The 124,631-nt window shown below is 47.1% G+C and overlaps 1 protein-coding gene across 1 annotated transcript; it reads left to right on the top strand.

Moving 5' to 3' along the window:
* The first annotated feature begins 10,204 nt into the window (after positions 1-10,204).
* On the top strand, positions 10,205-105,034 carry gramd2aa (GRAM domain containing 2Aa). The gene is made up of 13 exons (XM_041178187.1): positions 10,205-10,227; positions 58,478-58,535; positions 68,584-68,700; positions 74,204-74,264; positions 76,849-76,921; positions 80,483-80,586; positions 82,320-82,418; positions 85,127-85,198; positions 90,056-90,115; positions 90,607-90,766; positions 91,257-91,350; positions 100,028-100,135; positions 103,441-105,034. The coding sequence occupies exons 2-13, from the start codon at positions 58,504-58,506 to the stop codon at positions 103,442-103,444; spliced, it is 984 nt and encodes a 327-aa protein (XP_041034121.1). The 5' UTR covers positions 10,205-10,227; positions 58,478-58,503; the 3' UTR covers positions 103,445-105,034.
* The last annotated feature ends 19,597 nt before the right edge of the window (positions 105,035-124,631 follow it).

The raw sequence follows: 124,631 nt of genomic DNA, 5'->3' as shown, positions 1-124,631 counted from the left end.
TGTCTCCTTCACCTTCCTTCAGGATACCGGGGGCTTTTCCCAAGAGGTGGGATGCCTGCTAATGGAGTGGACACGTGAATGAGGTGGGAGGAGATGCTCCCAACCCTCTCACCCTAATTTCCACCCCCCCGCCAATGCCCTCTGCAGATCAGTCCAGGTGTAGGGAGCCTGAAGAATTTGTATTTGGAGCCTGTGTTTGAGGCCTTTTACATTGCAGGGGCTGAGAGGAAGAGGCAGAAAGGTGAAGAGAGTGAGAGACCTTTGGACTCCAGTGACCCTGGTTGATCGGCTGCTTTTCCCAACCCCCAGGGCACAGATGGTGGGCCTTTCTCTGAATGCACAGGTCATTCCAAATGCTGGTGGGTCCAGGCAAGTTGAAGTGTGGAGCATTTTGTGTTGCACCTTGCGTTGGTACATGAAGGGTGTTTGTGAGTTTGAGGACGCTTGATCTCTTGTCAAGCCGCACAACCACATCAAAAGAGGTGTGAGTAGGAGAAACCAGTGTCCCTCAACTCTCCAACTCTCCCTTCCGACTCCAAGTAGCCCACGAGCAGTCAATCCCCAGGATCGCTGTGCAAAACTAAGTGAGGGCCCATTCAGCTTTAGCTGGTGTGGTGTAGGGACATCACCCCTCCTAGTGTGCATGGAGGCTGGAAATGGGGTCTGAGGCAGAAGATCCCTACAAGTTAGTAGGACAATGGCTCAGAAGGTGGAGACCAGCAAGGTGTGTGACCACCCAGGGTGCAGCCATGATGCTTAGTAAGGCAATGTGAAGAGTCTGGGACCTGACACAGTATAAGCCCCACAGTTTGTCAGGGAAAGTCACAGCCAAAGAATAGTCGATTCTGTCATAAATAGTGACAGGGAAGGAGAGAAGCTCTTGCCCAACAGAGTAACCGGCAAATTTATGGCAAAGTTAACCTAAACCTACAAGAGAGGTCAGCCTCTGAGCCTGTTACGCTCAATGGAAGAGGTAGCTTCTTGAGAATAGGAACATGGAGTATAAGGATTTTATATCAGACAGGAAAGCTTGATGATTGCCTACAGATAATGGGTAGACACTGGATTGACTTACTAGCACTCGCAGGAGTACGATGGTTAGAATCCGGTCAGATGGAAAAGAGGAGCCGGAATATTGGGGCTTGGTCGTGGATGGGGACAGGGCCCTAAAATGTGGCGAGCCTGTCTAAACCCCATTGACCCCAGGGAGAATGTAAAGTTCCACCACCCCTCCCCCCACCATGGGCTTTACTTCCCTGGAGGTGTGAAGGATAGGAATAAACAAAAGTTATAAGAGATCAGTTCACGGTTACCGGCCAACCTCAGAAAGATTAAGATCGAAGCCTCTTAGGCACGTTTATGCCTGACACAAGATCACAGTGAGCAGGAAATAGAGACCTTTTATGGTGACATCCTAAAGTGTTCTGATCAACTTAAATGCTGTAATTGTATTGGGCGACGTAAACACTAAAGTCGGTGAAGGAACATCAGGAGCGCAGGTCAGTCAATACGGCCCTGGTTCGAGAAACGAAAGAGGAGGGAATGATACAAATTTGTCAAGAAAACTATCAGATGGCGGCGAACGCCTTTTAGCGACTAAAGAGAAACCGATACACGTGGAGACGTCTGGGCAACCTGTATAGAGATCCGATCTATTATCTGAGGGTGAAACAACATTTTAAAAACAGCGTGAAGAACATTGCTACGCAGCCCAACACGGATATAACATTCAGACCACTGCCTCCTGGTGGCCAAGAATTAAGAAGAAATTGAGAATATCAAAGGAAAAAGATACCCGACGTTTTAGACCTTGACACGTTGAGAGATGAGAACAGGGAGGCATTCACTCAATATAAAAAAACAAAGCTAAACGTCTCAGGATTGAGGAAATGGAACAAGCAGAGACCTCAGAACCAGAAATGGAAAGCAAATGAAATAACATTAAAGACTACACGACGCACTGTAACGGAAATATTACCAATGCAGAATAGAGAAAGAGACAGGGAGCGGATGACAGATGAGGTGCCAGCAACGATGACTGGAAGAGAAAAGGAAAGAACCACACTCGACTGTGAGCAAGTTGAAAAGTAAATAAGGAACGCTGCATGTGGGCAGAGCGAAAGAGAAACGGGGCTGGATTTTATGTCCCGCGGGCGGGCATGTACCCAGCTGGACCGGGCGTAAAGTAACGGGCGATGATCGCACTGTCATTGCGTGCCTCCCGTGATATTTGGCTCGGCGGGAGTGAGCGCTTGTAACTCTTTCGAGTACAAACATGTTTCCATCTGTTTCAGATGAAGTTACATTGTTTCATAGCTTGCCATTGTGAGATTTGAACTCTTGAGTCTTGGGGTTACAAACCCAGTACCATAACCACTTGGCTATTTAGGCCAAGCCTTTGGTGGGAGTGAGGGGGCACTGGAGCCACACCCACAATTCATGAGCAGCCCACTCGAGCTTATTAACAGTCCAATTAACAGTGATTTTTCGTTGCCCGTGTGACAAGCGCAAAATCGCACGGGCGAGACGGGCAAGAACAGCCGACATTTTCAAAAACCTCATCCACGGGCGGGATAAAAAGGCTCGACAGCACTGCCTGTGTGAGGAGGGAGGGGTTTGGTGGATAGTTTGCTGCTGGTTGCTTATTGGAACTTGGCAGTTTCATCCCTGTTCGGGGCTTCATTGTGAGCATTTCCAGGCTTCGTTTCAGGTCTCCTGAATATCTGCAAGGACCCCGGAGGATTCAGACCGTGTCAACCCTTCCAGGCATCGGACAGCCTTCCCTACCCTGGGAATGGGGATTGTGGTCTCCGCTGGAGGCACCTCCTCTGGGGAGGAAGAGAGGGGCAGGAGGGAGAGGAGGTCAGGTGTCCCTATGTGGCTTCCAGGGGAGGGACCTGTGGGAGGAGCGGCGCAGGCACAAGGGGGGCAGGGACAACAGCTAGTCCAAGGTGGAAGGAGCTGCAGAAGATGCCACTATCCTGCTGCCAGGATTTACAGGCAGTGATGCAGCTACTGTAATATGTCTGAGGTGTAATGCTGAAGGAGGCTCAGCCTCTCAAGGGAGAGAGTGACCTCCATCTGTCAGGTGATTGGTTCTGAGATCAGCTCTGACTCTGTGGGTGGACACCCCATCTCAGTGGCTCTGAAGATCACAGTGACCCTCAATTTCTATGCCTCCGGCTCCTTCCGGGGATCAGTGGGGGATCTGTGTGGAGTCTCCCAATCAGCTGTCCACAGCTGCATCAAGCTGGTGACAGACGCTCTGTTCAAGTGGGTATTGACTTTCATTCAGTTCCGTACAGATGAGGCCAGCCAGGCTGAGCGAGCCAGAGGCTTCACAGTGATTGCTGGGTTACCCCACATCCAGGGTACACATGTGGCCATCTGGTGCCTTCGTCAACAGGAAGGGCTTCCACTCCATGAACGTGCAGATAGTGAGTGACCACAGGATGCAGATTCTACAAGTCTGTGCAAGGTACCCAGGCAGCTCCCACGACGCCTACATCCTCAGACACTCCCAGGTGCCGGGGCTCTTCAGTGCTCTGGCTCAGCTGGATGGATGGCTGCTGGGTGACAAGGGCTATCCGTTGAAGAGGTGGTTCATGATGCCCCTCCACCATCCGAGGACCGAGGCAGAGCAGCGTTATAATAGGAGTCGTGGCACCACAAGGGCTGTGGTAAAGAGGACAAGTGGTCTGCTCAAGATGTGCTTCCGACGCCTGGACCATTCAGGGGGTACACTGCAGTACCCCCCAGAGCGGGTATCACTGATAGTGGTCACATGCTGCGCTCTCCACAATCTGGCACTGGCAAAGGGGGACCCGTTGGAGGAAGAGGATCTTGACACAGCTGCACAGGCCACAGGGGATGAGTCCTGTAGTGAGTCAGAAGAGGATCGTGGTGAGGAGAAACTGAGGGTGTGGAGTCAGACCTCAGTAACCTCCAGGGAGGCAGGGACACCAGGAACACCTTGATCCAACATTCCTTCAGCTAGGCTGCCAAAGGTCAGCTTCTACCTCATGCCAGGGCTGCTGCCTCCACCCTGGGTGTCTGAAATGACCCTTTCATTTGGACCCAAAGTCCACTCAGTGCCCGTGTAATAAAATTCAGAGCCACTGACAGAGCCAGCGTTACATTCTGGTGGTCCCTGCACCCATCAAATAAAAAGGTGAAGCACACTCAGGCCATGACGACAAAAACAAAATTTATCTCACTTTGACAAATCCAAACTATTTACATAAACCTCTCTGGTCTTCACTCCCAGACCATTATAGATAAAGTAAACATAAAAGAACAGAAAATCACCCGTGACCTGTCCCTCTTGTGCTCATGGTGCCTTTAACTTATGCTTGCGAGTGCTACATCTTGGTGCCCCCCTCACTGGCACCAGCGTTGGAGACAGCTGCTGACTCTGCTGTCCTGTTGGCCTTGGTGACCTTGGCGGTCGTCCTCTGGCCAGTGGAGCCTGTGCTGGCCCTGCATGGGAGGGAGAAGCCAGTGCCACATCTGGCATCTCTCCAGTCGCCGCAGCCTCACCAGATGCGACAGTCACTGGCAGAGGGGCGGAGGAGCTGCTGCCCTCACCCAGAGCGCCCTGAGAGGAGCCCGCAGAGACAACAGGCAGCTCATGCACCGACGTGAGGTCACTCTGGACCTCCCTGCTCACCATTGATGGACGGGCACCTGGCTGGGATACTGGGTGCTTCATCCACCTCCCACACTGGCACTGCCCAATTGATCTCAGTGCCTGTGTGAGGACTTGCAGGTCTGAGAGCAACCCCAGGAACCTCTGATTGTGTCTCTGGAGTTGTCTCTCCATGAGAGTCGCCACTCTCTCAATGGAGGAGACAGTGTGCTTGGTCATTAACTAAAGTCACCACGCTGTCACTGTACATGCCAGGCACTTTGGTGAGACAATGGAGATCTGCATCATGGTGCCATCATCTTCCAATGATCAATGGGGAATCCAGGTTCAAGGCTCCCATCAATGAAGAGGCCGCACTAGAAAGGTTGCACAAGCCGAAATTCTCACCTCTGTGCACTGCCCTCTTACCTTTGTCTAGCAGCCCTGCCTCCCCACCCCCAGTTGCACATGGGCTCTCGAGCTCCAGGGCGTCTTGCTCGACCCTGCTGAGCAGCAGGAGGTTGGGGGGCCTCTGCCTGTAGGTGCCCTCTCTGCCTGACTATGGCTTCTCTCTTCCTGAAAGGACAGAGGAGCATTGATTAGTCTGCTCTCTACCTGCAGCACCATTGCAGCCTGGACAACCCCACATGAGGAACACCTCACAGGGCACATCCGAGTCCTGGCCCTCGAGGCACAAGGCACTCAGCCCAAGCAGCCAGGGCTCACCCCCTTGGCCAGCTCCGGCATCACTGACGGTTGGAACTCAGACTCTAGCACTCCTGAGCTCCATGGGGGAATGGCCGCACCTTAACACTGGCACTCTGAGCCATGCCAACATGGTACTCACTCTTCCTGAGCGTAGCAGGTCATTGAAACGCCTCCGGCACTGCACCCATGTGTGCCGCACCACATCATGGCTGCTCACCCAGGATGCCACCTCCTCCCATGTACCTCTTGGTGAGGTACAGTGACCCCCCCCCCTCCTCCCATCTCTGGGGACAAGGGTACCCCTCCTGGCAACCGCCTCCTCCACGAGGCACTCGTCGGAAAATCAGGGTGCAGCGGGGGGCTGATTGCCCACCTGACCTGCCCTCCCACCTGCCCTGTCCAGCCACACTCGACTCCATTGGAAACGCTGGACACATGACCTTCCAGAGCAGCCTTTCAGGGGCTGTCAGGTGGCCATTGGATTGGCCCCCCATGTGAAATTGTTGTCAGGGGGGCTGATCACAGGGGGTGGACTGTTTCCCAGCCACTCCCAGGCCCACCCACCGCGCCAGCCTGTCTACCTCAAAATCCTGCCCGTGGTGTCATGAGATGTTGGCATTGTGGAAAGCTACAGAGATCAACCTTACAGGGTATAGTGGAGGGCAAAAGAAAGAGGGGTCAACCTAGGAGCAGTTGGATGATGGATGTCACAGAGCAGCTGCAGACCAGCCACAGTGGATGTGTGAGGATGGCAGAACACAGATGAGTGTAACACACCACGACAGTCGATCTGCCCGTAGGAGTAGCTACAAGCAGCAGCAGCTAGTGTTCAGGTTCAACCTGAACAGCACACCTCAGGCTTTTGATGTTCACCCGAGATTTGGGCAACTTGGACAAAAGGACTTCAAATGAACTGGATTAAAATTATTGCTAATTGATAACCCTGTTGTCCAGATATGCCATGAATGAACAGCAGATCTTGTTAAACACCCAGGACCATCACAGGTTCAACCACTGATCTAAGTTAGCAAGAGGAGGAGGGCTAGGATTGGTCCAGCGTATCTGGGCTAGGATTGGTCCAGCGTATCTGGGTTAGGATTGGTCCAGCGTATCTGGGCTAGGATTGGTCCAGTGCAACTGGGCTAGGATTGGTCCAGCGTATCTGGGTTAGGATTGGTCCAGCGTATCTGGGCTAGGATTGATCCAGCATATCTGGGCTAGGATTGGTCCAGTGTATCTGAACTATGATTGGTCCAGTGTATCTTGGCTATGATTGGTCCAGCATATCTGGGCTAGGATTGGTCCAGTGTATCTGAACTATGATTGGTCCAGTGTATCTTGGCTATGATTGGTCCAGCGTATCTGAACTAGGATTGGTTCAGTGTATCTGGGCTAGGATTGGGAGAAAAATTGCTCCGAGTCCCCAACCCCTGTTCACTAGCATCGCGATTCCCAATGACCTCTCCTGGAAGTACATACGGACAAAATCAAGCTTGTGTGTGCTATGCCCCCACACTTGGGCACTTTGCTCATGTTCATGGTCGAGGCTCACCCGTGGATAATAGAGACAAAAATCAATTATTGGTCAAGGAAGGTGTGTCCATGTCGCAGCCAAATTACAAATCATTCCCACACATACCACTGGCAAGGCATAAGAGTGTGAGAGATCCCAGATCAACCAAGTGAAGCCAAGAAAATTGGAGCCTCTACCATCACAGTCCATAGCTCCGGACTACAACATGCCTGGAAGAGTGCATGTTGCCACAGCAACCCGGACTCCTTGGCAGGCTGATCAGTTCAGCTGGCTAGATGGCCGGTGTGCAACAAATTGGTGCTAACAGTGGGTGCCAACGTTGTGAAGGGGAGTGGGCAATGATGGCCATTCTGACAAAGCATCAAGGCTGCAGACCTACAGTTACTGTGCTAGTGACAAATTCAAATCCGCTCTGCCCATTCGGCGGGTGTAATTTCAGTCATGGAGATAAGAAAATATGAAGAAGCTTGGAGAAGACAAGCTTGATAGAGGTGTTCAAAATCATGAGGGGTCTAGGCAGAGTAGGAAGGGAGAAATTCCATTGGAAGAGGGATCCAGAGGGCACCAAATTCAGATGATTGGCAGAAGAATCAGAGGCAACATGAGGCAAAACAGTTTTGTCAGCGAGTGGCTAGGATCTGGAATACATGGCCGGAGAGTTTGTTGGAGGCAGTTTCAATCGTGGCTTTCAGACGAGAATCTGGTATTAAAACAGCAGGTCCATGGGGAAAAGACGGCAAAGCAGGACTAGCTGAGTTGCTCTTACAGAGAGCCAGTATGGATGTGATGAGCTGAATGCCCTCCTTCTGTGCTGTAACCATTCAGTGACTCTAAGGGGAGGCCATTCAGGACCTTGAACCTGCTCCGCCATTCAATTAAGTCATGGCTGACCTGGTTCTTAACTCCATTTATCCACTTTGGTTGCATATCCCTTAACATCTTTTCCTAACAAAAATGTATCAATTGGTCCCCAGCATTGAAAGATTTTTGGAGGAGAGAGTTTCAGATTCCCGCCACCCTTTTTCTGATTCCACCTCTGGACAGCCTAGCTCTAATTTTGAAGTTATTCCCCCTTGTGCTAGACTCCAACCCCCCACCAGAGAAAATAGTTCCTATCTACCCTATCAAATCCCAAACCCATCTTCAGTTAGATCATCCTTTCATCTTCTAAACTCAAGGGGATGATTTCAGAAAATGATTAATGCAGCCTGTTAATGTCTTATCAATTACATTGTTAAGGTTTGCCAATGTCAATTACATTGTTAAGATTAAGAGAATCAGGTGATGGGTATTAATTGTCTTTGAGCACAAATGAATAGGGGACAGCTGGGACACTGGGTTGAGTGGGAGAAGAGTTGTGAAACCGAACAAGTCAATAAACCCTCTCAAAAAAGAAAAGCTCCGTGCCTTAGTTTCTGCTTCAACAACTGGCTTGGATTCTGTTAGCACAACCTGTCCTGATAATCTCACACTTTTAGTCCAGGCATCAGTCTGAAACGATCGGACACAGAGCAACGTGTGAATCCTGGCTTGGAAACAGCTGTAATCCGAACAAAGTGAAACCCAAAGGAGCCAACTGATAAGAGCATGGAGAGTGAGGGAGCAATGAAACGTCTCCGCTGATTGTAATACCATTCAGATACTGTCCCCTATAGGCATCACCTGATGTTGAAAGGAACTGCAGAATGGAACTCACGAAGGAGAAAGGCTCCTTTTGTGGTTCACAGTTTGGCTGAACTGGTGGAACAGGAAAGGGTGTCGGTTGGGAAAGAATTTAGGAGAATTTGTTCAGACTTAGCAATCCTTCAGTATCAGGTTGCAGCTCAGTAATGAGTCCTCTCTCTCTCTCTCTCTCTCTTCAAGAAGGAGATGGTGGGAGATTTTCCACATTAGGTCTAATTGATGGAAAGTCACACCTGCCCACCACTGGTTAAATGCCGGAGCTGTCACTGTTCATTAACAGACTCCTGTGAATAGTCAAAGTATGGAGAGTTAAAACAGCATTTGAAGTTGCTGCAGTGTAACCGAGAGCTGCTCAGTCACATAAGTGAGCGGATTCGGAGGCATTGACCTCCCCGGGTGATATGCCAGTGTAACGGAGCAGCTCAGTGCTGGCTGCCTGACAACTGTGCAAACTAAGGTGATAGCATTAGCTCAGCAATATGTCAGGGGAAGGGATGCTAGTCCACACTGACTGGGCACCATCATCTCAGCTTCACACCGGTGGGACAGAAGAGCTGCTAACGGAAATAAAACCTCTGCAAAGAAATGTCACACCGCTCTGAACGAATGGGCCCCACAATCACAGCCCTTTATAAAGAGAGGGCGCTACCCATCAGGATGCTTTAGAAAAAGTACCTGGAGTCTTTGGAAAGGAAGACATGCGTTGATATAGCGCCTTTCACAACCTCAAGGATGTGCCAAAGTGCTTACAGCCATTGAAGTACTTTTTTGGAGTGTAGCCTCTGGTGTAATGGTGTTAAATGTTCGGCAGGAATGTTCCCACTTTAAGTAATGTGGAGGGGTACCCCAGCATTAGCACAGTTACATTCAGGACCAGCCAACAAAGAGAGGAGGAGTGGGGGGTGGGGGGGTCTCACCATGACCAGCCTTTTTATTGGTTTCCCCTGGTTCTTCCTCTGATTTTTCTGCTATTCTCTGAGTGTCCAGTTTCAGGGCGATACAGCCATGGGCACCCCAAGTGGGCAAGATGTGCCAGTGGGGGGTGTGCTCGATCTGTTTAATATCCCCCGCACCACCACCCACCCCCCAGCTCGACGTCGCTGGGGTAATTGGGCCGGGACCCTCGTCGAGGCAGAGTACAGTTGTGCTCAGGATGTTCCTGCGATCTGCTTTCCCAGCCCGGTTCCCTCCCTCCGGACACTCTTTGAACAAGGAGGCCCTTCCTCTGGGATGTGTCTCCTCGAGAGAAGGCCGGCCTTTTCCCCTCCCCCCAACACCCCCCACCCCCCCTCACCACCACCGCTTCTCAACAGCTTCAAAACTATTTCGCCATTTATTCGGGTTTGAAATTTGAAGCCTTTTCGAAATCTTCATTCGAAGGTGCAGCTCCCTTGCCTCAGCAGTTGCCAAGGCGATGGGTAGGATGCAGATATTTTGTGCTGAGGTGTTCTGTTTGTGGTCTGTGGTTTTCTTTGGTGTAGGAGGGATTTTCAGCCGACTGAACTGTGTCTGAATATTTTCTCCAGCCACACCCAGATCCGATTTCCTACGATCTTCTCCCCCCCGCCCCCTCTGGCTCTTTGGGTAGATCACGCTGTAGCTGTACTGGCTGCGTCTGTGCAGGAGTGAATGGAATGACTACTCTGAAAACCAGCGACAGGATGGGCAGTCACAGGTGAGTGCCAACTGCAGCCTTACTGCTGTGCCTTTGTGATGTATGGTCCTTGGCACCCTGTTGCAGGAGCGTCTGTGGGCTGGGCTGCTAATCTCAGTTTACGCTGTGCCTATGGCTTGTCAAAACTTACAGCTGCGAATTTAAACTGGCCCTTTGGAAACTGCCTAGAGAGGACTCAGCCAGCATGTGTAGCAGCTTTGAAAATAATCCCCCGAAAGTCGAGCTGCTGACCAGGGCTTATTACCCTCTTAAGTAAGCAGGAATCTTGCAGACTCTCAGTGGATGAGCTGTGTCTGGTCCTACTTTTGGTCCCACTGTTGTCCGGGCTGTTTAAGGTGGACCTGTCAGAGAATGTTATTCTGAGCGTAACTGTGCACCAATGCTAGCACCCCCCACCCCCAACAACCCCCCACCCCACCCTCTACCCCCCCCACCAGCACCTCTACATTGCTTTAAGCAGGAACATTCCTGCGAGCTGCCCAAGCCAAACATTTAACACCGTGATCACTGGAATCCTGGAACATTCCCTGGTACGCAGAGGGTAGTAGGGTAGGGGAGAGGCTGCCCGGCCAAAATTGACCGCAAAGTGCCTCAGTAAATTCCTCCAAATGTTCATCGGCCGTATCTGTGAGATGCAGACGGGGCTCATTGCCATGGCCCCTTTAAGAGGCATTTCAATCGACGGACTATTCTGTCAGCCAGGAACAGCTGTGTAACCTAGCATCATGTGATTATGTACAACTTCAACGGTAAACATGGAGCACAAACACTGACCTTCAACAGATATTGAAGGAGCCTTAGTGGCAGTTAATGGCTGGTTCACGCTACAGAAGGGGACTTTGGAATATGTAAATTCTGACAAATGGAGGATCTAGTCAAGGGGCATTATTCACCGCTCAGCAGGTGAGACTTGACGGATGTCTTTCTTTGACAAGAGCCAGATTACTCGCCTGAAATGGAGGCTGACAGAATTGTGATCTTGGCCTGTGCTGTGGTTGTATTGCAGGGTTGGAGCACAGGAGTGAATTATAACCCCCAAAAGTGGTATTGGGTCAGATGTTTTTTATTCATTCACAGGATGTGGGCATCACCGGCTGGGCCAGCATTTATTGCCCATCCCTAATTGCCCCTTGAGAAGGTGGTGGTGAGCTGCCTTCTTGAGCCGCTGCAGCCCATGTGGTGTAGGTACACCCACAGTGCTCTTAGGGAGGGAGTTCCAGGATTTTAACCCAGTGACAGTGAAGGAACGGTGATATATTTCCAAGTCAGGATGGTTTGTAGCCTGGAGTTGAACTTCCAGGTGGTGGTGTTCCCATGTGTCTGCTGCCCTTGTCCTTCTAGATGGTAGCAGTCACAGGTTTGGAAGGAGCTGTCAGCTTGGCGAGTTGTTACCGTGCATCTTGTAGATGGCACACACAGATGCCACTGTGGGTCGGTGATGGAGGGAGTGAATGTTTAAGATGATAGATGTGGTGCCAATCAAGCGGGCTGCTTTGTCCTGGATGGTGTCAAGTTCCTTGAGTGTTGTGGGAGCTGCACTCATCCAGGCAAGTGGAGAGTATTCCATCACACTCTTGACTTGTGCCTTGTCAATGGTGGACAGGGTTTTGGGGAGTCAGGAGGTGAGTTACTCGCCACAGAATTACCAACCTCTGACCTGCTCTTGTAGCCACAGTATTTATATGGCTGATGATTTATATGTTCTGATGAAGAGTCATACGGACTCGAAACGTTAACTGTATTCCTCTCCACAGATGCTGTCAGACCTGCTGAGTTTTTCCAGCAATTTTTGTTTTTGTTTCAGATTTCCAGCATCCACAGTATTTTACTTTTATTTATATGGCTGGTCCCAGTTCAGGTCCTGGATAGATGTTAAAGTTTTAAAAAAATCTCAAAGCCAACCCCTAGCTCTGGGCTTAATGGATGCAACACTAGAGATGGAAGTCAGCCCATTCCCAGGATGTGGGTTGGCGATTTAAATATTTCAGTGAGGTTGGCAGCCTCTGTATTAAAATCTGGCTGATCAGGTTTCAGGAAATCCAATAGCTGAAAGGAGGCAAACGAGCTTCAGGGAGTAGCTAAGTGTCTTTTCAGCACTGCCTGTGGGTCAGGAGCAGCTGGAGTAACTCCCCCCCACCCCACTCCACCTCCCCAAGCCCCCAAAATTCGCACCCCCTTCAGATGCCCCTGTTCCAAACAAAGACCGACGACTCCTCATCCCCCCCTAGCAGAGTTGAGGATTCCCCACCTCCCTATCCAAGGGGAATCAGAAACCCCCTTCCCAAAACCCCCAATACGCATGTCGATAGCAGAGCCAGAGGTTGTTTTGCTGCTCTGTACAACAGATTGATTCAGTGACTTTGGGATAGAGACTGAGTGATGCCTTACAGTGGAGACTAGTTTCTAGTTAGTAATATGAGCTCAGTGCAGAAAGTAAATAATTGTAAGGAATGAGTGTAAGCGGGTCATTGAGTGACATAGCAAACACAATGCGTGAGTGAACCCTAAACTCTAAATTACCAACCCACATCCTGGGAATGGGCTGACTGCCAATTCGAGTGCTGCATCTGTTAAACCCAGAGGTTGGAGTTGGCTTTGAGATTTTAAAAATGTTAACATCCGTGCACTGCCCAGGAGCTGAACTGGGTCACTGTGGCTACAATAAGCCAGCCCAAGACAATTTGATTTAGATGCAGTTTGGTTCCCTGTCTTGACCATTCAGAGCTCGCTGGTTATGTTCTGCTGGTCTCATTGGTCAGTCAATGCTTTGGGCCTATTCTGAACTTGCCACCTTCTGGATTTCCTGTTGCCTCTCACGTTGCTCTGATCTCTGCCATTTCTAACCCTTTTTCTGTTTACTCGCTCTGGAGAACGGGGCACCACTCCCCAGGAAGGATAAATTGTGGTGGGGGGGGGGGTAGCGCAAATTCACCGGAATGAGCCTGGGGCTTAATGGATTAAAATAGGAACTTGACTTGTATTCCTTTGAGGTTTGAATGCAGAGGGGTGATTTAACTAAAGATTCTAGGACTTAACGAGGAAAGTCGACAGGATAATTTGTGGTAATTTGGGAGAATTCATTAAGTATAAAAAGAGGTTAAAACTTAGCAAACCAGGCAAGTAATTTACAGGTCGGTATCGGCTTTTCTTTCTGTTTTGAAGATGGACCAGGCCTTGACTTGTCATAAAGTCATAGAGGTCTACAGCACAGAAAAAGGCCCTTCAGCCCATCGAGTCTGTGCTGGTCAAACAAGTACCTAACTATTCTAATCCCATTTTCCAGCACTAGGCCCACAGCTTGTATGCCATGGCATCGCAAATGCACATCCGAATACTTCTTCAATGTTAGCAGGGTATCTGCCTCTACCATCCTTTCAGGCAGTGAGTTCCAGATTCCCACCATCCTCTAGGTGAAAAAATTCTTCCTCATATCCCCTCTGAATCTTCTGCCCCTTACCTTAAATCAATGTACCCTGGTTATTGATCCCTCCACCAAGGGGAAAAGTTCCTTCCTGTCTACTCTATCTTTGCCGCTCATAATTTTATACACCTCAATCACGTTCCACCTCAATCTCCTCTGCTCCAGGGAAAATAATCCCAGTCTATCCAATCTCTCCTCATAACTAAAACTCTCCAGCCCAGACAACATCCTGGTAAATCTCCTCTGCACTCTCTCTAGTGCGATCACATCCTTCCTATAATGCGGATTCCAGAACTGCATGCAATACTCTAGCTGTGGCCTAACCAGCATTTCATACAGTTCCAGCATAACCTCCCTGCTCTTATATTCTATACCTCAGCTAATAAAGGCAAGAATCCCATATGCCTTCTTAACCACCTTATCTACCTGTCCCGCTACCTTAAGGGACCGGTGGACACGTACACCAACGTCCCTCTGATCCTTGCTACTTCCCAGGGTCCTACCATTCATTGTGTATTCCCTTGCCTTGTTTGTCCTGCCCAAGTGCATCACCTCACACTTATCCGGATTAAATTCCATTTGCCACTGATCAGCCCATCTGACCCGCCTGTCTGTATCCTCCTGTAATCTAAAGCTATCCTCCTCACTATTTACCACCCCACCAATTTTCATATCATCCGTAAACTCACTGATCAATCCTCCTACATTCAAGTCTAAATCATTTATATATACCACAAACAGCATGGGACCCAACACCGATCCCTGTGGAACCCCACTGGACACAGGAATCCAGTCACAAAAACACCCCTCGACCATCACCCTCTGTTTCCTGCCACTTAGCCAATTCTGGATCCAATTTGCCAAATTGCCTTGGATCCCATGGGCTCTTACCTTTGTTATCAGTCTCCCATGTGGGACCTTATCAAAAGCCTTGCTGGAGTCCAAGTAGACTACGTCAAATGCATTGCCCTCATCTACACACCTGGTCACCTCTTCGAAAAATTCAATCAAATTGGTCAGACATGACCTCCCCTTAACAAAACCATGCTGACTGTCCTTGATTAATCCCTGCCTCTCCAGGTTTAGGTTAATTCTGTCCCTCAGAATCACTTCCAATAGTTTCCCCACCACTGAGGTTAGACTGACTGGCCTATAGTTCCCTGGTTTATCCCTTCCTCCCTTCTTGAATAACGGTACCACATTGGCTGTCCTCCAGTCCTCTGGCACCTCTCCTGTGGCCAGAGAGGTATTGAAAATTTTTGCCAGCACCCCTGCTATCTCCTCCCTTGCCTCACTCAACAGCCTGGGATACATTTCATCTGGGCTTGGAAATTTATCTACATTTAAGCCTGCCAGACCACTTAGAATCTCCTCCTTTTCTATGCTAATTTCTTTAATTATATCACAGTCCTTCTGCCTGATTTCCATACCCACATCATCCCTCTCACTTGTGAACACTGACACAAAGTACTCATTTAGAACTCTACCTACATCTTCCGGCTCCACACACAAATTACCACTATGGTCCTTAATGGGCCCTACTCTTTCCCTAGTTATCCTCTTATTCTTAATGTACTAGTAAAATAACTTTGGATTTTCCTTTATTTTACCATCTAGTGTTTTTTCATGCCCCCTTTTTGCTGTCCTAATTTCCTTTTCGAGTTCCCCTCGAGGGCTTCCGCTGTTTTGAGTCCTCGGTATCTGCCATAAGCCTCCCTATTTCTCTTTATCCAATCCTGTATTTCCCTTGACATCCAGGGTTCCCTGATTTGTTGTCCTACATTTTGTCTTTACTGAAATATGTTGGCCCTGTACTCTCCCTATTTCCTTCTTGAATGAGTCCCACTGCTCTGACGCAGATTTACCTCAAAGTAGCTGCTCCCAGTCCACTCTGGCCAAATCATATCTGATCTTATTAAAATCGGCCTTCCCCCAGTTTAGAACTCTGATTTCTGGCCCATTCTTGTCCTTTTCCACAACAACCTTGAATCTAACAGAGTTATGATCACTATCTGCAAAATGCTCCCCCACAGATACATCTACCACTGGCCTGGCTTCATTCCCTAAAACTAAGTCCAGGACCTTCTATGTACTGGCTTAAAAAGGTCTTCTGGATGCATTTTAAGAATTCCACACTCTCTAAACCTGTCACACTATGACTAACCCTGTCACATGATCTTCTCTTGTAGTTTTACACTATTGTGAGACTGTCCCTTGTGATGGTCTCCTCTGCTGTGTTTTTTTATTTGTTTATGGGATATGGGTGTCACTGGCTAGGTCAGCATTTATTGCCCATCCCTAAGTGCCCTCATTCAGAGGTCATTTAAGAGTCTGTGGGTCTGGAGTCACATGTAGGCCAGACCAGGTAAGGATGGCAGATTTCCTTCCCTGAATGGCATTAATGAACCAGATGGGTTTTTATGACAATTGACAATGGTTTTGTGATCATCATCAGACTGTTAATTCCAGACTTCTTTTAAATTCAAATTTCATTGCCCTGGGTCTCTGGAATACTAGTCCAGTGACAATGTCACTATGTGTCGAGGGATGTTGGCTCGCTCCTTTTATGCAGTTTCCAGTCCCTGAATCTCCTGTGATGTGATTTGTACTTGATGTGATTGAGTTAGTCCCAACTATCCAAAGCAAAGCAGGTGAAGACAACATAGGATCTTGATAATACAATTAAGATCAGGAGTTTAAAGAGGGTTGCAATCGCACTTTAACAATTGTAGACAGTTACCTGAGTTCATTATATAGGCCTGAACTGCTTAAGAAGCAAAAGATCGCCACGAGGAGCCTTAGCAACCTTTAGTAGTTGCAAAGTTGCTGTTAACAGGATTAAACACTTGAACATCATTTCCTCGAATGTTAACACAATTAATACAATTGAATCCCAACCTACACTCTGTTTAAAAAAAGATTCAACAGGAACAGGAAAGCTATTTCCTTTTGAGTTTGGGAGAATCCAGGCAAGGGGACAAAACTGAAACTAAATCAGCAACCACTTTTTCATGTAGAGGACCGTGTAAACCTGGAAATCTCCCCACCATCCAGGCTGTGGCTGCTGGGTGTCCAATGAAGCTCTCACAGTTGTGGCACCCAGATTTTTTTGTTAAGTAAGTGTGATAATTATGGTTTATTTAGTGTGTAATGTACCTTATAAGGGTTGTTAAGGAAAATCACATGATCTTTAGTACCCAATAGGAGAGTAGCGTGGATAGCAGACGAGTATACTTGTATATATAGGCCTGGCTATCAAATCGCAAACGTCGATGCCCTTAGTCGTTTACAAGTAAATGATGAGCATGTTCCAGTTCCACAGGAGCTTGTTTTACTGTTAAATTTCTTAGGTTCCTTACCAGTATGTGCTTCACAGATCAGAGACTGGACAAGCCGGGACCCGGTCCTATCTCAAATACAAGAACAAGTGCTTCATAGTTGGTCACAAGAGCCTGCATCTGATGAAATGAAACCCGTACTTTAACAGAAGGCATGAAATAACCAGCCGGAATGGCATCTTATCCTGGGGGGCATGAGTGATAGTTCCTCCAAAGGGAAGGGAGCCACTTCTAATTGAACTACGCAGTGCACATCCAGGAATATCCCGAATGAAGACCATTGCTCACAGCTACCAATGGTGGCCTGGGATGGATGGTGAAATAGAGTTTAGTGAAGAATTGTGTGCATTGTCAGCAATCGCAAAAGTTACCTTCAACAGCTCCATTACACCCAGTGGCCAGGAAGACTCTGGGTGCGGTTACACATTGACTGTGGGACCTTTCATGGGAACAGTGTTTCTGCTCATTGTTGATGCCCATTCATATATGAGGTGAAGTCACCAACGTCTTCTGCTACAATTGAGAAAATACATCAAAGTTTTGCCATTAATGGACTACCAAAAATGGTTGTTTCTAATAAAGGCATGGCATTTACGAGTGCTGAGTTTATCAGGGTCAACAGTATCACTCATGTAAAAACTTCACCGTACCACCATTCCTCAAACGGACTGGCCAAAAAGGCGGTTCAAACATTCAAGGCAGGTATGAAGAAGCTGACTGGAGATTCATTACCAGCCAAGCCGGCACACTTTCTTTTCCATTACAGGACCACCCCTCACACAACAACAGGTGTCCCACCTGCGGAGTTATTGTTGAAGCACCATCACAGGATGAGATTGAGTTAATAATGCCGAATTTAGAGGGGAAGGTGGAAAGGAGTCAGGGAAGCTAGAAGACTAGACATGACTGGAATAGTCATGAGGGGGAATTTACCATGGGAGAGACGGTATACATGAAGAAATTTGGAGAAGGACCAATGGTTACTGGGTGAAATAAGTGCAGTTATACCACGAGGAGGTGGAAAGCTGAGTCACACGGAGACATGGGAATCATCTAAGGAAGAGAGAAACAGATCGCCAAGAGTTACTTCCACCAGTGATCATGGCCGGGTCTGCATTTCCTGTTGAGGATACTCAACCCAGGACTGACATGTCTGACGTATCTGATGTTCCTGTAAGAGTTGAGGATACAGAACTGCAAGTGCTCACCAAAGCACCTGATGTTCAGGAAACTCTGGAAAAGGAGGTTCCTGACAAAGAATCTGACGTTGTAGAGCTGAGACGTTCTGCACGCATAAGGAAACCACTCAAATGACTGAGCTTGTAAATTATTTACCAGTGTAAATATTTTGCTGTCTTGAGAAATTTGTACTTGTAAATATAAAATGTATATCCAAGTAAAAGGGGAGGGATGTGGTAATTATGGTTTGATTTAGTGTGTAATATATCTTTAAGAATAATGCTTGTTAAGGAAGATCACATGATCTTTAGTACCCAATAGGAGTGTGGGCTACCTCAGTAGTTAGTAGTTAGTTGTGTAGCGATAGAGTTTGAGTTGGAAGCACACGTGTAGTTCCTGCTGAGTACCTTTGTAAATAAACTGAAGGGGGGAATTTGCGGGCACGCAAGTTCCCGACTCAATCCAGAACTTCGCATGAATGAAAGCTAATTGGGAAAAAAAAGAACAGCGATCGGCTGATTTTTCACGATGATTGGGAAGAAACAAAATCTCTGCCTAGGTTCCGGGGGATTGTGGGATTTTTTTTTTCTCTGATGCGTGTTTTCAAGGTTTGCTTCCCATTGACCCCATTTTCGAAATAAATCAGGAGTCAGTGGCCTCCATCGTGATTTATTAACGGATGACCAGCTTAATTATTGTCAAGGATGCATAACCGGGCGGTACTGGGCTGACTACCTGTTATATACCCAGGCCGGGGTTTTACGCGATGTGTCTCCCTCTGGTGGATGCAGTGAGCCATTTAAGTCTCCATTCCGGTTGGCGGGTCCGTAATATTGCACTGGCCGGGAGGGGCCATAAAATCCTGGCCCCCCCAAGTCTAATTGTTCTTTATTCATAGAGGGAGAATCGAAGGCTGTGGTTGTGTTGGGGGAGGGGTGGGGGTGGGGGGTGGGGGGAGGGTAAATAATGAACAGGTGATCCACTGCTCACTTTGTACCCCAGCTGAAGATGAATCTCTAAGTTTGAGACGAATGTAACATATTTAAAATCTCACCTCCACCCTCTGCAAGGTCTCAGTCCTCCAGAAGTGTTCACATACGAGGGTACATTTCCCCACGCCTAACCTTGGTGCAAGATCTGTCTTGGGCACAGGAAGGGAAGGAAAATTAGACAGAAAGGATAATGCACCTGATTTTCTTGCCCACTAAAATTAACGGAGAGACAATTGCACAGGTTCCCGCTACAGGCCAACATACCTCACCCAGTGCCCAGGTCATCCGAAGTGCTCAGGTTGGGGACATAGCACACTACAATATAGTCAGCTCCATTTCCCCCCCCCCCCCCCCCCCCCCCCCCCCCCCCACCCCCCGCCACCCCACCCCCTCTTCCCTTTGCATTTTCAAAGCAGGCTAAGTGACAAATTAGAATGTATGACTTATCATTAAGATTACATGGAAGTGTCAATCAGGTCCCTGCAAACTGCACCACTCCCTCATCCTGGAGCCCAGATCATCTCTGATGTCATCCAAAGATTAGAAAGTCCACAATTGTAAAAGTAACTATTGCTTAATATGAAAACCTCAAGTAAAGGCAAGACATTTCTCAATAGAGACAGAACATGTTTCAAATGCACAATGGGCTCTATTTGCATCTATTATCCTGCTCACTGCCGCCTCCCTGTCCACAGTTCAATCCCCTCCCCCGCCCTCACTGGAACTGCCCACCCACCCACAGCCTGCTGGGAAGGTGGGTGGAGTCCAGCATTCTGCCCCATTAATCTCCCATCCGCTGCTCCCAAAGACAATCCAGTGGAAGGTAGGGATAAGCCTGGACAGTGATATTAATGACCTTAACTAGGAGTGGCCTCCTCTCCCTCCATACTAGCCCAATAAGTGGACCATTTTTTAGGCTGCCAGCTCAGCTGAAGCCTCAGAACACAATCTCCACATTTCTGGTTCAAGGTTCCTCTGGCCCAGTTAACTGTCTTCCATCTGGTCAAGTGGTCCTGTGACGGAATCGGCTGCATTGGCTGCAGCTTGCCCCTTGGACCCATACTGACCCCTAGCCCCGGAAAAATGGCTGAGTCCTGTCCAGCCTCATCCTAATCCCTGCCCAGCCCCCACTCTCATTCACCCCACCCCCATCCTCCTCTGCCATGTCCCACCCTGCCTTGCCCCACGCTATCTTCCCCTCCTTGGCCTATTGATGTGGTTGGACCCTGTTTTGCACAAGGCCCCTCTGTCTGCTTTAGATGGGCGCCTCACTGGCCTAGTTTCCACTGGGGGGTGGGGGGTGCGGTAGGAATAACATTCACAACAGCATCCTCCTGCCCACAACCCACCAGCCCACTTTTTTTATATTCGTTCCTGGGATGAGGGCATCACTGGCTAGGCCAGCATTTATTGGCCATCCCTAATTGCCCTTGTTCAGAGGGTATTTAAGACTCAACCACATTGCTGTGGGTCTGGAGTCACATGTAGACCAGACCAGGTAAGGACAGCAGATTTCCTTCCCTAAAGGACATTAGTGAACCAGATGGGTTTTTAAGATAATTGACAACGGCTACATGGTCATCATTAGACTTTTAACTCCAGATTTTTGTTGGATTCAAATTTCACCACCTGCCATGGGATTCGAACCTGGGCCCCCAGAGGGCTGGGTCTCTGGAATACTAGTCCAGTGACGATCTCTCTGAGGCTGTGATGTTGTTTGGATATTGCTGATAGGTGCTCGCTCAGCATCAAGTGTTGCAAGAGTGCGTCAGGGTCATGACGTGTCAGTTTTAACCTTGAAACTACAGGACTTTCTGGATGGAACCGGGCTGTGCACAGTAAAAGGAAAAGGAAAGCAGAAATATAAAGAGGAGGCCATTCAGCCCCTTGAACCCATTCCCTCAATTAGATCAAGGTTGGTCTCCATCTTAACTCCATCTACCCATTTTGGTTTTGTAACCTTTAGCAACATCGCCTGCCAAAAACACCAACCTGGAGGCCTTGCAAAGTGCTTTAAAGTCAATTTGATCATTTTAAAACGTAGCCACAATGTGATGTAAGAAAAGCTGCAGCCAATTTGCGCACAGTAAGTTCCTACAAACAGGAATGTGATAATGAGCTGATTGTTTTTTGAATGATATTTGAAAGATAAATATTGGCCAGAATGTTCTGGAGAAACTCCCTACTCTTCTTCCAAATATAAGATCTTTCACTTGTATCTGAGAGGACAGATAGGACTGGGTTTAACACCTGCTGTCAATGATGGCACCTCTGACAGTGCAGCACTCCCTCAGCACTGTGCTGGAGTGTCAGTGGAGATGATGAATGGTAGAATCCAGTTTCAGCTGTTGATTTTGAGCACTTGCCCAGGTTTGATAAGGTGCCATCTAGGGCAGTTCCCTCCCCTCTGTGATTCCCAGGACCATGAGCTGAAGTCCCACTCTGAGACTTGTGGTAGCTATTCCAGGCTGACACTTGAATGCGACGCTGAGGGAGAGCTGCACTGTTAGAGGTGCCGTCCTTTGGGTGAGATGTAAAACCAAGGCCCTGTCTGCCTGGCCTGATGGATGTAAATGATCCCGGCAGTGTTTGAGGAAGAGTTGTGTCCTGACCAATATTACTCCCTTGACCAAAATCGAAACAGATTAATTAGTCATTAATCTCCTTTCATATTAGCACTTAGCTCCCTCGTTTGCTTGGATACCAGTGATCACACTTTATTGTTTGTTTAGGGCTTTAGGTTAGTCTTGAGGCTGTGACTATATCAATGCAAATGTTCTCCTTCTAACAGTGTGGTGACTGTAGCAGGAGATGGCAATCCTGTGGTGTCCTGGCAGGTCAGTGGGTTACCATGTCCTGATAAGAGCTGCATTTTATAGTCTAAGCAGAATGCAGCACTTTGACACTGAAACGAGCGTTCGGGGTGGAGTGCCTGTTTAGGCAGTGAGGATGATGAATGTGATGTAAAAGGGAGCAGAGGGAGCTGGGGGTATATGTGCTCAAATCATTGAAGGTGCTGGGACAGATTGGGAAAGCGGTTACTAAAGCAAACTGGGCTTTATAAACAGAGAACAAAAGCAGGAAGGTTATGATAAACCTGAATAAAACACTGGTCCGGCCTCAACTAGAATATTGTGTCCAGTTCTGGGCACTGCACTTTAGGTAGGGTGTGAAGGCAATAGAGAGAGTGCAGAAACAGTTCATGAGAATGTGCAGCTTCAGTTATGCAGATAGATTGGAGACGTTGGGACTGTCCTCCCTTGGAGAAGGGAAAGTTGAGAGGAGGTTTGATCGAGGTGTTCAAAATAATGCGGAGCCTGGACAGGGTAGATAGGGAGAAACTGTTCCCATTGGCTGAGGGATCGAGAACCAGAGGGCACGGATCTAAGGTGATTGGCAAAAGGAGCAATGGAGACACGAGGAGAAACTTTATCACACAGCGAGTGGTTAAGATCTGGAACGCAGTGCCTGAGGGTGTGGTGGAGGTAGATTCTATCAAGGCTTTCAGAAGAAAATTGGTTAATTATCTGAAGAGAAAAGATTGGTAGGGCTATGGGGAAAAGGCAGAGGAGTGGGACAGGAGGAGTTACTCCTGCAGAGAGCTGGCATCGGCATGATGGGACAAAAGGCCTCCTCCTGCGCTGTAAGAATTCTAGGGTAAAACAGCAATGCTTTAATTCCACTGATGTTGTTTCTAAACAGCTGGACCGTACATTGGGGAGGTGTGATTCAGCAATGCATTGGGCTTTTTACCCGGTTTCCTGGTCAGCTGTTCAAAGCGAGCCCTCGCCAGTCCTCTCAAGAACTCTCTGGCCCAATATCAGAAGGTGGCAATCAGGAGGGAATGTTACAGAGGGTGGAGACCAGCCCTGCACAGAACAGACAAGTAAAATTAGTGGGAAGAGCAATTTGGGTTTGATATTTGCATGGTCACAATGGACAGTGATTAAAGCATTCACTGTTTAACACCTTGGCTCATTTTACTAGGCTGATAGCACGATATAAACGCATATTGTTGATGCTGGTTTTGTAATGACTTAGTTCTCCTTGATTGATAGAATTAATTCCACTTGTTACTGTCCATCAGTAAGTTCCATCTCTGGTCAGTTGTGATTTATTGCTGTTTTAGGGGTCTGAATACTTGAGATTGATGGTGCGATTGTACACATACCGTACATATGCAAGACAATGTGTTGCCTAAAGTACTTTGGATCTGTTAAATGTATAAATACATAAACTAACCAATCACCTTTGAGATTGTTACAACAGGGTGTCAAGACCCTTCAATGCACATTCCTTGTTCATCAAGTCCGGGGGCTTCTGGCTTAGAGGCAGGGACATTACCCACTGCGCCACAAGACCAATTCCACAATAATTTGCCTATAAAATATATTGTGCATATGGAATCAAACAGCACAGAAACATGCCTATTGGCCCCATCACACCTTTGCTGGCTTTTTGATTCAGCTATCCAACTATTCCCACTCCCCTGCTCTTTCCCCAGAGCCTTTTCAATTGCTTTTTCAATTTTGATCATTTATCCAATTCTCTTTTGAAAGTTACTATTGAATCTGCTTCCATCAGCTTTTCAGGCAGTGCATTCCAGATTTCAACAATTTGCTGCAGTAAAAAAATACATGATCAGATACAGTTTCTTCCCATCCTCCTATCATAATTAAGGATAACTGTTAAATCCCCCCTAACCCTCTCTGCTGTACGGAGAGCAATTGCAGTTTCTCTATATATCCAAAGTCCTTCATCTGTTGCCATTCCAGTAAATCTCCTGTGCACCGCTAGCACCATCTCTTCCTAAAGCGTGGTGTCCAGAGTTAGACCCAGTACCGCACACACACCCCGGGCAGTGTTACTTCCACAGATCATTTCATGAGGAGTTATAAAGCTTCAAGTTACAAGCATGAGTTCTGATAAAAACAGGATGAAGGGGAGTAAACAACAAGCAATAGTGAGAAGCGTACCGTACCAATATAATCACCAAAATCAAACTAGTGACTTACTCCTTCCCATGGACTTGTGCTAACAAACCTTAACACTTGGATCCAATCACAATGCCAAGAGGCACGCCAAGGAATAGCACGGTCTTGTCTAACTTGGACAGGGTAAAGAATTGTATAATGATTATTATAGTTGGAGCTTTTCCTAAGAATCATATCATGGCTTCATCCATTCTGTGAAAGAACAGTTATACCCTTTGTACAAATCAGCTCCATAAAACTCTGTGTCTAGACAAGTTTAATTGAAGAATAAATACTGTACTTAGAAGTCAGCAGCTGGACTTTTAACAGCTTTGAACTTTGGCAGTTAATTTTCATTAGTTTACAGATGTATTTAACCTATCCCACATCACAGGAGTAACCCTAACCCTACTGCAGAGTGACTCCATTTCAAAATATACTTTGTGGCTGTAAAGCACTTGAAGACATCCTGACACTGTGAAAGGTGCTATATAAATGCAAGTCTTTGTGTCAAGAAACTGTTTCATGATGACCCTTCTTCAACTTCACTGTCACTGAGTCAAAATCCTGGACCTCCCTCCCTAACAGCACTGTGGGTGTACCCACACCACACGGACAAAATCCTGGACCTCCCTCCCTAACAGCGCTGTGGGTGTACCCACACCACATGGACTGCAGCAGTTCATGAAAGCCATAAGACCATAAGACATTGGAGCAGAAGTAGGCCATTCGGCCCATCGAGTCTGCTCCGCCATTCAATGAGATCATGGCTGATCTGACAATTCTCAACTCCACTTTCCTGCCTTTTCCCCATAGCCCTTGATTTCCTTACTGATTAAAAATCTGTCTTATCTCAGCCTGGAATATACTTAATGACACAGCCTCTACAGCTGTCTGCAGTAAAGAATTCCACAGATTCACTACCCTCTGAGAGAAGAAATTCCTCCTCATCTCTGTCTTAAATGGGTGACCCCTTACTGTGAGATTATGCCCTCTGGTCCTAGACTCTCCCACAAGGGGAAACAACCTCTCAGCATCTCCCCTGTCAAGCCCCCTAAGAATCTTATATGTTTCAATAAGGTCACCTCTCATTCTTCTAAACTCCATTGAGTACAGGCCCAACCTACTCAACCTCTCCTCATAAGAAAATCCCTCCATACCCGGGATCAACCTCGTGAACCTTCTCTGAACTGCCTCCAATTCTGGAATATATTTCCTTAGATAAGGGGACCAAAACTGTTCACAGTATTCTAAGTGCTGTCTAACTAGTACCTTGTATAGTTTTAGCAAGACTTCCCTATTTTTATACTCCATTCCCTTTGAAATAAAGGCCAACATTTCCATTTACCTTCCCTATTACCTGCTGAATTTGTATGTTAGCTTTTTGTGATTCATGTACGAGGATCCCCAAATCCCTCTGTGCTGCAGCCTTTCTGCAGTCTTTCTCCATTTAAATAATATCCAGCTCCTCTATTCTTCCTGCCAAAGTGCAGAACCTCACATTTTCCCACATTATATTCCATCTGCCACCTTTTTACCCACTCACTTAACCTGTCTATATCCCTCTGTCGACTCTTACGGTGGAATTTTCCGAACCCACTGGGGGTGGGATTGATAGGGGGCATGCGCAGGAAATATGGTGGGACCCACTTCACGACGGTGTGAAGACAGGTCGTACTTACCCGCTCAGCCCGCCAGCGGCAGGCCGGGTTTCCCACCATCAGTCGCTGGGGAACTAATCGTAATACATCAGCATAGAATTAAAAGGCCATCCTGCCAGGCTCTTGAAATCCCGCCGGATCATCTGTCCACATCGGTGGGAAATCACGCTGATGTGTTTCACAACAGCGCACAGGCAAAGTGCACTTTGGGGGAACTGAGGTGAGTGAGCAGCAGCGTTCTCCACAGCTTGTCTGTTGTTTGCAGGCCTCGGGGCGCTGGGGGGTGGGGGGGAGGTGGGAGGGGGTGGGGGGTGGGGGAGGTGGGGTGGAAGGGGGGGTGGGGGGGTGATGGCTGGGACAACTGATGCCTGGTCTCGGAGGTGACTGCTGAGGTTGGAGGTGGGAGTGGTATGCTGCCCTGGCGCTGCATCCCGCACACGGGCAATCGAGGTGGGGTGGGGGGGGCAGGGTAAGTGAGGGAAGTGGCCACGCATTAGGGACACCTGTATAAACGGACCAGGCCTCTGTAACTGAGACAGATCAGGCGCAGCCACAGTGATATGATTGGGGTCAGGCTCCTAGCCTGCCCGCTCATGCAAGCGTCATGGAGGGACCAAAGCGACACCACGCGCTCCATACCTTGCCCCCTCCACCTCGCGGCACAGACTTCAGTCCGCTACCACTTTACTGGACCGTGGAGCAGTTGGGCTGCACACGTTGTACAATCTCCTTACCAACACTGGCCATGTCGCAGTCACTGCTGGAGGTGCTCACAGCCCCTTGTAATCTCAGCATCCCGGTTTGGACCATTGTCCCCCATGTCGCAGGCTGACAGGGCAGCCTTGCAGCGCACTCACCCCTGGCCATCTGAGGGGTGACCAGCACTCTCTGGGAGGCATTTTGGGGCGGTCACACAAGCCCAGGAAAGGTGCTAAGTACAGCCATGATAACCATGTGTCTCTCTCTCTCTTTCACGCTGCACAAGGACCATGTCAGGATCGTGGATCCTGGTGATCTAGCTGTATGCCCAATGGCCTATAGAGACCATAGAAGACTGAGGAGAGAGCGACAGAGGCTCCTGGCTGCAAGGCATGGCTGGTTGAAGCTTAGCGACACCCAGGAGCTATAGATGCTGCCTGCTATCCCTGCAGATGACTGAGAACCAGTGTGACCAATGACTGAACATGTCTAGGGACCTGGTAGCTCACATCTGCCACTTACTGCAGGACTTGGTGCCATGGAGGGCATCCACTGCCAGTGGCTGTGAAAGTAACCACGACACTCAATTTCTATGTCAGTGGTTCCTTTCAGAGCTCCACAGGTGACCTCTGTGGGATTTCACAATCCACCACCCACAAATGTATCCAGGATGCCATCTTCTCCATGGCACACAACTTTATGCATTTTGCCCAGGACCGGGACAGCCAGGATGCGAGGGCCATTGGATTCACCCCTGATCTTGGGATTCCCACAGGTGCAGGGTGCTCAGGATTGACTGCACGTATATGGCGCTCAGGTCTCCATCGCTACACTCGATGGACTTCATCAACTGCAATCTGAGGAGTGCAGCAGACATCCCTTCCTGATGTTCCTGAGCTTGTCTTTGCAGCTCCAGCAACTGTGACATGACCGAGTCCAGAGGCTCCTCAACTGACTCAGACTCAGCAACATTCTGGCCTCCAGCAGCTCCTCCGAGTGCCGGATACCTGGGAAGTCCCTGCCCCCACCTGCTGTGGATCAGACAGTGCGATGTGCTCACCAGATTGTGATTCCGGGGCTACTCTAAAGCTAGGTCCCACCGAGGTGTGTGTCTCTGCGCTGGTGGAGGGTGTGGGTGAGGCTGTGATGGGACTTCAGGGAGGGTGCCTCCAGATTCCTCTTCAGAGGTTTCTTCAGAGCCTGATTGGGGGCCCTGGGTCATGGATTCTGTCGGCTGTTTCCCAGATGTGCCTGTGAAAGAAAGAAGAGATAATTAGTGCATGGCAGTGGCCTGTGAAACAGGACACATCACTCACAGCCTGGTTGTCTGGTGGATGTTGCAGTGCTGGATCCTCACTTGGTAGAGCAGCACTGATCTCACAGTCAGCACAGGAACGGTCCCAGTCATTGCTGACCAGTTGGATGGCTCTGTTTTCAAATTCTGTCAGAACTTTGAATTCCAGCATCTCTCCACCTGTCTGTGACCTTTCCCTCCTGTTTTGTGTCAGATTGTCCTGCCTGGATAGAGAGGGGGAGAGTGTGGGCCGGGCCAGGTGACATGAGTGGAAAATATGGTGCAATCTGCTTCACGACGGCTTGAAGACAGGTCACGATCAGCCTGCCAATGGCAGCACGCGTTCCCCACTATCGCTCGGTGGGGAGCTAATTGTAATACATATAATTAAAAGGCTATCCCACCTCTGAGAATGTCTGACTCCTGTCTGGCCAAGGGCAGCTCGCTTGTGCTCCGTGATCAGGGCCAACTCAGAGACGCAGCCATGAAACTTTAGAAACATCTGAAGCTGTGTCCAGCTTTCAGCACCTCAGCCCTTCAGGAGCTGGTGCACAGTATCACCGGTCACAGATGCTGGTGTGATGGGGGCCAGCCCCACCTTAAAGGTGCTGGGAGCACACAGAGAGAATGAGGGAACTCGGTGACACCTGCCCACTACATTCTGGCAGCAATGACAAGCACCATCGAGGTGCAAGCATCAGTAACGTGTCCAGGGAGTGGACACTTTGGTCTAAAAGCTGCACAAAGCACAGGGAACAGACCCTGGACTGAGACACCTGCTTTTGTCTTGTGCAGAAAGGTTTCACATCTGAGTGACAAGAACACTGGCAGGGAGTCATTTTTAGTGGACAGCAAGTATAAGAGAGCAACACCCGTGTCCAGGCTGTGCAACTACTTTTACCTAACCTTCCTAACCCTTCCGCTGTGTCTTGGTGCTCCCCAGACATCCACAGTGGAGGTGGGTGCAGCCGCCTGACTGCTACACCCCGTCTGTGACGACCTTGACGGGCGTCCTCTGGAGGCTGAGACCTGGAGGGCCCCGGCCTGCTTTCGGGATCCTACTGTGTGACAGTGGCACCCTCCTCGGCCTGTGGAGCTGGAGGTCACAGGAAGAGGGGATTTGGATGGGCCGGACACTCCCAGAGTCACCTGGATGGATGGTCCCGGACTGTGCACCTGCTGATCCTCCTCCCTATGGGTGCCTGAGGGCCCCTGGCTGACTCTATGAGCAGAAGGGAAGCTGGAGTGAGATTGAGTTACTCTGCATCCCTCTCGCGTACACACTGTTGGAGGCCAACTATGGCATCAGTGATGGATTTCAGCCTGCGCAGCAGTGCAGGAGCGATATCCTGGACCAAGGTCTCCATGGAGTCCACCATCGTGTCAGTGTTGACCTCAGTGCGTTGGCATGCTGGTGCTATCACCTCAGACTGAAGGCAGACGGACTCCTTCATCGTGCTTTGCAATCTGAGGAGTGCAGCGGACATCCCTTCCTGATGTTCCTGAGCTTGTCTTTGCAGCTCCAGCAACTGTGACATGACCGAGAACCAGAGGCTCCTCATCTGACTCGGACTCAGCAACGTTCTTACCTCCAGCAGCTCCTCCGAGTGCCGGATACCTGGGAAGTCCCTGCCCCCGCCTGCTGTGGATCAGACAGTGCGAGGTGCTCACCAGATTGTGATCCTGAGGCTACTCTAAAGCTCGGTCCCACCGAGGTGTGTGTCTCTGCGCCGGTGGAGGGTGTGGGTGAGGCTGTGATGGGTCTGGTGGAGGGTGTGGGTGAGGCTGTGATGGGACTTCAGGGAGGGTGCCTCCAGATTCCTCTTCAGAGGTTTCTTCAGAGCCTGATTGGGGGCCCTGGGTCATGGATTCTCTCGGCTGTTTGGCAGATGTGCCTGTGAAAGCAAGAGGAGATAATTAGTGCAAGGCAATGGCCTGTGAAACAGGACACATCACTCACAGCGTGGTTGTCTGATGGATGTTGCACTGCTGGATCCTCACTTGGTAGAGCAGTACTGACCTCACAGTCAGCACAGGACCGGTCCCGGTCATCGCTGACCAGCTGGATGGCTCTGTTTTCAAATTCTGTCAGAACTTTGATCTCCAGCATCTCTCCACCTGTCTGTGACCTTTCCCTCCTGTTGTGTGTCAGCTTGTCCTGCCTGGATAGAGAGGGGGAGAGTGTGGGCCAGGCCAGGTGATAAATATGCCGGGCCTGTGTGGGTGGTGAGTGGTCCCGTAGACCGGATGAGGAGAATGAAGGTGAGTGTGAGAGAGTGAACGGTGATGTCCCTTGCACTGGCAGTGAGTGAGGGCCCTGTGGGTGTGTGATGGGTTTGTGAGTGTGTGAGTTGGGAGTGATGAAAAGAGTGACCTACCCTGGCGGAACCGAGGAGATTATTCATCCTTTTGTGGCACTGGGTGGCTGTCCTCCTCTGCAGGGCATTGGCGCTGACCACCGCTGACCACCACCTCCCAGGCTGGGATGGTGACTTTGCTGCCCATCCTGCGGCCAGAGCAGGGGCAAAGCACATCCTGGTGGGGCCTCCACTGCATCCAGCAGTCACTCGAGGGACCCGTCGTTGAAGTGGGGACTGCAGTCTTTTTGCCTTTGTTGGCCATGTCTCCCAGGCAGCGACGGGGAGCTGGTGGCGATGAGCGTTTTGCTGGCGGCTGCCTTTTAAAGATGGCGGCCGGCGTGACGCAACAGCGGGGTGGTGGTGAGCGAGTGAATGAGAGTCCGCTCACCAAGGAAACGCGGGTTTCATGGGAGTGAATAAATAACGAGGCCGGCCCAGGAAGATACTATGTGAAAACCCGCCATTTTCATCGGCAGTAGGACTCCATTTTACCCACCTGCTACCGCACTTAGTGCAATTCTGGGGAAATTCAGCCCTTACTGTCATCTTCACCACTTGCCTTCCTACCTATTTTTGTATCATCCACAAATTTGGTGATCGTACATTCACTTCCCTCATCTAAGTCATTAATATATATTGTAAATAATTGAGGCCCCAGCACAGATCCCTGTGGCACTGCACTAGTTACAGGTTGCCATCCTGAAAGTGTCCTCCTTATCCCAACTCTCTCTGTCTTCTATTGGTTAGCTAATCCTCTATCCATGCTAATATACTACCCCCAACACCACGGACTCTTATCTTATTAAGTAGCCTTACATGGGTGCCTTATCGAATGCCTTTTGGAAACCCAAATATATTACATCTACTAGTTCCCCTTTATCTGTCCTGCTAGTTACCATCTCAAAGAATTCTAATAAATTTGTCAGGCATGAATTCCCCTTCATGAAGCCAGGCTGACTCTGTTTGATTAGATTATGTAATTCTAAATGCTCTGCTATTATATCCTTTATAATAGACTGTAACATATTCCCAATGACAGATGTTAAGCTAACTGGCCTATAGTTATTTGTTTTTTGTCTCCCATTTTGAATAAGGGTGTTACATTGGCAGTTTTCCAATCCTCTGGGACTTTTCCAGAATCTAAGAATTCTTGGAAGATTACTACCAGTGCATCCACTATCTCTGTAACTACTATTTGAATATCCTAGGAAGCAACCCATCAGGTCATGGGGATTTATCAGCCTTTAGCCCCATTGGTTTCCCTAGTACTTTTTCTCTAGTGACAGTTATTGTATTTATTTCCTCTCCCTCTTTTGCCCCTTGATTATTTAGTACTGGAATGCTATTAGTGTCTGCTACCATGAAGACTGAAGCCAAGTATTTATTCAACTCAGATATAAAAACAAAAAACTGCGGATGCTGGAAATCCAAAACAAAAACACAATTACCTGGAAAAACTCAGCAGGTCTGGCAGCATCGGTGGAGAAGAAAAGAGTTGACGTTTCGAGTCCTCATGACCCTTCCACAGTTGTTCAACTCCTCTGCCATTTCCTGATTCCCCATTATTATTTCCCCAGCCTCATTCTGTAAGGGGCCTATGTTCACTCCGGTTCACCACCACCTTCTCAAGGGCAATTAGGGATGGGCAATAAATGCTGGCCTTGCCAGTGATACTCATGAATTAAAAAGACTTACCCTAACGCATCTCCTATCACATGTCGTAATAATTTAGCTTCTTCATTTATTCTCAGACCCTGAGCTGTGCTCGAATCTACATGGGATGCATTGAGTCAGCTTGGCCTAGTCACACAGTTGAGAAGCCTCCTCCTGTCAGTGTTCCAAGTCAGACTGCAATCTTCCGGGTGATGCAAAAAGACCCTGAAGCTAATTTAGGGGAAAATCCCTGTGAAATTCCCCTCCAGCCTCCAGAGGCAATCGATCAAACTCCAGGAGCTCATTGTGATCGATGTCCCCACTCCCCATTTAGCCCACCCGACCATCCGTAACTCAAGTGTCCTCCTCTTGCTGGGTCTCAGCCAGCTGCCCTCTGAAAGATGGGGGAGAATCCATACTGACACCTAACACTGAAGCTACTCCAGTGTCAGACGACTCCGTGTGCAGAGATTTTACCTCGATGGACGGGTGCGGTGGGTGGGCCTGGGAGTGGACATGCAACAGACCCCTGCCCGCAATCAGGCTCTGTTCGCGCCCTCACACTCGCTGGCCAATTAACGGGCAGCCAGCGAGAAATGTGCACTGGTAACCTCAGCGCTGCCGGGGGTGCGAGGGGGTGGGGGAGGGAGGGTGAGTGCGGAAGCCAGCACATGCGCCGCGGGTGCGCTTGGTGAAAGCCCCCTGGAGGCACAGAGCTGCCTCGGGGAGCTGAAGAATTTTTTTCACGTTAGAAATAAAGTTTCAATAAAAAAAGGAAAACACGTCCCCTCATGTGACTCTGACATGTAGGCAGGGACATGTTGAAAACGGGTTCCAAAGATTTTTATTTTATTTTTTTAATGGATATCGGAAACCTCTTCCTGCCCAATGGATGAGATTTCCTCAAAAATCCAAAGGCCCTTGGCCTGTTTGCCTGTCCGCCTACCATAAGATCGGATGGGCAGGGAACGATTAGAATTAATTCATTAATTAATGGGTTTAAAGCCCCCTTAATTGTTGGAGGGCAGCTGCCAACTCCTGCTTGCAGGCCCGCTGACTGGAATACCGCGCAGGTGCGTGCTGATGTCGGGACACTCGCCTGACATCATCGCCCGCTATTTCACGCTCGTGTGTACTCCCGCCCGACCAGCTGAAACTCCTGGCCCATGTCAAAAAGACGAGACACAGCCAGGAGCAGATCCCTGAGCAGAGCGACCAATGGGGGACGAGACAGAGAGATCAACCAGGAAGAGGATTCATTACAAAGGGACCAAATGGATATCATAAGAAATAGGGGCAGGAATTGGACATTTGGCCTCTTGAGCCTGATTCGCCATTCAATAGGGTTATTAACCTGATTTGTGACTTGATTGTGGCCTTAACTCGACCTTCCTGTTGGCCCCTCCCACTAAACTTTGACTCCCTTGTAGATCAAAAATCTGTCCAACTCATCCTTGAATAAATTCCTTGACCCAGCCTCCATTGCTCTCTGGGGAAGAGAATTCTACAGACTAGTGACCCTCTGAGAGAAAAAAATCCTCCTCATCTCCGTCTTAAGTGGGAAACCCCCAATTTTTAAGCTCTGTTCCCTGGTTCTAGATTCTTCCGCGGAGGTAAACATCCTCTTGTCATCTACCCCGTTGAGCCCTCTCAGAGTCTTATATGTTATATGTTCACCTCTCATTCTCCTAAACTTCAATGGGTATAGGACCAACTTGTTCAATCATTTCTCACACAGACTTATACCTACCAGACCTTATATCAGAGAGAAAAAGGAACAGTGGAGGCGAATGAGATTGGACGAGGGAGGGAGATTAACAAAAAGAATCAGCCAAAGGGAGTGTGAGCGAAAGTAACAGAGAGATCAACAAGAGGCATTAGACAGATAGAAGAATTAGGCAAATCTGAAACATCTTAAAGAGGAAGGATTGGGGAAGAGAGATGGTACCGGGATGGGAATAGATCAGCCAACCTGTGAATCAATTTCAAATTGTGACCTATTATACAGGTCACTGAGGTAGATCTGAATCAGAGCAGCGGAGCAGACCATACTGCGATGCTTTTTAAACTCTGCTTGTCTGAGCAGAAACATTCCTAGTGCAGGTAACCTTTCCCCCAGCTGCAACCAGGAAGCTTTTACTCTCATTTGCCTGAGAAAACATTTTCCTATAAACAAGGTGTAACTTTTCACGTTGAATTGTTGACAGTTCAATGTGGCCCAACAGGTATGAAGGTATTTAGAGTTGTCGCTAGCTGGTATATTTTGTGAGAAGTCAGGGAGAATGGAAATTCAGCTTATAGTCACAGGGCAAAAAATTTCAGTCGATTTGGAGCGAAGGCTTCAGTCCTGGCTCACTGCATCAGTGACGTGGGTCGAGGCTTTGTCTGCTTCCCCTCTCCCCCTCCTTCCACTGTCTGAATGTCTCTTTAGGGACCTGCATGGGTTCCCTGACAAATCCCATTGCTTACACTTCCCCTGCGGCCAGTGGTGAACAAACATCCTTGTATGCAGATTTGATAGGTGGGTCTTACAGAGTCCTGTTCAAATGTCAATCAATAGCAGGACGATGCATTGCTCTTTGGATATGGAGGGAGGGATAAGGGCTGCTGGTGAGGAATCAGCAGCAATGAAGAGGTGGCTCAGAGCAGCTTTGCCTCAGATCTGCCTCCCGGGCCTCTGGTTTCACCCATTTTGAGAGTTTTCGCGTAATCTTGGTAAAATATGGGAATCGTCATTTTTTTAAAAAAAATTCCTGTGTCATATCAGCCGGTTCTGGTTGGGGTGCCAGAGGGGTATCCAAGCAGGAAAGAGCTTCCATTCTCTCCGATGCTGCCTCAATGTGTAAAAGAGGTGCTGTATTCAGGAGACAAGCGTAGAATCCATCTGATAGTATACACCTGGTACAGCTAATGCCAAGTTCCTTGGCCCATATCCTTGTGCCTTAAGGAAAGGAAGAACGTGTATTTATATGTATTGCTTTTCACCATCTCAGGATGCCCCAAAGGATTTCAATTTTGAAGTATAGTCACTGTGGCAATGTTGGACATGCAAGCTCCTGCACACAGCCTGTTTTAGTGATGTTGGTTGAAGGATGTGTATTGACCGGGACACCAAGGTCAACTCCCCTGTCCTTCCTCATGGCTGTGGCTGTATGACCTTTCACATTTCACCTGAGAGGACAAACAGGGCCTTGGTTTAAATAAAAGCAAAATACTGTGGATGCTGGAAATCTGGAAAAAAACCTCAGAAAATGCTGGAAAAACTCAGCAGGTCTGGCAGCATCTGTGGAGAGAGAAAGACAGAGTTGATGCTTCGAGTCCGTATGACCCTTCTTCAGAGCTACAGAGAAGGAGAAATATGATGAAATTTATACTGTTGCAGGGAGGTGGAGCTGGATAGAAGGCCAGCGATAGGTGGGGGTAAAGGAGAGATTGACAAAGATATCATGAGCAACAGGACAAAGGGAGTGTTAATGGTAGTGGTAAGGGCTAAAAGAGGTGCTGATTTTGGCATAAAGGTAAGAAAGCAGAATGTGATAATAGCAGAACAAGGACCAGCCCTCTATGAAAGAACAATATGGAACAAGTAACAGACAGCCCTTGTGGGGATGGGATGAGGGGAGGGGGCAGTGGTGGGGGAAAAAAGGATAGAAAATGGGATAAAAAGGGGGTAAAAGAATAAATAAATAAATAAAAATAAGTGGATAAAAAATAAAAATGAATTTTGAAAAAAGGGATTCAAAAAGGGGATGAGGATGGAGGAGAGAGTTCATGATCTGAAGTTGTTGAACTCAATATTCAGTCCGGAAGGCTGTAAAGTGCCTAGTCGGAAGATGAGGTGCTGTTCCTCCAGTTTGCGTTGAGATTCACTGGAACACTGCAACAGGCCAAGGATGGACATGTGGGAATGAGATCAGGGTGGAGTGTTGAAATGGCAAGCGACAGGGAGGTCTGGGTCATGCTTGCGGACAGACTGAAGGTGCTCTGCAGAGCAGTCACCCAGTCTGCGTTTGGTCTCTCCAATGTAGAGGAAACCGCATTGGGAGCAACGAATGCAGTAGACTAAGTTGAAGGAAGTGCAAGTGAAATGCTGCTTCACCTAAAAGGAGTGTTTGGGTCCTTGGACGGTGAGGAGGGTAGAGGTAAAATTGGAAAGTTAATTAAAATTTAATTAAAAATTAAAATTAAAATTGCAAAATTAAAGCACATGGGATCGGGGATAATATACTGGCATGGATTAAGAATTGGTTGACAGACCAGAAGCAGAGAATGGGAATAAATGGGTCTTTTTCCGGGTGGCAGGCGGTGACTAGTGGTGTACCGCAGGGATCAGTGCTTGGGCCCCAGTTTTTCACGATATACATAAATGACTGGGAAGAGGGAACCAAATGCAATATTTCCAAGTTTGCTGACAAGACAAAACTGGGCGGGGTTGTGAGGAGGAGGCAAGGAGGCTTTAGGGCGATTTAGACAAGTTGTGTGTGGGCAAATGCATGGCAGATGCAGTATATCGTGGTTAAATGTGAAGTTATACACTTTGGTGTGAAAAACAGAAAGGCCGAGTATTACTTAAATGGTGATATATTGGAAAATGCAGACGCACAAAGGGATCTGGGTCTCCTTATACACCAGTCAATGAAAGTAAATAGGCAGGTGCAGCAAGCAATTAGGAAGGCAAATGGTATGTTAGCCTTCATTGCAAGAGGATTTGAGTTCAGAAGTAGGGATGTCTTACTGCAGTTATACAAGGCCTTGGTGAGACCACACCTGGAGTATTGTATGCAGTTTTGGTCTCCCTACCTAAGAAAGGATATACTTGTCATAGAGAGGAGTGCAGTGAAGGTTCACTAGGCTGATACTGGGGATGGTGGGACTGTTGTATGAGGAGAGATTGGTTCGACTGGGCCTATATTCACTAGAGTTTGGAAGAATGAGAGGGGATCTGATTGAAACGTATAAAATTCTAACAGGGCTGGACAGACTGTATGCAGGGAGGATGTTGGGGAGTCCAGAATCAGGGGCAGCAGTCTCAGAATATGGAGCAGGCCATTTCGGACTGAGATGAGGAAAAATTTCTTCACTCAGAGGATGGTCAACTTGTGGTATTCTCTACCACAGAAGGTTGTGGAGGCTGGGTCACTGGGTATATTAAGGAAAGAAATTGATAATTTTTTGGATATTATGGACATCAAGAGGTATAGAGAGAAAGTGGGAATATGGCATTGAGGTAGAGGATCAGCCATGATCATATTGAATGGTGGAGCAGGCTCGAAGGGCTGAATGGCCTACTCCTGCTTCTGCTTTCCATGTTTCTATGTTAAGGGGCAGGTGTTGCACCTTCTGCACTTGCATGGGAAGGTGTCGTGGGAAGGGGATGAGGTGTTGGGGGTGATGGAGGAGTGCACCAGGGTGTCCCGGAGGGAATGGTCCATACGGAATGCCGACGGGGGGTGGGGGTGGGGGTGGGGGTGAAGGGAGGATGTGTTTGGTGGTGGCATCATGCTGGAGTTGGCGGAAATGGCGGAGGATGATCCTTTGAATGCGGAGGCTGGTGGGGTGAAAAGTGAGGACAAAGGGGACCCTATCATGGTTCTGGGAGGGAGGGGAAGGGGTGAGGGCAGAGGTGGGGGAGATGGGCCGGACACGGTTAAGGGCCCAGTCAACCACCGTGGGTGGGAAACCTCGGTTAAGGAAGAAATGTCAGAAGCACCGTTTTGGAAAGTGGCCCCTATCAGAACAGATGCAACAGGGGCAAAGGAACTGAGAATGGGATGGAGTCCTTACAGGAAGCACCTTGGTTTAAATGTTTTGTCCAAAAGATGGTGCTTCAGATAACACAGAACCACCTCCGCTCTGCATCAGGGGTAAAGGTCTGGAAGCTGTGCTCAACTCTCCAGAGTATGTGGGACTTGAAACCTTAACCTTCTGACTTAGAGGTAAGAGTGTTACCCACTGAGCCACAGAACATTCTGGATCACTGTGGTTTTTTAAAAAAGTAAGTTTATGTCCAGATATTGGGTACCATGGCATTAGGGACACTCTTTCATTCTTTATAGATGATCTGGTCATTGATGTGTGTGGGATCTTGCTATGCTGAATTTCCCACATTACAGCAGTGACCAGACTTCAAAACTCTTGAAGTTTGAGATGTCCTGAGTTATTCAAAAGCAGCACATGTAAATGCAAATACTTTCTTAAGGTGTGTTGTCTACATGAAAACAAAATGTTTGGAAATGGGCCAAGGAGCTTGGCATTGGCTGCACCAGAAACGATCCCACATTTCTAATTCCCGGACACATCTCCCTTGGGGTTATTTGAGTGAAATTGATAAGTTTTCCACATCTCCCTGTGCCAGCCCAGAGACAAGAAGCTGCAATCCCCTGGCCTCTCAAATGTTTCCACTTCCTCTCAACCTGTCCTTTCATGGCCATATGTCATCTTCCTGCAAATCTGCTGATTGAAGATAAGAGATTCCTCTGTTGGTGGAGGAGACCACATCATGAACGGTGAATACAGTATACCAAACTGAAAGGAGTACGTGTAAATGGCTGTTTCACTTGGAAGGAGTGCTTGGAGCTTTGGATAGTGAGAAGGGAGGAGGTGAAAATGATGGTGTTGCATCTCCTATGCTTGCACTGAAAGGGAGGGGGTGTTAGGGGGAGACTGAGGAGTGGACTAGGGTATCATGGAGGGAGTGGTCCCTACAGAATGCTGAAAGGGGAAGGCAGGGGTGCAGAACTCCACTGGAGCAGAGAGATGTGTCTGTGTGTGTGCGTGTCTGTGTGTCTGCGTGTCTGTGTGTGTGTGTGCGTGTCTGTGTGTGTGTGTGTGCGTGTCTGTGTGTGTGTGTGCGTGTCTGTGTGTGTGGGTGTGTGTCTGTGTGTGTGTGTGCGTGTCTGTGTGTGTGGATGTGTGTCTGTGTGTGTGTGTGCGTGTCTGTGTGTGTGTGTGCGTGTCTGTGTGTGTGGATGTGTGTCTGTGTGTGTGTGTGCGTGTCTGTGTGTGTGTGTGCGTGTCTGTGTGTGTGTGTGCGTGTCTGTGTGTGTGGATGTGTGTCTGTGTGTGTGTGTGCGTGTCTGTGTGTGTGGGTGTGTGTCTGTGTGTGTGTGTCTGTGTGTATGTGTGTGTGTCTGTGTGTATGTGTGTGTGCATGTCTGTCTGTGTGTGTGTCTATGTGTGTGTGTGTCTGTGTGTGTGTGTCTCTGTGTGTGTGTGTGTCTGTGTGTCTGTGTGTGTGTGCGTGTGTGCGTGTCTGTGTGTGCGTGTCTGTGTGTGCGTGCGTGTCTGTGTATGTTTGTGTGTGTGTGTGTGGCTGTGTGTCTGTGTGTATGTGTCTGTGTGTGTGTCTGTGTGTGCGTGTCTGTGTGTGTGCATGTCTGTGTGTGTGCGTGTCTGTGTGTGTGGGTGTGTGTATGTGTGTGTGTGCATGTCTGTGTGTGTGCGTGTCTGTGTGTGTGCGTGTCGGTGTGTGTATGTGTGTGTACAAAGAGGGAGACTCAGAAAGAAATGCAAGGAAAGAGGTGAGAGAAAGAATGAGGAAGGGTCAGAGGCAAACAGAGAGGTAGAGCACATAGCGGGAAGTGTATCAGAGCCTTAGAGAGAGAGCAAAACGACTGGAAGAGAGCAGAAGAGTGACACAGAAAGAATTAGAGTAAGAGACTTTTAAACATGCAGTGTAAATCATTTCCGTGTTCATGATTTGAAGTTTAGATACATTTTTTGTTACTCATTCCTAGTTTCCCTGAGAAGCCAATTTAGCCACTTTCTTTAGATAAAAGCAAAGAACTGCGGATGCTGGAAATCCAAAACAAAAACAAAAACAAAAATATCTGGAAAAACTCAGCAGGTCTGGCAGCATCTGCGGAGAGGAACACAGTTAACGTTTCGAGTCCGAATGACTCTTCAACAGAACTAAGGAAAAATAGGAAAGGAGTGAAATATAAGCTGATTTAAGGGTGGGGGGGTTGGGACCAGAAGAGCTGGATAGAAGGCCAGTGATAGGTGGAGATGGACAAAAGATGTCATAGACAAAAGGACAAAGGGGTGTTGAAGGTGGTGATATTATCTAAGGAATGTGATAATTAAGAGTAGAAAGCAGGACAAGCAAGGTACAGATAGCCCTAGTGGGGGTGGGGTTGGGGGAAGGGATCGAAATAGACTAAAAAGTAGAGATAAAACAATGGATTTAAAAAAAACATTTAAAAATAATGGAAATGGGTGGGAAAAGAAAAATCTATATAAGTTATTGGAAAAAGCAAAAAGGGGGGGAAAAAACGGAAAGGGTGTGGGGATAGAGGAGAGAGTTCATGATCAAAAATTGTTGAACTCAATATTCAGTCCGGAAGGCTGTAAAGTGCCTAGTCGGAAGATGAGGTGCTGTTCCTCCAGTTTGAATGGAGCTTCACTGGAACATTGCAGCAGACCAAGGACAGACATGTGGGCATGAGAGCAGGGTGGAGTGTTGAAATGGCAAGCGACAGGGAGGTCTGTGTCATGCTTGCGGACAGACCGAAGGTGTTCTGCAAAGCGGTCACCCAGTCTGCGTTTGGTCTCTCCAATGTAGAGGAAACTGCATTGGGAGCAACGAATGCAGTAGACTAAATTGAGGGAAGTACAGGTGAAATGCTGCTTCACTTGAAAGGAGTGTTTGGGCCCTTGGACAGTGAGGAGAGGGGAAGTAAAGGGGCAGGTGCTGCGCCTTCTGCGGTTGCATGGGAAGGTGCCATGGGAGGGGGTTGAGGAGTAGGGGGTGATGGAGGAGTGGACCAGGCTGTCACGGAGGGAACGATCCCTATGGAATGCCGCCGGGGGGGGTGAAGGGAAGATGTGTTTGGTGGTGGCATCATGCTGGAGTTGGCGGAAATGGCGGAGGATGATCCTTTGAATGCGGAGGCTGGTAGGGTGATAAGTGAGGACAAGGGGAACCCTATCATGTTTCTGACAGGACTGTCCCGGTAGACCGATCGTGTCAGCCTGTTCCTGCCCCACGGAACTCATTTCTTGCTATCTTAACTCCCCTCTCCCTCCCCTTGTCCAATCCCTTCCCACGTACATCTGTGATTCCTCTGACACCCTACATCATATCAGCAACTTCCAGTTCCCTGGCCCCAACCTCTTCCTCTTCACCATGGACGTCCAATCCCTCTACACCTCCATCCCCCACCGGGATGGTCTGATGGCTCTCCGCTTCTTCCGCAAACAGAGGCCCAAACAATCCCCATCCACCACTACTCTCCTCCGTCTGGCTGAACTTGTTCTCACACTGAACAATTTCTCCTTCAACTCCTCTCACTTTCTCCAAATAAAAGGTGTGGCTATGGGTACCCGCATGGGCCCCAGCTATGCCTGTCTCTTTATGGGGTATGTGGAACATTCCTTGTTCCAGTCTTACTCCGGCCCCCTTCCACAACTCTTTCTCCGGTACATCGATGATTACCTCGGTGCTGCTTCATGCTCTCGTCTGGACCTGGAAAAATGTATTAATTTTGTTTCCAATCTCCACCCCTCCATCATTTTCACGTGGTCCATCTCTGACACTTCCCTTCCCTTCCTTGACCTCTCTGTCTCAATCTCTGGTGATAGACTGTCCACCAATATCCATTACAAGCCCACCGACTCCCACAGCTACCTCGACTACAGCTCCTCACACCCCGCTTCCTGTAAGGACTCCATCCCATTCTCTCAGTTCCTTCGCCTCCGTCGCATCTGTTCTGATGATGCCACTTACAAAAACAGTTCCTCTGACATGTCCTCCTTCTTCCTTAACCGAGGTTTTCCACCCACGGTGGTTGACAGGGCCCTTAACCGTGTCCGGCCCATCTGTTGCGCATCCACCCTCACACCTTCTCCTCCCTCCCAGAAACTCCCTTGTCCTCACTTATCATCCCACCAGCCTCCGCATTCAAAGGATCATCCTCTGCCATTTCCGCCAACTCCAGCATGATGCCACCACCAAACACATCTTCCCTTCACCCCCCCGGCAGCATTCCGCAGGGATCGTTCCCTCCGGGACACCCTGGTCCACTCCTCCATCACACCCTACACCTCAACCCCCTACCACGACACCTCCCCATGCAACTGCAGAAGATGTAACACCTGCCCCTTCCCTTCCTCTCTCCTCACCGTCCAAGGGCCAAAACACTCCTTTCAAGTGAAGCAGCATTTCACTTGCACGTCCCTCAACTTAGTCTACTGCATTCGTTGCTCCCAATCCAGTTTCCTCTACATTGGAGAGACCAAACGTAAACTGGGTGACCACTTTGCAAAACACCATCAGTCTGTCCGCAAGCATGACCCAGACCTCCTTGTCGCTTGCCATTTCAACACTCCACCCTGCTCTCATGCCCACATGTCTGTCCTTGGCCTGCTGCATTCTTCCAGTGAAGCTCAACGCAAACTGGAGGAACTGCACCTCATCTTCCGACTAGGCACTTTACAGCCTTCCGGACTGAATATTGAGTTCAACAACTTTAGATCATGAACTCTCTCCTCCATCCCCATCCCCTTTCTGTTTTTTCCAATAATTTATATAGATTTTTCTTTTTCTACCTATTTCCATTATTTTTAAATGTATTTCCATCCATTGTTTTATCTCTACCTTTTAGCCTTTTTCGATTCCTTCACCCCACCCCCACTAGGGCTATCTGTACCTTGCTTGTCCTGCTTTCTACTCTTAATTATCACATTCCTTAGATAATATCACCACCTTCAACACCTCTTTGTCCTTTGTCTGTGATATCTTTTAGTTATCTCCACCTATCACTGACCCTCTATCCAGCTCTACTTGTCCCACCCCCTCCAAACCAGTTTATATTTCACCCCTTTGTTATTTTTACTTAGTTCTGTCGAAGGGTCATGAGGACTCGAAACGTCAACTGTGTCCCTCTCCGCCGATGCTGCCAGACCTGCTGAGTTTTTCCAGGTATTTTTGTTTTTGTTTTTGTTTTTGCCACATTTTTTGTTACACTTGAGTAACTTGCTTGGCCGGTTCAGGAAGAACTGAGACTCCATCATAAAAAGTATTTACGTAGCACCTTTTACAACCTCAGAATGTCCCGAAGCATTTTACAGCCAATTAATTGCTTTTGAATTGTAACCATTGTTGAAATGTGAGAAACATGGTGGCCAATTTGTGAAATCAATGACCAGATAAACTGGTTTCCGTATCTATGCTTCCATTAATTCTTCCTTTTCCCTCAACCGAGGTTTCTCTCCCTCACACCACCCACCCGTCCCCTCACTATGGTTGACAGGGCCCTCAACCGCTTCTGATTCAATTCCCACGCTTCTGCTCTCCCCTCTTCCTCTCCCTCCCAGAATTGCTTTCCCTTTGTCCTCCCCTTCCACCCCACCAGCCTTCATGTTCAAAGGATCATCTTCTGCCATTTGCACAACCTCCTGCGTGATGGCTCCACCGAACACATCTCCCCCTCCCCTCCGCTGTCAGCATTCTGAAGGGACCTTTCCCTCTGCGACACTCTGGTCCACTCCTCAGTCGCCCCATCACCCCTTCCCTCTCCTATGGTACCTTTCTATGCAGGCACAGGAGATGCAACACCTGCTCTGTGGTCTCTTCCCTTCTCACCATAAAAGGCCTCATAAACTCCTTCCAAGTGGAACAGTGATTTATGTAGACTTCATTCAATTTAGTCTACTGTTTTCACTGCTGCCAATGCGGTCTCCCCTACACTGTGGAGACCAGACGCAGCCCCTGAACTTCTGGTCACCTGTGATTTTAAGTCTCCACCTTTCTCTCACTCTGACCTCTCTGTCCTTGGCCTGCTGCAATGTTCCAGTGAAACTCAATGCAAGTTCAAGGAGCCTCACCTCATCTTTCAACTCAACATTGAGTTCAACAATTTCAGACTGTAACCTGGCACCCATTTTGTTTCCGTTGCTCTGCATGTTTCAACCTTAATCTTCTTTTCTCCCGTTTTTGCTTTTGGATGGCAGCTGCTCAACATCTTGCCATTCACACCTCTTCTAGGCACATCTTTACTTGTCCCATTATCCAATCCCTTTGGCCTTCTACCACCAACCCTCTTGTCACATAATCTCTCCAGCCTTCAGCGCAATTACAGACCTTCCATTTTGCTCTTCCTCACACCTAACCCCTACCCCCTCCCACCCACCCTGAATGTCATTTCTCGGTTTGCTAGGGTGGGATTGCACTTCTTGGTCACTGGTGCAGTAATATACACCACCATACCCAACATATTTTATCTTGTTGAACTATGATAAGCAATTCTTTCCATTTAAGGTCTTATCTTTAGCATGCCAAATATTGTTTGCTTGCTTTTTAAAGTGCTTGTGTAAATGTGACTGAAGGGTGTGCATGCTGGGGTGTGCCACATCTTAATTATTGTAACACACACACGGAGATGCAAAATGTGGCATCACTCATGGAAGTTTCACTATCCAGCTGATGACTAGCACGACCAAGCTGTGTGTATAATAGAAACAACCTGACGCAATGATCGATGAGCTCAGCACATTCAATGTCATAGATAAGTAGGCTAGATAAACCCAGACTACTACAGGAAGTGACTCTAACTGGCTATCATGTTCATCGTGTGAAGTATAGTCTTCCACTCGGTCCTTCTCAGAGATTAGTGATAGTTGGTAATAGTAATAACTCGACACCTAGCACTTGTGGCAGGGAGCATCCCTTAGTGGGAGAGTGGGTCGGACATAGGTTTACCACACTGTATAACTTATACCCCAACATCCAGCCGCATGTATCAGCCATGACTCAGGTTGTAGCATTCGTATCTGAGTCAGAATGTTCTGCCCTCAAGTCCCAGGACTTAAGCTCAAAAATCAAGACTGGCACTGCAGTGCAGCACTGAGGGAGGTGCATGTACTGCCAGTGCTGCAGTCTTACAGATCAGACTTTAAACCAAGGCCCTATCAGCCCTCTTGGGTAGACATATAAAAAAAATCAAGTTATTCTGATGAGGAGCAAGGGCGTTCTCCCCGGTGTCCTGGCCAATAATTATCCCTCAGTCAACCATCATAAAATTCGATTATCTGGTCAATATCACATTGTTGTTTGTGGGAGCTTGCTGTGTGCAAATTCACAGCCACATTTCCTACATTCTAACAGTGGCTACACTTTAAAGGTATTGCTGCAAAAAGAGACATGCTGTCAAAGCTTTTATCCTGCACTCATCAGGACAGATGCAAGAAAACCAAATTTCAAAGGGAACAACAATTTATACTGCAAGAGAAAAGGGATGCTGATTGGTTGCAAGTTGGCTCTGATTGGTTGAAACATTGCCTAGGTGGATTCACCAGGGAGCTATTGTCCAAACATTGCACAAACTCTGTTCCCTAGCTACCGACTTTTTATTCCTCACCCCGGCAACAGCCGGAGGTTGAAACAAATTGGGCGCAACCTTGGTGTCATATCGAGTTCCAAAATGAATTTTGACCACATAACGGCACTATCACCACTTGCTTCTCATCTCCACCCCCGCCTCAGCTCACCTGCTGCTGAAACCCCCATTCATGCCTTTGTTACCTCTAGATTCGACTATTCCAATGACTCCTGGCTGGTGTCTCACCTTCCACCCTTCACCGACTTGAGCTCATCCAAAACTCTGCTGCCTGTGTCCTAATTCACACCAAGTCCCGTTCAACCATCACCCCTCTGCTTGTTGACCGACCCTGGCTCAATTTTAAACTTCTCATCCTCATTTTCAAATCCCTTCCTCATCTCACCACCTCCCTATCTCTGTAACATCCATTACCCCACAGCCCTCTGGGATCTCGGCACTCCTCAAATTCTGGCCTTTTGCAACTTGCAGATGTTAATCGCTCCGTCATTAGCGGCTGTGTCTTCAACTGCCTGAACCCCAAGGTCTGGGATTCCCTCCTTCACCTCATCCCCTCTCTCTCTCCTCTTTTATAAATTCTCCTTCAATATTTGGTCAACTCCTCATGTGTGTCGGTGTTAGATTTTGCGGGATAACCCTTCTCTTATTCACTAATAACGTGCTTTGGGATGTTTTACTGAGTTAAAGGCACCACACAAATGTTGTTGCTCTTTGAAGTAGTGCCATGGGATTTCTTACACCCACCTGAAAGGACAGACAGGACCTCAGTTTAAAGTCTCTCCTGAAAGATGGCATCTCTGATAGTACAGCACCCCCTTCAGTACTGCACTGAAGTTTCAGCTTAAATTTTCTGCTCAACTCCCAGAGTGGGACGCAGACCCGCCACTTCTCAAATGCTGCACAATAATTTTGCCACCGCCATAGCCAATGGGTTCTGCTTCCCGTGAAGCCACAGGTCCCTTCTTCCTTGGCTTCTTCACCCACAACAGCTCTGGTGCGCTTTGTAAATCACCTGGTGCTCCATCCTCAGTAACACTGCCTAATTCAACATGACTGGCAGTATCTGAGGTGTTGCTTGTACATAGAGATGGGGGTGGGGGTGGGGGTGGGGAGGGTGTGGCAGGCAGAAAGCAGATGGTTCAATGAGTGAGGGCAAGGGGGCTGGGGTTGAGCAATACAGGACTGGAGTTCGTGCTCTTTAATCTTGGGTAGCCTGGACCTCATCGTCCTCTTCCTCATCATCGATGTACCTCACCATCCTCTTCCTCATCGTCCTCTTCCTCATCATCCTCTTCCTCACTATCCTCTTCCTCACCATCCTCTTCCTCATGGTCCTCTTCCTCATCATCAGTGTACCTCACCATCCTCTTCCTCATCGTTCTCTTCCTCATCGTCCTCTTCCTCATCATCAGTGTACCTCACCATCCTCTTCCTCATCGTTCTCTTCCTCATCATCCTCTTCCTCATCGTCCTCTTCCTCATCGTCCTCTTCCTCATCATCCTCTTCCTCATCATCCTCTTCCTCATCGTCCTCTTCCTCATCATCAGTGTACCTCATCATCCTCTTCCTCATCGTCCTCTTCTTCATCATCCTCTTCCTCATCATCTGTGTACCTCATCATCCTCTTCTTCAACATCAGTGTACCTCATCGTCCCCTTCCTCATCGTCCCCTTTCTCATCGTCCTCTTCTTCATCACCCTCTTCCTCGTCATTGGTGTAGTCAATAGGGAAGGAAAGTTTGCCCTTCTGAACCTCATTGCTGTCATTACTCTGCAGGGTAAGAGAGTATAAGGGCAGAGTGGGTGGCTGTTACTCCCTTGGGAAGACAGACAGATGGAGGTTTGTGACTGTCAGCCTTGCACAGGAATGTTATTGGGTTTGTCTAACTGTGCTGCTAATAGCATGAACACTGTTCTATCCCGCTAACCTCATCATGTCCCATAGCAGCAGTGGTATGGCGCTCCCTTGTAGTATTCGGGTATGTAGGGTTAATGTGTGGGACTGTGTAAATAGCACGTCCCATAATGCTGAGGTAAGAGAGCACATGACTAAAAGAGGAGGAGGGGAATGTTGATGGATTTAGCAGTGTAAGGCCCAGTACAGAGTTCAGTTGTAGAAATTAAACCAGTTGTTGTTTGAAGCTGCACTAACCAACATTCAACACTCCCCACTGGTTTCATTGCCCTTTTCTCACAGGCGATGAGCTCTCTCTCTCTTTAATCTGATTCCACACGGGTGACATTTCTGTTTCTGAGTGCTGCGTGGCTGAGACAAAAATAACGACCCCTGATCATCCTTCTTGACCTGTCTACAGCCTTTGACACATTGACCACACTGTCCTCCAATGCCTCTCTATGACCATCCAGCCTTTCCTTTCTTATCTAATTGTAGCCAGAGTATCACATGCAATGGTTTCTCTCCCTGTTCCCCCACTGTTACTTCTGGTGTCCCCTGAGGATTACCCTTGGCCCCTCCTATTTCTATTGCTGTCCCTCGGAGACATCACCTGAAAGCAAGGTGTTAGTTTTCACATGTACGTTGATGACACCCAGTTCGACTCCACCACCACCTCTCTTGACTCCTCCGCTGCTGTTAAATGATCAGACTGCTCACCTGACATCCAGTACTGGATGAGCAGTAATTTCCTCTAATTAAATATTAGGAAGACTGAAGCCATTGTTTTCAGTCCCTGCTCTAAACTCCACTCCCTAGGTATTGACTCCATCCCTCTCTCTGGCAGTAGTCTGAGATTAAATCCGTCTCTCCACAATCTTGATGTCATATTTGACCCTGAGATGAGCTTCCAACTACATATTCGTGCAATCACTAAGACTGTCTATTTCCACTTCCATAACATTGCCTGACTTTGCCCCATCTCAGCTTACCTGCTGTTGAAACCCTCATTCGTGCCTTTGTAACCCCTAGATTTAGCTATTCCAACACGATCCTGACTGATCTCCCACGTTCCAGCCTCTGTAAACTTGAGGTCATCCGAAACTCTGCTGCCCATGTCTTAACTCACAACCAGTCCCGTTCACCCATCACCCCAATATTCACTGACCTGCACTGGCTACCAGTCAAACAATGTCTTGATTTTAAAATTCTCATCCTTGTTTTCAGCTCTCTCCATGGCCTCACCCCTCCCTATCTTTGGAATCTCCTTCAGCCCCATAACCCTCTGAGATCTCTGCAATCTTCTAATTGTAGGCCCTTGAGCATCCCCATTGGGGGTTGTGTCTCCAGCTGCAGTGGCCTCACCTCACTTTCCTCTTTTGAGAAACTCGTCAAAATCTACCATTGGCTAAGCTTTTGGTCACCTGATGTGGTTTGGTGTTATATTTTGTTTTATAACACTCCTGTGAAGGGCCTTGGGATGTTTTATCACATTAAAGGCGTTAAATAAATATACATAGTCATTTGTTGCAAAGGGTCAAGTTTGGAACCTCACTCCAGACTGTAGTGTTCAATTGTTCGGTGTTTGATTATGTGTGTGTGCTGACTGTTCTCTGCACTGTGCGTGATGAGTTAAGCCTGGGTGCGGTGACAGAGAAAGAGAAACTGAACTGTAGGCAAGCAGCTGTAAGCACGTGAGCAGACATTTCAAAGCATTTGATAAAACTCCTGCACAGACCGAACCTGGTGTGTCATTTCTGCATATCTGCAAGGCATAAACCACAGCATAGACAGACCCGGCAGGTTGCGTTTGGAGTTTCAGCCCTGAATTCTGGGGTGGCATCCAATGAGACAGGTGCATCTGGCAGGATGACACCCAACCTCACCTCACCACAACCCACACCTCCACCTCCCACTGTATAGATTGTGGGAGGCTATCAAACCCTTCTGCTTTAAGCTCGAACCCCCTGTTGGCTGGCATAGAGTGGCTAGAGAATGAAATGAATATCCTTCCAGTGGCTCACATTGTTCCCCAAGGAAAGATCTGCCTAGGACCCTCTGTAAGAGGAAGAACCTTTTCCTGTTCCCCTGCACCTGGCTCTCTACTCAAAGACACACCTCAAAAATATCACAAAATTTCACATGAACTCTTTACCACATAAAGTATGAGGAAATGTTTATCACAAACCTGTTGCTTTTTTCCAGCAGCCCTCACCCATTCTTGCTCTTTTAATTGTTGACATTCAAGCTCCCCACCCAGCCATTTCAATACTCCACTGGTTCACAGGTTCTGCACTATTGAACTTCTCTTTATTCTTTCATGGGATGTGGGTATTGCTGGCAAGGCCAGCCCATCCCTAATTGTCCTTGAACTGAGTGGCTTGCTAGGCCATTTCAGGGGGCAGTTAAGAGTCAACCCCATGGCTGTGGGTCTGGAGTCACATGTAGGCCAGGCCAGGTAAGGATGGCAGATTTCCTTCCCTAAAGGACATTAGTGAACCAGATGGGGTTTTACAACAATCGATAGAGTTTCATGGTCACCATTACTGTGACTAGCTTTTGATTCCAGATTTATGACTTGGACTTAAATTCTACCAGCTGCCATGGTGGGATTTTGTCCCATGTCCCCAGAGCATTAGCCAGGGCCTCTGGTGACATTACCATTACGCCACTGTCTGCCCATGTTGGGAATGCAATCTCAGAACTATGGTGAGGACAGATGAAATCATCTGCTGCACTTCTCTTGATGGCTGAACAAGCTGATTCTGGAAGGGCAGAGTCTGCCTCGAGTACCACACATGACGTTATCCTTTGCCAGTGGCCCAGGATGATCTTCACTGATATCTTGTTTGTAGGGTTTGCTTTGCAGCTTCTAAGACCACATGTCATTGTGGTGGCAAATTCCTGCTCACAGCTGGTGTTGCCATTTGCATCAATCATCAGCTAGAGTTTCCCACTTGTCATGATTGATGTTGAGGGATTTCACATGTCTTTTGACAGCATCCTTGAGTTGGAGCTTTGGGTGCCCTGCTGGTCTCTTGGCATAGCCTACCCCTCAGTGTAACATATCCTTGGAGATATGGCCATCTTCCAGCATGTGCACATGTCCAAGACAGCGAAGCCTTCTTTGCTTGATTAGTGCTAGCATCCTTAGCATGTTTGCCCTAGAAAGGGCTGCTTCATTGCTGCCTTTTTTTCTAAGTGATGCTGAGGATGTGTTGTAGACACCAAAGAAGGAAGTTATTGAGCCTTTTCCTTAGTAGGGAACTGAAGGTATAGCTACATAATATTGTGCTGCTGTAATTCACAATTTATTGTTGTTTATAGCAGAGAAGTTCTTCCTCTTTCTGAGAGCTTGTTTTCTAGAGTCTGAGGCTTTGGCTTAAAGTCAAGATTTTCTGTTTGCAAATTTGAGATTTGTATTTATTAAACTGCACTTTGTCCTTAAGAGAGAAAATGGCTGGAGGTTCAGATCTGCATTTTGTTGACCCACAGTAAAACTCTGGGAGTTCTGTTTTCAGATTGGAGTTACGAGGAATCCTTTCTTCTCCAATTGTTCCGATAGAGTACAAGTGCCTAGAGATGGAGAAATCGGAGGACTAATCAGAGAGAGAGAGAGATGTCACCTTCAGTTTCTTTCCCCTCCGGCGTGCTCTTGTCTAGACTCGGAGCTCACCTGCTATTTGGGCCACCAAACAACATAACATGGAGGAGCAGGCTGCTGACCAGAGTAATGTAAAATTTATGAAGAGCAGGGGAGCTCTCCCCAGTGCCCTGTCCAATCTTTATCCCTCAATCAGAATCACAAAAACCACACTGTATGGTCACTATCACATTGCTGTTTGTGGGAGCTTGCTGTGTAAACCTGCTGCTTCAGTTCCTGCAATCTTCAACCATTCCTGCTTTTTAAATTGCTGATATCCAAGCTCCCCACCCAACCGGTTCAATAGCCCATGTGTATTTCTTTATTCCTTTGTGGTATGTGGGTATCACTGGCAAGGCCAGCATTTGTTGCCCATCCCTAGTATCCCTTAGAACTGCTTGGCCTACTAGTCCATTTCAGAGTCAACCACATGGCTGTGGGTCTGGAGTCACATGTAGGCCAGACCAGGTAAGGACATTAGTGAACCAGATGGGGTTTTACAACAGTCTATCAGAGTTCCATGGTCACCATTACTGAGACTAGCTTTTCAATTCCAGATTTATTAATTGAATTTAAATTTCAACAGCTGCCATGGTGGGATTTGAGCCCATGTCCCCAGACCATTAACCTGGGCCTCTGGATTACTAGCCCAGTGACGTTACCACTACACCATCATTTCCCTATTGCCAATGGGTTTGCAAATGAGCTGCCCACACAAAGCATGTTGGGGTCAGCATTGGGTATCAGCGGAATAGGCTGATGGGGGCATGGGCTGTGGTGGCAGGGAGTCATAGAGGGTCTACAGCACAGAAGAAGGCCCTTCAGCCCATCGAGTCTGCGCCAGTCAAACAAGTGCCTAACTATTCTAATCCCATTTCCCGGCACTAGGCCCATAGCCTTGTATGCCATGGCATCGCAAGAAATATGGCATGGGGGCATTGCTGGCTAGGCCAGCATTTATTGCCCCCATAATTGCCTTTGAGAATTGAATGGCTAGGCCATTTCAGAGTCAACTACATTGCTGTGGGTCTGGAGTCACATGTAGGTTGTAAGGACAACAGATGTGCTTCCATGAAGGACATTAGTGAACCAGATGGGTTTTTACAAGAATAGTTTCATGGCTATTGAAATCAAATTTCACCATCTACTGTGGTGGGATTCGAACCTAGGTCCACCAGAGCATTACCCTGGCTCTGTGGATTACTAGTCCAATGACAATGCCACTGCACGATTACCTCCCCCTTCAAGAGGCATCCCTGATGTAAATCGTGCCATCAAATACCACTATCTTTTTCCTTGTGATTCAAGTATCAATCGCTATTTAAATCTATGGTTATTGTTCAAACAGGTTTTCCGAGTTATACGCTCATTTTGGTATCATTTTTTATATTAAATTATCTAACATTTCATCACAGACTTCAATCTACTCTGAAAGGGGCTCAATTCTAAACTGTCTACAGGGGTATTTATCTGTTTTCTCTGAAAGATATGGATTCATATTTTAATGAGATAATGAGGGAACTTGTATTTATTTCGCATTTTTCATAATCTCAGGACCTCCAAAGCATTTCACAGACAATAAATTACTTCTGAAGCCTAGAGACTGTAGTGACTTGGAGAAATGAGACAGTTAATTTGACATTCAATGGCATTACCATCACTGAATCCCCCACTATTAACATCCTGAGGGTTACCATTGACCAGAAACTGAACTGGACTAGCCATATAAATACTGTGGCTACAAGAGCAGGTCAGAGGCTAGGAACCTGCGATGAGTAATTCAACTCCTGACTCCCCAAAACCTGTCCACTATCTACAAGGCATAAGTCAGGGGTGTGATGGAATACTCTCCACTTGCCTGATGAGTGCAGCTCCAATTCTCAAGAAGCTCAACATCATCTAGGACAAAGAAGCCCACTTGATCAGCCCCCTATCCACTAAATCACATTCAAAATCATCTACAAGGTGCACTGCAGCAACTCATCAAGGCTCCTTCGACAGCACCTTCCAAACCCACAATCATTACCATCTAGAAGTTCAAAGGCAGCAGGTAGATGGGAACACAAGTTCCCCTCCAAGTCACTCACCATCCTAACTTTGGAAATATATCACCGTTCCTTCACTGTCGCTGGGTCAAAATTCTGGAACTCCCTTCCCAACAGCACTGTGGGTGTACCCACAACACATGGACTGCAGCAGTTCAAGAAGGCGGCTCACCACCACCTTCTCAAGGGCAACTAGGGATGGGCAATAAATGCTGGTCTAACCAGCGACACCCACATCCCATACACATAGAAAAAAGAAAGGTCTCATAAAAATCAGTGAGTTGAATCATCAGTCAATTTGTTTTGATAGTTTTGGTTGAGGGATAAAAATAAACCTGGACTCTGGGGAGAGCTCCTCTGCAAGAGGAAAACTTCAAAAAAACTTGCTTTTGAATCCTTTGATGTAAAAATCTAAGTTAATCTCATTAATTGAATGTTGAGAATAATAAATAGATGGAAGTGCCTTACAGTTGCTACTAGAGTTGGGTTGAATACAACTGCATATTATTGGGAGAATCAGAAAAAGTTACGGAGGTATTATACTAAGAAGAGGACACTTGAAGTATAGAGAATAGCAAATGATAAAGGCATCTTTATGGAGACAGTGGCTGGGATTTTCCATGCCCGCTGGCATTGGGCATTATCGGTGGCATGAGAGAATATGGCGAGAAGCCCAAAAATCAGTTTCTTGACGTCGTGAACCCAGTTTGCGAGCGCCCGCCAATGGTGAGCCGTGTTCCCCTCCATTGGACATCAGGAACCTCATTGTCATACATCAGCTTATCATTATAGGGCCAGCCCACCGGAATCGCCCCACCCCCCCCGCTGGATCATCCGCCCACATCGGCAGGAAAACACGCCGACATGTTTCACAACAACATATATAAGGCGTGCACTTGGCTGAGGGCACTTCGCTCGGGAATTCAGTGTTTGTTTGCCTAACTTGCTTCGGGCAGCTCTAGTAGTTATCAGCGCCAGGCTTCGCAGGCAGCACCACATCACTTTTAGTGGGGGCTCATGGGCAGGTCTCTACCTACCAGGTCAGCCATATGTGGATGGCTTTTCAATGGCTGCAGGGCCAGGGCTTGCTTGGGGAAGGGGGGGAAATGGCCTCAGGCAAGGGAAGAGGCTGCAGGGCTTGGGCTGTACTGGGGAAGGGGGGGTATCTCAGGGTGTGTGCATGTTGATCTGTGCTAGTGGCCTCAAGATGGTGAGGGCTGAGGAGGCAGACTCCAGAGGAGATGAGGCCAGATGGACATGTGAGGGTGTGTGTGGGAATGGGTGGTGATGTCCATTGAGCTGGCAGTGAGGGAGATGCCAGTGAATGTGTGATGGGCTTGAGTGTCTGAGTTTAGAGTGATCAGATGGTTGCCATACTAAGGCGGCACAGGTGAGATAATTCATCCTCTATCTGCATTTTATGGCCAACCTCTTCTGTGCAGCATTGGCACTGATCCCAACTGCCAATGCCTACCAAGCCGGAGTGATAATGTAGCTGCCCCTCCTGCGGCCAGGGTGGGGGTAGAGGACATCACAGTGGCTTCCACGGTGTCCAAAAGGTGCTCGAGGGCTGCAGTCTTCTTGTCTTTTGGGGCCATGTCTTCTTTGCTGCAGCCCTGGGCTGGAAGCACTGAGTGGTACCTGGCGTGATGAAGTGGCGAGGTGACGGTGTTGTGGGCCAATGAGAGCCAATGGAAATGGCGCGTTTCCCAGGTACGTATAAATAATGCAGCGGTTTTGGGATGATGTGGCGTGAAAATTCACCATTGTTTTACCTGCCTGCTACTGCACTTAGTGCAAACCTGGGACGATTCTGCCCAACCTGTAGATGGTGTAGGAGACACTTGTATTATTTGGAAGAAACTAGGTATATACACATATGTATATTAAATGCCTGCATGAGGGGGTCTTGTGGTGCAGTGGGCAGTGTCCCTACCTTTGAGCCAGAAGCTCCAGGCTTGAGTCCCACCCCCAGGCTTGATGACAAAGTGTGTTCATATTGTGGCCAAACAGGTTGAGTATCAACCTGCAAATCCTTCCAACGCACACTAATGGCAGGCGGTAAGAGCCGGAGGGATTCTGCTCAGCCAAGTGCTGGAGAGAAAGTTGGACTCTCTACCCTCTCTATCCATAGCTCCAGACTACAAGAACTTCAGCAACTCAGACTCCCTGAGTGAACTGTAACACATCACTGACACTCACAGGATGATACAGCATGGAAGAAGGCCATTCAGTTCATCTTAACCATGCTGGCTCTTTGAAAGCTCACTCCAATTATTGCCATTCCTCCGTTCTGGCCTGGTCACTATACTTTAGGAAGAATGTGAGGAATGCAGAGGAGATTTACCAGAATGGCTCCAGGCATGAGGGGATTTTAGTTACAGGTTAGGTTGACAAAGCTGGTGGTGTTCCCCTTGGAGCGAAGGAGATTGAGGGGGGATTTGATAGAGATTATGACAGACTTAAATATGGTAGACCAGGAAAAACTCTTCCCATTAGCGGATTGTTCAAGGACTAGGATTTAAGACTTTGGGTAAGAAATGCAGAGGGAATGTGAGGAAGAACATTTTTATGCAGCGAATGATAATGACCTGCAACTCGCTGCCTACAAGGGTGGTGGAGGCCGAAACAATCAATGATTTTGAAAGGAAATTGGATGGACACTTGAAGGGATTAAACTTGCAGGGCTCCAGGGATTGAGCAGGGGAGTGGGGCTGACAGGATTGCTCTGTGAGAGACAGCATAGACTCAATGAGCTGACTGGTCTCCTTCCATGATGTAAATGACTCTGTAACTCAAAGCTCTTTGTGTATTTATCCAATTTGCTCTTGAATGTTATTACTGAATCTGCTTCAACCACCTCTAAGGCAGTGCATTCCCGATCATAACAACTCACTGTGTAAATATTTTTTTCCCATGTTGACTTGATTATTTTGCCAATAACCTTAAATCTGTGCCCTCAGGTTACTGACCCTTCTCCCAATGGAAACAGTTTCTCCTTCTTTACCCCATCGAGACCCTTCATGATTTTGAACGCCTCTCGATCAAATGTCCATTAACTTCCTTTGCTTTAAGAACAACCTCATTTCTCTACCTCGCTACACAACTGAAGTCCCTCACCCTTGATACCATTCTAATAAATCTCCCCTGCACCCTTGTGAAGGGCTTGCCATCCTTCTTAAAATGTGGTGTCCAGAACTGACCATATTAATCCACCTGAGACCTAACCATGAAGACATTAGAAAACTTGAAGACTGGGCAGTTAAGTGGCAAATAAACCGTAACATTGATAAACGTGAGGTGATTCACTTTGGTAGGAAAAACAGAAACAACACCTGCACCTTAGGAACACAGGAAATAGGAGCAGGAGTAGGCCATTCAGCCCCTCCAGTCAACTCCACCATTCAACTAGATCATAGCTGATCTCCTACTTCAACATAATTTTCTGGCATGATCCCCATATCCCTTGATATCTTTAATTTCTAAAAATCTATTGACCTCCTGTCTTGAAGATTCTCAATAACTTGGTGAGGTCACAGCTGGAGTACTGTGTGCAGTTCTGGTCGCCACATTATAGAAAGGTTGTGATTGCACTGGAGGGGGTGCAGAGGAGATTCACCAGGATGTTGTCTGGGATGAAACATTTAAGTTATGAAGAGAGGTTGGATAGACTTGGGTTGTTTTCGCTGGAGCAGAGAAGACTGAGGGGCAACCTGACCGAGGTGTACAAGATTATGAGGGGCATGGACAGGGTGGATAGGGAGCAGCTGTTACCCTTAGTTGAAGGGTCAGTCACGAGGGGACATAAGTTCAAGGTGAAGGTCAGGAGGTTTAATGGGCATGTGAGGAAAAACTTTTTTACCCAGAGGGTGGTGACGGTCTGGAATGTGCTGCCTGGGAGGGTGGTGGAGGCGGGTTGCCTCACATCCTTTAAAAAGTACCTGGATGAGCACTTGGCACGTCATAACATTCAAGGCAATGGGCCAAGTGCTGGTAAATGGGATTAGGTAGGTAGGTCAGGTGTTTCTCACGTGTCGGTGCAGACTCGATGGGCCAAAGGGCCTCTTCTGCACTGAGAGATTCTGTGATTCTGTGACTTGAGCCTGGGGTCAAGAAAGCAAGAAACTGAATAGGAAAAAAGAGCCATGAGATACAGACATACAAATCATTAAAAGTAACATTGTAGCTCAGTGAAGCAACACAAGTATTAACAAAGCAGTGAGGTTTATTTCTAGGGGTATAAAATTCAAAAGAAGTGAGATTATGTTGAAATTGTTTAGAACTCTGTTAGACTGCACATAAGAATAGCGCGCACAGCTCTGATCTCAATGGTATAAAAAGGATAGAGAAACACTGGAGAAAGACTGGTGCCAGAACTGAGGGACAGAGAAAGATTTAAAAAGTTGGGCCTTTCCTCCTTTGGCAAAGAGAAGGAGAAGCCTTCAAGGAGACCTGCTAGGGGTGTTTCCAATTATGAATGGCTTGGACTAGATAGATGTGGAGAGAATGTTTCTACTTGAGGAAAAAGCCAAAACTAGATCCTTAATTAGCAGGCAGTTAGGAATAAACCCACTAGGGGAATGAGAGGCAATTTCTTTACTTGGTGAGCAGTTAGAATGTGGAACTTGTTGTAAGATGTGTGTAGTTTGGTAAGTCTTATGAAGAGATTCTGAATCTTATATAGTTTAACAGTAAGTGTTAGCTACTTGTAACTATATACATATGTACAGAAATAAGGTCTAAGCTAGGAGCTGTCTCCATGCTTGCCTCCGCACACGTCTCTGTCCAGTACTAGACTGCCATTTAGACTCTGGTCATGTGTTCCTTTACATCACACTGTGTGCAGGACTGTACCCAGTCCCAAGTTAACTCTTTCTGTGCCAGGCCCTTATACTACAGAACTCACGACTACAGGAAGTGATTGAGACAAATAGATTATATGCTTTCAAAAGGAAACTAGGTGAGTACATGAGAGAAAAGGCGATAGAAAGATTTACTGAAAGGCTGAGGAGAGGTAAATGGAACGGGAGAAGACTTCTGGGGTGTGTAAACACCAATATAGTCTAATTGGTCTCAATGGCCAGTTTCTGCACTGTATATTATGTAATGCTATGTAAACATTGTTTATGAAGGTTTAGTGCAGCTCTCTTACTGTCACATTCTAGGCCTTCATATATAATGCCTTGGATTAGTATTTTTCTTTAACAGCCTGTAAGTTGGATGCATATCCGTCAAGTGTACATGGGCAGAATTTTAAGGTCCCGTTTCACTTGGGACGTGGCTGCAAAATGTGGCGAGACGTTATAAACCCCATTGACGACAGCGGGAATGTAAAATCCCACTGTCATAAAACTCTGCCCAGTGAGTGTCTGGATTCCCAAGTAGAATCTCCAAATGCTAGCAGGATTCCGTCTGATAAAAATGGAATTTTGATTATTTACTTGCCCTATATCAGTGACGGAGGTCTTGTAGCGAAATGGGCAGTATTCCTATCTCTGAGCCAGAAGCACCGGTTTCAAGTCCCACTCCAGGACTTGATGGCCAAGGAAGGTGTGTCCATAAGGCATGCAAGCTAGTTGATTATCAACCTCCAAATCTTTCCAACATGTGCCATTGGCAGATGGTAAGAGCAGGAGAGATTCCTGGTCAGACACCCTCGATGTGGAGTGGTGCCTCTCAGAGCCGTTGCCCCCGATGACAGCCTGGTGACTGGCTACAGAAACAGATATAAACATGTGCTTTTTCTGCCTCATGTCACCAGATGCGGGTTCTGAGGAGAAACAAACTATGGCTTGGTATGACGGGTTGTGTGTGTTGGGGTGAGTTTTTGCATTCTTCAACTTAAAATACAGATCTTCATGAAAAAGTGTTTTTTTTCACTGTTTATAAACACATGGGTGATTGGAGCTGTATCAATATATAATTTTCACATGACATCAGTGATTGGGGGGTGGGGGGGGGCTTCTTGGCCAACTTCATCTCCAGCTAAGAAAAAGTTTAGCAAAAGTTTTTTCACTTCATCACTTTAAAGTGCTGATTCAGAGTAATATAGACACTCTTAAAAAAAACCCTCCTCTCTGAGACTCAGTGGAAACTTCCATTCCCCCCCTTCCAAGTAGTGAGTTGTAGATTGTTCCTTATATTTTTCCGCTCTGATTGGAGGGTTGGTCACAGAAGGAAACCTAAGCTGAGCAGAGGACACTGAATGCATTATACAGCAGCTCTAGGTCAAGTACAATGGGGCCAATTCCCTCCACAGTTATTCACAGGTACGTGGGGAGAGAGAGAGACTTAACTGCTTGATTCATGTTCATCTATTGCTACTTGGCAATTATTGTCTTTTGATGTCGCTGTACTTTGATTCGAGTTGCTTTGTTATTTTATAAGGGCATTTCTTAAAGCAGGAACTGCTGTGATTCAGGAGTGTTGAGCAACCCCCTCTCTGTACGTGTCAGGCACTGTGATGTGATGGGATGACACAGTTGAAGTTCAAACGTGTGTCTGTTTCTTTTCCTGTTGTCTTTGGGATAAGAATGATGCTTAGATCCTCTATCTGACCCTCCTGTCCCGCTGTAATATTGTTTGTTCGATGGAATCGTTCGCAAGACTCCATATATGGGAAAGTATTGCAGAAAGGAATCAGCCGACCTATAACTGGAGACATGTTTTAAGTTTCCTGGTGAGCTTGGCAGGAATAGGGGCACACAGTGAGAGCGATCCCATCATGTTGCTTGCTTCAGACACTCAACATGTGCGAAAAATCTTTTTTTAAAAAAAAAGGATTGCTAGAAACATAATGTCAGATCTTGCTGGGAGAGATCAGCGTGTCAACGACACATCCTGTTATTAATATGCGAATTGGCCAGCAAGCTGAGGGACTAAAGAGATAAACTGTGGGCTTCCAGCCTCCAGAACTTGCTGGTTGATTTATGTGGCTCCACTGCTCGCATTACACAAGCGACATTCTGCCCTTAGTCTGCCCGTGATCTTTAACAATTTGCTGGATTTATACATTAATCACCATTCAATTCACTGCAGAATGTTAAGTTTGGTAATTAGCAGCATAAGTATCCATTTAACAACGTGATAATGCAATGCAAATCAACTTCTCTGTCTCAGAAAATGGATAATTTAAAGTTTTCGATTTAATTCCTGTATGTAGTAATTTGTTGTACCTGGTTTGGTGACTGAGTGGCCTTAAGTGTTGGATTAGGGTCTGGTCTCTTTGGGGGAAAGGGTTCAAATCCCCCACTGCCCTATGGAGCACAGGACCATAGTGGTAATGTTACTGACTAGTAATCCACAGATTTGGATCTGTGTGCCAGAGACATAAATTCAAATCCCACCATGGCAGCTGGGGGAATTTAAATTCAATTAATAAATTAAATCTGGAATTTAAAAAAAGGCATTGCTGCATTGTTATTAAAAGCCCATTTGGTTCACTTGAGGGAAGGAAATCTGCTTTTCTCATCTTTGAATGAGATTGCTTCTCCTACACTCCAAAGAACAGGAGCCCATTTTACACAGCCTCTTATCAGGGAACAACCCCCCCACCCCCCCCCCCCCCCCCCACCCCCCCCCACCCCCGCATCGAACCTAGTGAACCTTTGCTGAATCACCTTCAATGCAAACCATATTCTTCCTTAAATATGGAGACCAAAACTGCGCAAATATTCCAGCCATATCCAAAGCCCTACACAATTCTAGCAAGACTTTCTTGTTTGCCAATCCTCTTGCAATAAAGACCAAAATGCCATTTGCCTCTCTAATTGCTTGCTGTACCTGTGTGCTAACTTTGTGCTACAAGCACACCCAAATCTCTCTAAACATCATCATTTACAAATTCTTTACCTTTTAAAAAATATTCTGCTTTTCTATTCTAACTAAAGTGAATAACTTCACACTTCCCCACATTATACTCCATCTGTCATCCTGTTGCTCACTCACTTAACCTGGCCTTATCTCTTTGCAACCTGTGTCTCCTCCCCACAACTTACCTTTTCATCTAGCTCTGTATCATCAGCAAACTTATCTGTCTCATCGTCGAAGTCATTGATCTAGATTGTAAATACCTGAGGCCCCAGCACTGATCCTTACAGCACTCCACTCGCCCCAGTGCTGATTGAAAATGTCTTATTAATTCCTATTCTTTGCCCCCTGTCCATTAATCAATCCTCTATCGGTGCTAATATATTACCCCCAACTCCATGAGCCCTTATCTTTTTCTACTTCATTTTCAAGGGATGTGGGCTTCACTGGCTGGGCCAGCATTTATTGCCCGTCCCTAATTGCCCTTCAGAAGGTGGTGGTGAGCTGCCTTCTTGAACCGCTGCAGTCCATGTGATGTAAGCACACCCACAGTGCTTTGGGAGGGAGTTCCAGGATTCCAAAGGCTCGCAGGCCCTGGCCTGGGAGAACCCGTTGCCGGGGTGGGGTGGGGGTGGGGTTAGGGCTAGAGAATTTCGGCCTTAGATTGGGAAACCAAATCTTCAAGGGAGGCTGAAACTGGTTGAGGCTACATAAAGGGACACACAGGATTTCAAGCTCAGCAGTAGCAGTTGATGAGTCTAGTGGTGCAGTACAGGCAAGCTGAAGAAGACAGAGTCCAGATCCTGAAGCTGAGGAGAAGTTGCTTGAAGATAACATTGGTCGATCTACACCCCCCCCAGACTGAGTAGCTCAGTTGGTTGGATGGCTGGTTTATGATGCAGAGTGACGCCAACAGCGTGGGTTCAATTCCTGTACTGGCTCTGGCCACCCATGAAGGTTCTGCCTTCTCAACCTCACCCCTCACCTGAGGTGTGGTGACCCTCGGGTTAAACTCACCACCAGTTTTCTCTCTGTAATGAGAGAGCAGCCTCGGGGACTACAGCAACTTTCATTTCATTCTTCAGACCGAATTGAGGAGATGCTTCATTTGTATACCATTTGCATAGTAAAAACTCTTCTGTTTTAAACTATGGAATCTCGTGGTTTTATTCTTTTTGTATATAACGGGGATCTCGGATTTCTTGTTAAAAAAAATGTTACTGGTCTCCACCAAAATTGTAACATAATCATACTATACTTTTCCAAGTACATTGTTAAGATTTCCTTAAAATAGATTCCAGCATTTTCCCAATGACTGATGTTAGGATAACTTAACGTGTAGATGCCTGTGATCTCCCTCCTTTCTTGAAAGACAGTGTTACATTTGTCAACTTCCAACCTGATAGGTTCGTTCTGAATCTCAACTTTTTGGAAAATCATAGCTAGTGCATCCACTATCTCTGCAGCTGTAGGCTAGAACCCTCGGGTGTGGGGCATTGGGTCTGCGGGATTTGTTGGATTTTAGCCCCTTAAGTTTCGCCAATACTTCTTCTCTGCTGACATTAATTATCTTAATTTATTTCCTCACTCTTATTAGCCCCTAGGTTACCGTCTATTTCTAGTATGTAACCTGTGTCTTCAACTGTGAAGACAGACACTGAATCTGTGTTCAATGTCTCTGCCGTTTCCTCATTCCCCATAATAATTTCTCCTCTCTCCACTTCTAAGGGACCAACATTTACTTTAGCTACTCTCTTTTTTATAGACTTATAAAAGCTCTTACAGCCTGTTTTTATATTTCTGGTTAGTTTACTCTCATCCTATTTTTTCCCTTTTAACCAACTTCTTGGTGGCTCTTTACTGGTTTCTAAAACACCTCCAATCCTCAGGCTTCCTAGTGTTCTTTTCAACCTTCGCAAACCTCTTTTAATCTAACACTACCCTTAACTTCCTGAGTGAGCCACAAGTGAGTCTGGTTTTCGATGGAATGTCTTTTGAATTATTTCCTTAAATGTTTCTCACTCTTTATTTACTGCCATACCATTTAATCTATTTTCCCAGTCACCGGCAGCCAGTTCTGGTATCTATTTAATCGGCTTTGTTTAAGTTTAAGATTACTGTTTGTGATCAGAGTATATCATTTTCAAACTTAAAATGGAATTAAGTGGTCTCATGATCACCACTCCCCAGCGATCTTTTACTGTGACATTACTAATTAACCCAGAGATAAAAACAAAAAACTGCGGATGCTGGAAATCCAAAACAAAAACAGAATTACCTGGAAAAACTCAGCAGGTCTGGCAGCATCGGCAGAGAAGAAAAGAGTTGACGTTTCGAGTCCTCATGAGTTCTGTTGAAGGGTCATGAGGATTCGAAACGTCAACTCTTCTTCTCCGCCGATGCTGCCAGACCGGCTGAGTTTTTCCAGGTAATTCTGTTTTTGTTACTAATTAACCCACCTCATTATACAATTCTAGATCTAAGACAGAATTATCCCTTGTTGGCTAAACAATGTATTGCTACAGGAACTGTCATGAAAACTTTCTACACACTCATCTTCTAGACTGCTCTTTGATTGTCCCAGTCTATATGAAGGTCAAGGTCCCCCACAATTATCCTTACAATCTCCAATAACTTCTTGTTTAGTGTCCTGTCCAACAGTACAACTACTCTTAGGGGGCCTATAAATTACTCGCACCAGTGTTTTTTAACACTTGCTGTTCCTGATTTCCATTGATTCTACTTCATGATGTTCTGAGACCATTGTCCTTAAGTCATCCCTTACTGTCAGGGCCACCCCCTTTGCCATCCTGACTGTCTCTCCGAAATATTGTGTACCCCCCGGTATATTCGTTCCTCAGCCTTGATCACCTTGCAGCCATATATCAGTAATGACGAATGGAAAAAAAAGGGAGCTTTCGGGTTGTGCAAGGGTTAAAAATGTCAGCTTGATAACATCAGTTTGAATTTTAATGCAGCGTATTAAGGAGGCTGCTGGTCTGCTGTTAGTTTTGATTTGATGTACAAGGGGCTTTGGAATAAGCTGCTCTCAGCTTAGTGTGAATGGATTCCTCTCTTAGGAATATTTTGGGATTAGTGGAGGGTGTGCAGATGGTCAGGAGCTGATGGCCTGGTTTTCTATGAGTGCCTTGATGGCTTAAGCTTTGAATTGTTTGTGACATCTGTTACCACGGGTAATATTATTATCGTTCACTTCAAGGAGTCCATTGCCCCAGAAGGGAAAAAAACACAGTAAAAGCTGGGAAATAAGGATACCGGCCCGAACTGGTCTTGTATAATTTAATATGGAACACCAGTTTAAAAACTGCGAAACGAGAATACTGGCCCGAACTGTTTTCTCCTTCTGGGATGGGGTGGCACAGCGGGTGGCACTCTCATTTCTGTGTCAAAAGGCTGTGGGTTCAATTCCTGCTCCAGGTAGTTGAGCTCAAAGTCCAGGCTAATGCTGGAGTGTGTTACTGAGGGAGTGATTTTAAACGATCCTCTCAGGTGCCCTGGGCGATGTTTATCCCTTAGTCAGCCAAAATAAATAGAAGAACTGTTATTGGATGTTGCTGTGTGTAAATTGGCTCCTGTGTGCCCTATATTATAATAGTATGTGACCTTCAAAAATTAACTGCTTTTGGGACTTCCTCTGGCTCGTTAAATCTAAATCTCTCTTTCTGCCTCATGGGTTTAATTACAGGTACAGAGACATTAAAATAAGTTGACAGTTTAAAATGCAGAGCAGTTGGAACGTGTATAAACTTAGTGAAATATCAGGGAACCTCAGTTGCAGCTACACGTTTCCTGTATTCTTGCAAACAATACTTAGTGAATAAAGGCTTTAACTCACTGATCTGGATATCGGAGTGTAAGTTTTACACAGGTGAAGCCTTACCCACCAGGAGCGCACACCAACAAATCCCATTCAGTTTAAGAATGAGTAAGTGTGTGTGTGCGCGTATGTGTGCGCGTGTGTGTGCGTGTGTGTGTGCGTGCGTGTGCGTGCGTGTGTGTGCGTGTGTGTGTGCGTGTGTGTGCGCGCAGTGGTGACCCGCCATGATGTCCTCTACCCCCCGCTCTGGCTGCAGGATGGGCAGCGGCATCACCAATCCAGCATGGGAGGCGGTGGTCAGTGCCAATGCCCTGCGGAGGAGGACAGCCACTCAGCACCCCTACAGGATGAATGGTCTCATCCATTCTGCTAGGTTAACTCAATCTTCTCATCACTCTCAACTCTCACACTCACTAAACCCATCACACACCTCAAGGGGCAACACCACTAACTCCCACACACACCCTCACACCTCCATCAGCCTCATATCCTCTGGAGCTCGCAGCCCCTCCTGTCCATGGCTCTGCTCACCACACAAACATTCCACACAGTGCCAAGTGTCCAGCTCTCTCTCTCACTCCATCTGTTCCTACGCAGGAGAAGCCTGCTCACATCAGCAGGGAGAGGTCCCACATTAGGTCCCTCACTCACTTTGAGGAGTGTGCCATCGTGCTGACTGGTGAGGGTGTTGACCCTGCCTATGGTGACAATGAGGTCAGCGGTGAACACCCTCCTGAGGATCCTGCACCACATCATCCCTCTCTCAACACAACTGTGAGTGTGTGTCTCTCTCTCTCTCTTTCCTGCTTCTGACTGTGCTGCCCTGCACTAATTATCTCTACCTTGGTTCACAGGGAGCTCTGCCAAGTGACCGACACCCTCAGCCAGCCAGTCCCTCAGCTCCATCCAGGTCCTCACCTCCAGCCAAGAGGACCCCTCCTCCACTGAAGAGCTGGGAATAAGCAACCTGGAAGGGCTTACCCACACCTTCTACCAGTGCAGAGGCACATGCCTCAGTGGGGCCTAGATCTAGAGGAGGCTCAGGGTCACAATCTGGTGGTCACTGCACAGACACATCTGCAGCAGGAGGAGACAGGTTTGGTTGAGCTCCCCGGCACCCGGAGGGTTGCTGGGGAAGAGGCATCTGTGAGATCTGAGTCAGATGATGAACCTCTGGATTCGACCTTCCAACTCATCCTGGAGAGTAAGCAGAAGGTGGGGGAACATCATGCAGAGCTGTTGGAAGCCCACAACAGAGTGGCATGTGAGTTGGAGGAGTGCGCCCGCCTGCTGTCTGATGAAGTGGTGCCCACATGTGCCCACACTGTGGTCTCCATAGGGAGGTGGTGGAGGCCATGGAGACCCTGGTCCAGGAGAACGTGGAGATGTGTGCAGACCTGCACTCCATCGCGGGAGCCATGGGGAGTTCCTCCAGTGGCAACGCGAGAGGGAAACGGGGCATCTCGGTGTCCCCCCCCAGGTGCCCCTCTCCTCAAGGAGTCAGGGCAGGGCCCTCGAGCACCCTGAAGGGAGGAGGAGAGGCAGCTGGACACCCCTGGGTCATCCAATCAGGAATCTCAGAGGCTGTCCTCTCCCTCCGAGTCCACTTTGCCTGTGAGTCCCTCAGCCTTGCCCTCTGTCACCGCAGAGGGAGCAGCTTACCAATGAGTGATTCTGGAGGGAGAAGTGTGCGCGTGGCAGGGCCTTTCGGAGCCTCAAGCAAGCACTCTCTCCCTCGGACGCGGATCCTTCACGTTTCACACATCTCAATATCCTGAGCGTTTTCAATGCTGCCTGCTGGGGTTCACTTTCAGTTGACCATCTGAGCTGATCTGCATCTCCAGCCACCCACTGACCACACTTCCACGCAGCACCTGATCTCACCCAATAACAACTCTCGTTTCAATTTCGATTTAGCCAGCTTGCTCCACCATCCTTTCCCCTCCCCCAGTCACCCATTTCCTTTCCCCTCCCCCACACCCATTTCCTTTCCCCTCCCCCACACCCATTTCCTTTCCCCATCACTGTTGACTCCCCCAGCATCACCTTCCACCTCCCCTCTGTGACCTGCCAGCCACAACCCTTTTCCTTTGGGGCTGTCCAGGTGGATGTGCACGTTCCCTTCCTTCCCGAAAATCCCACCCCCACCCATCCACACTCTCCTTCCCGACCTGCTCCTTCCCATCCCCAGGGTCCGTGTCTGCCTCCGAGCCCCAACCAATCACCCTCACCATCCCTTCTACCGCTGGTGTTGAACCCTCACCCTCCCACCCTTCCACCTCACCCTGCCCTCACCATGCTCACCATTCCCTCGCACCACACCCACCCTCAGTTTGCTCCCCAGGAGGCAGCATTGGACTCATCGGAGCCCTCCCTTACACGTTCACCTTGACATCCCCTACTCTGAATCCCTTACCCAGCTTGGAACTCCTTCTCCTCCCCCCCCACCCCCCCCCCCCCCCCCCCCCCCCAACCCCAGACTTCCACCCCCATTGGTCCTCCCGCCAGACTCCCTTCCTCTCCTCACCCCTTCCCTCCTCCGAACCCGTCCCCTTCCTCTCCCCCAACACCTACCTCTCCAGATGCCATCTTCTCCTCCATTTGCCCAGCCTCCCCCCATACTCCCTCCCTCCCCGACACCTTCATTTCCCCCTCCTGCTCCCAACCTCACCCCATCCTGACACCTCTTTCAAGCTGCCTCACGGTGGAGCCTTGTCCATGAGAATCCGCCCAGCGGGTCATGGATGTTCGTTCCTGCAGGATCCCATCGCTGCCGGCCTCCAGCATCTTCTGCTCCTCGGACGTCGGCGATGTGAGCAAGGCCCTGGCGGGTAAGGCCCGAATTCAGCATGTCCCGGTTATCGAGACGTGTTCTGCAGCGGTGTACAATCACGCCAATGTGGGCGGAGGGGATCGGTGGGGGGATCAACTCCAGCGGCCCGCTGTCGATGGGGCCGAGCGGATGATTGCAAACTGGCTTCACGACGCCGATTTCTGGCCTTCTCGCCATATTGTCCGCTCGCCCCACTGAGCACGCCCAGCACCAGCGGGTATGGAAAATTCCACCCTCAGTAAAACTTGTATTTTTCGTCATGTGACTTTATGGTGGATTCAAGATCGGCTTTGGTGCCTGCAGCTTTTAATGAAGCTCTCTTGACTTTGACACTAGGCAGTAGTTCATGAAAGAGTCCGGACAATATCCATCTTTTTCATCATTATCTGTGAGAGAGCAGGATTGATTGATTATATTAATTAGACAGTATACACTTAAGAGTTCCTTCATTTGAAGAGCGTAATGGAATTAGAGATGCTTGGAAGGACATTGTGTAATTTATTTATAATTACTTATTGACTAATTTCTGTTATAGTCAGTTGGGAACAGCAAATGGACAAATAGTTAGCCAGAAGATGGCTAATCTGACCAGAACTACCTTAAAGGATTAATTGCCCAACCATTGAGGAGTATTTCATTTATATTCCTTTAATCTTGCTTTAATATTGCAGAAAAGACAGATACTGAATGAGACAGCAGTCCTGTGGTCCACAATTCTATCCTGTGCACTGCCCTCACTGTGTGAGGCATCACCCAGATAAAGTTTGATCAGAGACTTAGTTAAAATTTACTGAAAAAAAATGCTATGCTTGAACGTTTATTGTTTTGTGACAATTTATTTCCTGTGTAAATCATATGTTGTATTGTTGCTCTTCTTTTATGTATGCTATGTAATTATCTTACCTGTAAATAAATGTGACTATTAGTTTTAACCTGTGTAAAATAGTTTGACCGTGAATATTTCCCATGTGTCTCCAGCCCTAAAACTCTCCATCTTTTCATTCCTCTAACTCTTGCCTCTTGCGTATCGTCCAATTTCTTTGCTCCACTGTTGGCAGCCATTGCTTCAGAGGCCTACCTTAAACTCTGGAATTTCCTCCCTAAACATATCTGTTTCTGCATCTCTCTCCCACTCTCTTTTCCTTTAAGATACTCGTCAGAACCCCATCTCTTTGACTGAATTTTGGTAATCTATCCTAATATCTCCTTATGTGGTTCAGTGCCAAAATCAGTTGGATAACACTCCTGTGAAGCACCATGGGATGATTTAGCACATTAAAGGCGCTATATAAATGCAAACTTTTGACTTTGAAGTCAGGTGTTGGGTTATAGCCAAGGGAACAAGGCCATTGATGGAATAGCATTTAAGTTGTTTCTGTTGTCACAGGTTGAAATCAGCATCTGAAATGGGGCCCCTGCAGACTGATCGCAGCCCCTCCCCCAACCTGGGTGTATTTGAGACCTCGATGGAAGAGGATAGTTTCGAATCCCGCTCACGCTACAGGTAAGTGACGTCTTACCTGAGATTCCCGCAGAGCTGACCAAGGAGCAGAAACTTGTTTTGACTTCTGACGCTTTGAGGGTTAAATTGTGTGGGCAGGTTGTTGAAACTGAGCTAGGTAGAAATTTGACTGGTGACCTGATCATGGTGCTTTAAAGGGACTCTATCATATTTCCTCTGGGTGGGGTGGGGGGATTCGAGGACTGCGGGGAGGGGGCTGTAATGTTAAGATGTGAGCAAGGACGGGCAGGGGTGAAATCAGGAAGTGCTTCTTCTCACACATAGTAGCTGGAATTAGGAATTCTCAACCCCGAACTATTTTAAAGACCTCTATCAAGTCATCTCAAGAGAAAAGGACCTCAGCCTGTTAAGTTAGACCCGCTCAGCTCTCCAGTCATTGTAAATGTTTAAACCACTTCCTCCCGTTCTGCTTTGTAATATGGGGACCAGGTTTGTGCTCAGTACTGTGGTCTAACCAAGGTTGTGTATAAGCTTAATGAACATCCTGCGGGGGACTTGGTAGGGTGGATACCAGAGGGATGTTTCTCTCTTGTGGTGGGGTGGGGAGGAGACTAGAACTAGGGGACACAGTTTAAAGATAAGAGATCTCCCTTTTAAGATGGAGAAGAGGAGAAATGTTGCTTCTCAGAGGGTCGTTTGTCCGTGGAATTCTCTTCACCAGACAGCAGTGGACGCTGGGCCATCGAATTTATTCAAGGCAGATTTTTCATTGACAATGGAGCCTAGGGCTACGGGGGACAGATAGGAAAGTGGAGTTGAAGCCACACTATCGAGTGACGGAGCAGGCTCGAAGGTCGAAATGGCCTATTCCTGCTCCTGAGTTGTATGTTCCTCAACATAACTTCTTTGTTTTTGAATTTTATTCTTGAAACAAACCCCAGTGCTTTGCATGCACTGTTTAATGACTTTGTTGAACTGTGTTGCTATGAATTGTGCATCTGTTCCCCAGGCCTCTAGGCATTTTCTTTTTATTATTCTCTCGCAGGATGTAGGTCCCATTGGCTAGGCCAGCGTTTATTGCCCACTCCTGATTGCCCTTGAGTAGGTGGTGGTGGTGAGCCATTTTCTTAACCCACTGCAGTCCATGAGGCGTAGGAACACTCACAGTGCTGGTAGGAAGGGAGCTCCAGGATTTTGACCCATTACCTCAACATCCCCTCTAGCTCTTTTGTCTATATCATCCAGCAGTGCTAAAGTACAGTCTGTTCCAAACGTCTTGAGCCACGAAAGGCAAACAGTAAATAAAATGAATGTTAGTGGAGCTGTGTTGCTCAGGTTTTGTGGACAGGCCTGACAGTCCATTTAAGGGGAGGCTTGATGCATACATGGGGAAGGGAATAGAGGGCTGGAGGTGAGGGAAGCAGGGACAGAGTGGCAAGAGGTAATTAGAGTTGGACAAGGTTTATGTGAGCCAGTTGGCCTGTAGCTGTGCTCTAGATTGTGTTACTAATGCAACAAGGCTCCAGGGCCACTATGATACAGTGAACATTGTTTGGCCCGGAATAATATGGATTTAGTTGGAAGTTAGTTGACAGATGGGAGAGGTTGTAATTGTTATAGTCAGGCAGCTGGTTCATAGACAGAATGTGGTATTGGAATCTCTGTACTTGTCTGCTTCCATGTCAGTAATGCAGCCAGATGTTGGACCTCCTTTCAAATGATACTTGTGAACAAGACTAGGCCAGAAACATTGGTATATTAGTTTATAAACAGAAATCTGACAGGGAGATCTGAGAAAATACATGTGTTGGCTACTACCAGAGTAATAACTGGAGTGTGAAAACTTTCATCGTACACACACCTTCACATTAACCATTGCCTAATTAGATCATTTAGAACAATTCTCTGAGGGCAAAGGTCAGTAGGTTGTTGCCCTCATTTCAAACTGCCAGACAAACATTGACAAGAAAGAGGTGAGATCCTGGCAGACACATAAAGCCCAAATTGTAATATTTCACATTTTGCGTAACAAGAACCTATAAGGACCAAATAGAGCCACTGAGTAACCCAACAGGAACAAGAGGCACATGGGAACACCACCACCTGGAAGTTCCCCTCCGGGCCACTCACCATCCTGACTTGGAAATATATCAGCTGTTCCTTCACTGTCGCTGGGTCAAAATCCTGAAACCCCACCCCCCAACCCCCAACAGCACTGTGGGTGTACCTACACTACATGGACTGCAGCGGTTCAAGAAGGCAGCTCACCACCACCCTCTCAAGGGGCAATTAGGGATGGGCAACAGATGCTGGCCTTGCAAGCGACATTCATTCTTAGAATAAAACTAATTAAAAGATTTTCAATTAACATAAAAATGGAGCAGTGGGCGGGTGGGATGGGAGTTGAGTTTGGTTCCTCCCTAATGCCCTTTGTAAAATCCTACACAATGCCAGTAACTGTTTGACTGTCATTGGTGGGGAAGGTTCCCAGAAACTCTTGCGTAGTTTGATTCAATCTCCTCCCATTCAATTCTTAATTGTCAATCGTTACATTCTGAAAGTTAGCACCTCCACTGTAAGCAAGATCTGACATGGAGGATACGTTCCCCAAGGAGAACCAATGAACCCTCTAGTGACAATACGATGTATTAAAAAAGCATTAACAAACAGTTCATTCATAAAAATTGCTTTTACTACAGGTCAATTAAAGTGTCAATCATACAGCCCCTTTAAAGTATCAATAGCAGAAACTGCAAGCACTTGAAATTTCTTTGTCATTTGTAAATAAACATTGTGAAATTGACAGAAGAAATCATTCCAATGTCTGGTTCAGTTATGGCTAACAATTAAAATCAATTTGCATTTCTCGAGCCCCTTTGACTTAGTAAAACGCCCAAATGCACTTCACACCAAGGAAGAAAGAGCAGGAAAAGGTCAGAAAATGGAGCGATCAAATCATTCTGCACCGTAACATTCCATGATTCTGTGATTTTGTGAACTGAGTTTGAGTTTTGTGACAAAGCGAGCTTAAAAAAGAATTGTATTTTGTATTTTTGCCCAGGATTTGAGTTGGTGACTGCTCCTTTAAAACTGAGTCACTCTGCAAAGGAAGTTGAATAGAAACTGGGGCCAAAGCCTTGTACCAAGCCTACCTTGATGTAATATTGTGAAGTCTGTTGTTATAGTTGTCCTGGGAACAAACTTGGAAGTCTTTTACAGACTTTTCCAATACTGTATATACAGATGTCATTATTGTTTCAGTTTATATTTGTCAGCACCTTGTGGCTAGGTTTCATAATCCATTTGTCATCCCATTTACTTTCTTCTGGGATATAAAACAGGAGAAATTCTTGTCCAATAATGTGGTAGTTGTAAATTGCTTAAAATGGGACAGTTTTGAAAATGTTGGTGAATGTTTAGAAACTTTAGGAAGGATAGGCTATTCCTGATAAGCCAGAGAAGCTGGCATAGAAAAGGAGGAGGTTCTGAGTGATCTGGCAGGCCTAAATGTAGATAAATCTCCAGGCCCGGATGAAATGTATCCCAGGCTGTTGAGTGAGGCAAGGGTGGAGATAGCAGGGGCATTGGCAATAATTTTCAATATCTCTCTGGCCACAGCCAAGGCTTGGACTTCAGCAAGGCTTTTGATAAGGTTCCGCGTGGGAGACTGATAACGAAGGTAAGAGCCCATGGGATCCAAGGCAATTTGGCAAATTGAATTCAGAATCGGCTGAGTGGCAGGAAGCAGAGGGTGATGGTCAAGGGGTGTTTTTGTGACTGGATGCCTGTGTCCAGTGGGGTTCCACAGGGATCGGTGTTGGTCCCTTGTGGTATATATAAACGATTTAGACTTGAATGTAGGAGGGTTGATCAGTAAGTTTGCGGATGACACAAATATTGTTGGAATGGTAAATAATGAGGAGGATAGCCTTAGATTATAGGAGGATGTGGACAGGCTGGTCAGATGGGCTGATCAGTGGCAAATGGAATTTAATCCGGTTAAGTGTGAGGTGATGCACTTGGGCAGGACAAACAAGGCACGGGAATTCACAATGAATGGTAGGACCCTGGGAAGTAGCAAGGGTCAGAGGGACCTTGGTGTGCATGTCCACCGGTCCCTTAAGGTAGCGGAACAGGTAGATAAGGTGGTTAAGAATATGGGATACTTGCCTTTATTAGCCGAGGCATAGAATATAAGAGCAGGGAGGTTATACTGGGACTGTATAAAACACTGGTTAGGCCACAGCTAGAGTATTGCATGCAGTTCTGGAATCCGCATTATAGGAAGGATGTGATTGCACTAGAGAGAGTGCAGAGGAGATTTACCAGGATGTTGCCTGGGCTGGAGAGTTTTAGGTATGAGGAGAGATTAGATAGACTGGAGTTATTTTCCCTGGAGCAGAGGAGATTGAGGGGGGACATGATTGAAGTGTATAAAATTATGAGGGGCATAGATAGGGGAGACAGGAAGGAACTTTTCCCCTTGGTGGAGGGATCAATAACCAGGGGACATAGATTTAAGGTAAGGGGCAAGAGTTTAGAGGGGATGTGAGGAAGGATTTTTTCACCCAGAGGGTGGTGGGAATCTGGAATTCACTGCCTGAAAGGGTGGTGGAGGAGAAACCCTCATAACATTGAAGAAGTATTTGGATGTGCACTTGCGATGCCATGGCATACAATGCTATGGGCCTAGTGTTGGAAAATGGGATTAGAATAATTAGGTACTTGTTTGACCGGCGCAGACTTGATGGGCTGAAGGGCCTTTTTCTGTGCTGTAGACCTCTATGACTATGAAAGCTCTTTGAGACCTTATGGGACTATGATGGCCCTTCTCAGGCAGATCACCAGTAATCACGAGCTGAAGCCAGCCACAAGTGATCCAAGCAAAGGTTTTGGTGGGGAGATAGGTTAGACCTCAACAATTGCAGCCTGTTGCTGATGTGAATCAGGCCACATCTGACCAGAAACCCCACATGATGACAGTGTGTCCAAGCAGACCTTTTGAGGCCCTTGTCTCTCTAATATAGCAGCACCAAGGAGTGAGCTTGATCTCTGCATCACCAGGGGAACAGATGAATCTGTTTCCTCCCCCGATAGTTGGAGGGATGTCAGTCTTTTATTTGACCTTCCACCTTCACAACAGGCCTCAGTTTACGATCTCTCCGAAAGACAGTGTCTGTGACAGTGCAGCACTCCCCAAGTCGCTGCAGTGAGGATCCAGCCTCAATTATCTGATCAAAGCTTGGAGTGGGGCTCGAACCCACTTGAACTCACTTAGAGACCAGGGTGTTGCCCTCTGAACCTTAAAAAGTCATCAGCCTGATTATTTGTTTCAATTTACTTAGAGAAGAATATTCGAATAAAATATAAACCCAGTTTGTTGCATCGGAACTCTTTCAAACGTGTACGCCCATAGGTGAGCACCTCTATTCAGGTGTGCTCACACCAGACAGTGTTGGAATTAATATGAACCAAATCTTTCAGACCGGAGATTGAGGTGATTCACCAATTTATCTCTTTAATGTTCTGTTTCACCTATTTTCAGGGAGCAGAAGTTAAGTGAGTCGATGAACTCTGACGACTTCAAGAAGTTTCACCGCGGCTCTGTGAGTATTCTGTTCATTCTGATCTCCCACCCTCGCTGGGCATGAAGGCGGCCAGGGTTGCCAACCATCCTGGAATGCCCTGGAGTCTCCAGGTATACTCAGGAGAGAAACCACAGGAACGTTTTAAAAAGCAAAACTGTTGTGTATTTATCTTTCTTGATTATTAGTTATAAAAATATATAGGAGACAGAAAAGGGGTGTGAAACTGGGGGAGGTGGTTGAAGGTGGAAGGTCATATGATGAGGCCCCCAGCCAGAGTTGGCAACCTGAGTTCCGATCCTTAATGCATGCCGGTGAAATTCTGAGGGTCAAACCTGTGGGCCAGACATGGGCCTGAATTTTACACAACCATCCCCCCCCACAACACACCGGTGGGTTTGTAGGCTGGTTTGGGGGGGTGTGGGGGGGGGGGGGGGGGGGGGGGGGGGGGGGGGGGGGGGTGTGTTGCGGTGGGGTGGGGGGGGTGTGGTGGGTGGGTTGGGTGGAACATAAAATTCCTCATATGATCTTCCCACCCACCCTGAACTCAGTGATTTTACGCTGGGGGCAGGCAAGGCCTCCTTGTCCCAATTGAGGCCCTTAGGTGGCCAATTATTGACCACTTAAGGGCCATTTCCTGCCCAGTCTCATTTTTAGGCTGGTGGGAGGAGTTCACGGGTATGGGGAAACCCGAAAAGAATCGGGTTCAGGCCTCAGGCAGGAAGGGGGTGGGGTCTCCATCAGAAGCCCCCCTTTTAACTTCGGGCGCCACCCCCCCCAACCCCCTTAATGTCCAGTAACCTCAGGACCTCCCTCCCCACCCTCCGGCCTCTTCCCCGACATCCCAATCCTCCAATGTCCATCCCCCCCACCCACAGACCTCCCTTGCCCTCCCCACCCTGAGACCCCCAACACTTACTTCTTCCTGGAATCCCGGGGCTTAGATTCTGGGGACTGCCTGCAGTCCCAGTTCTGTCCACTGCAGCTCCTGGCGCTGCAGGGACCAGTGAGCCGCTGGCCAATCAGATTGGCCGAGTGAAGGGCGGAAGTCCCGCCTGCAGCCAATTAACGGCTTGTTGGAGCGTGAAATGGCTCCGGGGGCGGACAGTGTCGGCGGGAATATGTTCCGCGGTGACTCTTTGGATGCTGGGACAGGAAATCCCACCATCCTAAAAAGTCTGGTCATGGTCCTAGTTTTCAGGGATCTGCGGAGTCAAATCCCAGTAAGGAGGGCATTCCTGACATATGACATATGACCGTGACATGTGACATATTACCATGAGCAGTCTGGAGATCCTAAAACTCTGTTGTTACTTGGCAAAACCCCAGCTGAACATTGACTTTTGGGGTAGAGGGGCCACATCTGGGCACATATAAACATCTGGACCCATGAATGAGAAAGCCAGATGTGAGAATGAGTCATGGGAGGGCAGGGTCCTTGTCTGAAAAGCCTCCAGCAAGAGATTCGGAAGGGTGTGTTACTCTCAGGCACCACCCTTGTAGCGGGAGACGAAAGCTGGGTTTTGTTCAAGATCACTCACCAATGGAAGCCCTGCTCACCACCCGGCTCGATGGGAAATTGTGTGATTTTTCACCCCATAGTAGCCAGAAGCAAAACTCCCTGCCCCTGGGTCTCCACTTGCTGTAGGTGCTGGTTATAAGGAGAATCGGAATTAGAACGGTATGGGTAACCCTTCTGTGACCTACGACTCCTTTCACAGTACGATGCTGCCCTTTGACCCACCCAACACCTCCCAAACCAGGGCACTGCCTCTCTGACCCCTGACATTTCCCCTAGTGCAGTGCTGACCTCTGACCATTACACAGCACTGCCCACAAACCCATGCCACCCCCCCCCCCTCCCCCCCACCCCCACGCACGAGAGTGCTGATCTTCTGACCCCTGGCACCCCCTACATTACAGAACATGGGTCCCTCTGTGCCCCTACCACCCTGACTCTCCTACAGTACAGAACACTGTGACTCTAACCCTCTTCCCTGAACTCCCAAACTCCTGGACCCCCTGATTAAGTGTGCTGTGACTGACCTCTCCCATATATCCCAGATGTGGGGCGGGACTTTCTGGTAATTTCTTACCACCAACCAAAATATTACATTTTCCTCCAGATTTACTTGCTAATTATTAACCCCAAAAATCACAATGACAACTGTTTGGTCTCTTGGTTAAAATAACTGAGTCTAAGTGCTCCATTCATCGTCTTTATGTCTTATTGATGACTGTTCACGTAATAGGATGTTCCACTCCAAAGACTTGAGCATTTGATAGAGGCCAACACTCCTAGTGAGGGAGTGCTGCAGTGTCGGAGGTGTCATCTTTTGGATGACAAGCCACAGAGGGGCCCAGTCTTCCCTCTCATTGAATGCAAAAGATCCCAGGGCCTGACTTTGTAGAAGGGCCAGGGAGTTCCTGAACAATCTTTATTCCTCAAGCAGCATCTCCAGGACAGACTATCTAGTCATTATCTCATTGGGATCTTACTGTGCGCATATTGGCTGTCCCATTTCCCACGTTCCAACGGAAGGAAGAAGCTTTAAGGTGTCTTAAAGTTACGAGAGGTGCTATGTAAAGTCTTTGTTTCTTTCAGACCATAAAGAAATACAACTCTCAGTATCACAAACTCTTCAAGGAAGTTCCCCAGCAAGAGACATTGAGGAAAGGTGAGTCTCTGTCCAGAGAGAACCAGTCACTTGGACAGAGAGTGAAATAGATGTTACATTTTGGAAAAAAATTAATGTGCAAACTTGTGTAACCAAAAATATAACTTTAGTAAATTTGAAATGAATTTTGCTGGACAGATTTGAAAACATTTTGTCTCCTATGATGTTGAAATAAACCCTAAAATTACAGTAATAAAATGATTCAAGTATTGTGGCGCTGTAGTAGTAATGCCACTGGACTAGTGATCCAGAGGCCCAGGCCAGTGCTGTGGGGTCATGGGTTCAAATCCCACCATGGCATTTTAAATTCAATTAATTCATACATTTGGAATTTAGCACCAGCAGTGTGTACCATCTACAAGATGCACTGCAGCAACTCACCAAGGCTCCTTCGACAGCACCTTCCAAACCTGTGACCTCTACCAACAAGAAGGACAAGGGCAGCAAATAGATGGGAACATCACTACCTGCAAGTTCCCCTCCGAGCCACTCGACTTGGAAATATATCGCTGTTCCTTCACTGTCGCTGGGTCAAAACCCTGGAACTCCCTCCCTAACGGCATTGTGGGTGTACCTACACCAGAGGGACTGCAGCGGTTCAAGAAGGCAGCTTACCACCACCTTCTCAAAGGGCAATTTGGGAAGGGCAATAAATGCTGGCCTAGCCAGTGACATCCACATCCCGTGAACAAATAAAAAGAAAAATGAGTTCCAATAATGGTGACCATGAAACTATCATCGATTGTTGTAAAAACTCATCTGGTTCACTAGTGGGGGGGGGAAATCTGCCATCCTTACTCAGTGTGGCCTACATGTGACTCCAGACCCACAGTCACGTGCTTTGACTCTTAACTGCCCCCTGAAATGGCCGAGCAAACCACTCAGTTCAAGGGCAATTAGGGATGGGCAACAAATGCTGGCCTTGCCAGTGACACCCACATCCTGTGAAAGGATTTAAAACAAGTTATTGTTGGAGTATTTTAAAAAAGTCAAAACAGAACTTTAGCACTTCTGCTCACCCCATGTTCTGCCTTTTCTTGCTTTTATCATGGTAAAAGTCTATTTTGCAAACATAACCTAATCTAACATTATTCCAGCGCTGTGCTCTCCGCATTATGTGCAACCATGGGAGGGGTGGAGGGATGGGAACAATGCAAAGTCTGAATTTACATGTTACTCACCTCTTTCCCATGGGTTCCCAGCAGCCTGGGATAGGGCCACAATCTGTGGTTAACTGCATGTAGTAAGCTGCTGGTAGAGAAACACCCTCATGGCACTGAGTAAACAAATTGTTGCTGTATAAATAACCCCTCAGAACACAAGGACTCAGCAACAGGAAAAGACTGAGAGGCCCAGATAAGCCCCACCCCTTTCCCCAAATCAGATTCCAGTCGCCTGTCACGCACCACATTTCAATATCATAAAAAGGCTTCAGTCCATCCCCTCGCTCTCTTGTTGGCTCACCATAGCAACCGTGTCTTCAGCAGCATTGACCTTGCACACTCCGGATCCCTGTCGAACTCTCCCCACCTCTCACTCTAATCCTCTTATTAAAACTCACGTCTTTGACTAAGCTTCTGATCACCGGTTTGATCGCTTGTTTTTGTGTGGCCTCCTCTATAAAACGCCTTGGGACATTATCGTCTCTATTTGGATGGCTGTGTCGTGAGCCATAATCCAGTGACTATTTCGATATGACACCTGCTCCATACAATGCTATCCATAGATACCACTTGGCTGGAAATTGTAGGGTTAATCTTACGGATTCATGTGTGGGGGAGGCTGGTGGGGAGGGGTGTGCGTTTCGAGAATTCAGGCTTTCCTGGTGGACACTCCCACCAAGTGAGGCCTTAGGTTAAGAGCGCACTTGTAGAGGCTAAAGCTCCATGCATTCTGCTTCAAGCGGTGGGGTAAGAACTGTTGGCATTGATAAAGCACCTTTCAACATCGTAAAATGTCCCCAACCACTTCACGGGACAAAAATTGACACCAAGCCAAGGCGGAGATATTAGGAGGGTGTCCATAAGGTTCTTGGCCTAAGAGATCGTTTTAAGCAGCATCTTAAAGGTGGCGAGGCAGGGGGATGAGAGAAGGAATTCCAGAGTTTAAGCCTGGAAGGCTAAAGGCACAGCTACCAGTGATGGATAGAAGGGGTGGGGGACGCACAAGAGACCAGGTTTGGGGGCATGAAGAGTTCTCGGGGGGTTGGAGAGCTGGATTGAGGTTGCAAACAATGACTTCTGGTCAAATGTTTCCCACAAGCCAAACCAAACAGAAAATAAGTAAATAAAACTGGGTAGCTAGGAATTTTTGTAACAAAAACAAAAATACCTGGAAAAACTCAGCAGGTCTGACAGCATCTGCGGAGAGGGATACAGTTAACGTTTCGAGTCTGAATGACTCTTTAACAGAACTAAGGAAAAATAGAAAAGAGGTGAAATATAAACTGGTTTAAGGTCGGGGTGGGGGGGTGGTGTGGAGGGTCAGTGATAGGTGGAGGCAAAGGAGAGATAGCCAAAAGATATCATAGACAAAAGGACAAAAGTGTTGACGGTGGTGATATTATCTAAGGAATGTGCTAATGGAGACATTAAGGGTAGAAAGCAGGACAAGCAAGGTACAGATAGCCCTAGTGGGGGTGGGGTGGGGGGAAGGGATTGAAATAGGCTAAAAGGTAGAGATAAAATAATGGGTGGAAACACATTTAAAAATAATGGAAACAGGTGGGAAAAGAAAAATCTGTATAAATTATTGGAGAAAGGGGGATCGGAAAGGGGATGGGGATGGACCCTGGGTGAGCAGACATCTGGACACCGCTGCCCAATATCACCAGACTGCTTACTCCCACATGAAGATAAGCATTGATTCGATACAACATGAACATCTTCAACACATACTTACCATCTCATTACAAGTACCACACGGAGGATAGTCGAGACACATTTATAATGTTGCTACGCATAATGATTAAACATATCCTTAGCACAATGTGCCTTGTAACTAACTTCAGAAGAGTGTCCATTGCTGTCCTAGTTTGAAGTTTCTCTTCCCATTACATCCAGTGACCCAAAGTAAGCTTCCCGATTTCGCAGTCATTTATGCGGAGTCATGTCCTTAGCCCATTCCCATGGGCCACCAAGCTGAAGCTGCTGAAGGGAAAAATCAATAACCCTTACAGCTGGAGGAGTGACTTTGATCTCATCCAATCAGGATCGATTCAAACACGTGGCCCAGAGATGGGTCGGCCATGGTTGCCACCCATTCACCGTGGGATGAAGCACTCTTTGGCATTCAGCTGTTGGGGCAGATTGGAGGGTATATCTGATGTCAGGGTGAGGTACCCAGACACTAGAGGCTAACTCCTTGGGCGTGAACTTCTGGTGTGAGATGTCACGGTCCAGATAGCAACCCCTAGAAACCATAACTAGGGAAAATGTTCCATTATTCAACATCAATATGTCTCGCCTCGAAAAACAATAAGTTAAGTTAACCAGAGCAAGAAATGTTTTGAAGGATTTGTGTTTGATACTTTTTCTCTGTTCCTTCTGGATTCCCGTATAGTCTATTCCTGCGCTCTCCAGAAAGATATCCTGATCCAGGGTCGTCTCTACATCTCCAGCAACTGGCTGTGCTTCTACGCTAACTTCTTTGGAAAAGACATTAAGGTGTGTGACCAACCAGAATGATATTCAGTTCATTCTTTCTCTATAGAGTCATTTACAGGGCAGAGGGAGGCCATTCAGCCCATTGAGTCCATGCCAGCCAGCTCTCTGTAGAGTATCCCAATTAGCCATATTCTTCCGCTCAATCCCCATAAGTTGATTTCCTTTAAGTGCCCATCCAATTTCCTTTTGAAATGATTTATTGTCTTCACATCCACCACACTTATCAGCAACGATTCCAATCATTACCTTTTGCTGCATTAAAAAGCTCTTCCTCACACCCCCTCCTCTCCCCCGCATCTCTCGGTCAAAATTTTAAATCCCTGCCCCTTAGTCTTTGTACCATAGCTTTTTTGTGTCTACCTTTTCTAAACCTGTCATAATCTTGTACACCTCAGTCAAATCACAGAATCTTTTCAGTGCAGGAGGAGGCCATTCACTTGCTCTCTAAAGGAGCATTCTACCTAGTACCACTCCCTGCCTTATCCCTGTAACCCTGCACATTCTCTCTTTTCAGGTAGAAATCCAATTCTCTTTTGAATACCTCGATCGAACCTGCCCCCACCACCCTCTCAGGGAGTTTTTTCCAGTCTCCAACCACCCTCTGGGTGAAAAAATGTTTCCTCACATCACATTTACACCGTTTGCCAATTATTTTGAATCTATGCCCTCTAGTTCTTGATGCTCCCTTGAGTGGGAATGGTTTCTCATTATTTACCCTGTCCATACCCCTCAGGATCTTGAACACCTCTATCAAGTCTCCTCTCGGTCTGCTTTTCTCCAAGGAAAACACTCTCAACCTCTCCAATCTATAAAATCTCCTCTCAATCACTGTTGCTCCAAGGAGAACACCCCCAGCTTCCCTGACCTCACCTTGTAACTAAAATTCCCTGTCCCCGGACCCATTCTGGCTAGATCTCCCTCTGGCCCCTCTCAAGGAACCTCACAACCTTCCAAAAGTGGGTGACCAGAACCGGACACAATACTCGAGTTGTGGCCTAACTAGAGCTTTATAAACGTTCAGCATGTCTTCCCTGATGTTAGTACTCAATGCCTCTATTCATGAAGCCAAAGTCCCGTATCCTTTGCTAACTGCCCTCTCTCAACATGTCCCTGCTGTTATTTGAGCTTCACTAATAACTGCAAAATCTGAAGAATAAATCACACTACATATAAAATCCCAAAGGGTTGTTGCAAGAAGATAAACAATTAGGAGAAATGATTGACTTTAACAACATTATTCTCACATCGACAATATATATTTTGTTTAAATGTGAGGGGAATTGAAGGAGAACGAGCGGACATGGACGTGGATACCCAGGGCGGGATTTTCCAGGAACGACAGTGTCAGGCATTGTCAATGGCGGGAAGGGGAAATTCGGGAGACTGATCAAAAGTCAACTTAATTGTGGCCGGTTCTCCAATTTTTACAGCGCTCAAGGAGGCCATTTGGCCCACCGAGTCTGTAACTTGCTCTCCATCCCACCCGCAATGATAGATGGAGACCGGAAAATCCCGGGTAGTGTTCTGCTGATCAGCCGCTATACGGCCAGTCCCTTATTCAGTGCCGTTAGCTTCGATGGCTCTCAGTATCGGTGAAAGCCATTGTGCCTGTTTTGTGCCCCGACTCGTGTTCAATTTCACCTCCCCCCCCAACCCTCGCGAGACTGAAACTGACGCAAGGCAGCAAAAACTGGCAGAAAGTTCCTCATGGACTCCGCCTCCGACTCTTTCAGGTCACGGCTTCGGTTACCTCGGTCGTGCTGGTCAAGAAACACCGGACAGGAGGGCTGCTCCCCAACGGCCTGGTCATCAGGACAAGCTCCAACGACAAGGTGAGGCCAGCACTCAGCTCCTGTCCAACCCTCCCCGCAGGAGACCAAAAGCCCTTTGGAGAGGGGCTTTTAGACCCAGTTCAGAGAAGGTCCACGAGGCCGACTCCTCGTGCCGGAGACCCGCCAGGAAAGGTGTGGGTCACTGCCGGGAGCCTGCCCATCGATGCCGTTCGCCTGTGTGATCCTGCACACCACCCCCCCCCCCCAAACAACCCCCTTTCTTTCTAGTTCTCCTTGAGATGTGGGTGTCTCTCGCAGAGCCAGCATTTATCGCCCGCCCCTAATTGCCCTTGAGAGATAGGCCGTGATCCACCTTCTGGAACTGCTGCAGTTCACGTGGTGAAGAGACTTTTCCCTGTCAGGGTTTGGTGCCACTGAGTGGCTTTGCTCGGCCATTTCAGAGGGCGGTTTGGTGAGAGTCAGCCACGTGGGCTGTGGGTCTGAAGTCACAGGTGAGGTAAGGGCCCCGAAGGGGTTAAGTTTATATGACAATCTGGTAGCTTCATGATCATTATCAACAAGACTAGCATTTTACTCCAGATTTATTCATTACATTTAAATTCCCCCAGCTGGTGGGATTTGAACTCATGTTTCTGGAGGGTCAGGATTACTAGTCCAGTGACATTACCACCATGTTGTCCATACTGCCAACCAAGCAGCGGCTGGAGGTTTGAGGGAACTCCAAAGCCTTGGGCCTATCAGCCTTCAGCTGGGGACGGGCAATTGGACGGTAAAAGGAAACAGGGGCAGGTAGGAGAGGCAGCTCCTTATCAAGGAGAGGGATAGGCAGGAGCTAGTATTTCTGTCTCCATTGGCAACTCCTCAAGTGCCTGTTCCGAATGGCTCCTGTTCAAAATCACGAGGGGGCTGGACAGAGCAGATAGGGAGAAGCTGTTCCCACTCGTAAAAGGATCGAGAGTGAGAGGGCACAGATTTAAACTGATTTAAAGCAAAAGAAGCAAGTGTGATGTGAGAATACACTTTCACAGAACGAGCGGTTCGGGTCTGGAATGCACTGCCTGGAAATGTGGGGGGGGAGGCAGGTTCAATCGAGGCATTCAGGAGGACATTAGGTGATTGTTTCTATTCAAACGATGTGCAAGGGTGCGGGGAAAAGGCAGGGCGATGGCACTAGGTCATAATGCTCATTTGGAGAGGCGGTGTAGACGCGATGGGCCGAATGGGCTCCCTCTGTGCCGTTAAGGTTCTGCGACCGTATGATTCTAACGGAAGCACGCGGGCACCCCAGACACATGATGGGGCCTTAGCCTCATTTGCATGGACCCTGGATGGCTCGAATTTGCCCTGTGCAAATTCTCTGGATGTGACTGGGGCAAAGGCACGTTATTAATTATTGAGGAGGAATTTTTTTTCTCTCTGTGGCTGGTGAATCCTGGGAATTCTCTTTCCCAGAGGGGCAGAGATCGATAGGTTAAAGACAGCCAGGGATAATCTCAGGGAGCATAGGTTTCAGGAGGCACTGAGTAGATCTCTTGCTTAGCGACAAAGCAGAAGCCCGGGGCTTGTGGCAACATGGCCCTGTTAGATCACAACAGTGTCTCGTCAGCTCCATCAATGAGAGAAACAAGAGCCCTTTTTATATAAAAAAAATACAGAAGCAGATGGAAACAAAAGGAAATTTAAAAAAAAATAAATGAAAATAATCACTTGGGCAGGGATGAGAATGTTTAACGAATGTTTTAGAAATTAAAACATATAAAATACAAAGAGATAACAAACTGATCCACCTCAGAACGAGCAGGAAGAGGCTTGAAAGGAGGAAGCTAGGTGGATACAGGAGGGAGAGAGGAACATAAGGTTAGTGAGAGATGGAGATGGATGTGAAGCTTCTCATGTTGGGACAGCACGGAGCTGTTGGGTCGAATGGCCTGTTGCTGTGCTGTACCTTCGATGTCTAGGGGTTGAGGCATTGTAAAATAAACAGTGGACCTATCAAGGACATGAGTTTTGTGACTGAAGGAAAGAGCAATATTTGACCCCGAGATGAGCATCTGGCCACATATTTGCCCCATCATTAAGACTGCCCATTTCCACCTCTGTACCAATCTCTGCCTTCCCCCCCACCTCAGCTCATCTGCTGCCGGAACCCTCACCCAGGTCTTTGTTACCATTTTAGACTTGATTATTCTAATGTTCACCTGGTCAGCCTCCCATGTTCCACCTGCTATAAACCTGAGCTCAACCAAAACTCACACCAAGTCCTGTTCACCTGTCACCCCTGTGCGCACTGACTCACACTGGCCGCTCATTTTGCAAAGCCTCAACTTTTAAAAGGTCTCATCCTTGTTTCCAAACTCCTCCATGGCCTTGCCCCTCCTAATCTCTATCATCTCCTCCCACTCCTGCAGCCCTCCGAGGTCTCTGCGCTCCTCTTATCCTGGCCTCTTGAGCTCCCGCATTGGTGGCTGTGACTCTAGCTGCAAAGGCCCTAAGCCCTGGAGTTCCCTCCCTCCCTACCCTTCTCTACCTCACTTCCCTCCTTTAAGACACTCCTGGAAACCTACCCCTTCGACCAAGCATCGTAATTAATATCTCTGCATGTGGCTTGGTGTCAGATTTTGTTGGATAATTTTCCCCTGATGCGCCTTGGGATGCTTCACGACCTTGAGGGTGCTATATAAATGCAAGCTGTTGTTGCTTCAATTTATGCTCCATTTAACAAAGCTCTCTGTATTTTTTTGCTGCAGTACATCTTTGTGTCCTTCATCTCGAGAGACAGTGTCTACGACGTATTGAAACAAGTCTGCTCACATTTACAGGTAGGATCTGAAACCCTGCTGGTCTTTTCCCGCCTCGCACCCATCCCGCTCGGTATGTGAGGAGACTGATCAGTGAATCTTACCACTGAACAAGGAGACAAACCTCGAAAACCTTGCATCAAAACTCCTTCAGTCCTTTTCTCTCTGCTGTGATGTATTGGCTCTCTGTTCACATTATTGTCCAGTTTGCTTATTTCTTTTGATGGCTCCTGGCACCAATTGAAAGCCTTATTTGTGTATGTGGCATCGTCGAGAGGTCTTGTGGCGCAGTGGGTAACGTCCCTGCCTCTGAGCCAGACGCTCCGGGTTCAAGTCCCACTCCGGGACTTGATGTGTTCATAATGTGGTCAAACTGCAAATCCTTCCAACACATGCCAATGGCAGGCAGTAAGAGACCTGGGGAGTGTTGAAGCCTCTACCTTCACTATCCATAGCTCTGGACTACACTGTGCAGTGAAGGGCATGTTTCCACAGTAACTCGGACTCCCTGAGTGAATGTAACACACCACATCATCAAAGCAGTGTCGGCAAAACTCTATCTTTCCAATTATTAAAGTCCAGATGAGAAGCAATTCTTTTAACAGTTGAGATAACGAATCCGTGATCTATACGACCACTATCCTTGATTTAACAGTAATATATACATCTCACACGGTAGTATATACATCTCACACGGTAATATATACATCTCACACTAATATATACATCTCACACGGTAATATATACATCTCACACTGTAATATATACATCTCACACTAATATATACATCTCACACAGTAATATATACATCCCACACAGTAATATATACATCCCACACAGTAATATATACATCCCACATGGTAATATATACATCTCACACGGTAATATATACATCTCACACTAATATATACATCTCACACTGTAATATATACATCTCACACGGTATAATTTACACCTCACACGGTAATATATACATCTCACAGTAATATGTACACCTCACACTGTAATATATATACCTCACGTGGTAATACATACATCCCACAGAGTAATATGTACATCTCACATGGTAATATGTACACCTCACAAGGTAATATATACACCTCACACAATAATATATACACTATATTGGGAATAGGACAACCTAGAATGACTGCAGTGTTTGAATTTAAACTCTTTTTGTCTGTCCACCATGCTAACTGAGGCTTAAAGTATTGACATGGAATATTAAAGAGGTTTCCTCAGGAAGGAATCTCACAGTCTAGGGGATACTGAAAGTCAGATGATATTCCTCTTTATATTTCGGCAGCTCCTAACACTCTTGCATTTATATAGCACCTTCCATATTCCCAGGATATCTTGCAGCTCTTCACAGCCCCTGAGATATTTTCTGCAATGTAGTCACTGTTGTAATGCAGGGAAATAGTAGGAACTACCTCCGAAAAGTTGACTCACCTCTAACATCCTCCCCTCTCCCTGTTGGTGATGGAGTGTTGTGGTTCACTCAGGAGGTCTGAGTTGCTAGTGGCTGCTCCACGTACTTTTACATGCATGCTGTGGCCTAAGAGGATAGGTGGCGATGGTGGAGGCTAAAACTCACCTTCCATCACATGGCAGACCAGGAATCTCTCCCACTCTTACTGCCTGCCGCCAGCGTGTGTTGGATGGATTTGCAGGTTGAACTGGTTTGGCCACGTTACCAACGCATCTTCTGCCGCCATTAAATCCTGGATTGGGACTTCAGCCTGGACTTTCTGGCCCAGAGGCAGAGACCAGGACCCAGGACACCACATGGAACTCCTGCCCCCCACTGGCCAGAAGCTGTAATTATCCCATGACAAAAATGACAATTTGGAACAACTCGCAAAGAGATTTGGCTGGTGCCTTCTGGTGAGTGAAAGCTCTTTGGAGGCAACACTGAAACCAACTGGAGAAACAATAATGAAAGATTTGTAAAAAAAAAAAGTACTGACTCAGAAAGCTGTGACTTGCTCTGCCAGCACAGGCTTGATGGGTCGAATAGCCTCCTTCTGTGACGTAACGTCTCTATGACTGAACATGCTGGGGACAGATAAGGGGCTGAATATTACTGGGGTGGGGGTGTGCGTGTAGATGGCTCGCTCGACCCCCTTCTCCGGAAGTGAAGCCGGGATGGAGCCTGCCCCTCAGCCACAATGTGCTCAACAGGTTGGGGGGGCAGTGTTGGAATTCCGCCCCTCTCTAGCGAGGAAGTCCTGCCCTCGGGAGCCGCCGCTCGATCGAATTGGCTGGCAGCTGCGTCAGTCCCGGCAGCACCGAGAGCATGTTGGCGGACGCCAGAGGAGGAGGAGGAGGAGGAGGACGAAGGCCCGTGCCTTCTCCAGAGACAGTTAAGTCCGTGGGTCCGGGGCAGGGAGGGCTTGAGCAGCTCAGGGAGGGGAGCTGGGCGTGGTGGGTATAAGGCTGCGGGAGCTCCTGGCTTGAGAGTAACTTGGAGAAGGCTCGTTCGGGAAGGCACCAGGCACATTGGGGGACTTCATCGGGAACGGGCAGAGGTGAATTCAAGGCATCGGAGGAAGCGCACAAGCCCCCAACACCCCATCTACCCAACCCTTCGAGAGCCTCCTGACCCACATGTGGCAACGTCTGCAGATCACTCATTGGATTTATCAACCACCTCGGAACTCGGAAGCAAATCACCCTCGATCCCGAGGGACTGCCCAAGAATTATTACCATGTGGAAATGTCTATCCTTTTGTTTCTGGTAGGAATTAATAATTTACTTGGGATTTTCAACCAAATTAATGCAGATGAATTTGTTACATTTTCATAGCGAAAAAGTGGCAAATAATTTATCGTTTTGATTTAGTTCCCGTTAATTCAGGTGAATTTGTTCCTGTCTTGGCAGCAAGTGAAATCAGGTCCAGAGGCACCGGGAAGTGATTCGGAGGAGTCTCTTGTCCCATTTAAGCAGCCTGAGAGAAGAACAAGTTGGAGAATCACTGCCCTTTGATTCAGATTGTTACACAGAGCGGAATCTTATGCTAGCGGGATTTTATGGTCCCGCCGAGTGTCAATGGACTTTTGAATGGCTCGTCACAATTTACAGCCTTGCAGCCGCTGCAATGGGGTGTTAAAATTCAGCCCATTGTTAACCCTGTGACTATCCATGTGATGCTGTGACTGGACCAGGGGGAGGTGTGTATCATTAACACAACAACAAGCTCTGTCAGGTTAATTGCACCAGGGACATTGCTGCTCATTGAGTTCCTCGCAAAAGAGTTTCAGATCCTGGTCCTGAAGCCACAGCGGGAATATCTGCTTAATGATTGACATTGAGATTAATGTGACGGGAACTCACCGACTGGTGCTCGTTCCTGTGGGATGGTGTGTGTGTGTGTGTGTGTGTGTGAGACAGTGTTGCATTTTCCATATTGTAAATTTACGCACTTTCCAACGGCAGCAGGTGACACAGATGCTACAGGCTGGACTCTGCCTGATGAGCCTTTGTGTGTTACAGTAACAGGGTAACAGAGTATTGCACCCATTGGGCGGGTGTGTGCCTGACCTGGATGAGTGTAGAATGACGCGCAGTGATGCTGGGCGAGCATCCCAATGTCACTGTTCGCTCGCGTGATATTTTGGCCGGTGGGTGTGTGCGGGAATCGACAATTAACAGGCCCATTAAGGCCATTAAAGTTCCGATTAAGTGAAACTTTTCACTGCATAAGGCCGAAAAGGCCAAGGGGCTTTTGGATTTTTTTTTGGCGAAACCTCGTGCGGGCAGGATGAGGTTTCAATCGTTGATTTTAAAAAGAATTAACATTTTTCATACTAATTTGTAACATGTCCCTGCTCAGAGTCACATGTTAAGAACATTTTTAAAATTCTTTATTTTTTTATCTTCAAAAGTTTTCAGCTCCCTGAGGTAGCTCTGTCTGTGCCTCAGGGAGCTTTTACTGCGCGCACCCCCCCCCCCCCCACCACCCATCTGCGCATGCGCACACCTCCCCGCGCTCGCCCTCCTCCTGTCCCCCCCAAACCCGGCAGCGCTGAGCGCGCGTGTCACACTGGCTGGCCGCTGATTGGCCGGTCATCGTGAAATCCACCTTGAGGGCCTGATCGCTGGCAGCTTCGCGACTGCTCCCAGACCCGCCCACTGCGCCCGCCCGGCGAGGGCAAAATTCTGCCCATGGTGAGTTTGTAGGTGCCACTTTTTTGTCAGAAACGTTTGAGAATAGTGACACCTACAGGCCCAGCCCCATATAACAGCCGGGCCGTTGAGCCTTAAAAACCAAAGGAAGTTAAAAGAAAGAAAGAGTTGCATTTATTTAGCGCTTGTCACGACCGCCGGATGTCTCAAAGCGTTTTACAGCCAGTGAAGTACTTTTGGAGCATGGCCACAGTTATAATGTAGGAAACACAACAACCAGTGTGCGCACAGCAAGCTCCCGCAAGCAGCAATGTGATAATGACCAGATAACCTGGCTTGTGATGTTGATTGAGGCACTGGGGAGAATTTCTCTGCCCTTCCTCAAAACGGTGCCACGGGATCTTTTACAGCCACCTGAGCGGGCAGGTGGAGTCCCGGTTTAATGTTCTATCTGAAGGTTGACACCTCCCTCAATACTGCGCTCAAACATCAGTGTTTGTGGCCTAAGCCCTCGAACGATACTTGAACCCAGAACCTTTTGGACTGAGCCGCAGCTAACACCCCAGGCTGGTTTGTTTAATGGGCACAACCTGATCTTTAAAAAAGATTTTAACGCAAGAAATTCTGCGAAGCATTAGCTCTTGTCATGAGGTTGTCCGAGTCTCAGTCCTGAGCTGCAGACAACAGCCTCAATGGTCAGTGTGAAATCTCCTTTTTCTTCGGTTTATTGTACTGTTTCTTGTCTTCAGGACAGTAAGAAGAGTTTGAGTGTGAGCCTGTCTCCAGATACGTGTGAATCCCTACCCTTGGTAAGTTGTTTTCCATTAGGTTCAAGATTTTCTACATTCTTAACTCGTTCTCCTCTATTTTCTCTTCTATCCCACTAAACCACCCGGCTGGAATGTTAGTGCTGACTGAATAGCGACAGCATCCTTCCTGTAGTGTTCAGTTGCTCTATGTTTGATTATACGAGTCTGTTTACTATTGATGCTCACTGTGCTTGATTGGTTAGGCATGGGTGTGGACTCAGAGAAAAGCCAACAAAGCTGTAGAAAGTGCTGGAAGCCAGACCTAAAAGCATGGAGCAGACATTTTAAAGCACTGTGAATAAAATCTGTGACACACATAGAAAGTAGTGGCATCTGAGATAGAAGTCTGAGATAGAAATTTATAACATCTCACCATCGTGTTGTCTGATTGTTGGCAGCAAGTGATGAGATGTTATCCAACCCCATCCCCCCCACCCCCGGAGTCTGTGCTTAAGTGACTGGGTGACATTGCTTTTTCTGCTGTTCCTTAGGAAAACTATAGGTTACATTCGGACTGGAAGAGGAAAATAGCCAACGGATCCTCGTCTTCACTGCCAGAAACAGAGTATCAGTCCCTGCTGGGGAACTCCACCAGCAGCCTAAGTTCTCCAGAGGCAGAGAGCTCCAGTTACCACAGCCAGACCTTTCGAGGTTAGTGACCATATAGCTTCCGGTGCTTCAGTGTGCATCTACAAACAGGTGAGCGTGGTTGAGTGTGGGATGGGCATATGTTTAAATGTGTGCACGAGGACACTAATGCAAGTCTTGGTTTGTGTGGCGTGTTTATGAAGTCCCTGCGCAACTTTTGAACTTTAATAGCATTAACTATACTGACAATCGAAGTAAACTGCATATGAAAGCAGAATTCATCAAGTCACTTTACGTTAACGCTGTGCTGTAGTTTGTGAAGTAACTCAGCAATAACTGGAGAATATTTTCAACAAGTTGGAAGATCGGATTGAATGTTTGATCACAGAAGATGGCAGTAATGTAGAGGCCTAGAAATTTGATCTGGCTTTTGTTAAAAACCAACAAAATATGCAAACTAGGCTCCCCACTGCCTCTCACTACCCCTGCTCCCCCCCCCCCCCCCCCAACTACCGAACTAGTGTTTAACTCTTTTGTTCTTTCTTTCCTTTAGAAAGAGTGGTGAAGAAAGAAAAAATATTGGAATTGGACTCGGTTGAGAGGATTGGAAAAGTTGAATACGGAATCCTCAGGATATTAATTGTAATGTAAGTGTTGGATAAAACATCCTGGTGTTATTGACACCTCTTCATTTATTATGGCGGGTATTTAACAGAGGTGACGGTGGGGTGGGGGGATCTCGCCCGCTGGCTCCACATTGGCACATTCCCGAAAACAGGCAATCGGGCACTTAATTGGGCAGCAGCGGACCTTGTTGTAAGATGATGTGTGTGGTTCAGTAGGTCTCATGAAAAGGTTATAAGCCTTGCATAGTTTAACAGTAAGTGTTCATTAACATACGGAGAGTGGACCTGCATGAGAAGGGCAGCGGCAGTGGGAGAGAAAAACCAGTGGCAGAGAGCCCCTTCAACCTGCTTCTACCTGTCAGAGCCGACATGTGATGTCACAGGAAAACAGGTAGGTGATTGGTGAGTAGCTCTTCCTGGTCTCTTTTGCTTGGCCAAATGGTTTAAATCAGGAGACGTTATAACAGTTGAAGATTAAGAAATTCACTTTTAAAATGTTTAACATCCAAATTAATTAATTAAATAGAATAGAGATGGCTGGGCAGGTGATGTGTTGCAGCTGTAGCATGTGGGAGCTGGTGAACGCCAGTGCAATCCACGGTGACCATGTCTGCAGCAAGTGTTGGTGCTTGAGGAACTTCAGCTCAGAGTTGATGAGCTGGAGTCTGAGCTGTGGCACTGTGACACATCAGGGAGGGGGAGAGATACCTGGACACTGTGTCTCAGGAGGCAGTCACCCCTCAGATTAATTGCATCAAATTTGGTCCATGGTCAGGGACAGGAGGGTGTGACTGTGAGTTAGGCAGGTATGGGGATCCAGAATTTAGCTTTGGAAGAGCCTCGGCTCCTTGTCCAATAGGTACAAGGTTCTTGCTCCTGTGTGGACAAGGGCACAGGCTGCAGGGAAGATGAGCAAACTGACCGCAGCACCATGGTACAGAGTGACATTCAAGTGGGGAGGGAGAAAAGAGAAACATAATAGTAATAGGGGATTGCATAGTTAGAGGAATAGATACCATTCTCTGCAGCAAAGACAAGAGAGTCCCGAAGGCTGTGTTGCCTACCTGGTGCCAAGGTTAAGAACATCTCTTCAGGGCTGCAGAGGAACTTGGAGCGGGAGGGGAAGGATCCAGAGTTGTCATGGTCCATGTAGGTACCAACAACATAGGTAGGAATAGGAAAGAGGTTCTGCTGAGGGACTACGAGCAGCTCGGGGCTAAATTTAAATAGCAGAACCACAAAGGTAATAACATCCGGATTACTACCTGAGCCACGTGCAAATTGGCGTAGGGTGAATAAGATTAGAGAGGTAAATGCGTGGCTCAAAGATTGGTGTGGGAGAAATGGGTTCTGACTCATGGGGCACTGGCACCAGTACTGGGGAAGGAGGGAGCTGTTCCATTGGGACTGGCTTCATTTGAATCAGTGGGACCAATGTCCTGGTGAATTGTATAACTAGGATTGTAGATAGCACTTTAAACTAATTAGTGGGGGGGAGGGTTCAATTGAAGGGAAGTTTTAAAAATCAAAAAGAAACGAGAGAAGGGGTGCAGGGTAGTGAAGAGGTGAGCGATAACCAAAGTCTGACAGGAAGGGGCAGAAAATATAAGCGAAGAGTGCAGCAGAAATTAGAACCAGGATGAGTAATAATGGTAAAAAGTCAAAACTTAAGGCTATTTATCTGAATGCACACAGCATTTGTAACAAGATAGATGAGTTGATGGCACAAATAGACATAAATGGATATGACTTGATAACTATTACAGAGACGTGGTTGCAGGGTGGCCAAGACTGGGAACTCAATATTCAAGGGTATTTGACATTCCAGAAAAATAGGCAGAAAGGAAAAGGAGGTGCGGTTGCTTTGTTAAAGGAAGGTATCAGTGCGGTGATGAGTAATGATATAGGTGCAATAGATCATGATGTGGAATCAGTTTGGGTGGAAATAAGGATTAGCAAGGGGAAAAAGTCATGAGTGGGAGTCGCCTATAGACCCCTGAAGAGTTGCCTCACTGTAGAACAAAGTATAAATCAGGAAATAAAGGGTGCTGCAATTGTCATGGGTGATTTTAATCTGCATACTGACAGGACAAATCAGGTTGGCAGGGATAACATGGAAGACAAGCTTGTAGAGTGCATCAGGGATTGTTTCTTAGAGCAATACATTGCAGAATCTACCCGGGAGCATAGCTGTTTTAGATCTAGTAATGTCTAATGAAGTGGGATTAATAAGAGATATCATTGTTAAGGATCCTCTAGGGAGTAGCGATCACAACATGGTAGAATTTCAAATTCAGTTTGAGGGCGAGCAACTTGGGTCTCAAACCAGTGTCCTCAACTTAAATAAGGGCAATTACAGAGGTAAGGAGAGAGAGTTGTCTAAAGCAGGCTGGGAAAATAGACTAAGGGGAAGGTCAGTGGATCAGCAGTGGCAAACATTTAAGCAGATATTTCATATTGCTCAGCAAAAATTTATCCCGGTCAAAAAGAAGGACTCGAGGAGAAGGATGAACCATCTGTGGTTAACAAAGGTGATCAAGGAGAGTATCCAGTCAAAAACTAAGGCATACAAAGTGGTGAAAACTAGGATTGGGAATATTTTAGGGACCAGCAGCAGATGACTAAAAAGCTGATAAAGAGGGAGAAAATTGATTATGAAAGTAAATTGGCAAGAAATATAAAAACAAACAGCAAGAGCTTCTACGAGAATATAAAAAGAAAGAAAATAGCTGAAGTGAGCATGGGACCCTTGGAGGATGCAACTGAGGAATTGATAACAGGGAACAGGGAAATGACAGATAATTTAAACCAATATTTTGCATTGGTCTTCATGGTGGAGGACACTATAAACATCCCAAAGATATCAGATAAGCAAGGAGCTAATGGGAGGAAAGATCTTGTAACAGTCTCTATCACGAGGGACAAAGTATTTGACAAGCTAATGGGATTGAAGGTAGACAAGTCACCAGGACCTGATGCATCCAAGGGTTTTAAAGGAAGTGGCTGCAGAGATGGTGGAGGCATTGGGGTCAAAATATTCCGGAACTCACTGGATTCAGGGAGGGTCCCAGCGAATTGGAAAACCGCTAATGCGATGCCCCTGTTCAAGAACGGAGGGAGACAAAAAGCAGGAAACTATAGGCCAGTCAGCCTAACATCTGTCATTGGGAAAATGCTAGAGTCCATTATTAAGGAAGAAATAAGAGGACATTTAGAAAAGCTTAACAGAATCAAATAGAGTCAATATGGTTTTGAGAAAGGGAAATCATGTTTGACAAATTTGCTAGAGTTCTTTGAGGATATAACAAGCAGAGTTGACAAAGGGGAACTGGTAGATGTAGTGTATTTGGATTTCCAGAAGGCATTGGATAAGGTGTCACATAAAAGATTATTGCACAAGATAGCAGCTCACGGTACTGGGGGTAATGTATCAGTATGGATTGAGGATTGGTTAACACACAGAAGACAGAGTCGGGATTAATGGGTCTTCCTCAGATTGGAAAGATGTAACTAATGGAGTGCCACAAGGTTCAGTTCTAGGGCCTCAATTATTTACTATCTATATTAATGACTTGGGGGAGGGGACAGAGTGTAATGTGTCCAAATTTGCTGATACAAAAATAGCTGGGAGGGCTTGTTGTGATGAGGACATAAGGAATCTGCAAGGGGATATAAATAGGTTGAGTGAGTGGGCAAAAACTTGGCAGATGGAGTTTAATGTAGGACGGTGAGGTCATGCACTTTGACAGAGAGAATCAAAAGGCAGACTATTATTTAAATGGAGAGAGACTCCAAAAAAGTGCAGCACAGAGGGAACTGGGTGTTCCTGTGCACGAAGACAAAAGGTTAGCATGCAGGTGCAGCAAGTAGTTAAGAAGACAAATTAAATTTTGGCCTGTATTGCTAGGGGGTTGGAGTTTAAAAATAGGGAAGTCTTGTTACAACTGTACAGGGTGTTGGTGAGGCTGCATCTGGAGTACTGTGTACAGTTTTGGTCCCCGTATTTAAGAAAGGATATACTGGCATTGGAGGCAGTTCAAAGAGATTCACTAGGCTGATTTCTGGGATGAAGGGGTTGACTTATTAAGAACGGCTAAACAGGTTAGGCCTTTATTCATTAGATTTTAGAAGAATGAGTGGTGATCTTATAGAAATGTACAAGATTCTGAGGGGGCTTGACAGGGTAGATGTTGAGAAGATCTAGTGGAGGAATCTCAAACTAAGGAACATAGTTACAGAATAAGGGAACACTCATTTAAAACTGAGATGCGAAGGAATTTCTTCTCAGAGGGTAGTGAATGTTTGGAATTCTCTACCCCAGGGAGTTGTGGAGGCTGGATCACTGAAAATAATTTAAAGAGTAAGTAGATAGATTTTTGAAATATCGGAGAGTTGAGGGCTATGAGGAGCTGGCATGAAAGAGGAGTTGAGGCCTGGGACAGATCAGCCATGATCTTATTGAATGGCAGGGCAGGCTTGAGGGGCCAAATGGCCTACTCCTCCTATTTCTTATGTTTGTGTGCGTGTGTGTATATATATATATATATATATATATATATATATAAAATACAGTATACGGTTCCCCCCCGCCACTTCTCAATGTTGGGTCCCTTGACCAGGCACCAAGTGTGTGACAAGCATCCCACCCCACCGCCCCCCTCACCCGGAAGCATCACCAACAGCTTTTGCTCTTTGGGCTTCCAGTGTAGTAAGTCTCCTGACCTCTGCTGAGTGAAGGAGAGGCATTAGCGTACTGGTATTATCATTGGACTGATATTTCAGAGACCCCGAGTAATGCTCTGGGGATCCGTGTTCGAATCCTGCCATGGCAAATGGTGAAATTTGATTTAATGGTCTAATGATGACCATGAAACCATTGTCGATTGTTGGTTCACTAATGTCCTTTAGGGAAGGAAATCTGTTGTCCTTACGTGGTCTGGCCTACATGTGACTGTACCGGTAATGTGGTTGACTCTTAAATGCCCTCTAAAATGGCCTAGCAAGCCACTCAGTTGTATCAAACTGCTGCAAAGTCCAAGAGGAATGGAACCAGATAGACTACCCTCCATCAACCTAGGCACAGGAAACAACAATGGCAAATTCAGCCCTGTCAGCTCTGCAAAGCCCTCCTTACTAACATCTGGGGGCTAGTGCCAAAACTGGGAGAGCTGTCTTGCAGACTAGTCAAGCAACACCATCCTGACATAGTCATACTTATGGAATCATACTATAGTAATTGTAAGTTTCTTACTGTTATGGGGATCATGTGACATCGTCTAAGGATGTCCCCGTTGCTGTAGTTCCTCTGCAAGTCAGTCCAACACCAACAGAAGAATCTCCAGTTGTAGAGTAGCATTTACCTGAATCCAAAAACCTCCTCGAAGACAATTTATTACGGAGTGGACTGTACCCCATTGTATATAATATGGGTTAAGATGTTTTTGTAAATAAGAGGGTAAAACAAAATTAAAGGGACAGCAATGTAGTAATTGTAAATCAAACCATTTCTTTCTGTTATGGGGATCATGTGACTATAGGCGAATCAGCCCTAAGGGGTGGAGCTTTTTAACCTTGATCTTGGAACAAGCATGTAGCCTCATCTGGAGTCTGTAAATAAAGTTTACTATTTCTTACAAGGAATCCATCCTGCGCTCCAAGTTTATTACACATATCTTTATAGACAATGTCCCAGACACCAACATCACCAACCCTGAGTACATCCTGTCCCACCAGCAGGACAGACCCAGCAGAGGTGGTGGCACAGTGGAATACAGTTGGGAGGGAGTTGCTGTGGGAGTCTTCAACATTGACTCTGGACCCCATGAAGTCTCGTGGCATCAGGTCAAACATGGGCAAGGAAACCTCCTGCTGATTACCATGTACCCACCCTCCCTCAGCTGATGAATCAGTGCCCCTCCATGCTGATACCACTTGGAGGAAGCACTGAGGGTGGCAAAGGTGCAGAATGTACTCTGGGTGGGGGGACTTCAATGTCCGTCACCAAGAGTGGCTCGGTAGCACCACTGCCTAAAGGACATAGCTGCTAGACTGGGTCTGCGGCAGGTGGTGAGGGAACCAACAAGAGGGAAAAACATACTTGACCTCATCCTCACCAACCTGCCTGCTGCAGATGCATCTGTCCATGACAGTATTGGTACCGCGTAGTCGTTGTGGAGATTAAGTTCTGTCTTTACATTGAGGATACCCTCCGTCGTGTTGTGTGGAACTACCACCGTGCTAAATGGGATGGATTTCGAACAGATCTAGCAACTGAAGACTGGGCATCCATGAGGCGCTGTGGGCTATCGGTAGTGCTGTAAAAAGGGGGCACGTCCTTCTTTAATCTAACTCCGCTGAGCTGCACTGCCTGGATCTCGCCCGGTCTGAGCCGGAAGGTCGGGCGATACAGACTTAGAAACAAATCCACGTAGGTAATTGGGCGAGGAGCGGCAATCCAACCCAGATCGCCACTCCGAGGAAGTTATCCAGAGGTGGGGGGGATTGACACTGCTTAGTTTTTGTGACAAACCTACTTTCAGCTGCATTAAGTCAGAGTGCACCGAGTTACCATTCTTAAATGGATCAAGGAACATTTTTAAAAAAATGGTTTGTGTTTTATAGCACTGCCTAATTGATTTTACCTTTGGTAATGTATAAATGGGCTTGAGGGGAAACAAAACATTTCTCAAAACAGATGTAATTTGTGCCCAAGGCAAATTCTTGCAGGAACAGAGTAGACAGACATTGAGTTTGCACATATCCATGTTATACCTGATACTGATATTACCTAAAGTGCAAATACTGGCCCAGGACCAAGATCCTGCACTTCAACACTTTTGTCCCGACACAATCTGTACTTTGGGAGAAAAGATTCATGAGAATGGTCCCTGGAATGAGGAACTGCAGTTATGAAGATCAATTGGAGGAGTTAGGACTGTTTCCCTTGGAGAGGAGAAGGCTGAGTGGAGATTCGATAGAGGTATTCAAAACCATGAGGGGTCTGGACAGAGTAGATAGAGAGAAACTGTTCCCACTCGTGAAAGGATCGAGAACCAGAGGGCACAGGTTTAGGGTAATTAGTAAAAGAAGCATTCTTTTACGTGATATGAGGAGAAACTTTTTCATGCAGCGAGTGGTTAGGGTCTGGAAAGCTGTGCCTGACAGTGTGGTGGAGGAAGGTTCAATGGAGCATTCAAAAGGGAATTGGAGTATTATTTGAAGAGAGAGAACTTGCAGGGTTACAGGGAGAAAGTGGGGGAATGGCACTAGATGAGTTGTTCATTCAGGGAGCTGGTGTAGATACGATGGGCTAAATGGCCTCCTTCTGTGCCATAATGTTTCTGTGATATCCCACGGTGCAGCTAGCCTGTCAAATAACACCTCACACCGCTGCCAGAGGAGGATCTAGTTATGTCCTGTGTGAGATTACTTTTTTAAGGCTATGTTTGTATAATAATTTATTGTATTAATGGGAATGAAGAAGCCTCAAGTAATTGGCCACAGTGGAATTTTTTTTGAAAAGACCACTGCTTTCATTCCCCTTCAGTTATCATTCTTTCCGTTTCCCTGCCAACACTATCTCTCTACACATCTACGTGTCCTCCTTTCAGCCCCCTTTGCTCCCAACTGTTCACTGGACAGTTCCCAAAGAGAAAGATGACCTTTATTTTGGCTCCTGTTTCTCCTCTGATCCTGACCTTGGAGGTGAGTGGTTGAATTCCAGTAGACTTCAGGGACATGACATTGTGGAGCACTGCGCCATCCACCATGGAGGACTCAGGGGGAGGTAAAGCACAAGACATGAAGATGCTGAAAATACTCAGTAGGTCAGGAAGCATCAGTGGAGAGAGAGAGAGAGAAAAACAGAGTTAACGTTTCAAGGTGACCTTTTGTCCGAACAGGAAAAAGTTGGAGATGTGACAGGTTTTAAACAGGTACAGAGACAGGGGGGGCTGAAAAAGGAAAGGACTCAACATTCAGGTCGACAATTTCAGATCATAACCGCTGCTCCCAGGTTTCCTGGGCATAGCAGCCGGTGGTAATGATTCTGTTGTGGTCACTTGCATTTCCTCCAGACCCTTCCTTCCCCTGTTTCTTATCCCATCACCAACCCTTTCGTCTTGTACCATCATCCCCATTATCATTTAATCTCTCCTGCATTTCAACCTATCAGCTTCCTTTTTGTTCTTTCCCCCAACCAACCCCCCCCCCCTCGCCTTTCCCTGCCTCAGTACGCGCTTAAAACCTGTTACGTCTCTAACTTTGCTCCAAACCTGAATGTTGACTCTGCTTCTGTCTCTACAGATGCTGCCTGACCTGCTGAGTATTCCCAGCATTTTCTGTTTCTATTTCAGACTTCCGGCATCTGCAGTATTTTACTTTTGTTTAAGTGTGGCCTGTGTAGGTGAGTTGAAGCAGCATTACAAGGGACTGAGTGACTTACACAGGGACGGGAATGTTCGATTTTAAGATTTCGACAGACAGACGATCATGGCCAGTGCTTTTCTGATATGTTCAGGCTCGTACGATATTTACCCCTTTGTGTTTTCTAGATATTTACCCAAAGCTGAGAAACAGTTGACTTATGATGAAGGGAAGATGTAAATTTCAAACTCCTGTGTGGAGTGTTGGGTTATGTGGTAACTTGTGTAATTTAAATTCTGTGGATTCATCAGATGGAGAATGTATGTTTTCCCAGAGTCATTATTCTGTTGGCATCGTCGATTTACATGACGTTCAGAGTTTACTCCTTGGAACAGCAGCTGGAACTCCTTGATGCAGCCTCCCAGTCTCGAGCCCATAAGAGGTAAGCTCACTGCCCAGCATCTGGTCCATTGAAAAATATCGCTTCGGTACCCGCTCATCAATACCAGTGCCATCCCCATACTCGGGCAGTGGAAGATGAGACCGGTGCCACTTCCATACTCGGGCAGTGGAAGATGGGACCGGTACCACTCCCATACTCGGGCAGTGGGACATGGGTCTGGTGCTACTCTCTAGAATCAGGCAGTGGTTTCAGTCCAGTACCGATCACCACATCATCGGCTAGAGGTGGGGTAATTTCAAAATCAATGGGCAGAAAATCTTGTTCCACACCATCTGCTTCCTTAAGGCTCCCCCACTACTACCAACATCCATCAGGAAGAGACCCATTTACAAATCCATTTTCCACTTAGCTACAGGCCACAGTCCAATTTCTAATTACCTGTGAATGAATTGCATTTATTATCAGATTATAGAACTGCTGTAATAATCAATTTAACTGGTTGTGTAAGAGAAACAGGTACAGGAAAAGCTGAAGTGTGCTAATGAAGTGATGGGAGGTGTATTTACCCACTGTTTCCCAGTGTGGAGGTCCTGATCTCAGTAAGAGGAGGTTGACAGTGTATGTGATTCCCAGCAGATCCTCTATGCCATCTGGTGCTAAAGTTCCCAGCTCGGGTGCCTCTGATGGGTGTCGAGACTGGCCAGATTGCCTGTTTCCATATTGCTGAATGGAAGTGCAATTGTAGAAATTAATGGATACACTTCATAGAACTGAACGGGGGAGAGGTTAGAATCAGTGTATCTCAGTCTGTGTCAGCTAGAAAGAGCTGTCCAGTTAGGTCCCACAGTCCATAACCCAGCAAATTATTTCTCCTCAAGAACATCTCCAACTGCCTTTCGAAAGCTTCTACTGAATCTGACTCTCCCACTCTTTAAGGTAACGCATTACAGATCTTAACAACCCTTTGTGTGAAAAATATCTCATTATTTCCCTTCATTTCTTTCTAAATCAACTCGCATGCCAGAGAAAAGAGTTTCTCTCTGCTACTGATATTTTGAGTATCTCTGTTGGCCTTCTCTTCTCTTAAGGGAGAATTCACACTTCTTCAATCTCTCCATGTAACTGGAGTTCCTCATCTCTGGAATCATCCTGCTAAACTTCTTCTGTATTCTCCCAAGATCTTGACATCCTTCTCAAAGTGTAGCGCATGGAATTGTGCATTATAGGCCTCAACAGAGATTGGCAAAGGTTCAGCACAGCATCCTTGTTTTTGTATTCAGTGCCCCTATTTACAAAACGACGTGACCTGTATACTGTGTTAACCATCTTATCAACCAAAACAAAAACAGAATTACCTGGAAAAACTCAGCAGGTCTGGCAGCATCGGCGGAGAAGAAAAGAGTTGACGTTTCGAGTCCTCATCCCTGCCACCTTCAAAGCTCTGTGAATATACACAGGTCCAAATCCCTCTGTTTATGTGCCCGCCCCTTCATAATAGCATCACTCCGATTATACATCTTCCCCGTCTTGCTTCTGCCAAAATGCATCACTCGACACTTATCCACATTCAGTTATACCTGACATGTGCCTGCACCTTTCTCTAGCCCATGGGCAGAATTTGTCTCTTGTTGGGTGGGCTTGCGCCGGGCCTGAACGAGGGTAAAATGACGCGTGATGACATCATCGTGCACTCACGCGATATTTCAGTCGGCAGCGCACCCGCCGACCATTGAGCAACCGGTCAAAGGCCCTTCATCAATTAATTGACTAGAATTTTCCTTGCCTGTCCAACTGTTCGGATGGCAGGTGGGAGAAAAGGCCAAGCGGCCTTTGCACTTTTTGGCAAAACCTCATTCACAGGCAAACTTCGGCCCTCACCACCCCCCCCCCCACTCCCCCAACTCCCCCCTACCCCGGCAGCGCTGCAGCGCACCATTCACCCTGGCTGCCCCGCCAATTGGCCGGCCAGCGTGAAGCCGGGGCCCAATCGTGGGGGGATGTCAGCTCCCCAACTACTCCCGGGCCCACCCGACAACCGGAAAACCCAGGCCTGTGTCTCCTGAAACCTGATTCCATCCTGCTCACCGTTTGCCGCGTAGTCAAATTTTGTATCATCCACCAACTTTGAAATTGTAATCTTCATACCTAAACCCAGACCATTTATACATCATACTGATTCCTGAAGGGCTGGAACTGAATCCTTCTGTCCAGCCGGGAAACATCCTATGGCCACTATTCTCGAACCCCTGTCCTTAGTCAGTGACATACCCATCATCCCTTTAACATTATGTGCTTCTATTTTCTGAATAAGTCTGTTCTTTGGTACTTTATTAAATGTGTTTTGAAAGTCTGCAATACCTACATCAGCCCTGTTACTGCATCTGCATCAAGAACTGAAATCAGGTTCATCAGACAGAGTTGGCCTTTATTAAATCCATATTGCTCGTCCCTTATGGACTGAGGCTTCTGGAAGTGAGAATTAATTTTGTCCTTGATCTTGGTCTCTAGTAGATTTCCTGCCACCGACATTCCACTGATTGGCCTGTAGTTAGCAGGTTCATCCTGAACCCTTTTCTCGAGCACGAGTGCACAACACTTGCAATTCTCCAGTCCCTGGCACCACTGCCACATGGAACGGAGTGAAGTGGAGACACAGCCATAGAAAAGAATGGACTGAAGGCACTGCCACAAATGACATGAATGGAGTGGAGCCGTTTCCATATGAATGAATGCAACGGAGGCGTTCCCATAAACCACATCAGCTCAGGATGCAAACTGGCGGACTCAGCACTGCTGGGGTCGGGGTGGGGGGGCGAGAGTGGAACCCCGCGCATGCGGAGACTGGTGGGCAGGTGGGTGGGTGGGTGCGCACAGTAAAAGCACCCCCCCCCCCCTCAACCTGAGGCACAGAGCTGCCTCGGGGAGCTGAAGGTTTTTAAAATAAAAAAATGAAGATATTAAAAAGTAACGAAAACATGTCCCCCCTCGTGCGACTCTGTCACATGAGCAAGGACACGAGTGTTAAAAGGTTTTATTCGGCAGCTCAGTGAACTCACAACTTCCACAGCAAGATGGGAGTTGGGGGGGATTGCTGGAATTTGCCACGTGGTCCAAGACCTGTGACAATTTCCTGGTGTTGATGGTCACTGGCTTTACGCGACTGGTGTTCAGTCACACTAATGTTTATGATTTGGCTGTTTGATTTTATGTCATTATTCGTATAGCCTGTTGATCTGCCATCAGTTTATTTAAAAAGCATTCAAATAGTTTGCTAAAATTGACCTTTTGAATGTCAGTTGCTCTACCATCTGGCCGACTCACTTCCACATCTTGTTCTGTTCCAGGTAAAGCACATCCTTGAGGGTTCAACGAAACTGCCAGCTCACAGTTCCTGTGGAGCAAACCAGGCGCAAACCACAGCAACACTGAGCCTCCAAGATCTCGCTCAGGCTCTCGGAATGGGAGGAGCTCCCAAAGCCATCGTCAATTTCCTGACCACTGTTAGCAAAGAGGCCAAGACTAAGTGTTTCCATTGCACTATATGACAGTACTTCATGTGCAACATTTAAAGCTTCAATTAGATGCGGCAGTTACACAGAATCACCTGATGAGCAGTCTGATTTTATTTTGATTGAATTTCTGAAAGCTTATTTCAAGGGGGATGTGAATCTGGGATTTCACTCCATTCAAAAGATTAAACGCTTCAGTGCTTACCTCTGTGATCCTATTCCAAACTCAGTGCTCGAACTGAGGATCCAACACAGAGGGGTAGGAATGGACTGAGAGCTTTACCTGTTCTTAAATCTAGAAGAAATCAGAAAGCAATGTTGAGAACTCTAGAATCAGCTGTTGATACGAAGGTATCTCTAGTCCCACTCTTTGAAAGCACTGTGTTTATTGATTGGTATAAGGCTTGACTTTGCCTGAGACAGTAAAAGACAGGCTAGTGGAACTCTTCCAACAACCTCTGTCACTTCAACATTGCCCTGGTCTGCACTTTACAGAGTCGGATTTCAGCCTCTGATCTAATTGTTCCTAGAACCTGCAGGCAGTCATTATCCAGAGACTGCCTCAGTTTATTTATAATCGCCAGTTATCAGATGTTGATTGAATAATATTGTGCACTCCACTTTCTCAGAAGTATCTTTTATGACTGCTCCCGTTACAAAAAGATGGATTTTGATATACCTGTAAACTTTAGACTCGATGCAAAATAAGAGGGCAGCATCCATTGGCTGGCACAACACCTCCCGGACAGAATGGTAGAAGGATATGTATTTCAGAGAGTGGCAGAACCGCATAGATTGAACAGAAGGGAAAGAAATGGAAAAAGGACATTCGCTGAAGAGCGTGAGAGCGTTCAAAAGCTAAGAGATTACCATCTACTGAACGATGTGGGAGGAGGACATTGCGTAGGAATGGCAAGGGACACTGGGGAGAAATGAAGTCTGCGACTATCAGTGACAAGATAATGGGTAGAATTTTACAGCCCAGTTGTGGTTGAGGTGGGGGTAGGGGGCAGTGAGCTGTCCAAAAGTGTATTGACTTCGGCGGGACTGTAAAATCCTGCCGGCGTAAAATTCCACCCAATCTTTCACTGGGTTTGATGGGCAGGGTTTGATGGTGAATGCCGAGGGGGTGGGATTGTGAAAAGTTAGTGGAATTGGATACAGCGTGTGATGGACTGTGCGGCGGCACAACCTATGGTGCAAGCTTCCAACAGGTTTATATTGCACATGACACACTTCAGGATCAGGCTTTATAGGCCACAATATAAATGAGGAGAGACCTATAAACTGGGCACTCCTTACTTGGGCTCTGCAAGCACTGACGCTCAAAACATAAAGATGGCCAAAGTGGATCATTGTAAATGTTTTACCTGTTTTTCTTTGTCATTTTTCAGTGTAATAAATGCAATAAAAGACTACATTTATTGTTCATGCGATTTTTCTCATTGTTTCATTTCATTTATGCCAATTTTTGTCCAGGCGACTGGGTTAATTTTGGAAGGGGGGTAAGGGACTGCCCCACTGTGAGCTCTGAAAGAAATGATATTCTGGAGGGGTTCACCTTTTCTGCCTCTCTCCTTGCCACCCCCATCTATTTCTCAAGTTCGAGCAACACTGAAGGGACTTTGTCTGACGCCGTTACACTGGGAATTCTGCCTGGTTAACTCAGTGATGACAGACATTCTGGGCCTGGTGAAAGACCCAGCACAAAAGAAGCACCAACCAGTGTTGTCTTTCTGTACCCTGAGGGAGAGGCTGAGACAACTCCCTTTGCCCAGGAAGGTGTGTTTTCTCTCTTTACTCTTTCACAGGATGTGGCTGCTGCTGGCAAGGCCAGCATTTGTTGCCCATCCCTAATTGCCCTTGAACTGAGTGGCTTTTGCTCAGCCATTTCAGGGGGCAGTTAAAAGTCAACCACATTGCTGTGGGTCTGGAGTCACATGTAGGCCAGACCAGGCAAGGTCAGCAAATTTCCTTCCCTAAAGATTTTTTAACAGCACTTGATGATGGTTTCATGAGACTAGTTTCCAATTCCAGATTCATTATTTGAATTTAAGTTCCACTAGCTGCTGTGTTGGGATTTGAACCCATGACCCCAGAGCATTAGCCTGGGCCTCTCAATAAATAGTGCAGTGATATTACCATTAAGCCACCACTTCCCTGGGATGTTTCTCCCTGGTTGTAAATAGGATGGGGTCAGCAAAGCTCTTACTGTCTCGCTTTTGAGTTTGTTTTCTGTGGATATGATAGAATATAAATCCGTGCTCTAATTTTACAAAGATACCCACTGGGGTTTATGCGGAGAGGGAGAGGGACACAACTCTTTTGACAGGGGATGACATAACTGGAAATTATTTACCAAAGGTTCTGCAGCATCTACAAGGCACAAGTCAGGAGTGTGATGGAATACTCCCCACTTGCCTGGATGAGTGCAGCTCCCACAACACTCGAGAAACTTGACACCATCCAGGACAAAGCAGCCAGCTTGATTGGCACCATATCCACATTCACACCAATGCTCAGTAGCAGCAGTGTGTACCATCTACAAGATGCACTGCAGGAATTCACCAAGGCTCCTTTGACAGCACCTTTCAAACCCATGACTACTACCACCTAGAAGGACAAGGGCAGCAGATAGATGGGAACACCACCACCTGGAAGTTCCCCTCCTAACCACTCACCATCCTGACTTGGAAATATATCACTGTTCCTTCACTGTCGCTGGGTCAAAATCCTGGAACTCCCTCCCTAACAGCACTGTGGGTGTACCTACACCACATCACTAAGACCGCCAACTTCCACCTCCGTAATGTTGCCCAACTTCTCCCTGGTCTTGGCTCATCTCCCATTCATGCCTTTGTTACCTCTAGACTCAACAATTCCAATGCACTCTTGGCTCATCTCCTACATTCTACTCTCCGTAGACTTGAGGTCATCCAAAACTCTGCTGCCAGTGCTTTAATTCGCACCAGGTCTCTTTCCCCTAATGGCCCTGTGCTCGCTGACCTACCTGGTCAAGCAAAGTGTTGATTTAAAAATCCTCCTCCTTGCTTTCAAATCCCTCTATGGCATCTCCCTTCCCTATCTCTGTAATCTTCTCCAGCCCAACAACACTCTGAGATATCCGCACTCCTCTAATTCTGGCCTCTTCTGCATCCCTGATTTTAATCACTCCACCAATGGTGGCCATGTCTTCAGGTACCCGGACCCAAAGCTCTGAAATTCCCTCCTTACGCCTCTCTACCTTATGCTTCTCCTTTAAGACACTCCTTAAAACTCTACCTCTTTGGTCATCTGGCCTAATATCTCCTTATGTGGCTCAGTGTTAAACTTTGTTTTATAATTCTCCTGTGAGGTGTTTTGGGATGTTTCATTACGTTAAAGGTGCTATATAAATGCAAGTTGTTCTAGTTGTTGAAAGTCCCTGGCAAACCTCTTTTGCTGTGTTTCTTAGACTCTTGCGATATGATGAACTGATAGCGCAAATAGAAATATATATGTATGGTCTGATAGCCATTACAGAGACATGGCTACAGGGTGACATAGAATGGGACCTGAATATTGAAGGGCATGTGACATTTGGGTAGGAGAGGAAGTTAAGTAAAGGTGGGGGGTGGCTCTGTTAATTAATGATGTGTTAGCGCATTCGAGAGGAAAGTTCAGGAAACCACTAGAGTTTGGAAGAGTAAGAGGCGACTTAATCAAATCTTTAAGGTCCTGATGGTCTTAAGGAGTGGATGTGGAAGGGATGTTCCCTCTTGCAGGAGAATCTAGAACTAGGGGTCACTTTTTAAAAATAAGGGTCGTTCATTTAAGACAGAGATGAGGAGAAATGTTTTCTCTCAGAGGGTTGTGAGTCTTTGGAACTCTCTTCCTTAAAAGGCAGTGGAAGCAGAGTCTTTGAATATTTTCAAGGCAGAGCTAGATAGATTCTTGATTAACAAGGGGGTGAAAGGTTATCGGGGGTAGACAGGAATGTGGGGTTGAGGTTACAATCAGATCAGCCATGATCTTATTGAGTGGGGGAGCAGGCTCGAGGGGCTGAGTGGCCCACTCCTGCTCCTGATTCATATGAATGTTCGTATGAAGGTTTAAATTATGTTGAGATAGTGTTTGACAAAAAAATGTAACGCAGGGTGGGTGTCAGTTCTAGTTCAGCTGGTTGCCTCTGACTCAGAGGGTGTCAATTCAAGTCCCACTCCAGCACAAGAATCTAGGCTGACCCTCTAAGTGCAGTACTGAGGGAGTGCTACACTGTCAAAGCTGCTGTCTTTCAGATGAGCCATTAAAGTATCTCTCATTGGACAATAAAAATCCCATAGCGCTTACTTAAAGAAGAACAGGGGAGCTGTGCCCAGTCCTTTGGCCCAACATTTATATCTCAACTAACAGATTAAAGCAAAGCACTGCGGATGCTGGAAATCTGAAACAAAAACAGAAAATGCTGGAAAAACTCAGCAGGTCTGGCAATGTCTGTGGAGTAAGAAACAGAGTTAACATTTCGAGTCCGTGTGACTCTTCAAGGATCATGTGGTTTCGAAACGTTAACTCTGTTTCTCCTGCCACAGATGCTGCCAGACCTGCTGAGCTGTTGTCATTTATCTCATTATTGCTTGTGGGCTCTTACTGTGTGGAAATTGACAGCTGTGCTTCCAGTATCACATAAGTAACTAAACTTCATTCGTCGTCAAGTACTTTTAAGCCCTGAGCTTGTGAAAGGTGTAATCTGAATGAAAAATCATCTTTCTTTTAAATTATGTCATTTCCAGCGATAGATTTAAGATGAGGAAAGGTGGGAGGAGGTGTGAGCAGAGCATAAGCGTCACGCTGAATGGCCTGTTTCTGTGCTGTAAATTCGATGTAATCCTATGTAATTTGCCGAGGATCATTCCAGGACAAAGGAGAGACAGGCCAGCTTCACTGTTCCTTCCTCCCAGCAGAAAGATCCTGCCTGTGGTTATACACAGTGAATGCGCTCCCAGCTAGACGTCGTTTGGATGAATGTTAACCCTTCCCCTCTGTCTGAGATTTCTATACAACGAGAGGCCCAATTAGCCGCAGACAAACTGAACTGGTGACCTCCAGTCAGTGGAGCACCTGCAGCTACACTGAGGAGCAGTCGGCCAGATGTTAGATGCTCTCATTCCGATTTTGCTGAGAAATTGCTTCTCACCTCCCCTGTCTGGATTCATTCACATGGCGAGGGAAGGCCAGGTCTCATCGCCTCTGCAAAACATGTCTATAATGTTTTAGTTACCTCTGAGTCATAATGGGAGGCATTTATTTTTATTACCGGTGTGAGTCATTAGATCTCTCTCTGTGGAAGCTGTGAAAATATTGCCAGGCAGCAGAAGAGGAATGTGGAAAATGGGAATGACTTGCATTTATGTAGCGCCTCTCATGGCATCAGGATGTCCCAAAGAGCCAATAAAGTACTTTTGAAATTTAGCCAATCCTGGCTAAGTAGCCAATCTGCACTCGGCAAACGCCCATAAGCAGCAATTAGATAAATGGCCAGATTCTCCATTTTTTTGCGATATTGGTTGAGGGATAAATATTAGCCAGGACACCAGAGCGAGTCCTCCTGCACTTCTTTGAGAAAGAGCCATGGAAGCCCTTACACCGTCCTTGAGATTCACCTCCTGCTTCCCTCAATCCTATTCTGAAACTGCTAACCACCCAACTTCCCCTCCTGGCCCCCATATTCGCCGATACTGTTAATGGTTCCCTCTTCAGGTGTTGTCCCTCTTTCAAATCTGCCTTCACTGCGTGGCTCCTCAAAACGTCAACCCCTCCGTGCTGGCTAAATAATGCCCACCTTCAACCTCCCTTCCTTCTCCAAACTCCTTGGAAGCGTTGTCACCTCCCAAACCCATTCCCGTCTTTCCTCGAGCTCCATATTTATTCTCTCCAATCAGGTTTTCGTGTCTCCATTAGTACTACAGCACTTGTCAAAAATCACAAATGACATCCTATGTACATGCTACCTCTCAGTCACATCATTCATCAAGTTTTCACACACCCAGCTGATGACACCCAGCTCTACCTCAACGCCTCCTCTCTCGACTCCACCGCTGCCTTTAAATTGCTTATCCAAAATCCAGCACTGGATGAGCAGGAATTTCGTTCAACTAAATATTGTGAAGAGGGAAGCCATTGCCTTTGGTCCCCATCACGAACACCACTCCCTAATTACTGACTCCATCCCTCTCCTTGGCAACAGGGGCTGAATCAAACTGTTTACAATCTTAGGCCAGATTTTCCCTGTCGGGCTGACTCAGGAGCCCTTTAAAACTGGCGGGAAGACCCTTTGACAGGATTATGGGCAAGACGGTGGTAACGACACTGGGCTAATAATCCAGAGGCCCAAATTAATGCTCAGGAGGCAAGGGTTCAAATCCCACCAGGGCAATTAGTGGAATTTGAATTTAATTAACAAAATCTGAAATTAAAAGCTAGCCTAGGTATTAGTGACCATAAAACTGTTGTCGATTGCTGTAAAAACCCATCTAGTTCACTAATGCCCTTTAGGGAAGGAAATTTGCCATCCTTACCTGGTCTGGCCTACATATGACTCCAGACGCACAGCAATGTGGTTGACTCTTAACTGCCCTCTGAAATAGCCTAGCAAGCCTACTCAGTTCAAGGGCAATTAGGGATGGGCAACAAATGCCAGTGATCCACATGCCACAAAAGAATTTTGAAAATATCCTGCCCCCTCCATTCCCATTTCCGGCGGATTGGGATTGGGGCGTGGGGAGCTAGCTCGAATGCAATACTTTTTCCCTTACCTTCTCCATTGCAGAATGGGGAGACCAACCCCACCCTTCATCCCTCCCCCCACTCCCACCACCCCCGCCCTGCAATATTTGTGGAGTTGGGCCCATTTGGTGAGTATATCTGGTTCACGGCCTCTAAGAGGAACTGGGAAGAGGGGGGTTGGGGGCGGGGCATGGTGAGGGGTTGGAGGGTCTGACACTCAGCTTGGCCAAGGTTCCCTTTAAACGGAGGCAGGCGTTCCAACCTGCCAGCCTCCCCATCCGCCCACCTCCCTGGTCGCCTCGGCTCTGCTTCCGAAGGCTGCGGGCCCAACTCGATCTCATCCCCAGGACAAAGGTCTGGGGAGGGTGGGGATCCTTTTAAAAGGTGATGGGCCTGCAGATCAGGAAATTTCCCAATTCGGCCAACTTGCCTCCTCTACGTAAATTTGGCCCTCTGTCATTTTTTGACCCCAGGATGGGCTTCTGATCACATATTCACGTCATCACTAAGGCCGCCTACGTCCACCTTCAGAACATCGCCCGACTTCACCCCTGTCTCAGCTCATCTGCTGCTGAAACTCTCACCTATGCCCTCATAATCTCTAGACTCAACTGTTCCAATGGACTCCTGGCTGATCCCCACCTTCTACCCTCTGTAAACTTGAGGTCATCCAAAACACCACTGCCTGGATCCCAACTCACACTAAATCCTGTTCACCCATCACCCCTGTGCTCGCTGACCTGCACTGGCCTCTAGTTAAGCAACACCTTGATTTTAAAATTCCCATCCTTGTTTTCAAATCCCTCCCACCCCTCCCTATCTTTGGAATCTCCTCCAGCCCCACAACCCTCCGAGATCTCTGCACTCCTCTAATTCTGGCCTCTTGAGTTTGCGTGATTTTCAATTCTCCCACCATTGGTGACCGTGCCTTCAGCTGCTCAGACCCTGAGCTCTGGTATTCGCTCCCTCGACCTCTCAACCTCCCTCTCGTTCCTTAAGACACTCTTTAAAAGTTTAAAGCCTACCTGTTTGACCAGGTTTGTGGTCACCCGGTCCAATATCTCCTCATGTGGCTCAACATCAAATCTGTTTTGTGTAACGCCTCAAGACGTTGTATTATGCTGAAGGTGCTATATAAATGCCAGTTGTTGTTGTTGTGGGAGGGGGTTTAACCCTCGGACTGCTCTGATTGATACCACTGCATTGGGATGTCTGCACGATGCAGACACAGGCCTGAGGGCTAATAATGAAAATGTTAGCTTTGGCTTCTTCAGATGCAGACGGGCCGACTGATATGGTCTGGCATCCGGTTGCCATGGTGCGTTGCTAAGACACAAAAGGCCTTGCAGGATGTATTATTACATCAGTGCTATCATGAGGTAGGAGTTGGGGGGGGGGGGTGTTGGAGTTGCAAACCTGTAGTTAAATGTTCATCCTGAGAAACCTCAGCTCCTTTCTAGGGATTATTTCACCAATGATGAGCAGATTAGGGCATTGTTCCTAAGCGTGTTAGGCTCTCAGTAGGTGTGACCTTGGATTTCTAGGTATTAGACATGAGGGGCTCAATAGAAAGACATCGTTGAGATTAATTTGCCGTTGTCCTGGCCTCTTTACTATGGCCTCGGGTGGAACTCCTGCCTCCTCCCAGCTCACGAGCGTCCCGCTGGGGGCTAGTTAAAGCTGCCATTCCTCTCAGCTTGTTCCAGAGACCCTGGAAGTTAAAGATTATTCTCAGGGGCACCACTGAGGGCAGCCGCTGCAAAAATCACAGAGGCATTAAAAAAACCGTCAGCTGCGACACTGTCGGCAGGGGGACCGTCCGATCTGTCGGAACGCCAACAGGAAACTCCCCAACCCCCTCATTTCTGACCGGGCACTTGGGTGGCCACAGCGCTGGACCTTCCCCGCGATTGAGGTCCTCGGAGGCGGTAATCCCGCCCCCACCGGGAGCTGCCAGCCAATCAGAGGCCGGCGGATCCTCGTGCCGTCAGTGCGAAGGGGGAGGGGGGATGGGGAGCGGAGCGGGGTGATGGTTAATGGCGCCAACCTGAGGCTCAGGACCATCGTGGGAGTCCAGACCGGGGATGGGTGAGTGAGGGCAGGATGGGGATCGCTTTCAGCAGCCATGCCCCCCTGCCCGATGCTGGGTCGTTTGATGGGGCACGGAGTTCCTGACGGCAAGAGCCACTCGCTTCTGGGACGCTGCTGGTAAATGTGACAGGGTTACTGGGAGCGTGGGAGAGCCTTGTGTTATAATTCATTGCTCATTCACTGGGTACGGGAAACAATCTGGGGCCAGTCTTTCCTTAGCCATAGGTTTGTTCACAAAACCCAGAGAGCAGAGGTACAGACTCCCTTTCCCTCCCAGGTGGAAATCGGTTCTTATATATACTTAAGGATAATGCCCTAACCTCTCCCCAGTAGTAACAGCTGCTCTCTCTTACAACTAGAGCATGCACTGTGTTGTGTTAAGATTGCAATGCTAACCACTCTATTTAATCCCTAAACTCCCAGTAAATCGTGGTGGGCTCATGGATAATGGGTGTGAATTGATGCATTAATGAGCCTAACTGCAGTTGGGAATCCCGGATCGCTCCCTTCCCTCCGGCTTTATCAGGGAACGTTTTCACACTGCCAGGACACTGAAGCGGGGCCTCTCTCGCAATGAAGCGGGTCTGCTTGCCATGCTTCATGACGAATGGTTGCATTAAATCCAGCCCCATTGCTTCTTTCATTGTCTTTGAACACTTTCATTCATGACAAAAGTATTGGAGATGGGAGAACGTTGACAATGGTATTTATTCAACACTCAGGGCCCTGAAAGAAAGATTTGTGTTTCTACAATGCCGTCCACAATCTCAGGACATCCCGAAGCACTTTACAGTCAGTGAAATTTTTTTTGAAAGTGTAGTCACTGTTGTGATGTAGGAAACAAAGCAGTCAATTTGCGCACAGCAAGCTCCCACAAACAGCAATGTGATGAAGACTAGATAACCAGTTTTTGGTGATGTTAGTCAAGGGATAAATCGGCCAAGACTCTTCTCAAAAATAACATCATGAAGCCTTTCACATTTATTTGATGGTGGGGGGAGATGGGGCCTCAGCCTTAATTTCTCACCCATGTGACGGCACCTCCAACAGTGCAGCAATACCTCGGTATGGCACAGGAGTATCGGCCAAGACTTTTGTGCTCATGTCTCTGGAGCCGGTCTCGAACGCACAACTTTCTGATTCAGGCAAGAGTGTGACCCTCGATTTGTCTCATACACATGGGCAAATGGCTCTGTCACAGTTTGGTTAAGACCACTCATTTGAAAATAATGACTGTCACGGCATCAAATTCTCTTCGAGGTTTTCAAATATCTACCCCTTCAGCAGCGACTGCAGATAATATCTGTACATCAGCCGTTCTTTCACAGCTTCAATTCCCTGCATTCAGGGTTATCCCATCTCTCTGCTTGTTCTGCAGTTTCTTTCATTAACGTTTCAACCATTACTTTTCATTAATGGGTAATGGCTTTCTCCCTTATACCTGTCAATGATTATTCACACTGCTAGTGATCATACAGATACTATCTGATTTACCGCTGGAAATAAATGATTAGACACCCGCAGCCTTCGATGTTCATCGAGGCTCTCATTTGACAGCAAAGCAAAGTGACTTAGCGTCTATTTTGACAGCTTACTCTGCAGAAAGATCTTGCTGCTTTTTTAAAAATATAATACTGTGTTTCCTTATCAGGTGTTCTCTGTTTTTTAAACATCCAGAAGGCGGTCAGTTTAAGGGGATTTTCAGATTGGGCGATACTATCTCGCTTCTTTTCAAATGGTTTAAATGGTGGTGGAATGTCTCATTTCTCCGGTGATGTCCTCAAGCAAGTCTCAAATGCAAAATGAAACGAGGCTTCCTCTCTCTGGAACAGCACCAAAACACAGCACTGGCCGGAAAATCCGCATTTTTCTACTAGCCCTACAGCGTATTTACATCGACACCACTGGCAGAAGGGGATGTGACTTCCAGCCCTTAGTGCCACCTTGGTAACACCTTCCTTCTAATACCCTTTCTGAGGGGTTTAGTGTCAGCTGTGGTCCAGTGACAGCACTCCGGCCTGATTAAGAAGATTGCAGTGTTAAGTCTCATTTCCGAAGCTTGAGCACGAAATTCTAGGCTGACGTTTCAGTCCGGTTCTGTGAGAGTGCTGCACTGCCACAGGTGCTGTCTCTGGCATAAGACATTATGATGGAGCTTTGCTGGCTCTCCTGTAGGTGCAAAAAAATTTCAAGGAATTATATTGGAGGACAGCTCTCCCAAGTATCTTGGCTAATAGTTAGCCATTAACCAACACTTATAAACAGATTTTGAAGGAACAGCACCTCATCTTCCGATTTGGCACCTTACAGCCTTCCGGACTTAACATTGAGCTCAGTAACTTCAGACCATGAACTCTCTCCTCCATCCCCACCCTTTTTTTTAATCCCCTTTTCTCAATATTCATTTGTTAATTTTTATTTTTTCATTTTTTACCCACTTTCTTTAATTTTTATTTTCATTTTTATTCGTTGTTTTATCCCCACCTTTTATCCTATTTTCAAACTTTTTTCCCACCACCGTGCCCCCTCCCCCCACCCCATTCCCACTAGGGGGTCTGTCACTTGTTCATGTTGTTCTTTCCAGAGTGCCTACCCTTGTCCTGCTATTATTACATTCTGCTTTCTGACCTTAATGTCACCCTCAGCACCTCCTTTAGCAAATACCACTATCATTAACACTCCCTTTGCCCTCTTGTCCATGATATCTCTGGCAATCCCTCCTTTGCCCCCACCTATCGCTGGCCTTCTCTCCAGCTACACCTGCTTCCCCCCCGACCCCACCAGCCTTAAACAGTATAAATTTCATCACATTTTTACTTCTCTTTAACTCTGAAAAAGAGTCAAAAGGACTCGAAACTGGGTTTTTTTCTCTCCACAGATACTGTTAGACCTGTTGAGTTTTTCCAGCTTTTTCTGTTTTTGTCTCAAAAACAGATTACCCGGCCATCATCTCTTTGCTATTTGTGGGATCTTGCTATGCGCAAAATAACCACTGTGTTTCTGACATTGAAAATGCAACAGTGGGAACAATTCTAAAGTACGTGGTTGGTTGTAAAGCACATTGGGACTTCCTGAGGATGTAAAAGTCATGAAATAACTGGATGTATTTCTTTAAGTGTCCACTTAAACTCAGAGGCAGGTCCTGCTCTGCCTGGACCCACCTCACACACCAACACATCCCTTCTCCATTCATCGACTGGGGCACAATGTCTCGCCATCACTAACCTAAAGACTCTTTCTCCTTCCTCCACTTTCTTTCCTTCTTTTGCCGGTCAGAAACCGTCGCGAGGTAAAAGTCTCGAGGTAGCCAGTTTCAGGCCGCTTCCCCTCGGTAGGTTGGAGCAGCCAAGCCGATTGTGGCCCACGCCCCTAGGCCCCCAAGCCCTGAGTGTGCCTCAAGATAGGAACTCCCACTGAATCCAAATGAGGCCAACCCTGGAAGGGCTGCAGGTCGGCACATCTCTCTCTTCAGACTGGGAGGAGAGAACCTGCTCTTAACCTTTTGTAACATGCCTCCTAGCAACTTGCGAGTTCCTTCAGTGCTACAGGTCAGGAGGTGACAGATGCTGTTTGACAGCCCCGGGCCTCTCTAGTTGGTTATAGCTTTTCCCTTCAGTTTAGCCAAGGTTGAAGGAAGGCCAGGTTTGCCCAACTCGTCATGGCTCACCCTCGATGCCCTGCTGTTGTGTGGCTGCTCACACTGGGTTCAGAATGGCACTGCCATTGGGAATTAAGTTAGCAGAATAGGGACACATCATAACACAGTAAAACAATCAAGTCAGAGGACGTACCGCTGCATTAAGTTTCAGGGGAGTAAGGCAAGGCTGGATGGCCTCTACTTTAATGCCAGGAGTATTACGGGTAAAACGGATGAGTTAAGGGTGAGGATTGACACATGGAATTGTGATATAGTAGCCATCACAGAGACGTGGTTGAGGGAGGGGCAGGATTGGCAGCTCAACATTCCGGGATATAGAATCTTCAGGCGAGACGGAGAGGGGGTAAAAGAGGAGGAGGCATTGCATTATTAGTTAAGGAATCAGTTACTGTAGTAAGGAGAGATGAAGCTTTGTAGGTAGAGCTTAAGAATGAAAAAGGGGCAGCCACATTGCTGGGTGTTTATTATAGACCCCCAGAGAGTCAGCAGGAAATTGAGGAGCAAATATGTGCACAATTTGCAGAGGAAGATATAGATGGGATGGTCAAATGGGCAGATAAGTGGCAGATGGAATTTAACCCTGAAAAGTGTGAGGTAATACATTTTGGAAGGAGTAATTTGACAAAGAAGTATTCAATGAACGGCATGGCACTAGGAAGTTCTGAGGAACAAAGGGACCTTGGTGTGTGTGTCCATAGATCTCTGAAGGTGAAGGGGCATGTTAGTGGGGTGGTGAAAAAGGCATATGGGACATTTGCCTTTATCAATCGAGGCATAGATTACAACAGTAGGGAGATCATGTTGGAGTTGTATAGAACCTTGGGATGGTCACAGCTGGGGTACTGTGTGCAGTTCTAGTCTCCATATTATAGGAAGGATGTGATTGCACTGGAGGGGGTGCAGAGGAGATTCACCAGGATGTTGCTTGGGATGAAACATTTAAGTTATGAAGAGAGGTTGGATAGACTTGGGTTGTTTTCATTGGAGCAGAGAAGACTGAGGGGCGACCTGATCGAGGTGTACAAGATTACGAGGGGCACGGACAGGGTGGATAGGGAGCAGCTGTTCCCCTTAGTTGAAGGGTCAGTCACAAGGGGACATAAGTTCAAGGTGAGGGGCAGGAGGTTTAGAGGGGATGTGAGGAAAAACTTTTTTACCCAGAGGGTGGTGAGGGTCTGGAATGCACTGCCTGGGAGAGTGGTGGAGGCTGGTTGCCTTACATCCTTTAAAAAGTACCTGGATGAGCACTTGGCACGTCATAACATTCAAGGCTATGGGCCAAGTGCTGGTAAATGGGATTAGGTAGGTAGGTCAGGTGTTTCTCACATGTCGGTGCAGACTCGATGGGCTGAAGGGTCTCTTCTGCACTCTGTGATTCTGTGAATTGAAGAATTAAGCAAGTAAATTGTTTGCGTTCAATTTTGGGTGAATTCTGACCCACAGGTGAAAGGGGAAAGGTTTAGGGGGAACATTAGGGGGAACTTCTTCACTCAGAGAGTGGTGAGAGTGTGGAACGAGCTGCCATCTGATGTGGTAAATGCGGGCTCACAAGTTTTAAGAATAAATTGGATAGGTACATGAATGGGAGAGGTCTGGAGGGTTATGGACTGGGTGCAGGTCAATGGAACTAACAGAATAATATTTCGGCACAGACTAGAAGGGCCGAATGGCCTGTTTTCTGTGCTGTAGTTTTCTATGGTTCTAAAATTGGTCAACTTGGTGGGGTCAATACCCCATGACCCCCCCCCTCCTCCACCCAGTCAGTGGCTCTACCACTGACTTTTTGTGCCCATTAGTCATGACTTTGAGGGTCACTGGCACTGCACAACCCCTCCCTGTACCCCCGCCCCAGCCTAGCAGGCAGCAAGTTGTCTGACAGAAGGCTGAGAGTTCCCAGGACAGTGGCCTGGGGAAGGGTGGTCTGCTGATGCATCGCTCCTCAGAGAGATGCAGGTAAGTGGCCTGCGCACGGCGTGTTAGGTATGGACCCTACAAACAGCAAATCCCCCCCTTACCCCCACCCTGACCACTTGCTGTCGTCCTCCAAGTGTTGCTTTGTCCAGCAGCAACGAGCACTGAATTGGTCAGTACAGGAACCTCACCGAGGCCAAAAGACAAAAAGTGTGAAAGATCCTGGCAAACCGGTTAAGAAAGTGTCCTATGGCCCAATGAGCAGCACCCTCAGCACCTCTGAGAGACCAATCCCACTAGGCCTTACTGGCAGGCCAGACACTGGGTTGGATTCCTGTGATTTTGTGTGTAAGGTGGCATCCAGCTCTGACCGCATCATAGGGCCTTGGCGTCTTTGTGTTCATGAGGTTCCCACCCGCCAGTGATGGACTCCGGTCTTCAGTCGAAGGCCCTCTGGTGTGTGTTAAAATGGCAGTGGGCGGGGAGGGAGCAGTTAGTACGGGCCCCATTTTAACCCCTCGTCAGCCCGGCTAGGTCAGAAGCGGGCCTAGAGATTCCAAAGAGATAATTCGGCAACCATGGACATTTCAGCTCTTTTTACTTGCAAAATGACAATTGTTTTAGAAAATTAAACGCGGCATATTGATGTGGAATAAACTGGCCGATTTGTTCTAAAATGGAAGACCTGACAACGTTCAGGGAAAATCAGCTCAGCCCAATTGATTAATAAACCTGTCCATAAGTAAAGCAGAATCTGGTCGGAACAGCTTGTTGAGACAGGATATCAGGCCCCCACAGTTCTGTTCATGTCACTGATGGTGCACAGGAACCTACCATAACAATGGGGCAGAAGGTTCTCACAAATATAAATTGTGACAGGTTCTTACTCGCTGTTTCCTCTCACACACTCCTGCTAAGCAACAGTTGGCTCCCTGCTCGTTCTCTTCTGCGGTTGGAAAGTGAACATCTTCATCTCATGTTTAACTCCAAAAGCACTGTTTACGCCAGTAGCTTGAAGGTTTTCATTGGGCACGAAACCTGATTTAAAAAAATACATTTCATGAAGTAAACAGGAGGATTTGATTCTTTCAATCTCGGATCTGGCAGTAATCTCAGTTCTTCAATGTCTGGGATCTGTCCAACCAGCCATTCCTCCTGTGTGAAAATGAAATGTGTAAATGATAAAGGGATTACTCAGCACCTTCTTCAGCTGCACCAACAGTGCACACAGGTACACATACAGGTGTGTTTGAGGTACACATACAGGTGTGTTTGAGGTACACATGCAGGTGTGTTTGAGGTGCACATACAGGTGTGTTTGAGGTACACATACAAGTGTGTTTGAGGTATACATACAGGTGTGTTTGAGGTACACATGCAGGTGTGTTTGAGGTGCACATACAGGTGTGTTTGAGGTGCACATACAGGTGTGTTTGTGGTGCACATACAGGTGTGTTTGAGGTACACATGCAGATGTGTCTGAGGTACACATACAGGTGTGTTTGAAGTACACAAGCAGTTGTGTCTGAGGTACATGTGCAGTTGTGTCTGAGGTACATGTGCAGTTGTGTCTGAGGTACATGTGCAGTTGTGTTTGAGGTACACCTGCAAGTGTGTTTGAGGTACACATACAGGTGTGTTTGAGCGCACATGCAGATGTGTTTGAGGTACACGTGCAAGTGTGTTTGAGGTATACCTGCAGCCGTGTTTGAGGTACACATGCAGGTGTGTTTGGGTACACATGCAGATGTGTTTGAGGTACACGTGCAGATGTGTTTGAGGTACATGTGCTGGTGTGTTTGAGGTACACGTGCTGGCGTGTTTGAAGTACACGTGCAGGCATGTTTGAGGTACACGTGCAGGCATGTTTGAGGTACACATGCTGGTGTGTTTGACGTACATGTGTAGGCGTGTTTGAGGTACATGTGCTGGCGTGTTTGAGGTACACGTGCAGGCGTGTTTGAGGTACACGTGCAGGTGTGTTGAGTTACACATGCAGGCGTGTTTGAGTTACACATGCAGGCGTGTTTGAGTTACACGTGCAGGCGTGTTTGAGGTACACGTGCAGGCGTGTTTGAGGTACATGTGCAGCTGAGTTTCAGGTACGAACATGCCAACAACGATGAAAACCTTTGCATTCACCCTCTCATTCATCCAGCTTGTCCCTGGTCCTTCTTCATCTAGTTAATTGGAACAAACTGTCAACTGGAACACAATCTATTCTCTTACCTCCATCTACAATTAGCCATAATGAGGGGCCCAGCCATCTCTCTCTATCGCTGCAATTCCGCTTGCTGCTGTCACAGTGTCTGGTGTTGTCTGCCCATCCAGTCCTCCTCACACCTCACCCGTCCTGTCTATTTTCACCAACTCCGGACTCTCACTCTGCCTTTTCCAGTAACCACACTTCCTCAATTTGCTCTTCTGCACCTCAGCCAAAAGCCCATGAGAAGCCGGGAGTCCAATTTTCCTGGGGACAAACTCATTGGCTCTTGGCTCTGTCCAGCTGAGTCTAAGGACCCTTCGTCATAGCCACATTTCAAAAGCAGTAATCTTTTACTCATCAGCCTTACTGAGGGTCCAGCTCAACACTGTAAAGGCAATGCACAACACTGGGGGGTTTCGCAAGTTCCTTCACTGTCCTAGATAAGCCCCAATCAGATCATCCTAAGTCTACCCTTCTCTAAAGTGTAAAGTCCAACCACTTTTAGCCTTGGGTAATTGAGAATTAATCCAGTTGTGCTCCTGCACCCTTTCCAAGGCTTCAGTATCACCCACGATGTAAAGGGACCAAAACTCGGCACGATATTGCAAGTGAGGTCTGAAGGAGGCAAGATAATTATGCTCCGTCTTATAGCCAATTGCCCTATTATTGCACATCAACGCCTTCATTTCCCTGCCTCTATCATTTGGGATTTTGCTCATGAACCTTTTGAAATTTGCCCACTGGATTTGCCCATCTCTTTCTTTACCCCGCCCTCTCTAATGCTTTTCCTCGAGAGATTGAGCATTAACCTTGCCCCCACCCACCGCTCTGCGCCTTTTCCAAATTAAACATCTTTTGCCAGTCCTGAGCTCGTTCTCCCAGCACATTAAAACCCGCCTGAAACGATTAAGGTTCATCTTACAGAGTGAAAATTTGCACAGATCTTAGCACTATCTGCAAACGTCCAGATCACGTCCCCAGCATCTTGATCATTAATAAAAGTAGTGTAGCTGACCTCTATGGGACGCCCACTGGTAACTGGTCTCCAAAGTGATCCAAAAGCCACCTGTAACGACTTCACTTGTGTCCCGTCATCCAGTTTCCAACCTTGTTCGACAGGCTATCACTAAACACAGAGGTTTTAACCTTGTAGAGAAGCCTCTCGTGCAGTACTTCATTAAAAGCTTTGTGGAAGTCTAAGTAGGCCATATCTACTTGGCTTCCTTCATTCACCAAACATCAATATTACAAGATTCAAACATGATGTTTGTGACATACATACTCAGTGTTTGATGTATTTGTTTTATGCAGTTGTGTTTGAGGCCCACATACAACCCTTGTGTATTGGTTGAGAGGTACAGCTTCAGACCACAGCCTCTGCCACCATTGAGAGGAAGAGAGAGAGAGGGATGCACATTATATAAAGAGGGACAGATATAGAGCACAGGTGTTTATTAAAGTAGGGCTGGCCCGTGTTCCTGAATAACAACTAAGGACAGTTGTCCCTGGGACACTGGGAGAAAAGTAACTCTGGCAACACCTTGAATATGGTGAAAGATGTGTGAATAGGCAGCCTCAGCTGAGTGTCTGAGGGTATGAGGCACCCACCTGAGTGTGACATTCAGCCACTAGGAGTAAAGGGGAAGGGAAGATAAACAGTGGTAACTAGCACTTCGGAGACATGGGCCACAACACCCCTTTTGCCAAAGGACTTTTGCAAATGTTGGAGATGGCAGACAGCTCTTGCTGGATAGTAATGATTCTAATTAAAGAGAAACAAAGAAATGGGACATGATAAAATAAAGGAGAAAGAACACAAGAGAAGGGGAAACAGTTACAAAGGAAGAGACCAGTGATAGAATAGAATAGAAGGTAAAAATAGTACAGAGATAAAAGTGAAAGGAATAGGTTAGAAATATAATTAAACAGCGTGGGGAAGGAGCCCAACATGGAGAGGAGAAGGGAGATTGTGAGTCTGAACAATTCAACTAGAACAGAAATCCCTGATAAATCCGAACTGGAAAGGGAATAGGAACGAACTGGTTTTAAAAAGGATTTGTTTCAAATGTGTCTTTGACATTTCCCATGGGACTCAAGGTACTAATCTATCAGCCAACCAAAAACTTGTGATTATTTTACGAAGCAAACCGTGTTCTTACAGTTGCCTTTATTGCTGGGTATGGCCCTCCCTCTTGGTGAGGAGACTCGACCAAAGGGAACACAGGTCAGAGAATCAGATGTGAAGAGCAGTGATTCCTGCTGCTTCCACGCCCAGCCACATCACAGTTACTTTGCTCATCCATCATCTTATAGCTACCTTCAAGACAATATCTTTGGTTAACAGGCCATTTTGAAAAAAAAAATCTTGCATTTATATAGCGCTTATCACAACTGCCGGACATCTCAAAGTACTTCACAGCCACTGTTGTGATGTAGGAAATGGAGCACTCAATTTGTGCACAGCAAGCTCCCACAAACAGCAATGTGATAATGACCAGATAACCTGCTTTTGTGATGTTGACTGAGAATAAATATTGGCCAGGACACCAGGAAGAACTCTCCTGCTCTTCTTCAAAATAGTGCCATGGGATCTCTTACATCCACCTGAGCAGGCAGACAGAGCCTCAGTTTAACATCTCATCCAAAAGATAGCAGGTCCAACAGTGCAGCACTCCCTCAGTACTGCACTGGAGTGTCAGCCTGGATTGTTGTGCTGAAGCCTTGGAGTAGGATTTGAACTCAAAACCTTGCACTTTAGAGGCAAGAGTGTTCCAATTGAGGCACAACTCACCCAGTGGAGAAAGCTTTAACTGGACATAATGCCAGATCACGTAATATCATCATTTACAGTTCAGCTCTCTCTTCGATCTCTCTAAATTAAATTGCTTAGTGCAAATAACAAGGAGTAATGAAACCTGACTCAAAGATTCTGATCTTTTAGCAAATGGATCAACAGGTAGGAAATGAAATTCAACGTGGATGAGTAGTAAAAATAATTAGTGTCTGAGCTGAGAGCTGACAGAGGGACTATGTGAAACAGTCTTTAGATCAGGAAGGGTTTGGAGAGGCTGTAGTGAATAAAACTCCATTAACAATTGAGCCACTGCTTGTGAGGGAAGTCAAATAAACTACCAGATTACACTAACAGAGGGGTAGACTTCAAATCTAAAGGGGTTGCATTGATGGTCAGGCCCCATTTGGACTTAAATGTGGAATTGGCTGTAAAACACATTGGGTCATTCTGAGCTCAGAAATGCAAGAATGAGCAGAGGAGGAAGGTTATTGAGTTGAACATTGGGGTGTTTCAGGATGTCAGGATTTAATTCATCAGCAGAGGTTAACGCAATTTTATTTGGAAAAGAGAGTTTAATGGATGCTTTTGGTAATATTTGGTAAATAGTCAAAGATTGACCCAGCCAAAATGTCCACTTTGGAGAAGGGTTCAGGGGGCAAGTAAGAAAGTAAAATGAGAGCAGGAGGGATTGGTTGATCTAGAGGGGGTTAGAATCTGGACTAACTGCCAGGGGAGGTGATTAAAGCTGGTAGTCTGAATGAGTCTGGAGTCTCTCTGTTGGATTGCTGAGAGAGAGAGAGAGCAAGTGAGAGAGAAAGAGAGAGAGTGTGAGCGAGAGAGAGTTTAAGGTATATAGATAGATGGGATTAACCTCCAGAGAAAGGATGGATTCCTGTAAGGAATGACCTCTTGTTTCACAAATTCCTACATTCATAACCCATGACTCAGTGGGTTAGCATGCTTGACTGAGTCTGAAAGTTGAGAGTTCGAGTCTGGCTCCAGAGACTTGGGCACATAATCTAGGCTGATGCTCCAGTGTGGTACTGTGGGAGTGCTGCTCTGTTGGCGATGCTGCCTTTTGGATGAAACATTAAACCGAGGTTCCATCTGCCCTCTTAGGTGAATAAAACGTATTCCATGGCATAATGTGAAGATGACCAAGGGCATTCTCCCTGCTGTCCTGTCCAATATTTATCCTTCAACCAACATCAGTAAAACAGATTTCCTGATCATTATCACATTGATGTTTGTGGGATCGTGCTGTGCTTTCTACATGGCAATAGCGACTACGCTTCCAAAGAACTTCATTGGCTAGAATGCGCTGTGGGTCAGCCCGGGTTCGTGAAAAGAGGCTAGAGAAATGCAAGTTATTTCTTTTTAATGAGAAGACTGAGCTCTTTGACCAGTCAATTCCTAACCTGAACAACCTCCAGGTTGGTACTGAGTTGGTGAAGGGTAGGAGACTGATCGGTGCCCTCCATGAATTGGAGGCTTTCCTCTGGTACAATAAGCACAGATACAATAATTCTGGCTAGTCACCACCCTCTGAGCTGACTCTTACATCCCGTCAATACTCAGGGGAAGGCCCTTCAGCCCTTGGAGCC

Source organism: Carcharodon carcharias, chromosome 32 (genome assembly GCF_017639515.1).
Source record: "Carcharodon carcharias isolate sCarCar2 chromosome 32, sCarCar2.pri, whole genome shotgun sequence".
In the NCBI taxonomy this organism is placed as follows: domain Eukaryota; kingdom Metazoa; phylum Chordata; class Chondrichthyes; order Lamniformes; family Lamnidae; genus Carcharodon; species Carcharodon carcharias.
The sequence above is the reverse complement of the archived record's forward strand: the minus strand, read 5'-3'. Positions and strand labels throughout refer to the sequence as shown.

Bases quoted from the DNA above. Each gene is read 5' to 3' on its own strand.
- gramd2aa (XM_041178187.1), top strand. From the start codon at position 58,504: ATGGCTTGGTATGACGGGTTGTGTGTGTTGGG. The intron at 58,536-68,583 runs GTGAGTTTTTGC...CTGTTGTCACAG, and splicing joins GACGGGTTGTGTGTGTTGGG to GTTGAAATCAGCATCTGAAA. The intron at 76,922-80,482 runs GTGAGTCTCTGT...ATTCCCGTATAG, and splicing joins GCAAGAGACATTGAGGAAAG to TCTATTCCTGCGCTCTCCAG.